This window comes from Schistocerca piceifrons, chromosome 2 (genome assembly GCF_021461385.2).
Source record: "Schistocerca piceifrons isolate TAMUIC-IGC-003096 chromosome 2, iqSchPice1.1, whole genome shotgun sequence".
Taxonomy (NCBI): domain Eukaryota; kingdom Metazoa; phylum Arthropoda; class Insecta; order Orthoptera; family Acrididae; genus Schistocerca; species Schistocerca piceifrons.
The window spans coordinates 810,877,607-811,021,785 of NC_060139.1; the positions used below are offsets into that span (position 1 = coordinate 810,877,607).

Here is a 144,179-nt window from a genome sequence, read left to right on the forward strand (position 1 = left end):
TCTACCCTTCCTACCAACTCTAACGCCATCTTCCTGCCTCCTCAGAGCTCCCTCTCCTCCCCCTCCCTCCTCCTAAGCGGCTTCCCCCTCCTACTCCCCCCCTCATTTGTGCCCCCTTTCAGTGTCTCTGCACTCCCTCCTGCCTTGTCTTCCCTCTTCATCTCCTGCCCCATGTGTCTCCTGCCTCTTAGTGTACCCACTGACACCCCTACTCTCTTCATCCCGCTGCCTCCCCCGCTGACCCTTGCTCTCCCCTCCTTTTCCATCCTCTCTGACCTCTCCCTCGGCAGGTCCCACCTGGAAGTTTTATTCTTCATTGTGCGTGCTCCAAGTGGGTTTTAGGTGTGTTGTTCTGGAGTGTTTTTAATACCATGGCCGACTTTTAACCTGTGCATGTACATTCAGTGTCTTCTTTGTATTTTAAGAATCGCCAACTGTGTTTTTTAACTTTCTGGTGACTTTTTTAACTGTCCCCCCATGAATTTCTCCATGTAAATGTATTTTTACCACCATTTTCTCCTCTTACTCTATTTTGTGTTCCCCTTTTTTATCGCCTTATATATGTAGTATTTTATTCTTGTTTTATTTGTCATGTCATTCGGCTGAAGAACGGCGGATTGTGCCACTGACAGCCCTCCCCTGCCCATATGGGGCAGGGGAATGAAATCACAATAAAGTAGCTGACAAAGACGGCAAAACCCAGCTAAAGGGCGTCAATGAAAACTTAGTCACAATAACATAATTCATATCACCACCCCTTTCACTCTTCCCTCCTCCACCCCCCTCTTGTTTTTCCTTGTCCTATCATTTCCATTCCCATCAAGCAAATTCTCAGCGAAGAGCTCCCAAAAATGTACTCACCTCACATTCACCTGCTCATTGAGAAGGCACACGCTAGCTGATCTATGATTACAAAATATCTCCATATCCTCTAGCAAATCAAGATAATTTCCCTTTTCTGCTCTATGTAATAACCTCACATACGTCTCAATTTGAGGAAGTTCGTGTGCGCCATTTGTAATGTGGGTTGAAAAATTCGACCTATCAGCCGTGTCCTTGTCCAAGCTGTGGGGCATGTTACGTAGGTCAGACTGGACGAAAAATTGAAACTAGATTTGTTCAACATGTCGCCATTGACAGAAAGGATGCGGCTGATAGGTCGAATTTTTCAGCCCACATTATAAATAGTGGACCTGAACTTCCTGTCGTGGGAAATATCCTAACCGATTGAACTACACAGGCACAGCTCACAACTCTTCCTCAGAGCTTCGCTTCTGTCGGTTTCTTCTACAAAGCGTGTTCAAGAAGTTTTGCACAGTCACCTCTAATTTTTTTTTAATTTTTTGCAGGAGGGGAATGAAATTTCTTGTGAACATACTTGGAACATTTAGATATAAGTTGGTATATAAAAGTATTTTCTTTTGTTCACAGAAGAGCCAAAATGGACCATGAAGTAGATGTCAGGTTGCGACAACGGTCGGTGATGGAGTTCCTCTTCAAGACCGCCGATGACTCTGCCACATCGATTCACAGGAAGTTGCTGCCTGTTTATAGGGAGGACACAGTGGATCGCAGCAGTATCCAGCGGTGGTTGCAGAGGTTTAAAGAAGATGATTTCTCTCTACTAGACAATCGACGGCAGAGAGTGATGTAAACGAGGAGACCATTGATCAAATGATCCAAAATGACAGATGTGTGACGACACGACAGCTTGTTGAAATGACTCGTTTGTCATTGGGAAGTGTGGTATCACTGGTACAGTCACTAGGGTACAGAAATCTGTGCACGTTTGGTACCTAGATTATTGACAAGAGAAATGAAAACGATGAGGACGAATGTGTGCGAGGGTCTCATGAAGACCTTTACTGAAGAGTGGAAACAGTGTTTTGACAGCGCCATTACGCAGGATGAAACATGGTTGTTTTTGTCCGAAACTGTGAGTAAAACTCAATCCAGGGAGTGGCATCATATGGGTTCCCTCGGAAGAAGAAACCAAGACTTTCACGGAGAGCAGGCCGAAAGGTGATGGCCTCCTGGGATCAGTGTGGTGTCATTTTCATTGACTTTTTAGAACCTGGCTTCACAATTAACCGGGACCGTTACTGGTTGACATTGTACAAGCTGCGACGTGCAATCAAGAACCACAGACCACAGCTACAGGGTAAGCTCATCAGACTACACCATGACAATACCAAACCCCATACAGCCGTTATGCCGCAGGAGATCAGGAAAACGGGTGAGAAAATTGTTCCTCATCCTCCCTACAGTCCGGACTTCACTCCGTCTGACTTTTACCTCTTTGGTTGTCTGGAGGCCCACCTGTACGGTAAAACATTTGATAGTGAGAAAGACCTTATTTCCTGTGTCAAGCGATGGTGTAACAGTCAGTCCCCAGAATTTTACCAAAGTGCGTTTACATTATGGAAAGAACGTTGGGTCAGATGTGTCACAGCTGATGGAGGGTACACTGAGTAGGCTCAGTGTATATCTAAGTGTTCCATGCATGTTCCCAAAAAAATTCATTCTCCTCCAGCAAAAAATAAAAAAATTAGAGACGTCTGCGCAAAACTTTTCGAACGTCCTATTTTAAACGTCACACAGGCGCACCTCAAACTGTTGTGGTGAAAACAGACTTCCGTTATGGGACAAATTTCACATTAGTTTACTGTGGATAATTTACGCAATACCTAAAAAAAACTACAAGAATTTAGAGCTAACTACCTCGAGAGGGAGCACGTCGCTCTCCAACGACTATCTATAGTTTTCCATGTCACGTTCCCCCGCACACTGAAAACGAAGAGGTGTGCAAGTACGAGTAGCAAGCCTTACACCATACTCACTACGGTACTAGCAAGAGTTCATCGTACTTCGCGTGATCTCACGAATTTAAAACAGTGTTCTGGTCGGCATTATAAACTATCACTGGAAGTATTTTCTACATCGTTATGCAGACAATTCAAACGCTTATTGGATCATTAAGGCAATACAGACGTTTAACTCAGTCATCGACAAGCAAGAAGACTATATACTCTGCTGAGCGTCTCTTTCCCGAAGTTTGACACATCCGACTAGTCTCTTCAAACCCTTCGAGTTCTTCCAAATTAGAGGGCCACTGGTAGCGTCGTCGGTGGAAATTCCATTTCTAGTCCTTTTATTTAGGGGCTATCCGTTTCATACTACTCGAGATAAACGAATTGTTTATAGTAGGGCTACTGTAAGTGGAACGAATGAATGATGATTAAATTTAATACACTGAAGTTGCCTCTGAGCACTATGGGACACAACTGCTGAGGTCATTAGTCCCCTAGAACTTAGAACTAGTTAAACCTAACTAACCTAAGGACATCACAAACATCTCTGCCCGAGGCAGGATTCGAACCTGCGACCGTAGCGGTCTTGCGGTTCCAGACTGCAGCGCCTTTAACAGCACGGCCACTTCGGCCGGCAATACACTGAAGTACTCGTAAGTAAATCTGTAAGTAAACAAAAGGTTATGTACAGTATTTATAAACACCTCATGCACAACCTTGCTAGGTGGCACTGTGGTGAGACACTAGACACCCGTTCAGGAGGATGGCTTTTCCGTGGTTTCCCTCAAGCGCTTGAGGTCAATGTCATGGAGGTTCCATCGAAAGGTCGTGACTAAATTCCTTCCTTATCCCAACTAAACATAAGCTTCTGCTCGATGCTACTGATCCGTGGACGATGGTACGTTGCAACACAATCTTCCTTCCTTCGTACATCGTCTCTAGTTCAGTTTCCACCAAAATGTTGCACGAGATATGGTAATGTGACTTCCAGAAGGAGTTACATGGAGAATTTCTTGTCGGCTATAGCATCGCAAGCTGTTTGATTTATTCACTAGCACGTTGCTTCTTCATTACTACACAGCATTGCTGAAAATACAGTGTGCATGTGAGGAATTAGTTCTCAGCATTTGAATCAATTTCGACTCGGGTTGCGAAATAAGAGAACTACGGCGACAATTATAGCTGGCAGTGGTGTATATAGCCGGTTCTATTGGAAAAAGTGGCAGCTATGTTACTTAACAATTTCTTCTGCGATATCGATTCCACGTCACGCATGACGCATCGAAGCTACCAACCTCCTATGATCGGCGTTCAGTAAGTAATGCAACACTTATTTTTCCCCGAAACAAGGTTAGTTTTATTTAGGTCTCCGATGCGCCATATTATTTCCCAATCTTTTGGCTACTAAACACTGTTTTTCAGCATAATCTCGATTCAATTAAAAGGCCTTACGCAACCTTATTTGGAGGAATTGTATGTCCACATGGTACCATTCTACTGGTCGACGTCGGGGCCAATGTGCCTCCCATCATCCTCATTGAAATGTGGCTACACTGAGTCACAGCGCCAGAGATTGCGCCAAAGAGTATTATTCCGCCGCCTCCACTGGGGCAGTAGTAGTTCAGAGGTTGCCGTGGGCAGTGCTTGTTGAGAAGATGTCGAGGGCAGTACTAGTTGAGAGCATGTCGTGTGTAGTTGTTCTTCTGCTGGGCGAGAGAGTAGATGCTGTTCGGTTGGTGTAATGTACACTCCTGGAAATGGAAAAAAGAACACATTGACACCGGTGTGTCAGACCCACCATACTTGCTCCGGACACTGCGAGAGGGCTGTACAAGCAATGATCACACGCACGGCACAGCGGACACACCAGGAACCGCGGTGTTGGCCGTCGAATGGCGCTAGCTGCGCAGCATTTGTGCATCGCCGCCGGCAGTGTCAGCCAGTTTGCCGTGGCATACGGAGCTCCATCGCAATCTTTAACACTGGTAGCATGCCGCGACAGCGTGGACGTGAACCGTATGTGCAGTTGACGGACTTTGAGCGAGGGCGTATAGTGGGCATGCGGGAGGCCGGGTGGACGTACCGCCGAATTGCTCAACACGTGGGGCGTGAGGTCTCCACAGTACATCGATGTTGTCGCCAGTGGTCGGCGGAAGGTGCAAGTGCCCGTCGACCTGGGACCGGACCGCAGCGACGCACGGATGCACGCCAAGACCGTAGGATCCTACGCAGTGCCGTAGGGGACTGCACCGCCACTTCCCAGCAAATGAGGAACACTGTTGCTCCTGGGGTATCGGCGAGGACCATTCGCAACCGTCTCCATGAAGCTGGGCTACGGTCCCGCACACCGTTAGGCCGTCTTCCGCTCACGCCCCAACATCGTGCAGCCCGCCTCCAGTGGTGTCGCGACAGGCGTGAATGGAGGGACGAATGGAGACGTGTCGTCTTCAGCGATGAGAGTCGCTTCTGCCTTGGTGCCAATGATGGTCGTATGCGTGTTTGGCGCCGTGCAGGTGAGCGCCACAATCAGGACTGCATACGACCGAGGCACACAGGGCCAACACCCGGCATCATGGTGTGGGGAGCGATCTCCTACACCACTGGTGATCGCCGAGGGGACACTGAATAGTGCACGGTACATCCAAACCGTCATCGAACCCATCGTTCTACCATTCCTAGACCGGCAAGGGAACTTGCTGTTCCAACAGGACAATGCACGTCCGCATGTATCCCGTGCCACCCAACGTGCTCTAGAAGGTGTAAGTCAACTACCCTGGCCAGCAAGGTCTCCGGATCTGTCCCCCATTGAGCATGTTTGGGACTGGATGAAGCGTCGTCTCACGCGGTCTGCACGTCCAGCACGAACGCTGGTCCAACTGAGGCGCCAGGTGGAAATGGCATGGCAAGCCTTTCCACAGGACTACATCCAGCATCTCTACGATCGTCTCCATGGGAGAATAGCAGCCTGCATTGCTGCGAAAGGTGGATATACACTGTACTACTGCCGACATTGTGCATGCTCTGTTGCCTGTGTCTACGTGCCTGTGGTTCTGTCAGTGTGATCATGTGATGTATCTGACCCCAGCAATGTGTCAATAAAGTTTCCCCTTCCTGGGACAATGAATTCACGGTGTTCTTATTTCAATTTCCAGGAGTGTATATATGGAAGATGTTGCAATGATCACAGTGTATTTTTCGTCAATATATATGGAGGTAACAAAATTTTTTATTTCAAATTCCGTTAATAACAATACCTCTTGGTCACAGGTTCAGTCAACAAAGCATCTGGCTCGTGTTCATGTATTAGACTTGAAATTCTGGGTTCTATGTGCAATTATAGTATTTCTGGTTTTTCAATTAGTTCATTGTATGTGGTGCTTAAAATTTCTTGTCGTATTGAGGGGAAGAACCGTGCCAGACACATGTACGTTGAATCACACTACCACACACAGAACAGTTACACTTGTGCCTTGTTGTTTCGTAGCTTTTATCGTTGCAGGGTCTTAATTAATGAAATGTGTTAACGGAAATTTCCTTTCATTCTTTATTGTCATTTTATGCAGTCAGATTGCGTACTAATACTATTCAAGGCCAACCTGTTACGAAACGTCGTAACCGGACATACAGCTACTAAAATTATTTTTATTGAATTATAATTAAGCCTCCACGCAACGTCTGCTTGCCGTGGAGTCTGTCGTTCACAGCTCCAAACAGATGTTCAGTCGAAAGGTGTGAGGTAAGGGGTCGGAAAGTAGATGAGGAGGAACAGTCCAATGAAGTTTTGTGAGCTCATACCGGGAGCGCAGATTTGTGTGAGACCTTGCATCGTCATGGAGGAGAAAAAGTTCGTTTGTATTTTTGTGGCGACTTAACGTTTGCCTAGATTTATGGTTCAGTTATGGTTTTGTGGAAAGATGCAGTTAGTCACTATCGAGGAGCCGAAGAGCGCGTGAGCTTGAGTCGGTAAGACGACTATTGTGTTACTGCACATTTACGTGTGACGCTATCGTTGCTTTGCTATGAGAATTCGGTATCGACTATCAAGACAGTTGGAGATTTTCGTGAGTTTTGTCGTAAATATTTCGGACGCTTGTAATGAATGGATTAGATTTTTAAATGCAAGATTATGTGATGCAGTAACGATACTAATGTGCAATCACTAGAAATGTTTGACGAATTTTATTGGAATGTAGCTCCTCCTAATTTTGTTTTGTACGTGACCTGTAGTCAAGCCGTCTTTGAGCAATGGGCTTAGTGTAGCGTGGCTGGTAGGCTGTATTAGTTTGAGGACTGGTATTTGCGTGTCTTAGATGAGACCGTAAATGAAAGCTTTGATGTCAGCCATTGCGTCTGACGAGGTCCTTTTTGTTGCCTGTAATAGTTGGTTGCACACGCCAAAGGATCTGTGTGTTGCGTATAGTTTGAAGATTTTGGGCTATTGACGCTCTAAGATAGTTGAGAGTTAGTTATTTGTGGCGTATACTGTTACTAAAAGGTACTAACTAGTTGTATACTGTGAATTATTTAATAATCGAGTATCGTTACCGAGTTTTCATTGACCGCAGGATCAGGTACAGGAACAAGTGGACCGAAAGTGAGTTGTGGCTACCAGAGAATTTAGCCCGTACTCATTGTTAGTGATGCAATTATAGAGAGTCACTTGTCCTTGCTGAACCAACTGTAGACGGAAAATCCAACTGCTACTATTATTCTACTAGTAAGTGACGAGTGACATCCAGCTACATTTGTAGTGGGTACACGAAACCAGCACCTGAAATGGCTGAGTTTTAAAAACTTGATTTTAAGTTGAGGTTGAAAGTGGTCGTGGCGCGTAGGTTTTATGTTGTGTTATTTTTAATTTACATCTCGTTCGCCGGCCGGTGTGGCCGAGCAGTTCTAGGCGCTACAGTCTGGAACCGCGCGACTGCTACGGTCGCAGGTTCGAATCCTACCTCGGGCATGGATGTGCGTGATGTCCTTAGGTTAGTTAGGTTTAAGTAGTTCTAAGTTCTAGGGGACTGATGACCTTAGAAGTTAAGTCCCATAGTGCTCAGAGCCATTTGAACCAATTTTTTTTTTCTTACATCTGATTCGGTGTGGGGATTCTATATGTGGCCACTCACTCAAATGAGCGTTTGCCGATGTAAAGATCTGATTCAGTTTAAATGAGCTCTGATCCGTCAAAATTAAAACAACTATCCGTATTATCATTTTACCCACTATTCTAAATAAAGTGAAATCCCATTTTGAACTCTGAAATGAAAAAATAATAAAAAAGCAGAGACGTATTTTATCAAGGTTTTACGACGCAAAGTTTACTATTTACGTAGTGTCTTTAAAGGTTACAATGGAGCTATAGTTAAAAATACTGACAATTATAAACCAATATGCTAAGATTTACCTACGAAAGACTCCTGATTTAGTACCAAAGACTACATTTAAACTTTATTATCAGAGGTATCGCTAATCAGACGATGTAAATAACTGTTGTTTCCATAGTAACCAATACATCGTCGGCCTGAGACGACAGCTGCCTTATAAAAATAACCAACTGCAGAACATTATATACATTTAGGACTGTGTATGTGCCTTAATTAAGAACTAGAAGTAATTAACTAAATAATTTAATGCCAAGTACAACGTTGTTATTATCTGAGTAACATGTTAAGTGGTGTTAATATTACGTAGTAGAGTACGACTGTGCCGAGTAACTCTTATTAACAGTGGTATATACGGTATTCACGTTTGTTGTGTTGATGATCTCTAAAATTACTTATGAGCTTAACTCAAAAATATCTGTGGGATCGTTAAAATATTATAGAGCTGGAAAGCTTACTTACCAATCCGATCAGGTAAACGAGTGCTGATTGATTAATGAATTGCTCATACAGTATTTTCGAGAACCTGTTACCTTCTAAGAGATTATATTGAGATCTATTGCGTCTCTCCACGAATTATTAGGAATTTATGCATCATTTTTTTTCTCGGTTTCTTGTTGTACTGGGTTGGGGTGACGCTTAAACATTTTATTATGTCTAGATATGCGGACAGTCTTAGGTGACAATTCCGGTACAGTGCATACCATGAGGAAGGACATCAAACAGAATAACTCTTTCAGGGGCGCTGAAGATTGTCGCCATGACTGTCCCAACTGACTCTACGGCTTTGTACTTCTTCTTCGAAAGACAGGTGGTGTGGTGCCACCCCATGGGCTGCTGTTATGTTTCCAGTTCGAAGTGATGAACCCATGTTTCGCCACCTGTGACGGTGTTCGACAAACAATTGTAGCCGTAAACCTCGTAACGTGCAAGCAATTCCGCAAAGATGCTCCTTTGGAGCTCTTTATGGTCTTCTGTTAAATGGACAGGAACTCAGCGGACACACGTCTTTGACAACCCCAAATGGTGGACAAGTGTCAGCACTACCAACAGAGACGTTCAGTTGAGCAGCGAGGTGTTTAATTGTGATTTGTCGGTCACCTTGAATGAGAGTGTCCACACTTATTATTGCAGGAATCACAGCTGTGTGCGGCCGGCCGCATAGGTTTCCTCCATCCTGTGATGATGATGACAGACGCCTTGCCTAACAACTCACCGTGCTTTTGTTCAGTGCCAGGTCTCTGCAGACATTTTGCAAGCGCCTATGAATATCTACGATGTCCTGGCTCTCCGACAAACAGCTTTCTGCTTGGGGCGCACCTTTGCTACAGACGCCATTTCGAAGGCTACGTAGAGCGTGGCCACATATCGGAACTTCATGAAACTATACGGGCTAAAGCGGAAATATTCCATGATGTCCCACAACAAATATCACTTTTTCGAGCCGAAACCGTCCGAGACAAAAAATACATTCGTTACATATTGAACGCACTTCGTGGAATATTGCAGATGGCTACTCAGACAATTATCTTTGTGGTCTTTTTATATCTTAATTGCAATTTCGCTGTCCTCTGAGTGTGTCCTATTTCCTCACACACCTGTTCGTTCTTACTTTACATAACAATAAATCACATGAGTATAAATGTACTGCAGCGTCACCATCAAAGTTTCCTGTTTGCTACGTACACACCTTCATGAACTTCGCGTATAAACACTTCATATCAAAAGAATGGTTCCTTTGAACTAAAAGCAGCCTTTTGTTTGGAATGAGTTGTTGTAAAATACATTCTCTTATAGTACAAAAATAAATGTAAATTACTGGTAGGATGAGCGTCCAAAACAGCGCTCTATCTTATTGTTTTGTCAGGTAACGCAGACTTCTGTATGAGAAAAGGCGTCATCATTAAAGTGAAGACGGAAGTTTGTCCATAGCAGAGATTTTGTTCAGCTTACCCAAAACCTCGCCAAAATATTAAGGCGTAGGTATAAACCAGAGCCGCACACAACCACGTCTCTCTAATCTTTGCTTATACAGCTGCCACGGCAATCAGCAGGCTTCTCCCACTATTTGTATGTAAATGGGTTTGGTAACCACTGGTACTCTCTGCCTGCAGCAGCAGAGACATTTCTGTTTTGTGGCATATACGTTCATAGCTGCATTTACGCTTTCTTGCGTTGATATAATGAAATGACAGGAACAAAAACTTTGAAAGCACAGGTTTCCCTTCACTTTACAGCTCTTTCTAGAAGTACAATAAAACATGCAAACAGATAAAATTACTCTACTGCTTGAAATACAGGCTACTGCCACAACCCGACACGTACAGTGTGGCTTTGGTCCTAATGAGTTAGACTGTCATTTACAGCGTTAAAACTACAGCTGGGTCATACAACACCACGTAAAATAAATACTAAACTAACTGCTGTAAAATAAATTTAAAAGTGTGTGCACTGATTTGAATAATCTGCAAATACTCAAGGTCCGCACAACGTTACATTTCTTCCGTGACTCAATAGATGTACATTAGAACACATTTCTCGTAAATGCAGCTATAATAGTCTGTCGAGCTTAACATAAGCATAGCCAATATTTGATAAGTCGATTCAAAATTAAAAAGTTTCTAAACCAGAAACAGTACTGAAAAAGAGAAGCTCTGTCATCATCCAGAACTATTAGCTAGGCAAGTCATATCGCAACGAAGGCAGTCGAGACGGACAAGCTTATCTAGCTACAGAAATTATGTCGCGTATCACCCATCTTAAAAGCGGCAGTTCTGTGACGCATGTTGAACAGCGTCTCATGGCAACAAATGTAAAACCCTATTTGAATTTAACGACAATTCAATAAATATAACAAGGCGGCAGCCAAGGTATATAATATTGGGCAGGCTATCAGACTGTATGTAGACAGTTATAATTTATTACAGTCGGTTTGTGTTGTACAAAAATTTCACATGTAATATTCATGACTACAGTATGTGTCATCCATTAAATTAATTGAGACTTTAGAAGCGGCAGTTAGCTGTTTTAATGTAGATATTATCTCACATCTAGTCGAGTCCTGGAGCAAGAAATAAAAAACATAAAAATGTTTATTATCCAAAAAAATCGAGAAAACTCAAATTTTACACTTCATCATTGAAGACATTATCCTTTTTACAATTACCAGAAATTTTTTACCGTGACACGGTGGACGTCTAAGTACAGGTCGTCTTCAACAAGTTATCTCACGCAGGTAGGACTTGTGTATTACTTTCTTCAGGGTCTGATAAACATCAACAGACCAAATAACAACGAGGAAATATAATCTGCGATCAAGTCTTTATCTCAAGTAGTTACGAGTAATATGAAAAAAGTAATGTCTCCGATTTTTATGGGAAAAAGCATAAAGTTTTCTTAATAACACTAACATTATTAACATTCTACATCCTTATTCTTCATGTCTACAAGTCTTTAGGCCTCTGCCGCTAGAAGGCTCCGAACTGTATCCTGTGACATGGCGGTGTGCAAAGTAACTGTGTCGGCGCGTGATAAACAACATGCTGTAATCGAGTTCATAATTCTAAGAGTTTGTCGACACATGGGACACTTCTTCTTCAGCATGTCAATGCCAGACCACACACGACCTCTACGACAGCTGTGACAATCCTACCTCTTGAGTTCACTGTCATCTATTAATTCAAGTGTCCTGGAGAGACTTCAAAAATGAGGAGGTGTACACTTGTCCCACTGGGGTAGATTTTTGCTACGAAATTTTTCACCATGGAAAAAGTAATGTGAGGGATATCCATCCTATTTCTGCTAAAACACGACCAATTTATACACACCCACCATATACCCACCACAATGAGAACCATACACGTTTATACGAAATGAGCAGATGAATGGCAAACTTAAAAAACGTTGCAAACACTTCTGATGGTTATGCACAATACATTTCATGGTGAAACAACTCTGATACCACCTGCGGGAGAGTGCAGTGCTATCGAGCGGATGGATGCTGAATGCAGAGGCCCAAAGTGGATTCTCCGCATGCAGCTAATGAGGAACGACGCTAGAGAGTGGCGTCTCCGTAGCGAACGTATGATTCACGCGTCAGTGACGTGCAAGAGTCAACTGCTGCGTCCCCTCACCCTGGTCGACAAGTGGCCTCTAAATTAGCTGCCATAGTAATAGGTGCCCACTACCAGCTCGGCGCCCGAACAGAACTCACGTAATTTCACAGACGCATTTTGACTGACTGCAGCATATGCATGTCCACTATTATACTACGCTGTGACTGGCAGCATGCCTCACTTTAATTTTACGCCGAGGTGTGCAAGAGAGAAGAATGAGGGAGGCTAGTGGGAAAGGAGGAGGGAGATCGCAGAATATTACGTCAAAATCAGTAAATCTTATGCTGAATCAGTGAATGTTGTGCCCAAATCCCTGAACGTCGTGCCTAAATCAGCAAACGTTGCATCAAACCGGATGATGACCAGAAGGAACTTAGTATCATATCAAGAGCTGTGATCTACCGCATTCTTGGTCTCGTGGACCAGCGGGGCGAGCTGACCACATGATTATTGTGTGTGGAATGAATATTGATATTTGGTAGCGATATAGGCCTAAACGTGTGTGTATCAGCTCGATGATAGGCCAATTAGATGGGTGAGCCGTGGTAGAAATAGCTGTTTTGAAGAGCGTGCCGCAGCGCGTAGTGTGAAGCAGTCGCCCTCCGTTTCCGGCGGTGGCGCCGCTGTGGCAGTCATAGCTTTGGTGTCTCCCTCTGGTGGGAAAGGGGAAACGTTGCCTGTATACGTGCATTTAAGGGGCGCTATGAGCTCGCCAGGGGTCAATCTCTCGTCCCCAGCTTGCTAGTCCGTCTCTCGTCCGCATTTGTTAGGCAGTTAGTGCCTGTCAGTCGTTCGGAGTGCTAGTATGTCTGTCGTTCGGATCAACCTTTAAAGCCGGCTAAATGAGAGTCTTTCCACTCCGCCAGTAAGAGAACTGAGCGAGTGGTCGCGCGGTCGGGGCTTCTTAGTTCCTGCATCTGAGTCTCCGCGTTAGGCCGCCAGTCTGCTCGAGCTTGCTCAGGCATTGGTCATTGGCAGTTGGATCGATCGGTTGGTCGGTCGCGTGCTGAGACACAAGATGACTTGTCCGTCTTGAGCGTCGGCGCATATGAGGTCGCCACGTGAGTCCAGTGGGCCGCGGCATATAGCGACGGGTAGTGACTTCGCGGTCGACACGAGAGCAACAGGAGTCATCCCACGACATCAGTCTGGCCGGTGCGAGCTTCGACGCCGAGAGACGGGAGATCGGAGCGCATTCCTGCGTCCGTTGAAGCGGTTGGCAGCGCACGTTTCGGGAGAGCGATTTGGGGGTGCTGCACAAGGTCTTCTCGAGAAATCGCAGTTTATTAGAAGTTAAGTGAATGGTGACATGTTGTTTGATTTACTCTTGTTAAATTGTACTTGTTTTCTTGGTGAAGTCACCACCCGTTTTGCTTTGGGGTCGTCCCACCATTCTTCTCCGTTTGCCCACCCGCGGGAAGGGGTTGTTTATAAATCGGGTGGTCCGTTTTTCCCTTGTGGAGTAGGGTAGGGTTAGAGCAACCTGCGGTTCGGGTTGTTCGGTAATCTCCTTATAAATCTACTGTACGTTAGTAGCTGCCTCTGTCATGTTTGTCGGATTTCGTGTGTTAACGAATTTATTGCTTGGAGTGTAGCGGCCTAATACTTGAAATATGTTTTGATCTTTGGAAACTTTGATATTATTGCCTATGACCTTGAGAGGCGGTATCTGTGAACTGTAGAGCATCCTAACTATTGTTTGGCCAACCTTGTAGAATTTTATATGAGATTGCATTTCATGGGCCTGTATTTAAATGATCATTTTTGTATATAAAGTTGCCACCCTTTCACCGTAAGTTAAAATCAAGTTGCACCTTCGGTGGCAAGGTTAATATTTCAATTGTTAGTGTTTTGTACCATTTCCATCCCTCCTACGGGGGGGGGGGGGGGGGGGGCGTGCATAGTTTGTGTGCGTGTGTAAATTGTTAAAAACTTTAAACTTTCCGTTTAAAGTTATCTGGTGTGTTGCAGATTTTCACCAGTGTAGTCTTTCAGAGGCTGTTGTGAGCGGTCGTAACTACGGCCGTGTCAAAAGGGAGCGGCCCGAAAGCTCATACAGTCAAAACTTGTTTCTTTCTGCCTCTGAATAAATTGTGACTTTGATATTTAGAGGGTGCTTTCTCATTATAATTTTAAATCTGTTTCTTTTAAAAATGTTTTAGGCACTATTAAAGTGAATAAAATTCCATTTGTTAAAAGGAATTTGGTTATGATTTCATCAGTTACTCCCTGGCAACTACTTCCATGCTTACATAGTGTGATTAAATGTGTTCATGTTCTTGATGAATCGCTAGTAAATAAAATAAATTCTTAAGAGTATCCTTTGAAAATAAACCACGGTTCAATGGGAATCATGGCTTACTAGTGTGTTGATCCATCCTGATAGGTTGAAAGGGATTTTTGAAACCACTAGACCATTATCGGCGTTTTTTGAGTGAAATATCTTATGATGGACAGTTTCAGCAACGTTTGACGAGTACACAAGATCCGTCTATGTGCTCGGACGTGGCGGCATTAGCATGTGGCGCATCGATTGCCGCTAAATCACTGCCTGTGACACTGTTACGGCCAGAATTTGAGCCAACACATGTATAATCTATTAAGTAATACCCGGTACTTTGTGAATTCAAAGTTCTTACAGCGAGCACTTGGCGGTATACCTTTCGATTCTCAGAAAGCCTCGAGAATTGTACTACCTTGTGAGATTGATTACCAGGAGGATCTGTGCCCCGTGAAACTCAGTGTCGTCTTAAGGAGGATGATCATATGTTCGTCACGGACAGACATTCTGCTAGCAGATCTCTGGGATTATCTTACTTTGGACAGTGGAAGCACTGAGATGAAGAGGAACTGGTTGTGTTTTTCAACAGTATTGAAGACAAAGGCTTTCCAGCTATTTGGATCCAAGCTAAAGCAGCTGTGGTTCAAACAGTCGCTATTCTAAGCTCACAGTTTGGAGTGTGAAAGAAGTAGCGTGTAAGTGTCGTAAAGTGTGCAAATAGTTCTAGACGCTGCAGAGTATCTCTTTAGTTAGATGAAAGCCTTGCTGCATACCAGATGAGGAGTTACAGGTGTCCCAAGTTTTCACATTAAGAAACGCCATAAAAATCATATGGTGTAATTTGAAACATCAGAATACTGTTGTCCTTTCGTGTGAAGCGTACGATATGATTTTGAGGCATTCTAAAACCGTCCTATTCGAAACGTTTAAAGTCTTTTGTCAACTAATATTAAATTAACGCAATGTAGTACATTGTAAACTATACTGCGGTCGACCTTAAGTCTGGACTCTAATTTCTGACATCTGTTGGCAGTGACCTGATTATGCAACTGCCAGTGCATAATTTTTTTCCCATCCGTCTTCTAACTGGTATAAAGCCGCCTGCCGCGAATTTCTCTCTTTTGCCAAACTTTTCATCTCAGAGTAGCAATTGCAACCTACATCCTCCATTACATTCTGGATGTAAGGATCCTTTGAATCGAATATTCTTGGCGGATTTATTAAAATGCGTTAAGACACTGTTGAGCTACTACATACCTTCGGTGAAAGAAAGCGCAGAAATGTTTAGGTCCCTCTGGATGTCTAACCATTTTGTTGACCCTGGCGTGATGTATTGGCGAGAATCTTCTACTCACCTCGTCTCTAGTTAAATCTTCATTTCTTTTATAAAGTAATAAAGGTGTTACTGTGCCAGCAAGTTCCCAATTAGCATGTTCTCCTCTAAAAGGCAACACAAATTGGGGAACCTTTCCGCTGGAATGTGAAGCTGCGCGGTAGTGGAAAGTGTCCTTTCCGAATGCCGGTTGTCACAGTGGGGTTTCCGCTGCCACGGCCAGATCGATGGCTTCTCCGACCACAGCTTCGCCCGTCTCCAGATTCGTCACTCTTAACTGCTCCGTTAATACACGACAAACTGCTCATCCTTCAGCAGCAGGGGATGCAGGTAGCACTTTGCTGGTTAACAGGGCATGTGGGAAACCGGAGAAATTTGCTATAAGGTGTAACAGCCACGGAGACTTGTAGGGAGCTGAAAGCGTTTCTGTGAAGTTTTCCCCTGCCAGTTGCCTCCTTGCTGGTGAGTCACAAGCCCATGCTAGTGAAGTAAAAATATTCAGCAAGAGACTGCTGAGAGATACAAGATTATTTCTCTGCATAATGGTTTTCGATTGAAATTTTATTTTGAGAGACCGATTTTCTCCTTGTCACACTACATACGTATCTTTAAATACGATCTTTGAAACAGTTTGCCTTGCTTCCTAGGAACTCACTTTCTAAAATGACGGTACTGTTGTGATTACATTCGGACTGCAAATTTTAAATGTAGCTAAGTCTCCAAAATTTGAAGAAGATCTATCATGTACTAACATGTCAGCCATACTTGCTAAAACTGAGGAAGTGATTACAGTACTGTTGACATAGTACATCTTAAATTTTTGAGACTTTATAAATAACGAATTCTCACAGCTAACAGAAATAGTGCTCTCCAGTTTAAATTTTAGTTACTACAGTTACGAGTATTCGCACATCCAATGTTACCTATCTAAAAATGTCTACTGTATAAACTCAGCATACATAGTCTCTGTGAATCCAGCCTAAAATTCCATTAAACTTCCTAGAAAAATACTGAGTGGCACCACTTACGTAAGCTTACTTCAACTCATATTTATTTTGAAATTCTTTTTTTCGTAGAACTTGAAATTCGTTGCGGGAACGAGCCTAAAGAGTCACTGTTTACTGCTCCATTATTTGCCCAATCATCAATATAAAAATATAGGAAAATGAATCATTATCTCTTATAGCCACTTTCCACTCATAACACCTCTTCAGGTGTCATATCTGGGACTTTTTCTTTTCCATTATCTAATAATTCATAAACTGAACACAAAAAATGGTTTTAGCTTCCTACTATACTTCCTGCCAAAAAGGTGAATCGTTCAGAAGACATGATCGGATGTCAATGTGGTTTCGTGCACGTACACGTCATCTATGAGCATATGAATAATTGGAATTGCAATTGTCTGTGACAGGTAGGACGACAACAAATGTGCATTAGTGTTGTTCGTGTTTAAAGTTCTTCCCAGGGGATGGTAGGATATGTAAAGGGCATGAACAGTGTCAGACGTTGAGTGGTCCTGCAAAGGACATGGAAATGCTGCATACTTAAGTGAGATAGCGTTACCAACTAGTTTGAAAGGGACGTAAATCTGGGTCTTCATCTGGCCGGCTAATCCGACTTGTGTTGCGTTTGAATGACAGTGGAGCCATGGTGGACGGCATGGTAACGCGAGGACGGGCATAGCTGTCGTCAAGAACCTGAACGACCTCGTCTGACCACCATGCACATCGTAGTCCCTTCACATCTGCGCCGGCCATCTGGGAACAAGTAACGAACACCTTGCAGCATTCTGTGTCATACCACGCCATTGGTCGGGGATTTTCAGCATCTGGCCAAAGGAACCACCGTCCTATGCTGGGCTACCGTACCACTACAACACAAAAGGTTGCGTTTGGAGTGGTGCCGTAACCGGGAAACATGGACTGCTGGTGAATAGCTTCGTATAGTGTTCTGTGACGAATCACAAGTTCAAGATGTTCAAATGTATGTGAAATCTTGTGGGACTTAACTGCTAAGGTCATGAGTCCCTAAGCTTACACACTACTTAACCTAAATTATCCTAAGGACAAACACACACACCTATGCCCGAGGGAGGACTCGAACCCCCGCCGGGACCAGCCGCACAGAATCACAAGTATGGACTACCCCGAATGACCATCGTCGATGAATATGGCGACGACCAGTCTCCAAATATTTTGGAGAAGCATGGCGGTATTAATTGTGGCGTCATGATAAGGGTGGAGGGGAAGGAGGGAGCCATACAGTATGACTTCAGGTCATGGCTGGTAGTGACTCAGAGTATTGTCACTGCTCAACGATACGGCGCAAACATCAGCCATTCTCGCGTGTTACCTTTTATGCGACAGTTCCGCGGTACCATTTCTCAAGAGGACTGTGCTCATACACACAACGCACGTATCTTCGTAAACCGTAATCATGTTGTTGATGTACTCCTGTGGTAGGGAAGATCCCCAGATTTGTCTCTGATACAACATATGTGGGGCTAGCTCGGATGTCATCTCTGTCCCACTGCCTGTATCCAGACTATCAACGGCCAATGATAACAGTTGTAGGCCACTTTGCTTCAAGAGAGGATCTAACAGCTTCATGACGCACTCCCCAGCCGCATCAGTGCATGCAATCAGCCAGATAAGATGCAACGACGTACTGATAAGGGCACGTCTACTGCCAAGATCTCTGTAAATTTCACGCGATTTCATCGTCACTGATATAACATCATGCACCATCTCAACCTGTGAAGTTTCATTTCGTTTCTTCGTCTTCTCCTGTCTACTTCACATTTTGTTGTCAGGTAGTATATTTTCTTTGGGAAAGAAATGAGCTCAGTCCATTCACACTTTAAGAGTCAGCGATCACAGTACCTCTCGCCAGAAAGAAAAGTAACAGCTCATTGCTCATTGCTTCCCTTAGTGCAATAATACATCATACACAAAGATTATGGTGGCTATCCTCTTCTTATCGCTCGCTTCTTCATCTACACGTACAAATTCGCTGTGGACGTACCGTCTTCTCTGTCAGTGGCTGTGTGCGTACCACCTCCACCAACTTCCTGTGCTGAATGCTTGACGACTCTGTTGTTCCTCGCGAGCTCTCACAGCGTGCAAGCTATGTTCACAACGATTATTACTTTATTTTACAAACAGTTTACTTTCATTCTCTCGGTAATTATGTCTACCGGACAAGTAGCATCGCTCGGCCCAATTCTTCCGTTAGTGACGACAAACAATTTAATAATGGGACCATCAAACTCGCTAATCACGGATTTTGATCAGTCTTAGGCACGTTGCAGGGAGACAGGTCCTGGATAGCTGATTAGCGGGGTTCCTAGTTTCCGAGAAATCGATGGTGATGTTTTATGCGTACCTCCTACACCCACAACGTTATTCATGTTGTCACCAAGTTCGACTGTTCAGGTCAACACTACCACGCTGTCTGTACGCAATCGCAAAAATAAACAGGAGTGAGAGGAGGGGGGATAATACCGACCACTCCCAAGAAAAAACCGGAAGCTGGAACAAACAATATGGGCATGGTCGGCCGTATTTCCAACCCACTGACACCGAATACAGCTCTGATGAGTAACCAAGCCAAGCCCACATATACAGCACAAACGATTAATATCAGCAAAATTACGACAGCCACAAAAATAAATTCGTCCGCTGAATTCCTTCGCAGCAACACAGCTGACATAACCATTATTACAAGAAGTTGAAATAGTAAGTATAGAAGAAATTTCTGGATATAACTTTATTCTAATTAACGATCCAGAAGTGAAATGGCGACACACTCATTTTAATGCAAGAAAACATTGGGTTATGGGAACTTGAAAATACTGCCAAACGGCCGAGGACTATCTAGAAAAATTCGCAACGCACTTTTTATAAACATATAAGCCGCATCTGGCAACGAAAATGAACCAGCAAGAGCCAAGATATCTGTAGTCTGATCACTGAAAACCAATACAACTTTCTGTTTGAAGGCGACTTAACAACAATGGAAAGAGCAGACTTGTTAGGCCGTAGATATTCGGTTCAAATTGCTCTGAGCACTATGGAACTTAACATCTGAGGTCATCAGTCCCCTAGAATTTAGAACTACTTAAACCTAACTAACCTAAGGACATCACACACATCTATGCCCGAGGCAGGATTCGAACCTGCGACCGTGGCGGTTGCGCAGTTCCAGACTGCAGCGCCTAGAACCGCTCTGCCACACCGGCCGGCTAGAGATTCGGTATCTAACTCCCTGTAGAAAACAAAGCCCTAGCCTACTCGGACCACAGGTGTCACACTTCAAAAATATACCTACCAACGGAACAGGAAGACCTAGACAAAGCTTTCGCTGAACGCTCACTAGCAACATGAAAGACCCAACACTGCGTAAGGAAACCAACTAAAGGTAGAGAGAATGCCGCAAGAAGAATGGGACAGCACAAGCATCTACAAAATGTTGGACACCACACGCTAAACCAATAATCAGGAAACATTTATAAAATACGGCGTTACAAAAGCCGTGTGGAAAAAGTGCACAGCAGACTTTTATACCTAGAACTCGAAAGACACAATAAACGTTCCGACAGGCAACTAAACAGAGCGCCTGCACAATCTAAGGCACATCACAGTGAGACTCATTAACATGCAAAAAGAGGAAACAAAAGAAATTAAAACAAGAAACTAAAAGATTTGGACGATAAAAGAAGAACCAGCCACAATGCCCCATATCAACAGAATAATTAGAAAGAGGGGAAACAAACAAATTAGGAAAGTCCAAACGGAAGAAATACCACGGAAACACAAGAGAGGCTGAAGCAGAATCATGACCACTTCAGCGAGCTGTTAAAGAAAGAGGAACTAAGTAACACCGCAACTGAGTCTTCCTACACAACTTGCCTGATATTACGACGGACGAAGACAATTTGAACCCGGAAGAAATCAGAGAAAAACAAGACGTCCACAGCATTGTTACATCAGCCCAGCTTGAAAATCACCGTGATCGGTTGCTATTCCCACGGAATTCTACCGTACCTATTGGAATACAGTCTTCACCGAAGGCGTTAATGACGTGATCGGCAGTCAAAAAAATACCAGAAGATTTCATATAATACAAGAAAGCCACACCGCGAAAAGTGGAGGACTACAGGCTTGTGACGTTACTATAAGTCAATTATAAAATAGTAGTGCGATGCATGGCAGCCAAGCCAAAAACATAGATGAAGAAAATTGTAAGCCCTCAGTAGACGTACGCCCTGCACGAAGGACCATCTATGAGGCCATTGCCGAATTTAGGGAAGTCATTTGCATCACAGCAATAAACAAAATCGAGGCTGCTATCGTGTCGGTGGGCTTCCACAAGCCCTCGGTCTCAGAGAATCTCCCACCCTAATACACACAACAAAAAAAGTTTAGCTCCACCTCGGTTCCCAGAACTCCTGAAGATAGACGTTGACTGTGGATCTTGTACCATAGACACAGTCCCTCTAACTGTTTAAAAATGTCACTAAACCCACCCAAAGATGTAAACAACCATGCATGAGCAGCGCCTATTAGACGGAGGTAGTCCGATAGCCGATCAGTTGCAGTCATTGCACCATGAGGGAGGTAGACGGCTCCTGTTAATTGTAGTTCAACTATGCTTAGACGGTCAATACCGCAGTTCGACCGCGTCCGCATTGTTACTTTGTGCCAGTAAAGCTCTCACCAAGGGAAGTGTCCAGGCCTCTCGGAGTGAACCAAAGCGATGTTGTTCGGACATGGAGGAGATAGAGAGGAACTGTCGATGACATGCCTCTCTCAGGCGGTCCAAGGGCTACTACCGTAGTGGATGACCGCTGCCTATGGATTTTGGCTCGGAGGAACTCGGACAACAACGCTACCATGTCGAATAATGCTTTTCGTGCAACCACAGGACGTCGTGTTACGACTCAAAGTGTACGCAATAGGCAGCATGATACGGAACTTCATTCCCGACGTCCATGGCAAGGTCCATATTTGCAAACACGACACCGTGCAGCGTGGTACAGTTGGGCCCAACCACATGTCGAGTGGACCGCTCAGGATTGGCATCACTTTCTCTTCACCGATAATTGTCGCGTATGCCTTCAACCCGACAATCATCAGAGACGTGTTTGGAGGCAACTCGGTCAGGCTGAACGCTTTAGACATACTGCCCAGCAAGTGCAGCAAGGTGGAGGTTGCCTGCTGTTTTGGGATGGCATTATGTGGGGCTGATGTACGCCGCCGGTAGTCATGCAAGGCGTCGTAACGGCTGTACGACACGTGAATCCGGTCCTCCGACCGATAATGCAACGGTATCGACAGCATATTGGCGAGACATTCGTCTTCATGGACTATAATTTGCGCCCCCATCGTGCACATCTCGTGAATGACTTCCTTCAGGATAACGACATCGCTCGAGTAGAGTGGCCAGCATGTTCTCCAGACATGAACCCTATCGACCGTGCCTGTGATGGATTGAAAGGGGCTGTTTATGGACAACGTGGCCCACCAACACCTCTGAAGGATCTACGCCGAACGCCATTGAGGAGCGGGACAATATGTATCAACAGTGCCTTGATGAACTTGTGGTTAGTATGCCACGACGAATACAGGCATGCATCATTGCAAGAGGAGGTGCTACTGTGTATTAGAGGTATCGGTGTCTACATCAATCTGGACCACCACCTCTGAAGCTCTCGCTATATGCTGGAACAATATGCAATGTGTGGTTTTCATGAGCAAGTAAAAGGGCGAAAATGATGTTTATGATGGTCTCTATTCCAATTTTCTGTACAGGTTCCGAAACTCTCGGAACCGAAGTGATGCAAAACTTTTCTTGATGTGCATGATTCAAGAAAATATTGAGTTGTGTAAACTTGAAAAGACTGCCAAACGGTCGGGAAATAACTTAAAAAATTTACAAAACACTTTTTATAAACATATAATCTGCATATGGCAACGAAAATAAACCATAAAGAGCCAGACAAGATATGTGTAGTCTTTTCACTGTAAACGAGGGCAACTTACTATTTAGAAGTGACTTGACAATAATGGGAAGAGCAGACTTCACAGGTTGTAGATATCTCGTAATCTAAGCCCATGTTGAAATCAAAGCCCTAGCCTTCTCGAACCACAGGTGTCAGATTTCAAAAATATACCAACCAACGGAACAGAAAGACCGAGGCAAAAGCTTTTGTAGAGTGCTCACTATCAACATGAAGGACGCAACACTGCGTACGCAAAATAGCGAAAGGTGGAGAGCACAAAATAAGAGGACTTGCAAGAACTTAGGGAAATAGGGAGTTGGACTTATTCCAGAAGGAGAGTCCCGTTAACGAACAACTACTATCAAACATGTGGTTTCTGACCCAAGTGTCAAGTCCTCAATAAAAGACACAAGGGGCAATACACTACCGTCTATGGCGTTTCGAAATATTTAAAATACAGCGCACCACGTGCACACTAGAGGTACACGAAAGTGAAGTTGGACTTAACTTCTAATGTCATCAGTGCCCTAAACTTAGAACTACATAACCCTAGCTAACCTAAGAACATCACACACACCCATGCCCGAGGCAGGATTTGAACCTGCGACCATAGCTGTCGCGCGGTTCCAGACTGTAGGACCTAGAACCTCTCGGCCACCCCGAAGGTGAAGTGGGCCTCACCGGTCGACAAAGGAAATGCGCGGCACTTCTCATCCACTGCTTGAGTGCCACCACAGAAAACAATTTAAACTGGCTGACAGCCGCCTCTTTAAACACTTGCCGCCCAGAGTCAGAAAAAGCACATGTGAACGTAGCAAAGTTCACTTTCAAACTAAAATACGTAATGCAATATTTCTTGAAAAAAGGATAGACACTAGAAACAGCCGAGACCAACGCACAAAGACAACAAAACAGTTATCCCCAGAACTGAGAGCAGACGGGTCATGCACCAAATTAAAAAAAAATTGAAAAGTTAAATGCCTTAAACGGATACAAGGGTGGCAAAACTTGGCCAAGTTGCCTTAAATGTTACAGTCAAAACAGACTGGTATAGGATAATCAACGAAATCGTGCCCATATGTGTAAAACTAGCAGTAATCAATCTGAGACCAGCAGACAAATGCCACACTTGTGACTCCAATGACAACATGAACATCTCTTCCAGTGCTGGAATACAGCAAGAATGTGACAAGCATGCAACGAATTGTTAGCGCTCGTTAACAGAGCCCAATCGAATTAAGACCGCCTTCACGCCAAGCCACTGAGAAGAGCTGCTCAGAGGCACTTCCACTATCAGAGCATTGGTTTCAATGGACGCCTTCAGACGTGCAGCGCCACCACGCTTCTGTGGCGCTCAGTGGTGGACTGCAGCAGAAGCGCCACTGGGCCACCGCTGGCGGATCACTGCTTCAAACAGCAGCCTTCACACGACGCCGGCCAAGCGGCGGGTAACGCAGAACGTTTACAGTCTGCACGTGTAATACTGGGGTTGCTGCTCACTGTTGTTTGGTGGTACTGTCGTATAGGCCATACTGCTGCCTAGAGATGGAAGTCAATGCAGAAGATTTCATTTGTGAAGCTGAAAAACATCAATTGAGCCTGATGGTCGTTGGAGGCAAACGTTCTTAAGCGAAGACGACTGGTGAGCGTCATTCGCATTTCTTCCCGGCTGTGTTGAGTTGGGTTGGCATGTAATATAACACACAAGTACTAAGTGTTTTTATATCTGTATCTGTCTCCACCACGAACAAAACTGTGCAACACGTAGCAAGTCGTTACAATATCTTCAGTAAATTCTGGTGATACATTCAAAGACCGATCAACAATTCTGCACTCTTTACCAAGAATGCCTTAAATACATTCATTACATCTTCTAGCCCTACACTGACTGCATCCGAAAACTCTTTGAATAGAAATTGTCTTGCACACGAATTTTATAAACAAAACACTGTTTTTAAACTAAAACAACCACAAATGCACAAACTTATGCACCCAATTTCCATAATAACCACGGAAAATGCTATGTTAACAGAAGTGAAATGCGTCTGGTGTGAATCTCTTTAACTGCAGTAAGCTTGAGGCGGATAACCAATAGTGACTGAAAATGTCTCCGTATTAAGGTAATACGAAAGATGACATACCGAAACTTTAATCACCAACCACGATTATCTCAAGAGGAAAGTAATCCAGCAAAATACCGAGAAAATGAAACTTCCTGGCAGATTAAAACTGTGTGCCCGACCGAGACTCGAACTCGGGACCTTTGCCTTTCGCGGGCAAGTGCTCTATCAACTAAGCTACCGAAGCACGACTCACGCCCGGTACTCACAGCTTTACTTCTGCCAGTACCTCGTCTCCTACCTTCCAAACTTTACAGAAGCCCTTCTGCGAGCCTTGCAGAACTAGGGCTTCTGTAAAGTTTGGAAGGTAGGAGACAAGGTACTGCCAGAAGTAAAGCTGCGAGTAGCGGCCGTGGGTCGTGCGTCGGTAGCTCAGTTGGTAGAACACTTGCCCGCGAAAGGCAAAGGTCCCGAGTTCGAGTCTCGGTCGGGCACACAGTTTTAATCTGCCAGGAAGTTTCATATCAGCGCACACTCCGCTGTAGAGTGAAAATCTCATTCTGGATACCGAGAAAATGTTTTCGTTGTTATAATAAAGCGACCCAAATTCAGCTACCTTGATAACACGTACATGAATTAAAATATATTACTATACTAAACCGCACCCATACACGAAGCTAAATCATACTCCAAAATCAGATGCGTAATCACTCCAAACATGAGGTGACTGTTTTAAACTACCCACCAACATGTGTTCCTCTTAATTCCCTTAATTTTTGTCGTATTATGTATCGTAGTCTGTCTTTACAATTCATAATACTATTAAAAATTGTAATTCATACTACAAACATAAGGTGTTTTATGTGAATAATACCTATGATAAAGATTCCACTGGAAACTGGAAACAGTGCAGACTGTCAAAAATAGTTCAAATGGCTCTGAGCAGTATGGGACTTAACAGATGAGATCATCAGTCCCCTAGAACTTTGAACTACTTAAACCTAACTAACCTAAGGACACCACATACTTCCATGACCGAGGCAGGATTCGAACCTGCGACCGTAGCGGTCACGAGTTTCCAGACTGAAGCTCGGCCACTCCGGCCAGCTGCAGACTGTCAATTTATTCTCATGTTACTGAGTTATATAATCTTTTCTAACCTACCAACATAACATTAATTATCAGCTGACGTTCAACGTCAACTACAAGAAAAAATATTCTAAAACCAAAACAAAAAGAACTTTAAACGCCAAGAAAATAAATGGCACTCCAGGCGCCGGGCTAGATGGTGGGCAGGAGTCAGGTTGGTACCCAACCACTGTCCAAGGTGTCTGAAACACTTCCTCACTGACTATCGGGGCTCACGTCGAAGCTGGACTCATCACTGAAGACATTTATACTCCATTTTTCAATGTCGGCTAAAACATAAATGTACTAATTCCATTTTCAAATTTCCCTCTGCATTTTGATTTGTGTCACATGGACTGCGAGTACAGTGCCATCACACATGACATATTAGTAGTGGAAACTGTAGCTACTATCCTGCACACCATCTCATGCTGTCGAGTCCGTAGCGTGATTTCGGTGTCCTGTCCGCAGCTCGTGGTCGTGCGGTAGCGTTCTCACTTCCCGCGCCCGGGTTCCCAGGTTCGATTCCCGGTGGAGTCAGGGATTTTCTCTGCCTCGTGATGACTAGGTGTTATGTGATATCCTTAGGTTAGTTAGGTATAAGTAGTTCTAAGTTCTAGGGGTCTGATGACCATAGATGTTAAGTCCCATAGTGCTCAGAGCCCTTTTTTTTTTTCAGTGTCCTGCTGCAGACCAGCAGACTTAGCGTGGCCAAAGCGGCTGGTCATGGCATGCTTTAGTGCAATGGTGGACCTGGAGGCGCATGAAGGGAGCTCTCCCCTCACATTTTGTTTAAATAACGAATTAAATATTTCCGTCCTATTCCTGTTAAATGCGCCCTCCAGTATCCAGCCTCTTGGACCATGTGTAACGCAAAAACGCCGGTATTATCAGTGAGCCTGTGCACGGTTGATCGATAGCACAACATACGTGCGTTTTGTCTTGGCATCGGTCATCCTATGGAATATGGAATACGGAATATAACAATATGTATTGGGACAGTGTTATTAAGCAAGATGTTGACGTTAAAATGTAAGTAACCTTTTAAACAAAGATGGTGGTTTTCGTTTGAATTCTGCACGGAATCCTGCAGAGTTTATGCTAAATCACCCGTTGATTGCTAATTTAAGTATCGATAACTTCTGACGTCGGTCATCTTTCGTTTGTGATTGCGATAGTGTTTACAGTGCGTGTGAGTGTTGTATTTCTGGAGTTTCACTGAAAACCAAGGATTTAAATTCCCTTGCACAGCGCTTACTTGCTGCAGTTTTGCCTTGAAAACTCTAGGGTGTGTTCCTTTCGAAATAACTGAGATTATCGACGACGTCAGCTGGCTGTATTACCGTAAGTTATTTAAGTCAATAATTTTTGTCATATCCCCATGAGAAAACATATGCTCAGCGTCAATGACAGGACACGGAGCAATGTCACAGTTATATCCCTGCAAAAAGAAAGGTCGCTATTTCTTTATACATTTGATCATGCAGCTTGCGTTTTTGAGCTAACAGCGAGTAATGTAGCGTCGCCTCCTGCCATTAACATTGCGTATTTTAGATTATTTTCTGGTATAGTGACGTTTTTCGGTGTATTACTATCTCAATAGTTACGGTCGTCGCCTTATGAGATTGTACGTTTGACGGTGTATAATTTAATGCATTTTTCTGGTATTGTGACGTTTCTCGATGTTTTACTTAAGTAACTTAGTAATTCAGATCGTCGCCTTCTGCGCTTGTTATTGTGTATTTATTTCTCCTTGCATCTGTTTCTACTATTTGTATTAATGTGGACGACCACATGGGTCGCTGATCTAGATGTATCATTTTGTGATGACCATGTGAATCTGTTGAATTCTGATGATGTCTCCTTTAGTAATGTATTTGTCATGTGTATTTTTTTATTGTACGGAGAATGGAGTGTGTTGTAACGGCGACCAGAACGGTCGCGGGGTTATAGTGACGGAAACGCGGCGGGACCCGCGGAGCGGCCCGCGAACAACAACACAACGGGAGAGGACGCACACGACCAATGAAGGACCTTGACTCAAAACAAGAACAGACAACAGAGTCACAAACCAAACAAGACAACCACGTCCACTCGTAAAGCAACACGAAATTCAATACACTGTCTAATGCGAGCGATATGTCCTGAGATGCACATGAGGTTGGACTGGCAGGCTGAGCTTTTTTTTTTTCTTTATTCTTATTTCACACCTTACATAAGGTGGGCTGGCAGCAGCACAGTACGCCGCTCTTCAGCTACAGGTATTACAAGAGAAAAACATTGGAGACACAGAATATACATAACATACTGGGTGACAAAAAACAGTAGACACAGTAACGAAAAAACACATCCGCAGAAAACCAAAGAAACTGTTAGCACTGAACACGGACAATGATGATGGAGACGACACGTGAACGATGGAGAGTGAGCAGCGAAAACACTGAGGCACGAACACGATGGCACACTCACAAAACTGATGGCGATGATCTCCTGCGCGCGAATGTCCACTTAACGTGTGTGAGTCTGGGGACCTGCCAAGAGGGGAAAAAGGTGGGGGAGGCGGGAGAGGGGAGAGCGGAGATGCCAATGGCAGAGGAGATGGGGGAGGAATTAAGGAATGGAGGGTGATGGAAGCCCAGGGGAAGGGGGAGGAAGGGAGAGAATGGAGAGAGAAGGGAGAGAGGGTGCCCTGAGGAAGAAGCACAGGAAGTGGGAGAGGAGGATCAAAGTTGATAGGAGGATGGATGGGAGGAGGGCATCATCAGGGAGGGGGAGCTGGCGGAAGCCACCTTGGGAGAGGGTAAGGAGAGTGGAGAAATGGAGAGCAGGTGGGACGTGAAAATACAGGTGCGGCAGTGGATGGGGATGCGAGAGGATGTTAGAGACAAGCGGGTGAGGTAGATCTAGTTTACGGTAGGTGTAGAGGATCTGTATCCATTCTAGGAAAATGAGGAGGTGGGGCAACGTACAGGATCCACGTGGTGGAGCGGAGATGAATGTGATAGGCGAGGCGAAGAGCATGGCGTTCAAGGATTTGAAGGGATTTGTAAAAGGTAGGTGGGGTGGAGATCCAGGCAGGGTGGGCGTGGCAGAGGATATGGTGGATGAGGGATTTATAGGTGTGGAGGATAGCGGAGGGGTCCAGACCCCATGTGCGGCCAGAAAGGAGATTGAGGAGACGGAGTCGGAAGCGTGCCTTGGCTTGGATTGTCCGGAGATGGGGGGTCCAGGAGAGGCGACGGTCAAGGGTGACGCCAAGGTACTTAAGGGTGGGGATGAGGGCAATAGGACGGCCATAGATGGTGACATAGAAGTCGAGGAGACGGAAGGAAGGTATGGTTTTGCCTACAATGATCGCCTACGGGCTGAGCGACAGGTAGGCGCTTAAGTACTCGATCGGGGACGCCGCTATTGGCTACTGCAACCACGTGTTCCACTGTGGTGCCCTCACTCTAAATGCGGGCCAGGAGGTGCGCGCTGCCATGACGTCTGGCGGGTATTTGTTGTGAAACCAGCTTCAGGGGAAAGGTATGTGTGTGTGGTTGTGTACGTACCTTGCTCAAATCTGTACGTATAATTTAAATTTTATCAACTTATAAGTGATGGAGGGAGATGGTTTAACCGGTGCCTAAGGCATACAATAATAAGAATAATAATAGTAAGTAACACAACAGGGACTTAGTCACACAATTTTGAGGTTTCTTTCAGTTTGCCGTACTTCGGCAAGTCTTCGTACCACAACCTCAACACATGTCTTTCGATCGAGTTGGCAGGTAATGAAACACATCAGGCTGTCATGTTTCATTCTTTTTAGTCAGCACGATATGATAGGTCAAATTAACCGATCAATTCTAAAGTATACGCAAAAGAATGATATTATCTATGGAAGTGGGTGTAGGATTTCCTCCAATTTCTCCTAATTCTTAAGTGAATGTTGAATTCATCCTGGTAGTAGCGTAGCGCCAAAGCCACCTTTGAATCCTGTGAGCGGCCGCCTGTTGTCACATTCACTGTGGTAGAGGGCGGCGTGCATCTTTAACAATGCTCGGGCAAGAATTCACTCAAGTGGTGAGTTCGTCAAACTCGCCCTGTCCTCGCCATTTGGGGAATATGAATACAGACGTTTCTCCGAAGGACAGACCGCCTACGGAAATGGCGTATTTCGTAAGATAACATCGCAATGTTGTGCGGTAGCCACAGGCGAGCCTTTTGTCTGGTGCCGGTGCGCCGCTGACGCCTTGAGCGTAAATATCGATAAGGCAAAGTTCGGGAAAGTTTTTGGCTGGACGCCTTTTGAAGGTCAAAAATCGGATGTGCCATAAGACGTCCCTCGCAAATTTCTAGAAGCAGGAGTTAGGAGAGATCGGCGTTAAGAATCTCCCAAAAAAAGCGACGTCGTACCTTCCAGAAGAACTTTGTTGGGAGGTTTCCGATTGGAGAAAAAAAAGTACACTTTTTCAGACTGGCTAAAAGGGAAGTTCCGGGGGACTGACACCCCAAAGGAGCAGGTAGCGAAGTATCAGTACTTCACCGTCGAGAGGCACAGAGGACCTTGGTCGTTAAGGGGCATAGAGAGCAGACTTCTTCGCCGCGAGAGGAGCAATCGATTCACGAGCGGACTGGCTGCGCCATGCTTGCGTCTGCCCGCGACCTTATTGCGCCTCGTCTACCGCTAATGATTCTCGCAGCAATGGCATGTGAAGTTCATACTAGATGATCGGCTCATTCGTTCTTATTAATCATTTACTATGTGGTGACCTGTTGGTTTTACTTCTCTTTACTCTTTAATCTTCCAATGCAGCCAGCCGGTGTGGCCGAGCGGTTCTAGGCGCTTCAGTCTGGAACCGCGCGACCGCTACGGTCGCAGGTTCGAATCCTGCCTCGGGCGTGGATGTGTGTGATGTCCTTAGGTTAGATAGGTTTAAGTAGTTCTATGTTCTATGGGACTGATGATCTCAGATGTTAAGTCCCATAGTGCTCAGAGCCATCTGAGCCATTTGAATCCAATGCAACAATCACTTTTCCATCCATTCCCTCTGAAGATCCACAACTTTCACACGTTTCTATGTGTATAAATGCACTCATTTTCCCGCGATATCATTTGACCCATGCTTGTTCTGACCAATCATTGACTTCACAATTGATGTATGTATGTGCCTACATCCCTTTTTGATTACTGCAGCTGACAGTCCCCATCACTTCTTAGTCATCATTAATGTTTAATCATGGCACACAACTGCAGTCCATGTGCTAGGTCAAACCCTTTCCTTCTGTTTCCGTGCACACAATTTCTTTACATACACCTGGACCATGGAGTACTTGCATCTTCAGAAAGGATACTCAGCTCATGTCAGGGGCAGAACAGGTTGACTAGCGCCTTACCTGCGTGGCGCCTTCTAGCTAGTGTAATTTTTTAAACTTAGGACAAGTCAGCTCTTGGGTTCCAAATTTAGGGTGTCAATCATGCCGCTTGTGTCATCAAAGTGGTGTGGGAAAATTGTTCGAACATAGGGCGAATGGAATTTTAGCGTAAGCAGTTCGTGACGTTATGACAATGGTAGGTAATAGATGACTTGTGAATATTACACTAAGGACGGGACTCTAAACGTAGATAACGGTAACATGAAACCTGACAACCATCAGGGTGGCGCGGTATTGCCAGATTCACCATTATCGATTCTATATCTAGTAGAGGCCACATACTCCCAAAGTCTTCGATCTCCCACCAACAGCACAGTTACCATATAGAGTATTTGTCTTTCACTCCAATTTACACGTAGGACAATCGAAATATTAGCAGAAGTGATTTGTGACAAGGCTAGGGAAAATTCAGTAGGACAGGTAGGCTGGCTCCAAGGACATGGATTATTCAATTTCCCGCCAATTCTGGAACTTTTTTGCCAGTATATACATCCAACAATTGCAGGATCTGATGTCGGAGATTTGATGTTTTACCATATCCCTGATATTCACGGCACAGTCGTGATATGGTGGTACGGGAAAATCCCCACTTCATCCCTATCTCGGAGATGCTGTGTCCCATCGCTCATGCGCCGACTGCAGCACCGTGTTCAAACTCACTTAAGTCTTGATAACCTGCCATTTCGGCAGCAGTAACCGATCTAATAACTGCCCCAGACACTTGTTGTCTTATATAGGCGTTGACCACTGCAGTGCCGTATTCTGCCTGTTTACATGTCTCTGTATTTCAATATACATACCTATACTAGTTTCTTTAGCGCTTCAGACAAAACAAAAATGTTCCGTAGATTATCGAGCTCTTTATATACTCCCATCACTTTCTAGACTGGTCACCACACAGGTTTTTAGGGGAATCTCGTAAGACACTGACCGCATACGTCATGAAAGCGATCTTTATGAGGCAGTGCCCGATTGGTGTGCAACACACCCACTGTACGGGTCATGTACGTCAGATGTCAGCTGGCTACTAGGAATACTGCCGTAATCTTCGCTTACTTTGGTACTCTGCGGTAGTTTCACAACTCTAATAGTGGCACTATCATGCCACGTAATACCACAGTTACACGTAGTCATAATCATCTACAGCAAGATCTGGAATGTCATCTCGATGTACGGAGACCATTTTCAACACAAGTGAAAATTTTTCAGCCTCTCAATTAAAGTATCACTCGGTTTCCGTTACAGACCCATTTGAACTCAAAAGATTTCGTCTAAAATTTAACCACTCAGATCATAGTTGTATTTCGTTTGAATGAACTGATGTTGATGTTAAGCCACCTGAAACAAATACCTTTAAGTTGGGTACGGTGTTCCAGTTGATTCATTTGAATGAAACACATACTAGTCGTTGCTATTACTTCTACGTGTTTCTAATGGCACCTCCCGCAATTTTTATAATCGATAACTCTCAAAGAAGTTTTATGATATTCATTGGCCATTAAAATGTCTACGTCATGAAGACGGGGTGCAACAGACGTCGGACTGGCATGAATGCTGCATGCTTAGGTGTACAGATTATTAATACACTCTAAGACAAAAAAAGGCCCACCAATAAGGAATTATAGTAATGGGACGCACATCGGTAGATATGATGTACATGTACACATAAACAGATGCTTACAGTTGCAGAAAAAATAGATGATTTATTCTAAAGAAAGGGCTTCACAAACTGAGAGAGCCAATATCGCGTTGGTCCACTTCTGGCCGTTACGCAAGCAGTTGTTCGGCTTAGTATTGGTTGACAGAGTTGTTGGATGTGCCCAACTGTCACGTTATATGTTCAAAATCCTGAGCTAGTTGTAGGGCCGTGTCCATAATGCTCCAAAAGGTTCTCAACTGGGGAAAGATTCGGCGACCTTACTGGCCAAGTTAGGTATGAGCAAGCACGAAGACAAGCAGTGGTGATGAACAATGAAGGACAACAAAACAGGGCTTAGAACATTGTTGACGTATTGATCTTCTGTAATGGCGCTACATATAACAACCAAATTGATCCTCATATGAAAAAAATGGCACCCCACACCATCAGTCTTCGTTGTCGGGCCGTATGGTGGACGACACTCAGGTTGGTATCTCAACACTATCCGTGGGGACTCCACACACATTCCACTGTCATCGTGGCTCAGTTTGAAGCCAGACTCAGTCAATGAGATTCTAGGCCGAAGACGTATCTGGAGACGCCCCACAGCGTGGTGAGATGCCAACCCGATTCTCGCACACCATACGGTCTGACAACCAGGTGTGATGATCTGGGTTTTTATTTCTTTTCGTAGCAGGACCCCTTTGGTTGATATCCGCGGCACCCTTAAAGCACAACGAAACGTTGACGATGACCTAGATCCCGTTTTTGTTGGCCAACGGGGCAAGCCATCTTTCTCTTACATTCCAGAAAGATAATGCCAGCCCCAGTTCAGAACGTTTAGAACATTATGGTCAGGATCCTCCAATCAGCTCTGGATTTTGACCATCTAACGCTTCAATTGGACAGAATAGCCTATGTTCGAAGTTTCCATGATGTTGACTTTCAACAATACAACGCAGCACCACTTACCTCTCGTGTTGTGCTGACTTACCTCGACACAGAGGGTGGCTGACTTTGCCTTGGCCAGCATGTTCTTCAGATCTCACACTATGTGGAAATATGTGGGCCTGTGTTTCTGAGAGACTGTCACATGAACCTTCGCTAACCACCATCGTTAACGAACTCGGTCAAAGAGTCGAAGTAGAATGAAATGGCGCACACATGTCACCGAAGCTCAGTTCCACTCGATGCCCACTGGGATTACAGTTATGTTTCTGCCAGAGACGTCCAGTCCGTTTACTAACTCTACATCCAGGAATTCCCTGCAGCTTACATACATGCCTCCTACTATAATGTATACTCACAATAATTTTTTTATTGTCGTAATGGTAATGTATAAATCTGTTTAGGGAAAACACTGAAACTCTGTTAGTGTCGCCTTTAGCGAATTTAAGTCCAGTTACAATGGAAGCACATGAGGGCACTTACTTGTTGCAGAGGATAGATTGCCATAACTGGAGATCTACTTGGAGAGTTATCAAATCCCAACACTATTAAATATGAAATAACAGTCAATATTGAAGGCGTAGATATCAGGTTTCTAATAAATTAACACATTTCTTAAAATAAATATTTACATGTGAAATAAATCATACACAGCAAATAATTTACAAATGATAACACTTCTTTATTTTACTTTTTCTAGAATAGGTCTCGTAGCTTCACGGAACACTTTTACCTCTTCTACATATTTCTGACTAGAACTCTCAATTCGAGAAATCCATTCAGCAACATTTTTGTACTTATATGGGTTAAAATCCGTTTTTGGGATAATCTGTAACAGAGGATAAAGGAATATATTATTAGTTAATACTCTGCATATATCAGTCCACATTTAAGTCGAGAATTGCCTAATACAAACTGAGCAGAACTCTCCTAATACACACAGATTGTGAAAAAGCTAAGGTAGGGCAGAGCAAAAGCGTTAAGAGTGAGTTAACTTATCGACGTGACATTTCCTCAACATCTAAGTGCGCAGTGTAAGGAATTTTCTGACGTATGCATTCAATTACTAACATTCATAGTTGTCGAATTAGTCAACGAATATGTTGTTAAATGGTTATTGTATACTTTATTCTGTGGAAATTGAAAGACGATTAGAAGATGATTTCAGCGACATAAGGTACATGGAACTCGCTCAAAGAGTAACAAGCAACTCTACTGTCATCAAAAGGTGCTCCACAAACGTCTACCCCAATGTACCAAATGCAAAAAATGCTCGAAATTAAGCCATTCAAGACATAGATTCCTCAACGTTTACTTTCATCTTGACTTATCGCAGCACGGACCGATGTTAAATGACATTTCTTGTCTTCGTGAGCAGTATATATTTCCTCGTAAACATCTGGTTTAAATATTCGCAACATCTAAAAGTTCAGAGTTGGTAAGTTTGTTTAGCACGCCTGCTGTTTTGTATTCCCCTACCCAGCTATCACACGATCTCCAAATACTCTGTTGAGAAGGTCTGTAGTAATCTATGGCTAGACATCCTTCCTACCGATACCACATCTATCACAAAATGTCCATTTTTAAATCTTGTAATAACTGCAGCAGCATGTCTGTTACCAATTGTTTGTAACCAGTAAACCCCCAGTTCTTTAAATAATCGAATTCCCATGAATAAAACATCTTCAAACTTCCGACTACCCTATAAATGAATTTATGTGTGAGATATTTGACGTTAAGCATGTAAGGAAGAAAAAGTTCAGATAAGGTCTGAAATTATGTTTAAAGTTTGTTCAGAGTCACTAAGTGCTCTCGTTATCAAACGCTGGATGAGTATAGTCCGGGAAATTTGCGCTCCATTTCAGGCAAAACCTAGTTTCTCGTCCATCTCAAGGTTTATCACGTCACATCTTCTGATTGATCTGTCGTTACAATAATATAATTTAGCAGAGACTCTCAGTGGCATATCTGGCTACTGTTTGCAAAATGTGTTGCGAATATAGCTAGTAGTAATGAAGTAATGAAGTAAAATGTCATGTCTGAAGCTGAAGTTCGAGAATATGAGTACCGAAAAAGTAGTAACGAGTAAACTTCTTTGCTATCATGATTTTGAGTGGTGGTGGTGGGGGGGGGGGGGGATGGAGGGAGGGGGGAGGGGGGAACAGCATGAAAAAGTTTCCTCACCATTTTCAAATTATTTGCTAAGTCTGTTGAAAGTCGTTAAGTGCTCTCATTCCCAAACGTAGATGAAGAGTCCGGGTATTTGAACCCCGTGGATGACGCTACATGAAGACACACCCGTAAGCAGCGTTTCTAAGTGTAATACTTGTCTTACTGTGTTAAACGTGTAACGTAAGATCATACCTCTTCATGAGCAGATCATGAGAACATTTCTAATTTTTACTTTCACTCAACAATTATGTGAAATATTGGACATCAGATTTGTCTTGCCACTGGAAGCCATTACATAGGCAACTTCCAACTTGGATTCAGTTACTGTTTTCCGGATTTGCAGGTCTGTCACTTAGCGATATAGGTAAGTATTTTTCAAATTTTTGGGGTCCACGGCTCCCTTCGCACATGATATGCGATTCAAAGCGTGGCTAAATAAACTTAAGTTTGCGAAAAATGAATCAGAGTAGTTATCTCTTTATGAACTGTTGACACAACACATTTTAATAAATTTTCAATGCTAGCACATCTTATTCTTGGAACAGAATCAATAGGAAGGACAAGCTTGCTTCTGTCTTCATCATCAGTTTTTCACAAGATAGGAAAAACGCGACTCGCGTCTCTTTCTCTACATTAATTCACAATCTCTATATGTGTTGATGAGTGGCAATGCTGAAACACCTACCTCACATTAATAGAATGTTGCAAAAGGTATCAAAACTCGAATGGCCTTGTTACCTACTTGCTGATACTCTTGTTCACCAAGCTCCAAAACACAAGCAGTCATGAGGTAAACGGGCTTCGATTTCATTGTGAAGTCTGAAGAAATATCAGTAATTTGCTCTTGTTCTTCAGTGGTAAGTGTCAATGGAGGTCCTGTACTGAAATGATCTTCGATTCGGTTTTGTTGATCAACTTCTTCTGGGAAGTACGTCAGTTAACTGATCCACGAACAGGATATTCAATTCGATACTAAATGAAAGTGATTGTCTGCTACACCGTGTGCTAAGAAGGAAAAATGAGATTTATATCTTAATTATCCAAATTTTTCCGACAAAAATAGAGTTCCATCTACCACACTGTCATAGTAACACTTACTTTCTGGCATGCCCCTATGGTATGGTCCTGATGCCGCTTGGAGTCGCGATGTGCTGTTTCAAGTCCCCTGATAGATGATACTTGAAGAGTATGCACTTTTCGTTGAGAGGTGAAGGTCGTTATTTCAACTGGAGGTTACTGCATTTTGTGAAGTTTAAATTGCTCATGGTTTGTAAACAACGCCTTACATAGAAACCAGCATTGTTTTCATACACACTGAGATGACAAAACCTACAGGTATCGCGTTGGATATCCTTTTGCCAGGCCTAGTGCAGCAACTGGACGTGGTATAGACTCAACAAGTCGGTCGAAGTCCCTTGCTGCTAGAGCAGACCATAAATGAGAATGTTTGCCGGTGCGGGATTTCGTGTACCAGCTGAACTCTCGATTGTGCCCCATAAATGTTCTATGAAATTTATATAGGGCGATGTGGATGGTTAAATCATTCACTCGAACTGTCCACGATGTTCTTCAAGACAATCGCGAACAGTTTTGGCTCGGTGATATGACATCGTTGTTTTGGGACATGAATGTTAACAAATGGTCTCCATGTAGACGAACATAACCATATTCAGTCAATGATCAGATCAGTGGGACCAGAGGACCAATTCCATTCCAAGAAAACACAGCCCACATCACTATCGAGCCACCACCAGCTTGCACAGAACCTTGTCGACAACTTGGGGCCGGTCGCTGCGGCCGAGCGGTCCCGTAGTGCTTAGAGCCACTTGAACCTTCTTGACAACTAGGGTCCATGGCCTCATAGGGTCTGCACGACATTCGAACCCTAATTGGTTCCATGACTTCGTAGGGTCTGCGCCACGTTCGAACCCTACAACCAGCTCTTGCCAACTGAAATCGGGAGTCACCTTCCAGCGTCAATGTTTTCCAGTAGTTTAGGGTCCAACCGATATGGTCACGAGGCCAGGAGAGGTGCAGCATGCCATGCCTTGCTGTTAACAAAGGCACTCGCGTCAGTCGTCTGCTGCCACAGCTCATTAACCCCAGATTTCGCCGGACTGTCGTAATGGACACTTTCCTCGTACGTCCCACAATGATTTATTGCTTGTCTGTTAGCTCCGAAAACTCGAAGAAAACTCTGCTGCTGTCGGTCGAGTGAAAGCCGTCGACCATTGCCTTGTCTATGGTGAGAGATAGCGCCTGACATCTGCTATTCTTGGCACACTCTTGACACCGTGGATCCCGAAATATTGAATCCTCTAACGATTTCCGAAATGGAATGTCCCATGCATCTAGCTCCAACTAACATTCCGTGTTCAGAGTTTGTTAATTCGCGTTGTGTGGCCGTAATCAAGTCTGAAGTCTTTTCACGTGCATCATCTGCATACAAATGACAGCTCCTGCAATGCCTTGTGTACTCTGTGAGAATACGAGCTGTGGCAGGAGACTAGAGCGGAGCCGGCCGCTGTGGCCGAGCGGTTCCAGACGCTTCAGTCCGGAACCGCGCTGCTGCTATGGTCACAGGTCACAGGTTCGAATTCTGCCTCGGGCATGGATGTGTGTGATGTCCTTAGGTTAGTCAGGTTCAAGTAGTTCTAAGTTTAGGGACTGATGACCTCAGATCTTAAGTCCCATAGTGCTCAGAGCCATTTAAACGTTTCTCTCTCTCTCTCTCTCTCTCTCTCTCTCTCTCTTTTCTGACTAGAGCGGCAATTTTCGCCGCAGAGCACGTGGCTGGCGGCCACGGCGAGCGGCGCTAGCGTATACGCAGCGCTGGAAAAACCCAAGTGGACACTTGGCAGGGGCGCATATGACCGTGTTTGCGCTCTTGGAGAAATTTATATCCCACAGAAAAGTTGATAGAAACAGAACTAAGTGTGACACGCAGGTGCGAGTTGCCACTCAAGGACAGACAAATACATAAAACTAAATTATATAGACGCGCCACACAAATATCTAATAGTTTAAAAGTTATTGTCGTCTTAAAAATTGAAAATTTATGAACGTTGAAAAGCTAATATCGCGGAAATGCTTTACTCGATTAATATAAACAACATGTCTACGGATGCGGTTAGTAGAGCTACATCGAGCAATCATAGCCGATTTAGCAAAACATGTACCAATGTTGAATGAGACGTCGGAATATGGGATTCGACTAAGAGAAACTGTGTTTTTCGTAATAAATAAATTTAAAGAAACGAGACTAGCGGCAGCACTCTGAAGTTTAAAGAAGTAGATGAGTAATTGAGCATGTATTTTTATTCGTTTATTTATTTTTAGTATCAAAAATCCGGGAAAAGCAATATCACGCCACAAGAACATTAGTTGCGAAAAAATGGTAGCAGATACCAAATATTTTCCATACTTTTCAGTATGTCATATACGTTTTCGTGTTTAGTTTTCCAATATTCGTATTTTTTGTCAAAAATTTTTTATGTTAGGCAGTCGTTTCGAGGGTTGGTAGGGCAGCCATCTTTGATGACGGGGAGTTGGTTCTGAGCAACGCTAAGAGCCGGATATGCCGCGCATCTGGGGATAGTGGTGGGTTGTAAGCCAAGATCGGGGAAAAGTATGTATGTAGCGACGTTCGAAAGCGATCAAGTGGAGCGCAACATAGTGGCTTAGAACAGCAGACAAGAGTGTATTTTGTTAATTGTGAACAGACTGTCGAGTGCCGTGATCACGACATATGAATTTTATAGTGAAGTGTTGTTGCATCAGTTATTAAAGGCCACCCTTACATAAAAGCCCATCAGATTGCATTTTGAGTGTTCAGTGAATATATTGAAGAAAAATAAACTGCTTGTACAAAGTATAAATCAACGTAAGTGACTCAATATTTTAAATTTCACTGCAATACCTGGCTGTATTGTTTTGTTATATATTATTTCAGCTTAAAAATTGAATTTACGACAGGTGTGAGCTGGCACCCTATGACTAAACCCATAACCAAATACTGAGACCAGCCACCCCATTAAGCTGAGTGTAACAAATATATATATTTTCGTGCAATAGCACCTGGAGGCTAGAGCCAAACTGTTCAGACTTGCGCAGTGCCCAGTATTCGCAACTCGATACTGCCTCCATCTGTGTAATTAGGTGCGTATCGCTATCCCATTACTTTTGTCTCCTCTATGTACACCATTAAGACAAATGCCGATTCTGAAATTCAGGAATCCACGAAGCAGCTGATGAAGCGAAATTTGGAAAGAATGAAATGTGTTGGAATGTACCAATTGCAGGAAACTTCTTTGATCGATCCCACACCAACACCCATGCTTCCTCGTAATCATGTGTGGATTGAGTGTTATAGATGTCAAAATGTTAGTTGCATGTCTCTTTGTTGCTATTATTCATTGAATTGCTTTATTCTTCATAATTCCATTAACTTGAAGTATTTTTATAACGTATGCAACAAAGGGTCGTAAGAACTCTGTAGGATAAGGATATCTTCCAGCATACAACCACATCGCTGAACAGTGTAACGACGTTCACCAGTGACGAAAATTGCAATCACTTTTTCGGCTGCCATATACATTGAAAATGTCTGAATAGCGTCATGAGAAATTTATTTGATAGCTACCTGTGCAGAGAGTGATGGATTTCGAGCTTACGCGAACCGTATGTAAGTCATTTGTTAGTTTGCGTTTGGTGCAGTTTGTGGGATCGTTTCTCCGGAAGGTAGAACAGTGATTTGCGGCGATGAAATCATATTTCTATTTATTGAAGTTCCGCCCATGTGGCAGTGCTAAGTACGTCAGAAAATTAGCTACATTTTCAGCTATAGCTTAAGGGATACGTCTCCTCAATGTATACACTCGTAGAGCAGGTTAAAGATACTAAATACTGAAAGCAGAATACACTTATCTGAGATACTTAGGACTGACACATAGAATTCTAATGACTGCGCTTGATGAAAGGCTGGCACATTTATAAGCTATTCCAGAGCCATCCAACACGTGCAGCTACAGAATCAAAGATATTTATATTGGTGATTAAAACTACATTGGAGAATGGAACTGACATTCTTTCCCTACACGTAACTTTTAAGTTTCTAATTTACCGGAAATATGAGAAACTGTCAAGTAAAAGAGGGTAGACATACGAAGCAAGAAGTGGCATCATTTAAAATAAATAGTTAAAACCAATCTTTTAATTTGTTTCCGCAGTGTAAACGAACAAACTTGTATTAGCAAATGGGGTAATGTCGACTGATAGAAGAAAGGTTAAAGGCACACCCTAATACACTGGAGATAAGTCAAATTAGTCTATCAGTTCCAGCTTAAAATTTAATTTTTCTCATAAGAACTATAAAATTAAATTATTGTCTATTACTTTTGTGTTTACACGTAGGGACGAATCTTGCACAAACAAAACAACATTACCTGCGTTGTTGTCACAACTAGACAACCAGAGTAATCAGCCAGTGTGATGTTATCCCCTGCGAGCCACTGTCTTCCTTCTAGTATTCTGTTCCAAGTTTCTAGTCCACCATTTACTTTTTCTACACATGTGTGGTCTGGTGGTTTTCCAGACATAACTGAGCCCTACAGACAAGAAATTCACAGATCGGATTAGTAATTTAAGAGACAAATCTAACTAAAAAAAGACTTCTCACTATGACAAAAGAATATAAAAATTCAGTTAATATATTAAAATATTATCGTTTAAGTAACAGCAGACATTACACAACAGTTTTTACGTATATTTAACACGCCAGTTAAGAGACTCGTATCAGATTTTATCTACCACTTGAAGAAGTGTGCACGACGCATTACAAAAATATCCTTTATGCTAACCATTGAAACAATCAGTGGTACCCGTCGGATAATTATACCATCTCAGAGATGTGAGTACTAATAATTATTGATTCAAGTTGGCGCATAGAACAAATACATGCTAAAAAAAGAAAAAAAAAGTAGAACAGATGTTGTTTTTTTTTTTCGAAGAGCATCATGATCCATTCGACATCAACTGTATAAGGGCCACACAGAGTCTCCCGCAAACATTACACTGAACTACTCCACATTGCTCTTGCAAGTTTGTTAAATACCCACGCTCCACTTTAGGTTGTTGGAAACAAAAAACTTCCTTGTTCCATCCACCACCCTCCCGCTTTAAATGTGCTACACACCATTTCGTTTTCATTACAGTCGTAATTAAGTCTTCCACTACAGTTGTGATGTTGAACCAGTTGTTACCTTCCCCACTTCTCCTAGCCGTTCCAAGAGAGCACATCTGCAAGAACGTCTCGGCAACCCTCAGTTTTTTAATAGTTTCCACATTAAATGTCTATTTCTCACTGTAATAAATCATAATTGGTAATATCCACAGACTTCATATACCTATACAGATATATTCGAGGATACTGTTAGCAAATCCTGTTTGGTTCACTGAAATCACTGCAGCTCGCTTTCAGTCTTCTGTTTATTTCTTTTGCAGCCCATCGAGACGCAGTCTTCAAAAACTACAGAAAACTGATAACGTTGATTTCGCTACGTTGAAAAATATTGCACTTCCAATTCCTAAGCAGTCAACGGACTCGACAGTTTCAGCAAAAACTCTCAAAAGCGATGTCCTTTACTAATCGCGTTCTAGCTTAGTATTCACAATAACTCATGTTTTAGCAAATATGAAAGTTAGAGCAAATACAAAAAATCGTTGAGAAAGGTCAACTGAATTTCATCGAAACGATTAGTTAAGCCGTTCCGTAGCCATTATGAATCTTGACCCTTGATTATTAAACCTTCGTAAAATTTATGACTGCAGTTGATACCAACCTGCGGTTCCCGCCAATCTATTATCGTCAGTGTAGCGTCTACAACGGGACATTTTGTACTTATTTTGTATGTCAGATACCGTTGGAGACCTTACCGTAATTGTAATTAACTTGTGCATACGCTATAAATTAGGACTACCTTTGAACACAATTTCCAATGGTTTAGTAACAATGTAACATTTTCCTCTTTTAGTGTTCTAGGGTTAATATAGCATCAGTGTACACATTAAAGACAACTGCTGCTTTTGACTCAGTATAGAGCTACTTAGAAGTAAACTAGACTGCAAGAAAGGTATGTGTAGCTCTTCGCAAATAAACTGCCTCTAAATCTTGCTACGCACCGATAACAAAACTTGTGTCTTACGTGTTCTAGCGTTCTCTAATGAGTCACTACTAGAATTATATTTGTGTAGTCTGTAGCCCGAAGACTGTATTACTGTAGCTTTCTAGCTACTACGTCTTCATCTCTGCATAACTAAAGCAAAGTAAATCTACATCAAATTTCTTATTGTATTCAAGGCTTGCTATCTCTGTGCAACTATTAACCACCCCCGTCATCTACAAACATACTACACACTTCTCTTCTTTTGCTTGTGCCTTATCCCGCGGTCGCGCAGGTTAGGTCGAATTTGGCAAGGTTAGTGTTTAGAGGTGCCGGATGCCCTTCCTGCCGCCACCCTGTATCCCTTGCAACGGAATTAGTGTTCCCCAGCTGTATGCGTCTAGTGTAAACCATGGAATAGTGTGAACGTGTTCAGTTGTCTGGGAGTCGTGGAACTGAGGCGGGACGTGAGGGACAGCCCAGTATTCACCTAGGGGGATGTGAAAAACCTCCTAAAATCCACATACAGGCTGGCTGGCACACCAGCCCCCGTCGTTAATCCACCAGGCGGATTCGATCCGGAGCTGGCGCGCCTACCAGAGTCCAGGAAGCAGTGCATTAGCTAACCTGGCGGGTACAAACGTACTATACACTATCACAACTATATTCTTGATGCTGTTGAATGTGTCTTAGGAACGTAGACTGGATTTTAGTCAACACCTGTCAGTTTCCTCCAGCACCACGTCAATAAGACCAGGACCCATGGTCGAGGGGTATGACTAATAAACAAACAGACCTATGTCCCAGGTTCGAATACCACCCCTGCTTAATTTTTGAATGAAAATTATCAGCAACGGAGGCCGAAGGCTCAGTCTATGAGCAGTCCCTCTCGTTCTGCTGACGGTCTTGTCAGAGAGGGCGGAGGACCGGACACAATATCAGGGGTATCTTGCCCTTGGAGTGGCAAGCTGTTCCCAAATTACAGTAGAATCAGCAGACGTCAACGCCATGAGGATGCAGATGGCAATGGAGACCACTGCATTAAAGACGTGTAAGTTGTATTTAAAGGACTATCGGCACCAGTTGAAGAGTGGTCATGATCTCGCCATTGGCAAAATTTCCTAATTGATGACCCACTCCGATCTCCAGGATCGGACTGCCAAGTGGGAGGTAACAATGAAGAAAAGACTGAATAATCAACTAAAGGGAAACATACCACAAGAGAGAGAGAGAGAGAGAGAGAGAGAGAGAGAGAGAGAGAGAGCAGGAAATGTCAGAAATTTGAACGTGATAAGTAAACTAGAAAATCAGTGGAGTGACATGGAAAGAAGATAAGGGTTTCTGATAAGACAAATATAACATAATACAACATCAGCAGAAACTGGTAGAACGGGGGTAAGATTTGTTATGAGTAGGGAAGTACGACTGAGTGACATAGTGCCAACACTTCAACGACAGGCTAGCTCTCATCAGAATCGAGAGCAAATCAACACCTACAACAACAGTTCAGGTATACATGCTGAGGTCATAATCAAAAGATGAAGAGACAGAAAATAGATCAGGACATTGAAAGAGTAATTCAGTACGTAAAAGGAGATGATAATCTAATACTGATGGAGGACTGGAAATAGGTAGTAGCGGAAGAAAGGTTTACGGGAGACTATGGGGTTGGTAGCAGAAATGAGAGAGGAGAGACAGTAATCGAGATCTGCAGTAAGTTTCAGCTAGTAGTAGCGAATACACTGTTCAAAAATCATAAGACAAGAAGACATACTTGGAGAAGGTTGGGAGGCACCGGAAGATTACAGCTGGATGGTAAGAGTCCGAAATCAGTTATTGGATTGTAAGGAACCCCCAGAAGCAGACTAGGATCACAATTTCATAATGATGAATGATTTTAAGAGAGTCGTACGGAGAGTCAGTGTAAAAAGAAGTAAGATACTGACGTACTGACGAATATTGAGAAGGGTTGACGGTCTCTGTGGCTATGGATACCACGTTAATGAACAGCGCAGTTGGCAATACAGCTTAAGAGGAATGGACATATTTGGAAATGGCAATAACAGTAACTGGAGAGGCAAATATATGTACAAGGAAGGCAACTAGGAAAAAATCGTGGGTAACAGAACAAATACTTCCACGGGTTGACGAAAGAAGGAAGTTCAAAGTATTCAGGAAAAGACAGGACTACAGCTATATACATCGCTTAGAAATAAAATAACAGGAACTGTAGGGCAGTCAAGGCAAAATGGCTGCTTCAATGTTGTGAAAAAAATCGAAAAGGAAATTATCGTCGGAAGGACTGATTTAGCATATAGAAAAGTGAAGACAACCTTCAATGAATTTTTAAGTGAAGGTAGTAACATTAAGAGTGCAACAGAGTTCCATAGTTAAACTCACAGAGAGTGGCTGGGTGGTAAGAGTACATTGAAGACCTGTGACTGGGAGGACTCGCCCGACGGAGTGATGAAAATGCAGCTGATATGTAAGATATAGGGGTTATTATAATCGTAATTTAGAAGACATGTGTAGCAGAATGCTATTCTCCGTGAAAGTGAAGAACTAACGAACATATCGACTGGACGAAACCGACCAATGATTAAATTCCGTTGGAATTTCTAAATTCACTGGGTGAAGTGCCAACAAGATGCCTACTCATTTTGATGTGTAGACTCCATGAGACTAGCGACGTATCATAGGGCCTTCGAAAAAATGTCATCCATACAATTCCAAAGATACCAAGGGTGAATAAGTGCAAGAATATCGGACAATCAGCTTAGTGGCGCATGCATCCAAGCTGATGAGAGGACAATACACAAAAAAAATGAAAAAGAAAACTAGGGATCTGAACGATAGCGATCACTGTGGTTTAAAGAAAGACAAGAGCGTCAGATAAGCAGATCGGACATTGCGGTTGATAATGGGAGCCAGATTTAAGAAAAATCAAGCCATGGTCATAGGTTTTGTCGACCTGGAAAAAGCATTCGAAAATTTAAGATGGTGCAAGATGTAAACAAGTGGTGCGCAATATGCAAAAGAAGCAAAAAGGAAGGTCAACAGCAAATAGCTCGGTTTAAAAAAGTAGTAAGACAGGAGTGCATTCTTTCTCCCCTACTGTTCCATCTATACACCGAAGGAACCATAACTGAAATAAGAGAGTCAAGTGTGAGATTAAAATTCTGCGTTAAAGAATATCAGTGATACGATTCGCGGATGACAGTGCTATCCTCAGTGAAAGTGAAGAAATTGACTGGAATAAGCAGACTAATGAGTACAGGATATATATTGGGACTAAACCCGTGAAAGACGGATGTAGTGAGGACTAGGGGAAATGCGATTAATGATAAACTCAAGATCAAAACTGGGGCTCTCTAACTACACGATGTTAATTTCTGCTACCGGGGAAACAATATGATATATGACGGACTTAGCAAAGAGAATAGAAAAATCAGGTTAGCATATACGAAGAGAACATTGCTGGACAAGAGAAGCCTCCTAGTAATTGACATTGAGCTTAATTTAAGGAAGAAAAATCTGAGAATGTACGTTTGGAGCACCGAATTGTATGGTAGTTAATCATGGGCTGTTGGAATAACGAGAAAGAAGAAAATCGAAGCATTTGAGATGTGGTGCTGTAGAAGGATGTTGAAAATTGGGTTGTCTGATAATAAATATGGAGGTTCGTCGTAGAATCGGCAAAGAAGGAAAGTATGGAAAACACTGACAAGAAGAAGGGACAAAATGGTGGAACATATATCAAGATATCGGGAATGACTTCCACGACACTGGAGTTGCAGAGAGAAAAAAGTGTAGGCGAAGACAGAGCTAGGAATACATCCAACAAATAATAGAGAACATAGGGTGGAAGTGATATTCTGATGAAGAGATGACACAAGAAAGGAATTGGCGGGGCGCCGTATAAAACCAGTCAGAAGATTGACTACAAAAAGGTACATTTTACATGTTATCCAATCTACCCATCTGATCATCTATATCCTTCTGTAAAATGACATATCAAGAGCTTCTATTGTCTTCTTGTCTGTTCTGCTTAACCATACTTCATGGCGTCAAGTACTTTGCTGCCAATACAGCGAAATATGTGTACTACTTCTAGCGTCTCATGTCCTGTACCATTTCTCCCAACATTTCTCGACTTTATTTAGCTACTCTCCCTTGCCCTTGGTTTACATTCGTTGATTTAATCTTATATGTTTTCAATACACGTTTCATTACTTTCCAATAACCTTCAAATGCTTTGTCACATATGGCCGAATTACTATGGCACGAGCAAAACACTAACTTATTATTTCTCATGAATTTAAGTTCTTTTACACAAATTCTCTTTGGAACCCTTTGCTACTTTTCAGTATTACTGTGCAGGTAACATGTGCGGTAAGTTACAACTTGTCGCACTCGTATCTCAATATGAGGGCTTCTTGTATTGACTGTCAAAAGAGTTTTCTTCGTATATTTGAGTTTACTAAGATTCATTCTCGTAGAGAACGAGAAGACGTTTCTCAGTTGACTATGTTTATTAAGAAGCAATGTTCTATCATATCGATTTACTGCTATAATTCACAAACGGACTGGGGAATCCCACAAACAATTTGACAGCTTGTGCGGGATTTTCTAGAGGTTAAATAAAACCGCACAAAATTACGTTATGTCACTTTGGTTGTGTGCCATGACTGGATCACAGTTCATCAACAGCGTACACAGTAGCCTGTGATTAGTGTTAGTGTTCCTATGCCCGCTTTTCCGTGTCCAAAAACCAGATCCAGATTACTGGAGAATGTGTGTAGGCAGACTGGAGTCGGTCATTGCAGTAAAAACAAATCAGATCGATATTTCACAAGTTTTCTTTAAGATATAGATCTGAGATATTATTATCTTACGTATAATTATTGCAGCACTTACCCATACATTCGCCATAGCTCCATAGACGTCGAAGTCAAAAAACAACCGCTGATCAAAAAGAACTCGCTTTTGTGGGTCCCTTGGATATAAGGAATCATCCTTCGCGTATAATGATATAAGATACATGGCAATGGCACGGCTGTAAAACAACAACAATAATATTAATAGTGATAATAATAACAATAATGACCATAAAACAAGAGAGTCATGATAGATGTTATTAACACTATGTAATACCAAATGATAAAATATGTGAATCAAATGGCAGAAGTGATGAAATGATATTAAAGTTCGAAGGCTATCGCAGTTGTACCAGAGTAGGCATTGTCTGCAGGGGGATCGACTATTAACACCTGCCGTATCAACTTAGCAGAAATTTAAAAAAAAAACAGTAGTTTTGAATGCATTTTTGTACAGACATTTTCAAATATGTATTTTTTATAATTTATTGTACTCGTATTTTTTAAAGATAAGCCGATATGTACATATCTGAGATGTTTATACACGCACCCATAAAAGATTAATGTACCTTTCGTTTTCTGTAGTTGTAAATTATGTTTGGATAGACTATACGATGGACGTTGCAAGTGCTGTTGTACAGTGAGTTTCATCTATGGCACTGTCAGTGTCAATGTCATCATTTACTGCTGTACCTTAAACTCACTTTAAACGTAAGTTTACGTGCTGTAGTACAGCGAAATCAATCTTCAGAGCTATCAGCCAACTGAAAAGGCAATCTTCAATGCTGTCGGCCAGCTTGAAAAGTAAGTCACCACAATGGAAGAATAGTAAGGACTTTACGTGATGTCAATGTAAGTTTCCGGTATTGTCTAATTTTGTATCTTTTATAGTGTATATTCTGATGATCCTCTTGTTAATTTGAAAAGCGAAACTGGTCAATGAAAAATACAAAGTGCGACTTATGGCTGTTTTCGAAAACTTATCTCAATTGTAACAAATGGTTCAAATGGCTCTGAGCACTATGGGACTTAACATCTGTGGTCATCAGTCCCCTAGAACTTAGAACTACTTAAACCTAACTAACCTAAGGACATCACACACATCCATGCCCGAGGCACGATTCGAACCTGCGACCGTAGCAGTCGCGCGGTTCCGGACTGCGCGCCTAGAACCGCTAGTCAATTGTAACACAATGACTGCATAAATACCAGGCAACAGAATTAGCAGTACAGTCCTACTGTTGGTTTTGAATTAGTATCAAATCTTCGGGAATGTATTTGTGCTTCGGTATGAGGTGGAAGAAAATTTTACGACTCTTACCCTTTCCTCAAGCCTCGTTCGAAAATCTTACCCAGCGCTTCACATATCTGTGATTTCAAGTTACAATCGCATCTTTGGGAGTGCACACACGTGCTGATACGATTGGAAGACTGTTCTGCAGCCTCTTCGTAGCCAACTTCTCAAATTTTCTCAAATATCCAACATACCGTTATTGCAAACAACCGCAGCTGTGGAAGTGCATCTTTTCGGGATGAAAACGGCAAACAGCTGAATGTAAGGTCCTTTTTAGCAGTTGTGTAGCTTTAAATCACATGTTCAAGTGGATGCCTGAATAAAAAAGGAGAAATATCTGTTGAAAAACTGCGTTTCACCCCAATTACTAATGTAGAGAATAACAGTTGAGCCATGGCGTCATTGAGTTAGTAGACTGTTCTGTCTGGCGCCACTGGCTCAGGTGTAGTATCGACTATCCCTCTTGCAGCCCCATTGTCAATATATATGAGGAAGAGTTGGTGTTTGTGGATTGTGTCCTTACAAGGTCTTTACTTGCCGATAGGTATACACGGGGTTTGCTGGCCCGAGAAAGAGGCACGAAGTTTGTGGACTGGCGGTAGCGTCGCGACAAGAGGTGGTCACGAGGTTCGAGCGGCCGAAGCCACGAGCTGCACAAGGAGGGCCTGCGCAGAGCGAAGAAACCGGATTATTTCACCGAGGTCAGTGTCGACTATAAGCAGCAGGCCGACATCCCGTCGGCTGGTTGGCAACATTCGTGTCGGACGACCGCTCGTGGCCTGGCTGCCCTCTTCTACCTGGCTTTCATCGGCACCACTCAGTAACCGCTGCGATGCATCGTGCATCCATGGAACTGCTTGCTGATAAAAGGGAGTAACATTCTGTAATCCTCGTGATGATTTGTTTCATTATCTACCTGCCGTCCATATTATTTTCTGGTTTGTACTCGACCCTCAGAGTCTTACTCGGTCGGCTCTTTCGTCGTAGATATAGGCAGTAGCATTGTACTAAGACGCTAGTTGTCGTTTGAAAATTTGTCCCGCTATTATATGGCCTTTCCTTTCTGGTTTGTACCCGATCATTAATGTTCTAACTAATCAGCTCCTGGTCTTAAATACAGCCGAAACTATTGTACTAAGGCACAGCTTGCCGTTAAACAAATGACGGACCTTGTGGTTAGATTTAGCTGTTAACCGATCAATTCTTTGATTGCAGTTGCTTTTCTCTGTCATTAGTTATAATCTGAACAACCTGTTGTACTAAGCTGTTCGATTCTGTGTTTGAAAGACCGGGTCATTATTGGTGTATTTTAGCTGGATCTTGTGGTTCGACCGAGTGAGTTCTCTTGTAATAAGCGTTCACAAGTAGTGTTTTGAGACATTCCTTCAGAGTGGTCATAATAACTGACAATCAGTTTAACTTTGAAAATGTTAGCACCCAACTGTCGCCTCGGCTTCAGTGAAAATAAAATTGTCAGAAGCGACGGGTTGGGATCTAGTCGCACTTTGGCTGCCGATTTAATTTAAGAGGTTGGTTGCTTTGATGTAAGCCTTATCATTGTCATATTTTTTGCTAACCTGCTTAACCTTTAAGCACAGGTGTGCATCTTAAACCCTGAACCTTTCGACATACATCTTTCAAATTAAAAGTTAATTCATGTGATTTGAGTAACAGAATCACTCTTGTCATCAATCGCCCTTATATAGTTTTCATGTGTTCTAGAAGGGCATCTAATAAGACAGACTGTGTCCAACGCGGTAGTAAACACCGCTGTTTCACCCGATAACGGACGGGCTGCGGTCCGACCGTCTTTTAATCATTGTAATATTGTTTGCTGTTTTACAATACAGCACTTCAGATTTCTTTGCAAAGTTTAAGAGCTTATTAAACTTGAGGTTTAAGGTCAAAAGAATTTTGCAAATTTGCTCATTTTGTTAAAGAAAATTTTGTGGTTAAATGCTTCGATTATCTGTAAAACACAATTTGCATATTGCTAAATAAACATGTTGTGTGGAAAGAAAGTTATATTGGTGGGTCCTTCCTTCCACATTAACCTTAATTCCAGTAAGTACCACGTATCACCAGCAAAATATATAAATTACGTCGTATGAGACCCAAATATGGGGACGGATAAAAGACCCAGTATTCAGTGTCCAAATAACAATAATACTCCAAGTGATCATAACTGTCAAACTGTGTACATGGTGAATTGTGTCATCAAAATTCCCCATAAATAAAACTGAAACCTACAGCAACATCGGACCGAATATAAGAACGACGGAATGCACCTGCAAAACCCGCATTCTCTGTCGTAACGAAACTTACTAAAATTAAAGCACAAGCTCTCATAGCACCATATCAGCTGCAGCAACACCATGTTAGCAGTAAGCCTGCAGGTACAAACAGCAGGCTATCTAATTGTGGCGCTTGCGTGACGACCAGGCCACCGCGGTGTAGAACAAGAAACACACTTAGCCTCAGCCCCACATGCTTGTGTACCGACAGGGAAAGTTGAATAACTTCTTTAGAAAACTAAATTCGTTGTAATAGTGAACGAGGACAATCCAACGTTATATAGTTATTACTAGGCAAAGCGAACTGGTCATCTGAACCCGGTGGTAGCACAGTCTTATTTACGTGCGAGAAGGACGGACGGGAGGTAGCAATAGCGTACATTTTTTTAATGTGTGTGAAATCTTATGGGACTTAACTGCTAAGGTCATCACTCCCTAAGCTTACACACTACTTAACCTAAATTTTCCCAAGGACAAACACACTCACACCCATGGCCGAGGGAGGACTCGGCCTAACAGTGCATGATTGCAGCGCCTTAGACCGCAATAGCGTACACTCCTGTACGTAACAAGTGGAGCGCTGTCTCACGCTATGCATCAATAAGCGTCGTACACACACACACACACACACACACACACACACTACGTACAGTATTTCTCACATTTGTGGTCAAGACGTTCCGCAGCCGGCACCTGTAAAAACTACCTTTACTAGTGATGTAACTATTTCCCTGCTGATTTGTCGTCTGCTGTTTCAAAAGCAAATGATAATGCCGAATCATTGTTAGTATCTGTGCCGACCGATTTCATTATATTTTCAGTTTCCTCGTTCGTCAAAGTATCTTTCCTCCAGTAGTCATGCATGACACACACTTCTTTATCAGCGTGATACGGTGTATTTCATATATTTCGATGTAACGACTGTAAAAGCTAAAAAATAGGTCTGAACGCAAATTGACTGCATGCTCTTGATCCTGGGTTCGAATTCTTCGAGTGTTTTAAATTTTTATCTCGTGAAAACATTTGCACAGACGTTCACTTGGCCTTGTGTGGGCCGCTGAAAAGCTTCTTGACTACAAAAGCAGCTAAAACGGCGTGCAATTCGGCTAAGTAGCGTTAGGTCAAAATGCATCAGGTAAAGTAACAAATGATATTTATTTCTTACCAGCAAAAGACGTTATTTGTTCGAGTTAGGGAGTGAAATGTTTGACATGTTATGACCACAGGTCGTATTCTTTGCAAGTTTGCAGATCCGTTGTATAGGATTTTGTTCCAGACTGCAAGGAGGCAGTAGGTAGGCAAACATTTTCTTGTAAATTTTTCGCAATAAAATAAAGTGTAAAGCCTGGTTGTCGTTGATTCATGTAAAAAATTTCGAGATTCCTTGTCTACGTATTTTTAGTTTTTTCTGTCCATTTCTACATGATATTCAGAAAGTTCCCTGTTGTACACATAGAGGAGAAATGGCAACGAAATCAAACTCTGCATTCAGAAAAATTAGACGTTGTCTGTCACTGCTGTTTGACAGTACTCGTCAGACACCGTCACTGCTCAACTTTTATTCACAGTGCAGTGAGTATGAAAAACAATTAATGATTCGTTTATTCACGAACTTTTAAAATCAGATTCCATAGATGGAATGATTTTTCTTCTCAAAGTTTCTTTGCTAGACTCTAAGTCCACTTCCGTACTATGTAAGCTGTGAAGTTTTTACAAAGAAGGTTTTCTTTTTTATTGTTCATAATTTCCCAGAAACTGCTCTCAAACAATACGTTAATCTATATAATTATAGATACAGACATAGTACAGATATGGATTAAGATGACCGCCGAGTGAGATCACAGGCATTTTCATCGTCCGCTAAAATAATTTATTTAAGAGGAAATAGTGTCAAATTTAAATTTCCTTTGCTTCGTATACTTGCTGTAGTGTCCGTTCTTGTCACACAACTGAATATTATCGTCCCAGGAGAGCTTGTTCTTGAAAAAACTTCGTGTTATCGGAAGTCCCGATGATCGTGACATAAACACAGTTACATCAGTATCTATTGTCGCAATAAAAGTGTAATTAAACGTTTCTAAATTGTATTTAACTAGCACATTTCGTATTGTTTAATAATTAGACGCGATTAGGCCTACATTTCCCGAGTCATAAACGTATAAAAGCTTGACCAAACACGCTTCATAACGTAAATTCCCTAAAAGCAAAGTAATTACTAATTCATTCTTCTGTCATTGTATCTCTAAATCAGTACAAAAACAACAACAACCGCACGTAAGACTTTTGAATCGTTTTTGTTTACATACAACCAACCTCGTGTCGCCGGCCGCGGTGGCCGAGCGGTTCTAGGCGCTTTAGTTCAGAACCGCGCGTCTGCTACGATCGCAGGTTCGAATCGTGCGTAGGGCATGTATGTGTGTGATGTCCTTTGGTTGGTTAGGTTTCAGTAGTTCTAACCCTTAGGGTAGTTAGGTTTAAGTAGTTCTATGTCTAGGGGACTGATGACCGCAGATGTTAACTCCCATAGTGGTCAGAGCATTTGAACCATTTGAACAAACTCTTTGAAATATCGCATATTGAGTTGACAGGGCGTTATGTCACCAAGAAATTAGACATTTTGTGTGTGCATAGATCTCTTAGTAGTAGTGTGGACACTTTTTTCGATAAATTAACAGAAGTTCTAGATGAAGTGTCAAGTACAAAGGTCTACATAATTCTGTGTTGGGACATTAACATCAACACTAATATCATAAATGAATCCAGCAACACCCTCACAAATATCCTTCAAATTTTTTGGCATGTCCCTATTAGTCAATAGTGCAACAAGGGTTACTACAATGTCTGCATCAGTAATTGGCCATGTGGCCACAAATATGGTCAGTGTAAAATGTGATGTAGCTATAAAAAGATCTCGGACCATCAGACCATCTCTGTCAAACAACAAGAGTAAAATCAGGCATCGAATCATTCCCTATACTATAAGCCTACAAACGACATCCATCAGAAATCAAAATAAAAGATTTTTCAAAAGGACTAGCAAAACAAAGCTGGGATGAAGTGAATATGAAGTTCTCTCCTAATTCTCCACATTGTTTAAATTGAAGTTTGAAAAGCCATTTCCAAAAGTATGCATGTCTGTATCAACATCTCACAACAACAGATCGATAACAGCAGGTATTAACAAGTCCTCCCAAACACTTAAATAACTCAGTTCCAAGATAAAGAGTCGCAATGATCCAGAATTCTTAAATTTTTATCATAGATACAAAAAGATCTACAGAAAGGTGTTGTTTGCAGCAAAAAAATCATTTAATGACAAAATAATATATAATGCAGATAATAAAAGGAAAGCAGTCTGGGATGTTATGAAAAAGGACACGGGGAGAGACAAATATACACTGAATAACATACTGCTAAGGGATGGGGATAAGGTAATAAATGATCCACAACACTTAGGAAACTATATAAACGACCATTTTTCAAGTTAAATCAAAAATTCCCCAGAACAAATATAACACCTGTAAATAACGTTGCACTAAATACAGTGATGTTACTTCTAGCCACAGAGAATGAAGTCAATAAAACTGTTCAAAAACTAAAAAAATAATATATGAGGCTTGATGAAATACCAACTGTGTACTGAAACAATGCATAGAGATTATAAAAAGGCCCCTTAACAAACGTAATAAATGAATCCTTGACATCAGGGACATTTCCAAGGAAGTTAAAACAGACAAGAGTCGTACCTTTTCTTGAGAAAGGTAATGCAGAAGACATAGAAAATTACCAGCCAATTTCGCTGCTGTCACCAGTCTAATACGAAATACAGATTAATGAATTACCTGAATAAATACAATCTTTTAAGTGAATCACATTTTAGTTTCCAAAGTGGAAAAAATACGGAGTCAGCCATAGTAGAATCCACAAAAGTTGTATTTGATGCTCTTGACAAAGATGAGTGTGTCACAGGCATATTTTTTATCTTTCTAAGGCCTTTGACACACCAGACCACAAGAACTATTAAATAAATTAGAACCATTACAATAAGAGCAGTAGCTAATGACTGGTTTCGATCATATGCAGCATATAGGGTACAAAGACTAGAGATAACACATACTTCAAATAGATCTAAACAGCTAGTAAAAAACTTATCAGAACCAAAATACATTAATGTAGGGGTTCCACAAGGTAGCATATACTATTCCTGATACACATCAATGACTTTCCCAGTAGTGTTACTCATGGTAAAAAAAATTCTCTTCCATGATGACAGCAATATTATTGTCACTGAGAGAACAAGAGAACTTGTTGTAGAGAAAGCAAATGAAACTCTCAAGGAAGTTTACGATTGGCCAATAAGCACTAAAGTGATATTGAATATAAAGAAAACTAATGCCATGAATTTCAGATTGAAGAGGGAAAATAACAATGTTAAATTAAATGTAGATGGCACCTCTATAGACTGTGTAACAAATGCAAAGTTTGTAGAAATGAATATTGATTCTTAGTTGAAGTGGTGTGAACACACAAAGGAACTTGCAAACAGAATGTCATCAGCATGTTATGCCCTTTGAACCCTGTCATCAGTGTGTAACATGCAGTGTCTTTCAGTAACATACATATTCATATGTACACTCCATTCTTATCTATGGCATTCTTTTTTGGGGAACATGCATAAAAAATGAACACAATTTTCAGACTGCAGAAAAGAGCCATAAAAATAATAACCAAAAATAGTAGTCTAGCTCATTTTAAAGATCTGTTCAAAACAATGGGATTTTAATTGCTCCATGTGAATACATTTACCAGTCAGTTGTACACATCAAACATAACATCGGTAATTACTGCACAGACAGCTTTGTCCATGACCATGGAAGAAGAGCTAGGCTCAACTTACATTTACCAAGAAAAAATAAACATAAAACTGAAAACAGCATGTTCTACCAAGGAATAAAAGTGTGCAATAAATTATCAAAGGAGATTAAAGAAATTACAAAAATACATTTATTTAAAAAGGCAGCTAAAAAGTATCTGTTATCCAATACACTTTATACATTGAAGGATTACTTAGATAAAACAAAGTAGGGGTTTGGTAAAAAAATGTTGTACAAATAAATAATAATGATGATTATAAAACATCCGACATTCCACATAACACCTTCACATTATGTATTTTTCCTTCTTTTTTCCTTTTTTAGAAAAACGTATCACCAAATTATGCTTAGCACAATACTGTCTGTCCCGATAGCTGAGTGGTCAGCGTGACGGATTACCGTCCTACGGCCCCAGGTTCGATTCCCGACTGGCTCGGAGATTTTCTCCCTCGGGGACTGGATGTTGTGTCGTCTTCATCATCATTTCAGCCCCATCCGGCGCGCAGGTCGCCCAATGTGGCGTCGAATGTAATAAGACCTGCACCAAGGTGGCCGGACCTGCCCTGCAAGGGGCCTCCCGGCCAATGATGCCAAACGCTCATTTCCATTTCCATAGCGCAATACTAACACCTCTTCCTCCTTCTGAGCTCAACATCTCACTCGTTGTAAAGGGATGCTGATTCACTTTTTCAGGATAGCAAATGGGAAGTTGCGGTTCAGAAAATGACCCAGAGATCACCTGTGTGTGTGTGTGTGTGTGTGTGTGTGTGTGTGTGTGTGTAGTGAGTGAAGTGTTATGAAACAATGTGTGTATGGTGTGTGCAGTGAATGGTATTGGGATATGAGTGAACAGCGTGGCTTTACATTACTTCATACGTTATTTGTAAAAAAAAAAAGTATTGTATATCAGGAGTAAATCTAATGATTGTCTCTAAGTAGAAGTCTGTAAATGTATGTGTATGCGAATTAGCTTATTTTAAATTGGTCTAAACTTATAAATACTTTGACATGACCTATATCCTTGTAAAAAGGGATCTATGGACGAATGGAGCTACTACTACTACCACTACTACTACTACCACTACTACTACTACTACTACTATCAACAATGAAATATTTAATCTGTGCATTTTGCGAGTCCAACTCCACTCCCCTGATTCTTTTGCTGTCTTGTCTGGTGCAGCTTTACTTCCCGATCTTGCCACCAGAAAAATTTGAAGCGGTCGCTGTGAATTGAATGTGGGACCCCGGTAATACTACCCAAAAATATTTACCATTATATCACATATCTCCCTATTTGCGTTGTCATGGTATTACCATTTAGTCTAACGACATTAGAATATTTGAAAGATCGCGAATCACAACGAAGACGTGTCTGATGACAACTGAAAGATAAAATTTTTGATTGACAAGGACACTGAAAATGTAATGAAACCGGTTACCATCCTGTCCCTTCTTCACTGACTTAACTTTTGCATATCAACATCTGCTTACACATTCCATCACCTAAAACACCTTTTTCGTTCTCATTGTCAACCAAATTAATGACTTTAACAGCAAGTTGTCGCACCTTCCCATGAAGGTATTTTCCGTGATCACTTATCACGCTCAGAGCGAAGTAACAACATGCGCTACCTTGAATTGGAATGTTTTTGTACCTAGTCACGTGACCTAGTTAATTCTTGCTACGACTGAATTACCAGTTTGTCTCGCCAATCAATATCACTGAATACACCGATTATTGGCCTACAACATGGCACAATAGAATAAACATTTGACCAAGATACGAAGTGTAACATTATGCAAATAATATGAAATTCTATCTAAACCAGGGGTGGCCAAGATTTCGGCTTGCTGGTCATGCCTGGACACGAGTTCCAAAGACCTCAACCTCGCTGTACATTTCTCCAACCACAACGCCACACTGTCTGACCATGAGGAGAGGACGAGGGGTAAACAGCAAACACGTCTCATTTAAATGGTAGTGCAGCCGCACTGCGGACGACTTTGTTTTACACAGGACATTTTCAACATCATTGATCACATTAAAACAAAATTTCAGTGCTGTTTAATTACTTTTGGTACACTGTAGACGTAAGATAATCGTTATCTGGGACAAACCGCAATCGTAACTTTTTTGTTTCAAAATCGGAAAAAGATGTTTCACACAAACATGCCGATCGAAATACTGTAGCACTTCTACATCATCATTATGGAAACTGCAAAATTCTACCGAAAGAAAGCAATGTAGACGTCCTAGCCGGTCTTAACATGAAAATGATTTGTCATTAAAACAGGAAGTACCTTGCAGGTCAGTCTGTGACGTATACACGTGCACAGGACCACTTTCAACCGAAAGCTAGGCTTCAGTTTGTGAAAGAAATTTATGAGAATGAACATCTGGAGCACAACGTATAACTGACTATGGGAAAACGAAAAAAAGACAAGAATTGTACCTTTTAAGTGTAGTCTTACAGAAAGATCACGAATACTCATTTGAATAATTAGATAAGAAATGAGATCTCCAAAAAGGAATGTATAAAGAACACAGGCTACAACAATGGACAGCGTGAAAGAACAGATCAGGAAATAACTTCCGTGATATCAGAGGGCAAAAACTTTATGGGAAGACAGAGATCGGAATATATATAACAAATAAGTGAGAACGTTGAGTGTAAGTGCTACTCTGAATATAACAGACTGGCACAGGAAGGTACGTCATAGCAAGCCACACAAAACCATTTATAAGAGTGAATATAAAAAAAATAATTTTGTGCAATATACTACGGAGTAGCGTCCGCCTTTGTACCTGAGTGGTCAGCGAGGCTGACTGCCACGCAGGGGATCCGAGTTCTACTCCCGGTACTGTCAAGGATTTCACAATGGTGGGGGATGGGAGCCTGGTACACGCTGCACTCAGCCTTTTGAGGCCAACTGAGGAGCTGCTTGACCGATTACTAGCGTTTCCAAGACAAGAACCCCGACAATCAGTGGGAGAGGGGTGTGCTGATCACTTGCTCCTCCACGCAAATTACTATGATGCAGAAGTACCACGACGTGTGTCAGGCATTCGGCTGAATCGGAGATAGGTCACGTCACTCGGTGCATCCGAAATCGGAAATAGGTTACGTCACGTCTCTTACAAGCTGAGTGGTATGATCGTCAAATTTACGAAATAGTTGCTAAGGATTCGATCGCAGTTAAATATTTGTGAAACGCAAGACTATAAATTTGACTGGTGTTTGTTTCATTCGCAGCAATTTAAGCTCGTATGTTTGTGCCTAGCAACACTCTCAAAAGCCGGCTGGAGTGGCCGTGCGATTCTAGGCGCTACAGTCTGGAGCCGAGCGACCGCTACGGTCGCAAGTTCGAATCCTGCCTCGGGCATGGATGTGTGTGATGTCCTTAGGTTAGTTAGATTTAATTACTTCTAAGTTCTAGGCGACTGATGACCACCAAAGTTAAGTCGTATAGTGCTCAGGGCCATTTGAACCATTTGAACATTCTCAAAAATTGAGTCGTATTTCGAATAAACAGTACGATATTGTCACAAGCAAGATATAAATATCACTGCTGCTCGTTTCTTTCACAGCAATTTAAGCAGTACACCCCTGCCTAACCACACCCTCGGATATCGCCACATAATCGTAATAAACCGTCAAACTTTTGTAAGAAGGAAGAATCGAAGTGCATTGCTATTTATTTCACTCACAGCATTCCATCTTTCGTTTTTTAATCAGACTGATATCACGAAGTCAAAGAAACACATTACTGAGAGAGTACACTGGTACATGTAAATAATATCGAATATTGCGGGACAAATATTACAAACTCAGATATTACGAACGCATATATGAACAGAAAATTAGCATATAGCTGGATGCGAAACTACTTCCTTCCACTCTGCAACGCCGGCCACTGGTGGCCGAGCGGTTCTAGGCGCTTCAGTCTGGAACCGCGCGACCGCTACGGTCGCTGGTTCGAATCCCGCCTCGGGCATGGATGTGTGTGATGTCCTTAGGTTAGTTAGGTTTAAGTAGTTCTAAGTTCTAGGGGACTGATGTCCCATAGTGCTCAGAGGCATTTGAACCATTTGAGCCACTGTGCAACTAAATGTCTTTTACCATTGGCCGCAATGATACTACAGAGTTTCGAGTACTAATACTGCCCATGCCAAAATCATCAAAGGACTTTTACGGGCGATGTGTCATTAGCTGAAATTACAACAAAAGGTACCTGGAATGACATATTTCTGATGAAACTTCAACGTGCTGATGCCTTGAAACGGGATAACCTGCAAAAGTGCAATACTGAAACAACATAAAAATATGGTGAATCCAATATGGCGTCCCAAAAGTAGCGAGGAAGGGACGTCACGGACTGATTTCTAATTTGAGCCAAGTACCAGCCACACGCTGCGGCACTTCCTAATTTTAGTCACTTGTCCCGTCCATTCCGCATCCGATGACGCAACTGGCAGAGTATGACACAGCGGTCGGCCGGGACCGATTGGCCTGTCAGGCCGAGAACTCGGTACTTTACCTGAGTTACGGAATGTTTTCTAACAGACAAACGAGCACAGTTTTACTTTTAAAACATGCTACAATGGGTGATTATCTCCTAATCAACTACAGGAAAAACAGAGGATGTTCCGAATCTTCTGAATGGTCAATAAAGCGGGAAAAATTTTGAAAATCTGGATAATAACATATTGCACGTTAATCAGTTATACGTGCAATCCATAGGCAGAGTTATTAAAGCTCTTCATTAAACAGTGAATTACAGGTACAAAGAACAGATATAAAGAGGTACACTAATTTTTAGTAGATGAACAATGTGTGAGATACTAACAACTTTATGGAAATTAAAGCTTAACTTTAACAAATAAACCTCATATCCTAAATATAATGTAAGTGTGAAAGATTATGACTGTTAAATATGGTGCAGGGTGATACAGCAGATGCGAGGGGTACCCAAAAAATCCGAAATTATTTTTAAAATGCTTTATATTTTCATATTGCTTACAAAATACCTTATCCCCTTCAAAATACTCTCCATTACAACTAATACATTTGTCCCACCGTTGTTTTCACTGTTCGAAACATTTTGTGGAGTCATTTTTAGAAACGGCTGACAGTTCCTCCCTCGTTTTTTCTTACATTAGATTAGATTAATACTAGTTCCATGGATCATGAATACGAAATTTCGTAATGATGTTGAACGAGTCAAATTCTCCACTACATGACATAATTAAGTTAATTTAACAACATACTTAAGTTAATATAACAACTTTTTTTGTGTTTTTTATTTTTTATTTTTTTATAATTTTTTTGTTTGTTTGTTTTTTCTTAATTTATATCTAAAAATTCCTCTATGGAGTAGAAGGAGTTGTCATTCAGAAATTCTTTTAATTTCTTCTTAAATACTTGTTGGTTATCTGTCAGACTTTTGATACTATTTGGTAAGTGACCAAAGACTTTAGTGGCAGTATAATTCACCCCTTTCTGTGCCAAAGTTAGATTTCATCTTGAATAGTAAAGATCATCCTTTCTCCCAGTATTGTAGTTATGCACACTGCTATTACTTTTGAATTGGGTTTGGTTGTTAATAACAAATTTCATAAGAGAGTATATATACTGAGAAGCTACTGTGAATGACCCTAGATCCTTAAACAAATGTCTGCAGGATGATTTTGGGTGGACTCCAGCTATTATCTTGACTCCTTCAGTGTTGTCAAATAGGTATCCTTTCATGTTGCATCTCGTAAGTGTAAATAAGAAAACGGCGTACGGAGCCAGGTTAGGCGAGTAAGGTGCTTGTGGCAGCGGATGCCATTTTCAGCCAAAAATTGCGTAACAGAGATGACTGTGTGACCAGGTGCCTTGCCGTGATGGAAGAACCATTCTCCTGTCTGTCACAAATAATGTCTTTTTTGACGAACACAGTTGTGCAATTTTTTTAAAATTTCCAAATAAAGGTCTGATTGACGGTTCGACCCGGGTAACAAACTCTGAATGAACTACGCCCTTGGCATAAAAAAAGCAAATCAGCATTGTTTCGATACTTGATTTGACTTTTTTTTTTTTTTTTGCGGGGTGGCGATGACGTCTTCTGTTGGCTTGACTGTTGCTTTGTTTCTGGGTCATAGCTACAGCACCATGACTCATTACCAGTAATGACCTTTGATAGAAGATCTGCATAAGTTTGATACTGTTGTTTCAAAGCATGACACGTTTCAACTCGACGTCCCTTTTGATTGTAAGTCAGAAACCGAGGAACAAACTTGGCAGCAGCCCTTTTCATTCCCAAATCTTCCGTTAAAATTCGCTGAACGAGCTCCATGATAACCCACATATCTCTGACAGTTGATCACTTGTCTGTCGACGATCTGTAAACACAGGCACTCGATTTTTTTCAATATTTTCATCGAATAGGGCAGTTGATGGACATCCATATTGAGGTTTGTTATGAATTGACATGTCTCCATTTTAAAACCGAGCAAACTACTCGTACACTTGAGTTTTCCCCATAGCGTCATCTTGTTAAGCTGTTTTCAACGTTAAAAGAGTTTCATCAGTGTGTTTACCGAGTAGAAAACAAAATTCCACAGCCGCATATTGTTCACTTAAACTTACCATCACGAAAAACGAAACAATAACAAAACAGCGCAGGCAAAAAGAATCAATTCAGATGAACAGGAAATGCCGGGTCGGCAATCCAGGCGGTACTGAACTGGCAATGAGTTGCACTGTACACTCCTAGCAGCAAAAATGCGTACTACACAGTAGCCACTCTCGGCAATGTTGTTCCGTCTATTTCTTGTATTTTTTTTTGGGTGGGGGGGGGGGGTGGGATATTCCTTTGTACGCCACTTTCATTGATGCTCCTAGTATTATGCATTAAGTTTCATGAACATTAAGTCGGTTAAGAGAAACTTTCAGATTGTGGTGAACAAGAAAGGAACTCAATGGTACTGGGAAAACAATGTAGCTAACATTAGGCAGAATAAAAGCAAAATAAAATTCGAAATTTTAAGTGTTTGGAAGTCCTTTCTGAAAGTATTTTTCTGCAGTGTAGCCATAGGGGAAAGTTGCTATTGATGAGCTGGTTCCACTGATGGTCCGGCTCGATTTCTCTGCGGATATTGACAATAACTGCTTTCTAACTGTCATTAAGTGTACTATGTGTTGCCAAAGATTCGCCATCTTAGTAGTGAGTTGTTCAACGAAGACACAAAGTAATAGAGAAAAATGTAAGATTTTTACTATGTTCTTTTAGTTGACTACTATCAGTAATTGTAACGTGGTAGGGAAATGGTACCGGTGATTACACACTCCTGGAAATGGAAAAAAGAACACATTGACACTGGTGTGTCAGACCCACCATACTTGCTCCGGACACTGCGAGAGGGCTGTACAAGCAATGATCACACGCACGGCACAGCGGACACACCAGGAACCGCGGTGTTGGCCGTCGAATGGCGCTAGCTGCGCAGCATTTGTGCACCGCCGCCGTCAGTGTCAGCCAGTTTGCCGTGGCATACGGAGCTCCATCGCAGTCTTTAACACTGGTAGCATGCCGTGACAGCGTGGACGTGAACCGTATGTGCAGTTGACGGACTTTGAGCGAGGGCGTATAGTGGGCATGCGGGAGGCCGGGTGGACGTACCGCCGAATTGCTCAACACGTGGGGCGTGAGGTCTCCACAGTACATCGATGTTACCGCCAGTGGTCGGCGGAAGGTGCACGTGCCCGTCGACCTGGGACCGGACCTCAGCGACGCACGGATGCACGCCAAGACCGTAGGATCCTACGCAGTGCCGTAGGGGACCGCACCGCCACGTCCCAGCAAATTAGGAACACTGTTGCTCCTGGGGTATCGGCGAGGACCATTCGCAACCGTCTCCATGAAGCTGGGCTACGGTCCCGCATACCGTTAGGCCGTCTTCCGCTCACGCCCCAACATCGTGCAGCCCGCCTCCAGTGGTGTCGCGACAGGGGTGAATGGAGGGACGAATGGAGACGTGTCGTCTTCAGCGATGAGAGTCGCTTCTGCCTTGGTGCCAATGATGGTCGTATGCGTGTTTGGCGCCGTGCAGGTGAGCGTCACAATCAGGACTGCATACGACCGAGGCACACAGGGCCAACACCCGGCATCATGGTGTAGGGAGCGATCTCCTACACTAGCCGTACACCACTGGTGATCGTCGAGGGGACACTGAATAGTGCACGGTACATCCAAACCGTCATCGAACCCATCGTTATACCATTCCTAGACCGGCAAGGGAACTTGCTGTTCCAACAGGACAATGCACGTCCGCATGTATCCCGTGCCACCCAACGTGCTCTAGAAGGTGTAAGTCAACTACCCTGGCCAGCAAGATCTCCGGATCTGTCCCCCATTGAGCATGTTTGGAATTGGATGAAGCGTCGTCTCACGCGGTCTGCACGTCCAGCACGAACGCTGGTCCAACTGAGGCGCCAGGTGGAAATGGCATGGCAAGCCGTTCCACAGGACTACATCCAGCATCTCTACGATCGTCTCCATGGGAGAATAGCAGCCTGCATTGCTGCGAAAGGTGGATAAACACTGTACTAGTGCCGACATTGTGCATGCTCTGTTGCCTGTGTCTATGTGCCTGTGGTTCTGTCAGTGTGATCATGTGATGTATCTGACCCCAGGAATGTGTCAATAAAGTTTCCCCTTCCTGGGACAATGAATTCACGGTGTTCTTATTTCAATTTCCAGGAGTGTATTTCCGCAGACATGTAAAGTTACGTGATGTGGACAGAGAGCAGGTGTTATTAAGCGATACAGAGCGATATTCTTTGAATGAGCCACCTCTAATTTTCTTTAGTCCTAAGCCTGAGTAGGCCACTATGAACAAAATTTAAGTAGTGGTTTCCATTATACGTTTTCTAGTGGTTCGTAAGTGCTTCGATACTTAGCATTTTTTATTGATTTATTATTTTTTTCCGAAGGCTACATTTTTGCTGTAAGCCACATTTTATTCTCTTGGAGAAACTATGTGACAAAATCCAGATTGCTCCTATAGTATTTTAGTGTTTTTATCGTGATGGATTCAGATCGGCTAGATTAGCATCGTCAGCCATCTACGAAAGTTGCATAGTGTTTTATTATTTTGTTGTAATCTTGGTTAATCGTGTTTTAAGATATACAAATTTTGTGCCTACGTTCACATGCCATTAACTGTCGCTCTCATTCTGTATGGTATTACAGCGTGGTGTGGGTTTAGGACTGTTATGTCACAAGCTGTTTTGTGGTTTGGTGCTGTTGTTAATCGTCTTTCTGTGCAGTTCTGGATTTTGTTACAAAATACCTCTATGAGATATCTTCAATGGTGCGAGCCCATTGGATGGTAAACATGTTATTCTGTTTCAGACGCCAACAACAAACGTCTAATTAGAAAAAAGTTGATACTTATTTAGATGTGTGTAGTATTTAACAGCTATTATACTGCAGGCCATTCATGGAAAGTGCCTGGTCCACTGAAAGAAAAGTGTTCCCTTGAATGAACCGATAGAAAATGATTTTGTTTTTCAAATTTTTCTTTTGGCGATATTTAGGACTTCTGTGTCTATTGTAGTAAAATGGAAAACATAACGTTCAAGTTGTACCGAAAATAATACTTTTATCACAACATCCGAGGATTTTAGAAAACATTTAGTTTAGTTGGCCTATCAACAGTAATCTTCCCATTCATGACGGTGAAACTGGGAGGTAAGCAGCGGTGACAGGAAGAGAGTAAAAGCTTTAGAAATGTGATGCTACAGAAGAAACTTATTGAGAGGTACTAGATCAAACTGGAGAGAAGGAATTTATATCAAAACACGAGTTAAAGGTGTGATCGGTTGATAGGACACTGTGACAAATCAACGAATAATGAAATTAGTTCTGAAGAGAAATGTAACGGGCAAACATTATAGTGGGAATTCAATGCTCGACGTCTAGTAAGCAAGTTCGTTCGGAAGTGACTGATTTCTCGGTGTTATTGCGTTACGGGTTCGTACACACTAGAATAGAAAATACTTAATCAGCGTTGTATTTCTTAAGGGAAGTAAAATATGAAAACATGGAGGAAAAATCCAACCTTACAAGGAAAACATAAGAAACTGAAAACTAATAACTAAACTGTGTCTATAATCTGCACCTAATCACAATAAGTAAGTGTCAAATACAGTGTGGTTTCCTCAGCGGTTGTAGTGTACCACGGCATCTGTCTTATGAGCTTAAGATGGCCACTGACAGTCGACCGTGGTACTAACTTGTTGTAACTATGCCGGAAAATAAATAATTTTAAAACATACATTTGAACAATTCCTGGAGATTCCAGTATGTGAAATGTCGCTTTAACTAAACAAAGGAAAGCATCTGCCAGCGAATTCACAAGTGCTACATCACTCCCGCGTGTTCTGACATAGTGTCTGCACTAACCTTTCAGCAATAATTAAACCGTTGTCGTCCAACAATGGTATTGTGCGCTGAGGATTTTTCTGAAACAACAAGGAACATATAAGTACAGAACAGCAACATCATGCTGCATTAGTGGACGTCATTACAGCTCTCTCAAATAAGCATCGGTACTTTATTTTACATTAAGAGGACAGTACATTCCAGCGTTCCAGTAGACATTTAATGTCAATCCTTGACATAAGTATAGAAAAGTGTCTGAAGAACTACTGACAAAGATTTCACTTGAAACCGAAATGTAGGGGAAACCTGGTGTGGGAAATCCGTCTACTGGATCATTCAGTTTCAGCTGTGTTCGGGAGATTTGTTTCTATAATTATAGTAAATTTTGTGGAGGAAATCACTGTTAGTCCGTAGGCTAATTTCGTAATTACTCTTTACAATTAGTTAGTTTGTTCATTATTTGTAATCTGGTGCAAATTGCTTGACTGAAATGTATGGCTGCTAATTAAGGAAAAGCAGGAAACAAGTTCTATTCACTTCACCCATATAGTTTTTGGAACGTTCTGTGCTGTCAGCAGAGCGGTTTATTAATTTTGACAAAAGTTAAGGAATACACAACAGATTTTAATTTTCATGTAATTAACCTGTAAATATTTTTACATGTTGCGTATAATAAATCTACATGACAGTAATTTGTCTTCTTGTACTTTTTATGAACAAATGTAGAGTTTTCTTTCAGTTACTGCAACTACTATTTACAGTTTTTTTTGTCATTCGCAAGTACTTTGATGTAGCTCTCCATGCTTGTACGTACTGTTCAAATCCTGCAGCTCTGCATAACTATCTGAGCTATGTACCACAAGGATGGATGTCTTCAACTAAAATAAATTCTAATTGGACTGGTTTACCCCATAATAAATCCAATATGAGACCAAGAATAACAAATTAAATGCATTATTTTGCCTAAATGACAGTGAGGGGTCCTGAACTACAGATTGTCCACTAGATTCAGTAATTCATAACAGTTGAAACATTCTTAATTCTACACAAGAATGTCGACTATAGTCATACTGATGCGCAACCAGTCAGCCAAAACAGAAAAATGAGTTTTCAATCTAAAAAAATCATGTGGGTATTATTCTCTTTTTATATTTCTACTTATTTTATGTAAGTGTGACTGCGTGTGTGTGTTTATGCATTTAAGTCACCTGTCATGTGCAAGAACAAAAGTGAGACGTAGCCACGTAAGATTTAGTAAAAGCAATTTGTAAAAGCAATTTGTTTGGCACTGACCTATTTGGACGACTCAGCAGCAGGATTGGGGGTAGCGTTCTGATTATAAACGTTTCAATTTCTAATCCCTGCCTGAGTGACACTGTTGTTGTGACATTCAGTCCTAATATTTGTTTGACACAGCTCCAGAGACTATCCCGCGCAAACGTTTTCATCTCTGCACAGGTTTTGCAGTCTACAACGCATTTCAACCAAAACTACACTCAAGCTTTCGTCAACCTTTACAATATTTGTGTCACACACTTCCTTCTTCTAGCAGACTGACGACTCCTTGACGCCCTTAGATGGATCTTATCTATCCTCTCCACTTCGGTCACTGTCGTTCATGGTACTGCCCCAACAGTAAAACTCATCAGGGGATGCTGAGGGCATTAGGTAGTATGTTTCTGCATAGATAGTAAGATTCTTAAAATAGTAAATGTGTCTTACTTCCTAATCTAATTCCCTCAGCATCGCTTAATTTTTTTAATTTTTATTATTTTTTATTTTTTTTTTTGTCTACACGCCATTACCCTTGTCTTAATTTTGATGATGTCCAGCTTGATGCATCTCTTCAAGACGCTATCTGTTCAGTTCAACTGTCCTTCGCCGCCACAATAGACCTACAATGTCATTAGCAAACGTCACCTTTTTATTTCTTCTTTCTGAACTTTAATTCTCTTTCCAAATTTCTCCTTGCTTTTCCTTACTGGTTACTCACTATACAGACCGAATAACATTGATGACAGGCTACAACACTGTCTCAGTCCACCGTCGACTACCGGTTCCTTTTCATGTCCTTCGTCTTGGAACGGCAGTCGTTTCTGTACAAGTAGCACATAATTTTTCGCTCCCTGCTGCCATTACAATTTCAGCTAGTGTATTCCAGTGAAAATTGTCGAAGGATTTCTCTAACTCTTCAAATGCCAGAAACGCGGGTTTGCCTTTTTTCAGTCTGCCTTGCTGAATTTCTTTGAGTTCCTTACTCATCACTCTGAGATTGACTTCTAGCAGGTTTTTTTTTCATCACTTCCGTCCGTATTTTGAACCAATGACTCAGGTTTCCTTTTCTTACATGATATCCCGAGAACCATGGATAAAGGATGGCAGGCAGGTTCTCGAGCATACGGATTAAACTATGAGATAAGTCACTGGCTCGACGGCGAGTGCTCCTCAGGAGGTAACAGTATTCTCAGCTCTTGGAAGTGTGATAGCACCGCTGTTATCTTCTGTACACATAAAGGATCTGACATACAGGGTGAGCAGCTATATGCGGCTATTTGCTGATAATACTGTGATTTACCGGAATGTGTCGTCGTTGAGTGGCGCAGGAAGATACAAATGACTCAGAACAAATTCAAATCTTATGAATGGCAGCTAGCTCTAAATATAGAAAAAAAAATGTAAGTTAATGCAGACAGGAAGTAGAAACAATCTAGTAATGTTTGAATACAGTCTCAGTGGCGCACTACTTGACACAGTCATTTTGATTAAATAACTACACTTAACGCTGCAAAGCGCCTTGAAATGGAATGAGCACGTAAAGTCGTTAGTGGAGAAGGCGAATGGTCGACTTTAGTTTTTTTTTTTTTTGTCTTTAGTCTACTGACTGGTTTGATGTGACCCGCCACGAATTCCTTTCCTGTGCTAACCTCTTCATCTCAGAGTAGCACTTGCAACCTACGTCCTCAATTATTTGCTTGACGTATTCCAATCTCTGTCTTCCTCTACAGTTTTTGCCCTCTACAGCTCCCTCTAGTACCATGTAAGTCATTCCCTCATGTCTTAGCTGATGTCCTATCATCCTGTCCCTTCTCCTTATCAGTGTTTTCAACATATTCCTTTCCTCTCCGATTCTGCGTAGAACCCCCTCATTCCTTACCTTATCAGTCCACCTAATTTTTAACATTCGTCTATAGCACCACATCTCAAATGCTTCGATTCTCTTCTGTTCCGGTTTTCCCACAGTCCATGTTTCACTACCATACAATGCTGTACTCCAGACGTACACCCTCAGAAATCTCTTCCTCAAATTAAGGCCGGTATTTGATATTAGTAGACTTCTCTTGGCCAGAAATGCCTTTTTTGCCATAGCGAGTCTGCTTTTGATGTCCTCCTTGCTCCGTCCGTCATTGGTTATTTTACTGCCTAGGTAGCAGAATTCCTTAACTTCATTGACTTCGTGACCATCAATCCTGATGTTAATTTTCTCGCTGTTCTCATTTCTACTACTTGTCATTACCTTCGTCTTTCTCCGATTTACTCTCAAACCATACTGTGTACACATTAGACAGTTCATTCCGTTCAGCAGATCATTTAATTCTTCTTCACTTTCACTCAGGATAGCAATGTCATCAGCGAATCGTATCATTGATATCCTTTCACCTTGTATTTTAATTCCACTCCTGAACCTTTCTTTTATTTCCATCATTACTTCCTCGATGTACAGATTGAAGAGTAGGGGCGAAAGGCTACAGCCTTGTCTTACACCCTTCTTAATACGAGCACTTCGTTCTTGATCGTCCACTCTTATTATTCCCTCTTGGTTGTTGTACATATTGTATATGACCCGTCTCTCCCTATAGCTTACCCCTACTTTTTTCAGAATCTCGAACAGCTTTCACCATTTTATATTGTCAAACGCTTTTTCCAGGTCGACAAATCCTATGAAAGTGTCTTGATTTTTCTTTAGCCTTGCTTCCATTATTAGCCGTAACGTCAGAACTGCCTCTCTCGTCCCTTTACTTTTCCTAAAGCCAAACTGATCGTCACCTAGCGCATTCTCAATTTTCTTTTCCATTCTTCTGTATATTATTTTTGTAAGCAGCTTCGATGCATGAGCTGTTAAGCTGATTGTGCGATAATTCTCGCACTTGTCAGCTCTTGCCGTCTTCGGAATTGTGTGGATGATGCTTTTCCGAAAGTCAGATGGTATGTCGCCAGACTCATACATTCTACACACCAACGTGAATAGTCGTTTTATTGCCACTTCCCCCAATGATTTTAGAAATTCTGATGGAATGTTATCTATCCCTTCTGCCTTATTTGACCTTAAGTTATTACACTCCTGTCTCCTACTGTTATACCATAACCTCGAAGCTGGAGGCAGTTTGCAAAACAGAATTATTTTGTTGAAGCAATTATGGTATAAAGCAACAGAGCAGTGTTACCCTCTGAGAGGAATTTTGTTATGCTGACGGTGTTGTACCTAACGGAGGTGGCTTATCGGAAATGAAAGTCAGAATTACGTAAATATTTGAACAGTAACAATCGAAATTTTGTTTATCTGCACTGTTTATTGGATAAAGAAAACGGTCGCCAGGCTAACTAGGCGAGAGAATGATTAACATTCTCGTTGAAGAAAATAGTTATTATTGATTTTAGTGGATAAACACAACCTATACTTTGCCACACGCGAATGCAATGAACTCTGACACATACATATGTTTTAGGATTGAAGCTAACAACTGGAGCAGCATAAACTATTTGCAAAATTATAAGAGATACCGAAACACCCTATTACGTTCAGGCTTTAAAGAAATTATGGTTTTTATAATTAGTGGTCTTCCCATTACTTGTTACCCAGCATTAATACAATAGACAAACTGTGGATCCTGTTATATTATTAATATGCACTTCCTATACACAAGAGAAACATACACTTAGCAAACATGAGTATAATTTCCTACTATTGCAGTTTCCCACTTTTACTACAGCGAAACACAATGTTGACAAAATTGCAATAAACTGACTCACCTTTCTGAATTTACTACAGATATCAAGGTGATCATTTGCTAAGCAAAACTTTATAAGCCTCAGTCTTAAGAACTTTTAATTTTTCAGTTGGCAACAGCACTTTAGTAAGCAGTTTTAATAGGAAAATTATTTTCAGCAAACAACATTTACTATAATTCACTCTCTTGCCACATTAACTTTAACTTTCTTTTTACTAAGTTCAAGAGGCATTAATTAGCATAACATAGGTCATAAATGTTCTTACAGTAGGGACACTCGGTAATTACTTTAGTTCAAACGGAAAGGAACCTGAGAGGTGTTATGATGAGGAGAAAAATCAGGGTAGGTACATAAATTCAGATATAAATTACCTTATATTTGAGCACACTAACACCTCCATTAAGCTGATCCTTCACTGTACATCATTACAGTATTACGTTACAGTGATTGCGCAACGTGGTGGCAACTGCATGTTGGTAGATGGATTCGCAGACAGAATTGCTAGACTCTGCCATTTCTTGGTGGCGATGATAGATACAAATTCCAGAATAGTTCCAGCTATTTATCCGTCCATCCGAGACATTGGAAAGTAGCAGACAAAGCCTCTCTCGGAACCAGCACAATATTCATCTTTTACTTGGCAGTGCACAGTTTGGTAGCTCGTCCCCGACTCGTAGCTCGTCCCCGACTGACTATCAGTTCCACCTTTTCCACCTAGGCCAACCACAACCACAATTTGCACGCGCTACACAGTTCCGTTCCCGAGGGGAACCACTACACCTTTTACGTACAATCTAACTAGGAACCCTAAGTGAGGATCAGCAGTTTATATAACAGCAACCAAATACATTAAATAAAACAGAACATTTGCGCATATTGACGTTTATACCAAAAATTATTCACACAAAATTACAATTATATACAGTAAGTTTTGTTCCCTCCAAATCGGACAAAGTGTTTAAATGAAAGATATGCTACACAGCATAGAACCAAACCATGACATTAAAGTTTGTATAAAGAAAGCAGTATACAATTTTGTGTTATCTATTCAGTCAAACATATTTACAGAAGCTCAGCGATGTAACATTAAATAAAACAAAAGGCAAAATAAACCAGTAGAGTATTAGAGCTATGGTGTTACAAAGTCCTCCAAAGCTCTTTTAAATTCCGATTCTAATACTGGATCCCCTATCTTTTCTAAATCGACACCTGTTTCTTCTTCTATCACATCAGACAAATCTTCACCCTCATGGAGGCTTTCAATGTATTCTTTCCACCTATCCGCTCTCTCCTCTGCATTTAACAGTGGAATTCCCGTTGCACTCTTAATGTTACCACCGTTGCTTTTAAAGTCACCAAAGGTTCTTTTGACTTTCCTGTATGCTGAGTCTGTCCTTCCGACAATCATATCATTTCCGATGTCTTCACATTTTTCCTGCAGCCATTTTGTCTTAGCTTCCCTGCACTTCCTATTTATTTCATTCCTCAGCGACTTGTATTTCTGTATTCCTGATTTTTTCGGAACATGTTTGTACTTCCTCCTTTCATCAATCAACTGAAGTATTTCTTCTGTTACCCATGGTTTCTTCGCAGCTACCTTCTTTGTACCTATGTTTTCCTTCCCAACTTCTGCGATGGCCTTTTTAGAGATGTCCATTCCTCTTCAACTGTACTGCCTACTGCGCTATTCCTTATTGCTGTATCTATAGCGTTAGAGAACTTCAAACGTATCTCGTCATTCCTTAGTACTTCCGTATCCCATTTCTTTGCGTATTGATTCTTCCTGACTAATGTCTCGAACTTCAGCCTACTCTTCATCACTACTATATTGTTATCTGAGTCTATATCTGCTCCTGGGTACGCCTTACAATCCAGTATCTGATTTCGGAATCTCTGTCTGACCATGATGTAATCCAATTGAAATCTTCGCGTATCTCCCGGCCTTTTCCAAGTATACCTCCTCCTCTTGTGATTCTTGAATAGGGTATTCGCTATTACTAGCTGAAACTTGTTACAGAACTCAATTAGTCTTTCTCCTCTTTCATTCCTTATCCCAAGCCCATATCCTCCTGTAACCTTTTCTTCTACTCCTTCCCCTACAACTGCATTCCAGTCGCCCATGACTATTAGATTTTCGTCCCCCTTTACATACTGCACTACTGTTTCAATATCCTCATACATTTTCTCTATCTGTTCATCTTCAGCTTGCGACGTCGGCATGTATACCTGAACTATCGTTGTCGGTGTTGGTCTGCTGTCGATTCTGATTAGAACAACCCGGTCACTGAACTGTTCACAGTAACACACCCTCTGTCCTACCTTCCTATTCATAACGAATCCTACACCTGTTATACTATTTTCTGCTGCTGTTGATATTACCCGATACTCATCTGACCAGAAATCCTTGTCTTCCTTCCACTTCACTTCACTGACCCCTACTATATCTAGATTGAGCCTTTGCATTTCCCTTTTCAGATTTTCTAGTTTCCCTACCACGTTCAAGCTTCTGATATTCCACGCCTCGACTCGTAGAACATTATCCTTTCGTGGATTATTGCAACCGCTAGCGACCGTTAAAAACCATTCCATGCAAACTGAAAGTGATCCGACCTGCAAAAGGTACTTACGGTTTTTCAAGTCTCCTGTTTTCCGCCCTCCTGCGGCGTGGCCGGCCGGGGTAGCCGAACGGTTCTAGGCGCTACAGTCTGGAACCGCGCGACCGCTACGGTCGCAGGTTTGAATCCTGCCTCGGGCATGGATGTGTGATGTTAGGTTTAAGTAGTTCTAAGTTCTAGGGGACTGATGACCTCAGAAGTTAAGTCCCATAGAGCTCAGAGCTATTTGAACCATTTGAACCTGCAGCGTGAACAAGTGGGATACTAACATTATTATGTGCGTCAATACAACGGCACTGGTTCCCTCGAAGACTTCCAGTTCGCAGCACCGTCTGTGCCATCCATTCACCATTTTTGGGCACGTTGCAATTGTACCTACAGAAATCTCAACACGATATATCAGTCGTTTTGTATCCCGCCTGGAAGGCGGCGCGTGCGTCTGCTCCTGTAAACCGAAGGGTAGGCCGAATGTAGGAAGTGAGTAGGAGCAGGAAAAGGTGAAAATCTCTGGTACTGCCTGGGAGAGGTTTGCCTACCTTCAGGCTCTAGAGTAACCGTCGGGCTGAATTGCTGTCGCAGTCACTGACAAGTGTATTTGTAACATGACTCTTTGCCGTTTTATTCGTGCACATGTTAATGTTGTATTTCCGTATGATCACGCCACAGGTGGACAGAAAGCGGGAGGCCTGAAAAAGCATAAGTACCCTTTGCTGCTTCGGATCACATTCAAATTTTGTTGAATGGTTTTGAACGATCTGTAATGGTTCTAATCGATACGCGAGAGCAAAAACTGCCGTCGCGCTGCACTGCAAATGGGTGCGATCAGGTTCAATAGGGATGCTTAGAGAAGTACTGAAACATTCGAGGGTGTCAGTAGTGTCAAAGGTTGTCAAAAACTTCTTCTTGCTGTTCATCTCAGTGCGAAATGTCGTTTTTGATTGCGAAATGTGTGAGAATCAACGTCAGAGGGAAAGGTTTCATTTACGCCTTTTGTGCCACCCCCTGAAGCCTTTGCGTATGGATTCTGAAAGTTGGCATGGCTGAAACGTTTCCCTTGACCACCAACAAGAAAATCGCGGGATTCTAACGCTCGGTGTCATGGTTGTGACCACCATCGCAGTGATGTCAAAGGAAGGGGTGAAATGTGGGGAGAAGGGGCTTTAGCGACCTTCTCAACGTGTGACACTTTCATGGTGGCGTTGAGTAGAATTTTTGTGAAATCTGGTGCCAATGTGAGATCATTAACCCACCCTACAGCTCACGTGAACTTCAACATTGTGGTCTTTTTTCGCTTGAGCCCGGGGCGACACGCTTTTGCACATTTACAAGGAAATGTTGTGGGCACCTTTGAGACGAATTTAAAACTGAGTCTCAATGGGAAACAATTACGTGGTTTCGAAAAATTGAACCTTTAATTTTGTTGCGCAGTGTAATTAAAAGGTTCTCCATCTACCTTCCGTGCAGCAGTCACGAGATGAAGTCTCGTGACACAAGGTGTATCTAAAAATTCATTGAATTGTATAGTAACATACGAATTAAATTTATGTCAGTAATTATGTCCAAGCGTGTTTAATTATTGCGTTTACGTTATCGATTTCATCACTTGGTTAGTAAGAGTCTGCTTTGATATGTGGTGGTATGATGTTCATTGATAGACTTGTTTTATACACTATAATAATGTTCAGATTGCATAACTAAAATTATTATGAATTTTGAAAGAGCTATTTAGAAAACATCCACTGTGCCGCAGAGCTTTTTAATTTCCCAGCTCATTGTAATCTATGCGGAATTGGCGTAATTGTAATGAGGCGTAACATAAGCACCTCTTAAGATTCTGAAAAATAGAAGTCTGTGTGAACCCCCAGATTTAGGTTTACATAACTTATAACTTGTGGTGTCTGTCGTTATGGAAGTGCGTCACTGCATAATCATTCCTTTTAAGAGGACATGCACCAATCCATGTAATAATTACTAACGAACTGATAGCATTAGAGTACTTGATTTTCACTGTGTTTCCACTAAATGTTACATTTAACTTAAGTACAGTTAAATACGTAACTGTCTAACACATGAAAAAGTTATATACATTACATTTTCTTGTAAAGTAACCGCATCAGGCTATTTAAAGTTTTTTCCTCCTCTCTCCAACTCGTTACGACTTAACGACTTAACATTCATACTGCTGCAGTATGACTATTGTGTATATTGAATTTAAAAAACACCTCGTGTAACTTCCCCATGTTAGGTGGCCCATACTGCATGGAAGATTACAAACCCAAATAAGAACGCAGTTGTATAGATTTCTCCGTGCTTTCACTAAATCACTTTGAGCGCATATCGAAATGGTTTCTTCGACAGCTCATGGCCGTTTTCCCAATTCTGTCCCTTCAGAATCTAATTTTATGCTCCTACTCAGATAACCTTGACGTCGACGGGACCTTACACTCCACATTTCATTCCTTCTTCAGTACAACGTCTCTAGTTCATCTTCTGTCTAACCGCTGTAGAACATACAGTAAAGTGGCATCAACAATGAGCGATATGGACAATTGCTCCAATGATAGCGCGTCACGGTCTATTTGCTTCTTTAATTTGCTGGTTTGTCTGCTATTGCTATGCAGCTTTGCTCGTAGTACCGTTTATATAAAATGAATTGGTCTTCAACATTGACATCAAAATTGGGCTCTGGTTGTGAAATAAGTACACCAACGCGTACAAGTATTACAGGCACTGGGATTGAGAGCATATTCCATCGGAAAAGTGTCTTACCAGAAGTTAAAAATATGCCTTTTAACAAGGTTCGAATAGTTCCGTCTATTACATCGATTCCATGTAACGCATTACAGTTAGAACAACCTGCCACATGGAATATTCCAGGTGACTATCGAATAGTAGTCCTCTTGTTTTGACTTTCTATACCCTTACTATTATTTCATCGTACTGAACTTGTGTCCCAGTTCAGTTGACAGACGTTCATGTGTTAATTATTGCAGCTCAGTCATCTGCGTCAAAAGGAGGAAATTTTCAATTTGTCTCATTTTAGCCAGATAGCCTTTGGTTCTCAAAAGATGCTTTAGCTAGGTAGCGCTCCTGTTTTGAAGTTCCCTCATTTAAGCCGGGTTTCTGAGGTGCAGACACATGCGTCTAATAGTGGACTTACTGTCATGTTCCTTTAGAAAAAGGAAGGCGAACGCAGCCAGGTAACATATGCTTCACAATCCTTGTCCGAAACTGAACTTCAGTTCTCGGTGTGCGAGTTGGAGGCTTTAGCTGTTCTATTTGCTCTAGAAAACTTTTGATTTAGAAACTGATAACCAGGCAATGATCTGGGTACTTGCTACGGCTAGGAAACCACTCTCATGGGCTGATGGTTGGTACGTATATTAGTATTTAAATTCCAAGTTAAGTTTGTACGCAGATCTGAAAATAAGACTGCTGATTCGCTGAGTTGTATGTTTCATGAAGAGCCACCTAGCCTGTATCACAGTATCACTGAGCGGATAGAGGTCCTGGGCACTCTCTTGCCCTTGGGGTTGGAAACTGCCCATATAAAGCGGAAGAATCAGCGACGGTCAATGGCATGAGAATACAGAAGGCAATGGAAACCACTGCATTAAAGACACATTACGTGTTCCCACAGGACGTGTGACCGGTAATTGAAAAAGAGTCATAATTATCTCTACACTGGCGAATGATTCCGAACTAGTGTCCTATTCAGATCTCCGGGAAAGGATTGGCAAAGTGGAGATGGCCGTGAGAAAAAGATTGAATAATAACGAAAGGAAAACATTCTACAAGTCGGGGTGTGGAATGTCAGAAATTTGAACGTGGTATGGAAGCTTGAAAATCTGGAAAGGGGAATGCTAAGGCTCAATCTAGATACAGTGGGGGTAAGTGAATTAAAATGGAAGGAAGACAAAGATTTCTGGTCAGACGAGTATAGGGTAACATAAACAGCAGCAGACAATGATGTAACGGGAGTGGGATTGGTTACGAAGAGGAAGGTAGGACAGAGACTGACTTACTGTGAGAGGGTTGTTCTCATCAGAATCGACAGCAATCCAACACCGGCAAAAATAGTTGAGGTATACATGCCGACGACGCAACACGATCTGAAGATAGAGAAAAAGTATATGAGGATACTGAACAGGTAGTTCAGTAAGCAGAAGGAGATGAAAATGTAATGGTCATGGGGGATTTGAAGCGGTTGAACGGGAAGAAGTAGACGAAAGCGTTATGGAAGAATATGGGCTTGGTGCTAGAAATAACACAGGAGAAAGACAAATTGAGTTTCACAATAAATTCAAGTAAAAGCAAATACTCTGTTCAAGAATCGCAAGAGCAGGAGACATACTTAGAAAGGGCCGGGAGATAAGGGAAGATTTCCGTTTGGTTACATCATGGTCAGGCAGAAATTCCGAAACCAGATACTGGATTACAAGGCGTATTCAGATAATAATTTAAAAGTGATAAAGAATAGGCTGAAGTTTAAGAGACTCGTGAGGAAAAATCAGCGCCCAGTAAAATGGAATACGGAAGTACTATGAAAAGACGAGATACCCTTAAAGTTCCCTGGGACTATAGGTACTGCAATAGGGAATTGCACAGTAGCCATTTCAGTTGAAGAGGAATGGACATTTCTAAAAAGGGCAATCACAGAACATAGAAAGGAAAACATAGGTGGAAACGAGGTAACTGCGAGGAAACCATGAGTAACACAAGAAATACTCCATTTTATCGATGAAAGAAGAAAGTATGAAAATGTTCAGGGAAATTCAGGAATACAGAGATACAAGTCATTTAGGAATCAACTAAACAGGAAGTGCAAGGAAGCTAAGGCGAAATGGCTGCAGAAAAAATGTGAAGAAATAGAGAAAGAAATTATTGTCTGAAAATGTGATTGAGCATATAAACAGTCAAAACAGCCTCCGGTTAAGTTAAAAGTGAGGGTGCAACATTAAAAGAGAAATGGAAATTCCACTGTTAAATGCAGAGGAGAGAGCGGTTAGGTGGAATGAGTACATTGACGGCCCCTATGTGAAAGAAGACTTGTCTGGTAAAGTGATAGGAGAAGAAACAGCAGTCGATATAGAAGAGAGAGAGGATCCAATGTTAGACTCAGAATTTAAAAGAGCTTTGGAAAAGGGCGAATAAGCCAGGATTTCTGAAATCATTGGAGGAAGTGGCAATAAAGCGACTATTCACGCTGGCTTATAGAATGTGTGAGTCTGGCGACATACCAACTGACTTTCGGAGAAAGATCAACCCCACAGTTCCAAAGATTGCAAGAACCACAAAATGTGAGAATTATTCCACAATCAGCTTCACAGCTCACGCAGCCCAGCTGCTGACAAGAATGATATAAGGGAGAATGGAAAAAAATGGGGAGTGGAATTAAAATTCAACGTAAAAGGTTATCAGTGATAACATTATCCTCATTACAAGTGGAGAATAATTACTGGATCCGCTGAGTGGAATGAACAGTCTAATCAGTACAGAATAAGGACAGAGTGTAAATGGTAGAAAGACGAAAGTAATGAGAAGTAGCAGAAATAAAATAAAAACAGCGAGAAACTTAACATTATAACCGGTGATCACGATGTAGGTGAAGTTAAGGAATTCTGTTGCCTAGGCAGCAATATAATCCATATCGGACGGAACAAGGAGGACATAAGAAACAGACTAGCACCAGCAAAAAGGGCTTTCCTGGCCGAGAGAATGCTCCAAGTATCAAACAAGAGCCTTAATTTGAGGAAGAAATTTCTAATAATGTACGTTTTGAGGACAGCATCGTAAGGTAGACAGACATGAGCTGTGGGGAAACCCAAGCTTATCTTTAACATTACCACAACGTACAATTGCGGCTGTTATCCACCCAGAGTCATGTTGACCTGCATCATTCTTTGTAAAAATAAAGTCCAAAACTCCTCCGACAAAACAAGAACATGTTGAGCCCCTACTTGGCCCTCCGTAGTAAGTTTTATTAACAGTATCACGGTACTGTAAAAAAGCGGCACCCCGGTAAGTCGTTCAATCCATAAAACATCTCATTTTCCTTATTTACTGTACAGTTCTTATACATATAATTATCCCAACTGAACAGGTTTCAGAGGACCAAAGATCTTAAAACTACTATATGACCGTCCGTCATCATATGTTATTTTCGAACTTTACTTTTAAGAAGAATGCTGAAGATTTGATAGATTGGTGAGCTAAGGAATAAGGAGGCTCTCCAGAAAATCGGCAAGAAAAGGGATGCATGGTAAACACTGACAGGAAGGAGGAACAGGGCAATAGGACACCTGTTAAGGTATCAGGGAATAACTCCCATGTCACTAGAGGGGACACAGAGGGTAAAAATTGTAGAGGGTACAAATGCTATAGAAGGAGAGGGGTTGGAATACATCAGCAAATAACTGAGGACGTAGGTTGCAAGTGCTACTCAGAGGCGAAGAGGTTGGCAGATGAGAAGAGTTCGCGGCGGGCCGCATCAGACCAATTAGAAGACTGATGAAGAAAGAAAAAAGAAACAAAGACAGTTCAAAAAACTGAGGAGTTCCTGGCTTGAAAAGGACTTCTTGAAGACGTTAGGAAATTAGTCGTTTAGTGTGAATTATGTAAGGTAGGTATACCGAATCCCATCACGCATCCATGTCTGTTGTACTCTTCCAAGTAAAATAGCTCAGTCGATAAGACTTTTGTTGGTTACGTAGGACCACTACTACAAATGGGCGTCGTTAAATATTTACCGCTGTTTTCCATCGAGATTACATGTGGCACATGCACTGGTGAATGTGCTGTGTAGATTATCTAAGAGCCAACAGGCGCAAAAACTACAGCCGGTGTCATTTGCTAATTTGGCTGCTATCCGCCTACTGCTTCTGGATTTTCATAGCGTAAAAAGAAAGAAGAACTCAAACCAATAAACGGCGAGCCTTATAGTTTCGTACGAAAGCACTTGTCAGCTTCTAGTGTTAATGAAATCAACTGATTAACCTGTTTGTCTTGGTGGTGTTTGCGAGCATTTTTGTTCAAGTTGCATACTGCGAGTGGTACATCGTGTTGTATAACCGTTCTTTTAATCGAGAATAATTATACCAGGCTTATTCTCATGTAGGGGAGAGGTGATCGATAATATCGGATTAATTAATAACATTGAAAATGTTTTAATTAAAATTATCGAGATATAATCTGTCATCAGAATAACGCCCGCAGAAAAGTAGCACCTCAGGGAAATTAAAGAGAGTTCAACTCGGCTACTTTTGTTTTTAAATTCTATTATATGAATGATGCGCGGATATTGTTAGTTCTCTTGTTTTCCGAGCTCTGAATAAGTCTACGTAGCTGCAGCGTGCGGTATGGCTGGCATTTCCGTGTGATGTGGTACTGAAGGGATAAGGCACTTCTGTTAAACTGCAAGAAAAGTGACTGATACCGGCGAGACTTAAGTTGAAACTTACATTTTTGCCGTAAGGTCACTGACTCAGAATATTTGAGAAATCATGTGCGCGACAGAAAGTAGCGTTCAGTATTAAACTCTAATACATGCCGAATAACCTATATCATCATCTGTGGGCTACACGAAGGGAGATTAAATTGAGTACGATAACAGAATTAGACACTTAGCTTTGTGGAAGTAAACGCGTACGAAATTTGAATGACTGTACCGAAGTATAGTAATGGACCATAGTCCTTATTATAATATCTTTGAGTGACGAACTGTAAAAATCACGGACATTTTAGCTGCCATAATTGCTAAGAGTAATTGTAGAACCAACCCTCCTTTTCTCTATATACAAAACGCAGTCATTCATGATCATTTAATTATTATCAAATGTTGTTAATAAGAAACAAATGTGATTTCCACAACAGCGTGTGAGTTAGTTAACGATAATATTACGCAAGATCCAAACTATATCTATGGATGGCGAAAGGTTCGATTATGAAATATTACGAAGCGTCAATTGTGACTTAAGAACTGTTAAATATTCATTTCCAATCGGATAGAAACAACACAAAATCAGAAACTGTGCGCATAAGTCGGAATGTCGGAAATAGGAAGTTGAAACAATAACTAACATCCAAAGACGTTATAACTATCTTGTGTTCGGTAATGCAGCAACAAATTGAGAGTGATCGACTGTGGAAAAAGTCAACATTAATTATTATTATGAAACCCGAAATTTAGTCGCCGTTACAGTGAATATGTCTGTGGCTGCTCCATCTGATGCGTAGATATAACGAAAAGTCATGTTTATACAGCAGATAACAACATCAATATCTTACGTCAGAGAAGTCGACGACAGCAGATCGACGAAGGGTGGCTACAGTTGCCAGGCTGTTCAACGCTCTCTTGAGTATTTAGTTTTCTCAGAGTGTCTTTCTGCATTTTGATGACACATTTTGGTGGTTATAGGTGCGGTTTTTTTTTTAAATTGTATACCATCAGGCATTTTTATTTTTGTTAAATGTTTTTAAATATTTTAATTTGTTTTAAGAAGGAAATATATTTTTATAGCTTAGCTTTTGGGTAAGATTAGTAATCCGCTTTTCAAGAAAGAAAGATTTTTGGCTATCCTGTGATTGATTTCGCTCTAGATTCTTTCGAAGAGACTTTTCAGAATTTTTTTTATTTGATAAAATCTTGTTATTCCAAGCCATAGTCAAAGGTTAAATTTTTATCCAGTTAGAACTCTTTGATTTAAGATCTGTTCTACGAGTAGCGCTTTTACTTGGTTTTGAAGTTACATTGCCCAAAATGTTTCCCTGTCTTTCACCATCGAGGCTTTTTCTGTAAGGTGTTTCTTTATTTTAGAGTGTAAAAGATTTTAATTGCTTATTGTATTTTAGGCATTTATTATAATTGCTTTTTATATGTGTTTTTGGTCATTGGTGAGTATTACCCCCTCTGTACAATAACTGATATTTTTTTTGAGAAGGATACATGTTTGGAATGCCGTACGTGGCAGTTACTCTGTAAAAGCTGTTGGAAAGTGTTGCATTCACGGAGGAGCTGTTATCTAATTTAATGGTTAAATTTTGCATGTTTCAGAGAAATATTGATGTTAATTTGTGGTGGCGTTCATGGTTGTTACTCAAATTTCTAATCTGACCACTTTACTTGGAGTTACTTGATGAAATAAAGTAACGAAAAATTACACTCTTTTATTCCTGAGTACATGTGCTTGGTATTTTCCACTACCGCCTTGAATGTGTTATATTGACGTAATTGTGAGGTAGCTCAGCGAATAGTACAAAGAAACTGAATATCATTCAAAGGACTGAACAAGTAAACGTACTGGCCCTGTCCAAATTGTGATATATTGAAGTAGTCATGGCCCTTGATATAAAATATAAAGCACGAAAACACCCATATGTTGATTCAGCTGATGAAATCACCTACAGAAGGCGGCCTAGGTTTAACAAATTGTGAGAAAAAAAATAGTCTTGTTTTGAAAAATCTAATGAATTCACTGCGACTTCCTATACGTCGTTCAACTTTATTAAATACTGTGTTGGGTATTTCGACAGAAAACATATGCTACATACGAATGCCACAAATTGTATCTTGGATTTGACAAGCCGCTATATAAAAATGATAAAAGATTCCTATAAAAGGTATTATGAGGGAAAGAAAATAATTGGAAACATTCAAAAGAAAACTCCATGGCAGTTTAAACACAAAGATTTAATCTGGAGGATGGTGTAACAAGTCCATGAGCATACAGACATGCTCAATGGCGTACGTATTTATAAATAATTTAATCCTGATAGTATCGTATCGCTACAAACTATAACTGACCAGTAATCCATACTGTCAGTACATTCATACGGTTGACCCATCTGTGCACTGACCAGTAGATTACTACAAAACTATGGAAATGGATAAAGTTTAAATAAACAAGTGTTAACGAAATAAATACCAAGAAAATACTGTACGTAGACATCAGAAAGTTTCCAGCATTGACGAGAGAAACACTTGCTTGGTTTATAAATTCGTCTTCAGTGAAAGAGGAGAACCGACAGTGGTTATTCGCTGTCATGTGTAAATCGCAGAAACCCACCAATCTCGTAGCTGTGGAACGAGTTTTTAGGAAAATGAAGAAGAAAAAATCAAATGATAAACGACTGCCCCATTCTGATGTGATGATTTTAAAAACGACTCATTACTGGAAATATTCTCACGGAATAAAAACAATTTCTGGTTGTTTATTAGAAATGGCTACATTCCATGTCCTCTGGTTGCTTCACCCATCGACAGAATAAGCCTGTGACGGAGGCATGACTTATCTTGACTGTTGGTGGGCTCTGGTGGTACAAAGAGAGCTCGCTCGTATTCTCTCTCTCTCTCTCTCTCTTACCACTTACCAGATGTGCGGGATTTTTCCAGCAGATTCTAGTGTTTAGGGCTTTTTGAGTCCTGTCAGTTGCAAATACCAGTGTGGTGTGTGACTGACGTCCTCACTGGTACTCCCCCAGCCTTCAGGTTGTGATGAGACAAGGTGGTCAGCAGCATCTGGTTGCATCTACCCATCGCAGCAGCAGCAGTAGCCCCTGAGCCACTGCACAGCAGTTGTGCTATGGCGAGAATCGTGTGGCCCACAGAGACGATTAACACGTGTGATTCAATCTGGCACTTATTTTCTTTGTTTTTTAAACAAAAGTACACGTCTATCGTATCTCGTCGTACGCTACTGGGGATAATTGTTTACAACATAAATTTAGCTTTGCATTGCGTGTGTGTGTGTGTGTGTGTGTGTGTGTGTGTGTGTGTGTGTGTGTGTGTACACTTCGGATACTCTGTCGTTATCTAGAAGTAAACTGCAGTGTCAGACTGCTCTAATGCATCATTATAGTGATGCTATTATTTTTTAACACGGAAATAAAGCAGGAGCGAGTTCCTCGTAGAAATTTATTTGTTGCAGTATGCTATTTGTCTAATGCGAGATATGTACGTATTTGTTAAAAAAGAAAGTCGTACTGTGCTAGTTGTTTAATACGCGAAATCGATGTATTTATTTAAATATTGCACTGTGCTAACTGTTAAACATTTTAAGAATCACATATTTACTATATCTCAGAATGGGGATGTAGGCATTTAGATAAAATCGGTAAAATTATATCAAATTAAACAAAAATGGCAAACAACAATGGGAGGTGCTGATACATTTATAGGAAATGCCATGATGTCATTTAGCTATAGTTATTCAGTGCAGCCCAGTCACACACTGTATTGCCAAAGTGTGTTACTTTATATATTACGTAAATATTTACTGCTGTTTTGCAGAATGGACCATGATGTTACTGAATTACAGAAAATACGCCTCATTCCAGGCACACAGTGTAATGCCACAGTATGTTACCTCATGAATTATGGTAATATTTATCACCATTTTTAAATAGCGTAACTCTGCCCTAATGGTCCTTTCACCTGAATCACGGAACTCGTGTAGTTGCAATAAAAATATAAGGGTAAAGGGGAGGGAGGGACTTGATTCCAATCTTTCTATTGGCCTAGAGACTGGCAGTGAGAGAGGGGTTGGCGACCTTGTCTTATATAGTTTTCTGAGCCAGAACCAGCACAATGGATGGGCGACCTTAATTTTTTCGTCACTCAGTCACAAGATGCTTGGGTGGGGTATAAGGCTACATCCTGAACTTGAATGAATTATACGCCACTGCCCTGCAGCATGGTCAGTGAAATGGATGGGGGTTGAGCGGAGAGGGGGCATGTGACACTTTTCAGGTTACATCCCGACCTTAAAAGTACCTCTTGCAATTACCCAAGGGTAAAGGCAGGGGTTTGATTTCCCAGAACCATGTGTATGATCTTAAAATAAGATATTTCACTGAGCCAGAACGCCCACTAATTTACTACTAACGTTCCCTTAAATAAAGGCAACAGCTACTTCACTATGGAGGAAGGTGAGTGCAATGATGGCTTTTCGTTTTAGAAAACAGAAAGTGAGCAAGTATGATATGATGACACTCTCCTGAGGACGGTAAAGGGGAAACCTGCTCAGTTTCCTTGCACATTTACACAGAATGTGTCCTTTTAAGAAAGAAAATTATTTTAGGAGATTAGTCTTATATTCTTCTCGGGACAACCACAATTAATGTACAATGAATTAAGTTATTGTGGAAACACAAAAACCTATTAAACGGAAAGAAAAGGTACCTACTAAAGTTATGAGAAGTAAATAAAATCAAATTCTTAAGAAAGGTTACTTCTGGAACAAACACTGCAGAGCAGTTTTCTTAGTACATGAATAGAAATAATTTCTGTCAAAGAAACTAGATGCAAGTAAAATGTTTTTTTATTGCTGTACAGTGGGCGAGTAGTTTTTGTAGAACTTGTGACACATCCGGATGAACTAATTATCATTCTTGTTTACGGGCCGGGCAAGTTATAAGACGCACAGACGAAAAAATGGAGGAATCTAACAAAGAGAAGTAACGCAGTAGGACAAAGAAAGAAAAAGTTCGAGTCAGCAGAGTTCAGTCTATTGCGGAGTGTGCGCTATTCTGAAATATTCTGTCAGTTTAAAACAGTATACCGAACCAGAACTCAAACTCGAGACCTTGCCTTTCACGACCAATGCTTCTACCGACTGGGCTACCCAGTCACAAGGGGTGGGCAGAGCTTCACTGCTCTGTTATCTCTCTCGTGCTTTTCAAACCTCACAGAACATCTCCTGCAAACTTTCCTGGACTAGCACTCTGGAAGAAAGGATAATTCGGATAAGTGGCTTAGCAACAGCCTAGGAGAAGGATTTCTGAATAAATCATTCATTCTGAAAACGCGTGTGCGCTGCTTTAAAATTGCACACACTCCGATGGTGAGGGAAAATTCGTCAGCATCAGTGTAATCTGGTGATAAGATTTGCACCGATCAATACTCGGTCAGCATGAAAATCATACTAAAGCTACATAAATCAAAATGAACTTAGTGCAGAGTAAAATATGGCACGAACAACTTTTTTAAAAGAAGTTAAAAATGTACATAGCACCAAGTCCATATTCCTAATTTTTTTACAGCGGAGGTTGAAACAAGTTGCAATCATCGGATGACATGTGGCATAAACTGAAAAATGTAATTACTGGTACTGCAAAGACACAAATAGTTCCAATTTTATCTCCGCTACGTAATCGCGGAGCAATAGCACTGAAGAAACAAAAGTTTCAAACATACACAAAAATATGAGAGCTACAGAATCAAATGAGGAACAGTTACTACGAATGAAGAAGATATGAGAATAACGGAAAAAATCTGATAGCTATTTAACGCACAGTTTATACAAATGCAATTAAAAGCCGGGGTTGTGTGTCTTTTGTTGTCAGGGTATTGGATTAATAGACCCTTTGTAGGTGAAATGTACGAAGGGTGTGGAACGGAGGACGACTTAACAGAATAGCCATCTGATGTAACAGAAAAAGAATTTAAACCAAAAGTGTTCATGGACGAATTGAGTAAAATAGTTTAAGCGTATAATGCAATAGCTGAAGTAATGTTTCAAGCACTAGACAGTAAAAAATGAACTTTCTCTTTGTGCTCAACAGTGTTAGGTATGAAAAATAAATAATCCGGAAAGATTTCAAAAGAAGCAGTCCATGTGCCAATACATAAAATGATCATATCTGAACAATAGAAAGTTAGCAGTGAATAACCTTACTAACAGTTACCTTCAAGGCGCTGGCGAGGAGTTAGCAGCAGCATATCAAAGAGGACAAATGAAAATCTCATTACATCTCAGTAAGGATTTGGAATGAAACACGAACTACAGAAGTCTTTCTTTTAAGTAATAACTGTGTGAATGAAATTAAAACTGTCAACACACGTAAACATATAGACGCCAGGAGGTACTGTCAACACACAAACACGCCAGGAGATATAACTCTGTCTCTTTTAAGTTATATCATATTGCATATAAAGTCACTGAATGATGAATAAATGTTATTTTTGTTATTAGACATTTACTGTGAGAAGTAATAAATGGGTGTAAAGAGAAATAAGGCGAAGAATAGCTACACAGATTGAAAAAGAAATAGATTTGTAGACGACAGAATGCCAAATTACTTACATTTTGTATATTTTACTTGTTACCCCTTTATCACTATATAAAGTGATCAAACTACGGATAATAATTATTGTTACTGTTAAATATATACACTGAGGAAGTAATAAACAGATGTATAGATTATTATGGTGTGAAAAAATTTTATTAGTAGACGAAGTAGTAGTGAAGTTCAGAGCTGTATGAAGTGCAATGCTAACTGTAAATAATTACTATTTTTAATGATTATCTTTTGGGCAGTCGCTGACATACGTGTTCTATTCGTTTTATGTAAGTTTTATTTTGTTGCTGTATGCGTTATTAAACGGACTCGTATGAGTTACGGTTCAGTTCTTATGATGCAATAAAGTTAGTTCATCTACGCCCGCAACAGTTGATGAGCCAGACGTGACCGCAGATACTACCTGACTTGAAATTCAACAGTCAGCGACGCTTGATATCGTGCTGCATCGCGCAAGTACGAACACTCGCGTCAACAGCGTGGCGAGATTCCGTGTTCCAGTTCACCACAGTCCACGACGTCAGCCCCGCCATCGACTGTAGATGTGAATTGTAAAAATAATGTTCCAACAGCCTTTATTTCTGCAGCATTTCATGTGGCTACCAGATTGGACTCCTCAACAGAGTTCCTATACACTAAAATTTTCAAGTCATCAGACAAATAGATAATAATATGTCATAGATAGTACTATATAAACGAAGCAAACTATATATATATATATATATATATATATATATATATATGTGTGTGTGTGTGTGTGTGTGTGTGTGTGTGTGTGTGTATGTGTGTGTGTGTGTGTGTGTGTGTGTGTAAAGAAGCCAGTAAAGCATTAATACGCTCAAGGCGCAATGAAGAACATACTATCAATATAACATACTTCGTAAACATAGTGCAAGACACAAGTTATGTATCACAAATAACTCATAAAAATAGTAGCGTTATTTCAACTCAAACATTAATCCTATGTGTTCTCGTCCAAAAATATGTAAGGATATTTCTTGCGTGAGATAAAATGAAGAATAGTATCAAATTACTAACTTAAAATTGTAAGAAACGATAGAAGTGTAAAAACTACATAAAATAATTAATAGTCGTATTGGGAAAATAACTATGATAATAACCGGACGAGTGTCGTGAGGCAAAGATGCCAGTACTACATTATATGAAGAATTCAATAAGATAGGCATTAATGTTAGTAACGATCAGAATAGTGTCAGACAAAGTAGTATAAGAAATGTGACCCAGCTACAAATCAAAGAGAAACTGGTCGGGTATTCATCATGTAGATATCCCGTTACCATAGTTGAATCAACAGATAAGAAAACAAATACGAACAATGCGACGCACTAGCGTTAATGTAATAGTTACAACCTGGAAAAGCGTCAATAAAATATCAAAATTCGCTAGTTACCGGACGAGCGTCATTGAATCAGAGAGGTCAATCAACACAGACGAAAATATGAACTTCGGACCTATAGGAAACATTAGAGGAAAGACTTGCATTTGGATAAGTGCGTATCACTCAACTGGATATGAAAGGAGAGTAAAGACTGTACTGCTTTAGGCTACCAAGACGTCTATGCAATGAAAACAGCATAAGCGAGTATCTCACGTAAAGCAGAAACAACACATTGTAAAAAGCGAGGAGTTGTCACTACAGACAACGGTACTTTTCGTTAATGAGTATTCATAAAAGATGACACAAATGAGGAAGGGATCTAGTAACTATGTTATATATTCTTATATATCCTTGATTGTTACCTGTGCACTGCGTACATTATTTATTATTGTTTTTCTTTTTCTTATATACATTAATCTGTATCGTTTGTTTCGTTTGTATAATACTATGTATGACGTCGTACCATGTATTTGTCTGACGTCTTGTAATTTTTACTGTATATGTTCTAAAGGTGACTCTATTGATGAGTCGCAACTGGTGTTATAAATAAAAAGCTATAAAAATAACGGCTGCTGGAATACTATTTTCGCAGTTCATCGAACAGCCGCAGACTCACACTCCGTAAGTGCAAGCGGGAATTAACGTTAACTGTAAACGTGTCTGCTGGCGCAGCAATTAATTACGTGACAGTGAAACAGCTACCGTTTTGACAACAGCAACCCGTGCTGATGATTGCGCAACTATAAAGTCAGTCTGTGCTAGCGCATGTAACCGCAGGTGGCACAAGGTGCAGTTAAGTTCAAAATGGCTCTGAGCACTATGGGACTTAACATCTATGGTCATCAGTCCCCTAGAACTTAGAACTACTTAAACCTAACTAACCTAAGGACATCACACAACACCCATCCATCACGAGGCAGAGAAAATCCCTGACCTCGCCGGGAATCGAACCCGGGAACCCGGGCGTGGGAAGACGCTACCGCACGACCACGAGATGCGGCCTGCAGTTAAGTAGCTGCTGTGCTCAGTGAAGATATGGCCATAGACGTGCAAGATATTCCGGCGTCACCACCGAGCACTGATCGTTGGATAACGAACAAGAACGCCCTAATTACTCGGACTTCGCAGTCCGAGGTGAAGAAACTGGACAAGCTACTAGGCGACTGCGTCCCATCGCAACTACTACGCCGACAGCGTTTATTAGAGAGCAACGCACTCAGTGACGACAGTCTGCGGAATATTTGGGTATCACACCTGCCACTCGTCGCACAGGAAATACTGACAGATATATAGATACACTAGTGCAAACCGCAGATCGCACAGCGGAAATGTATCCGTCCGCTTGCTTCGCAGTAGTTTGCCCACAGCATCAGGCAGATTGTTAAGTCGCATAGTGCTCAGAGCCATTTTTTGAACCTCATGCAGATTCCCTCGGCGCACAGCGAGCACAAATTGACCTTACCGCGCATTACGTAAGCAGACTGCCAGCCGCCGATCTCGTCACGGGAACGTGCAGTTGCTCAGCTTTGTCACCAAGTGTCTGCTGGCACCACTGACGGTGAGGTTCCGAGGCGCGGAATTGTAGCCCGCCGTGCGAACAGGAAAACTCAGCACGAAGTCAGTAATGACACCCACTGGCTATCTAGACAGCATCCATGAACTGTTTGTAAAAGGAAGCGTCACAAAGTTACAATTTTTAGTAGACACAAGTGCTTGCTTACATGTGAGTCTATCCATCCGGCCATCTGACGCGCGTCCTAACTATGGTGACTGCCACCTCTCCACCGCCAACGATTCTGCGATCGCAACGTATGGTTGTGTCACGTTGGTTTTGAACTTACGCCTATGGCCATAATTTGAATGGCAGTTCGTTGTGGCGGGAAGTATATTCGGAGCGGACTTTTTATCGTTTTATGGATTCCTGCCTGACCTCCATCATTGTCACCTTCTTCACACTACTGCCAACTTAATAAGCCAAGAGCGACTGTATCGTGTGAGAGACCTACCAGTGTGTATAATTAGCTGTGATTCCCCATTCATAGAGTTCCTAAGACAGGTCCCAGCGATCACATACAAGACTCCCACGCGCAGTTGTGCAACACTCGATGGCGTACTATACGTAAATTACAACTGAACCAACACTTCAAACTCCACCGCACCGCTTGATACCCCAGAAACTGAAGGTAGTTAATCAGGAATTCTCGTCCATGCCACCTCTAGGTCAGTATCTGTGCATATCCACTACATGTAGTCCCAAAGACGAAAAATGGATGGCGGCCTTGTGGCGACTATGGAAAGCTCAATACCAGAACCATTCTAGATCGATACCCAGTACCCCATATTGAATATTTTCGTTCAGTTTCCACAGTAAGCAGATCTTTTCTACATTGCACTTAGTTCGTGCATTCTAACAGATACCTGTGGCATCGGACAACATTGCTATGAGCACCATCCGCACAGCAATTGATATGAATTTACCCGAATGCCTTTTGGACTTTGTAATTCTGCTCAAATATTTCAACTGTATATGAATGAAGTCACTCTCGACCAAACCTTTGCATGTGTACATCGAAGTCGTCCTGGTCGTGTCAAACTCAGAGACATAACACCTTTCACACTTGTAACAGATCTTCACTTGTGTACGTGCGCATATCCTGTTCATCAACTCGTGAGGTGCATCTTCGGAGAAGCTGAATTAAGTCCCTAGATTATACTGTCGATGCGCAAGGCGTAAGGACTCGGCAAGAGAAAGTACACTCATGCTCATAAATTAAGGACAATTGTAGAACGTGGTGCCACACAACGTGGCACTGCACAAAACTGACGCTAATAACATAGACACATAGGGAACACACACGACACAGATATGTAATTCCACGGTATTAGTGAAAAGTTCATAAAACCGTCCCGAAACACATGTGCTATAAAACGCCACTGTTTCGTGCGCATGTACTCCGACATCAGTATGGGATATGATCACCATGCACACGTATACAGGCCGCACAACGGGTTGGCATACTCTGGATCAGATGGTCGAGCAGCTACTGGCGTATAGCCTCCCATTTTTGCACCGGTGCCTGTCGGAGCTCCTGAAGTGTCGTAGAGATTTGAAGACGTGCAGCCATACGTCGACCGAGAGCATCCCAGATGTGCTCCTTCGGGTTTAGGTCTGGTGAACTGGTAGGCCATTCCATTCGCCTGATATCTTCTGTTTCAAGGTACTCCTCCACGATGACAACTCGGTGGGGCCGTGCGTTATCATCCATCAGGAGGAAGGTGGGACCCACTGCACCCCTGAAAAGGCAAAATGACGTCCCAATTCACCCGACCTGTTACAGTTCCTCTGTCAAAGACATGCAGGGGTGTACATGCACCAATCATAATCCCACCCCACACCATCAAACCACGACCTCCATATAGGCCTCTTCCAAGGACATTTAGGGGTTAGTATCTGGGTCCTGGTTCACGCCAGATGAAAACCCGGCGAGAATCACTGTTCTGACTATACCTGGACTCGTCTGTGAACATAACCTGGGACCACTGTTCCAATGACCACGTACTGTGTTCTTGACACCAGGCTTTACGGGCTCTCCTGTGACCAGGGGTCAGTGGAATGCACCTTGCAGCTCTCCGGGCGAATAAATCATGTCTGTTCAGTCGTCTGTAGACTGTGTGTCTGGAGACAACCGTTCCAGCGGCTGCATTAAGCTCCTGAGCAAGGCTACCTGCAGTACTCCTAGGCCGTCTGCGAGCATTGATGGTGAGATATCGGTCTTCTTGTGGTGTTGTAAACTATGGACGTCCCGTACTGTAGCACCTGGACACGTTCCCTGTTTGCTGGAATCGTTGCCATAATCTTGAGATCTTTTGTGGCACACGGAGGGCCCGTGCTACGACCTGCTGTGTTTGACCAGCCTCCAATCGCCCTAGTATTCTACCCCTCATAACGTCATCAATATGTGTTCTTTGAGCCATTTTCAACACGCAGTCACCATTAGCAAGTCTGAAAAGGCCTGCATACTTACTCGCTGCACCCTACTCCGACATGCACCAATACACCTCTGCGTATGTGGACTGCTGCCAGCGCCACCGTGCGACGACCTTAGGTCAAATGCATCGCATGCATAATTTTCCCCAGCCTACGACAGTTAAAGAATTACGACGATTTCTTGGTGTAACCAATTTTTAGTCTTGGTTTATTCGTTATCATACACTGCTAGGTCACCGAAGGCCAAGGACAAACTCCAGTGGAATAGTGAGGTTGTGTGGGCCTTCGCCAAGCTGAAGGCGACTATCACAGAGGTTACACTGTTAGCACATCTCGCGCTGATCGTCGACACATCTGCCTCTACAACCAGTGCTGCACTTCAACAGCAAGCACACGAGCAGTGCCAGCCTTTAGCTTTTTTCAGTAAAAAGTTAGTTATCGCCAATGTAACTTCTCCACCTATAATAGTGACTGTATACTGCTTATGCTGCTATTAAGAAATTTCATCACTTACTGGACTGACAGCAGTTTCCTCCCATCACAGGTCACTAACACACATTTTTCTCAAGCGTCCTGAGAAAGCATAACCACGTCACCTGCAACATCTCGACTACATTCGATGGTTCCCTACCAGTGTCGTTCACGTTGAACAAGAGTTTAGTGGGCCAGCTTACGTTCCCTCTCCGATCGAAGCGATCAGTGATGCATTGATTTTGAAGCTCTCGCCACAGCACAGAAATCAGACAGCGAGCTACGAGATTTGTTGGCGCAACCATCAGGCCAGCAGCTCCACCGTATTAATATGCGATCGTCAACTGCGCTGCTGTATTGTGACATCGCCACTAACAAACCGCGAGCGTTCGTGCCTACTGACTTTTTACAACAGGTAATCACCTTTTTACATAAAGTGTCGCATTATGTAGTACGAGCCACGAGTTTTTGTCTGGCCGCACATGGACGAAAACTGCAAGCAGTATGTGAGACTGTGCGTCGCTTGTCAACGGAATGAAGTTGGCCGCCACCTTAAGTCACCTCTTGGCTCGTTTCTTCCTCTGAATCATAGATTTGAACATGTCCTTCTACATCTCGTAGGACCTCTCCCAACATCAGAAGGATACGCCTACTGGCTTGCAGCCATGATCGTGTTACATGCAAGCCAGAAGTGTTCCTGATTGTCGACATTACCGCCGAAACTGTCGCGACAGCGTTCTTCCGAGCATGGATAGCTTGTTTTGGCATGCCTTTACAAATTACAACGTCTCAGGGAAGACAATTTGAGTCTTGTCTCTTCAAAGGACTCGACGTCCTACTGGGTACGAAGCGAATTGGAACTACTGCTTACCACCCTGCACTGACTGGTTTAGTTGAAAGCATGCATCGCCAACCAAAAATTTCCTCTTCGATGTCAAGCGTGACAACTGTGGATAGACGTTGCCATCGTGCTCCAGGGTCTCCGTACGTCGCTGAAAGGATAACTGAAAGCCACAACTGCAGAACTTGTTTATGGCCAGCCGATGCTGCTGCACGGTGAATTCATAATCAACGTACCAGACGACTACATAGAACCCTCAGTTTTCGAACAAAAGTAGCGTATACGTATCCGGCAAGTACGCACCAAGGGATAAACAGACCTGCCACCGTTTTCTTTTGACGAGCGCCAACATGTCTTCGTACGACATGAAGCAGTACACAGGCAGCTGCAGCCACTCTACGATGGAACTTACCGTGTCATTAGCAGTGACAACAAGACATCCAAAGTCGATGTAATGGGTACGTCAACCACTGTCACCGTCAATAGGCTCAGAGCAGCTTCTTACATACTATACACTGGTACGGATTCACCTGCACATTCCACGACTCGATCAACGCTCCACCGCCCGTCAACAGATCAGCCGCAACAGACGCCGGAGGGTACCTCTAATGTGCTTTCAGCATACTGTGCATGACACTTTGTTTCCCTGTCCGGAACGACACGTTTGATTCAACAGGAAATATCAATGACACTAAGGGGGACGGGGAGTGGTGAAGTGCAGTGTCATGTGCAGTATAACGTCACGCACAAGTGTTTACTACACACATCAAAAAAAGTTTTGTATGACCCCGGTTCCTAGAACTCCTGAAGATTGGTTCAAATGGCTCTGAGCACTATGGGACTTAACTTCTGAGGTCATCAGTCCCCTAGAACTTAGAACTAATTAAATCTAACTAACCTAAGGACACCACACACATCCATGCCCGAGGCAGGATTCGAACCTGCGAGCGTAGTGGCACGCGGTTCCACACTGTAGCGCCTAGAAACGCTCGGCCAACCCGGCCGGCAACTCCTGAAGACATACGTTGACTGTGGAGACTGTATCACAGACAGAGTCCCTCTGTCTATTCAGAGATCTCATTCAACCCGCCCAAGGATGTAAACAACCATGCACGAGCAGAGCCTATTAGACGGAGGGGGTCCGACAGCCGATCAGTTCCAGTCACTCCACCAGGAAGGAGGTACACGGATCGTGTTGTCTGTAGTTCAACCGTGCCTAGACGGTCAATACCGGGGTTCGATCGCGTCTGCATTGATACTTTGTGCCAGAAAGGGCACTCAACAAGGAAAGTGTCCAGGCGTCTCGGAGTGAACCAAAGCGATGCTTTCCAGACATATAGGAGATACAACGATACAGGAACTGCTCAGGCCGCCCAAGGGCTACTACTGCAATGGATGACCGCTACCCTCTGATTATGACTCGGAGGAACCCCGACAGCAACACCATCATGTTGAATAATGCTTTTCGTGCGGCCACAGGACGTCGTGTTACGACTCAAACTGTGCGCAATATTATGCATGATGCGCAACTTCACTCCCGACGCCCATGGCGGGGTCCATCTTTACAACCACAACACCATGCAGCGCGGTACAGATGGCCCAACAACATGCCGAATCGACCGCTCAGGATTGGCATCAGGTTCTCTTCACCGACCCGTGTCGCATATGCCTTCAACCCGACAATCGTCAGAGACGTGTTTGTAGACAACCCGGTCAGGCTGAACGCCTTAGACACTGTCCAGCGAGTGCAACAAGGTGGAGGTTCCCTGTTGTTTTGGCGTGGCATTATGTGGGGCCGACGTGGTCATGGAAGGCACCGTAATTGCTGTATGGTACGTGAATGCTCCCTCCTACGTATATCTCGCGAAGAGACCATGAGGATAAAATCAGAGAGAGTAGAGCCCACACAGAGGCATACCGACAATCCTTCTTTCCACGAACAATACGAGACTGGAATAGAAGGGTGAACCGATAGAGGTACTCAAGGTACCCTCCGCCACACACCGTCAAGTGACTTGCGGAGTATGGATGTAGATGTAGATGTAGAATGCCATCCTCCGACCGAGAGTGCAACCTATCGGCAGCATATTGGTGAGGCATTCGTCTTTATGGCCGACAATTCGCGTCCTCATTGCGCATATCTTGTGAATGACTTCCTTCAGGATAACGACATCGCTCCACTAGAGTGACCAACATGTTCTGTAGATATGAACTCTATCGAACATGCCTGGGATAGATTGAAAAGGGCTGTTTATGGACGACGTGACCCAACAACCAGTCTGAGGGACCTAGGCCGTATCGCCGTTAGGGAGTGGGACAATCTGGACCAACAGTGCCTTCATGAACTTGTGGATAGTATGCCACGAGGTATACAGGCATGCATCATTGCAAGAGCACGTGCTACTGTGTATTGGAGGTACCTGGGTGTACAGAAATATGGGCCACCACCTCTGAAGGTCTCGCTGTATGGTGGTACAACATGCAATGTGTGGTTTTCATGAGCAATAAAAAGGGCGGAAATGATGTTTATGTTGATCTCTATTCCAGTTTTCTGTACAGGTACCGAAACTCCTGGTACCGAGGTGATGCAAAACTTTTTCTGATGTGTGTATTTTTAATGATTTTCTTTGACGACGCTGACTTACGTTTTCCCTTTCTTTTGTATATGTGTCATTCCCTTGCTGAACGTGCTAGTAAAAGGAGTCGTACGAGATACGGTTTAGTTTTTATGTCGCAATAAAGTTAATTCATTTAGCCCTGCAAACAGCAGTATCTGCGGAATCTGCACACAGACTTCAAGAAGTCATCAAAGACTTGAAAAGGACTTTACGAGAAACATGTAATATAAAAGTAAATAACGAATAAGCTTGGTATCTACGTCCACTGCGGTAAATTTAAATCTGGACGAAGACAATTTGAGCCACGATAACTCATCCAGATATCATTGCAACGGAGGGTGGTGGATGCTACCAAGCGATTGAATGCAGAATTTCTCGATAAAGTACAAGGGTGAGTCAAATGAAAACCTTAAATTTGTGACAAAAAAATGAAAATTTCGCGCCGTTATCCTGTATGTTGGTAAGCGTGCTACAAACAGAAGAATGGCTTGTAGGTGGCAGCATAGTGCAGATGCACACATACCGTCGCAGTATCAGTTTAAAAATGGCCACCCCACTTGCGACTTGCACCATGAAAAAGAGCGTTCTGTTATTCGGTTTTTGCGTAGTGAATGTGTGAAACCTATTGAAATTCATCGACGAATGAAGGTTCATTACGATGATGCATGTTTGTGACAGCAGCAAGTCTACGAATGAAGTATCAAGTTCGCAAACGGTGTGACTTCAGTGGAAGCTGCTCCTCATCCAGGTCAGGCACAACTAGTTGTGACTCCACAGAACATTGAAGCAGTTGAAGCCATAGTGAAGGAAAACCGCCGAGTAACACTGAATGACATCGCAGAATGTTTACAGATTAGTCATGGGTCAGCACACCACATTGTGCATAATGTGCTCCAGTTTCACAAAGTATCTGCAAAATGAGTGTCACGGTAGCTAGCTCCTCAAATGAGAGAACGACGTGTTGATGCTTGTGAAGAACTTCTTCCTTACAATAATCGGTACTGGTGACGAAACCTGGGTTCAGTTCCACCAACCGCAAACGAAGAGAGCGAGCAACCCAGACCTAGCCCCAAGTGATTTCCATGTGTTTGGGCCTCTCAAAGATGCAGTCGGAGGAAAGAAGTTCCATTCTGATAAAGAGGTACGCCACTTGGTGCATGAGTGGTTGCGCAGACTACCATAAGATTTTTTTTCTAAAGGAATTTATGCACTTTGTAAGCGCTGGAGGACTTGCATTGAGCGTGGGGGAGATTATGTTGAAAAGTGATACAGCTTTGTACCACTTCTGCACAGTAATTAATATTTAAAAAAATATTTAAAGTTTTCATTTGACTCACCCTCATAGCATTAATTCATAAGAGGAAACTATTTTAACCGCTAACATTGCCGCCTATGGCCCTAACATTGATAGTTGTTGTTGTTGTTGTTGTGGTCTGAGACTGGTTTGATGCAGCTCTCCATGCTACTCTATCCTGTGCAAGCTTCTTCATCTCCCAGTACCTACTGCAACCTACATCCTTCTGAATCTGCTTAGTGTATTCATCTCTTGGTCTCCCTCTACGATTTTTACCCCCCATGCTGCCCTCCAATACTAAACTGGTGATCCCTTGATGCCTCAGAATACGTCCAACCAACCGATCCCTTCTTCTAGTCAAGTTGTGCCACAAACTTCTCTTCTCTCCAATCCTATTCAACACTTCCTCAATAGTTATGTGATCTATCCATCTAATCTTCAGCATTCTTCTGTAGCACCTCATTTCGAAAACTTCTATTCACTTCTTGTTCATGTTTCACTTCCATACATGGCCACACTCCATACAAGTACTTTCAGAAACGACTTCCTGACGCTTAAATCTATACTCGATGTTATCAAATTTCTCTTCCTCAGAAATGCTTTCCTTGCCATTGCCAGTCTACATTTTATATCCTCTCTACTTCGACCATCATCAGTTATTTTGCTCCTCAAATAGCAAAACTCCTTTACTACTTTAAGTGTCTCGTTTCCTAATCTAATTCCCTCAGCATCACCCGACTTAATTTGACTACATTCCATTATCCACGTTTTGCTTTTGTTGATGTTCATCTTATATGCTCGTTTCAAGACCTTGTCCATTCCGTTCAACTGTTCTTCCAAGTCCTTTGCTGTTTCTGACAGAACTACAATGTCACCGGCAAACCTCAAATTTTTTATTTCTTCTCCATGGATTTTAATACCTACTCCGAATTTTGCTTTTGTTTCCTTCACTGCTTGCTCAATGTAGAGATTGAATAACATCGGGGACCGGCTACAACCCTGTCTCACTCCCTTATCGACCACTGCTTCTTTTGATGTCCCTCGACTCTTTTAACTGCCATCTGGTTTCTGTACAAATTGTAAATAGTTTTTCGCTCCCTGTATTTTACCCCTGCCACCTTCAGAATTTGAAAGAGAGTATTCCAGTCAGCATTGTCAAAAGCTTTCTCTAAGTCTACAAATGCTAGAAACGTAGGTATGCCTTTCCTCAATCTAGCTTCTGAGATAAGTCGTAGGGTCAGTATTGCCTCACGTGTTCCGATATTTCTAAGGAATCCAAACTGATCTTCCCCGAGGTCGGCTTCTACCAGTTTTTCCATTCGTCATGTAACCATACAGTAAAGCAGCATGCCGTCGGGAAAAATTACGGCTGTAGTTTCCCCTTGCTTTCAGCCGTTCGCAGTACCAGCACAGCAAGGCCGTTTTGGTCAGTGTTACAAGGCCAGATCAGTCAATCATACAGTCTGTTGCCCCTGCAACTACTGTAAAGGCTGCTGCCCCTCTTCAGGAACCACACGTTTGTCTGGCCTCTCAACAGATACCCCTCCGTTGTGGTTGTACCTACGGTCTCTGAGGCACGCAAGCCTCCCCACCAACGGCAAGGTCCATGGTTCATGGTTCATGTGATAGTTATGACGCAGAATAAAAACAAGCTACAGGTCTTTGGGTTATAGTGCTAGAGAAGAGTCCTTACACAAGTTATGGGCAGGCAGAACAATCAATGAAAAGCCTTCAGTGAATTAGAACAGCAGTTTATTTGTACATGACTGTCAAAGAACTGAGATAGAGAATTGGCTCGTGTGTACACGTGGTCGTTCCGCAGTGTGAATCGCAGAAGAAGAAACATTTGGAAAGAATGCGTGAGGAAGCCCACAACTTCACTGCATTAAGCATATAAGACAAGTTCTAAAACGAAAAGGATACTTTGGAGTAATATCTCTTGTTGAATACAGGCAATAATGTACGATGATGTATACTGTTGGCTAATTTGCTTACTGGGGGCAATGAGAGTAGTTTGTGTACAACAAAGCAGGCAACGAGCACCTACAGAACGTTAAAATATATGTCGCCTATCGATGCGGAGAACTGTACGCAGAGCCGTTGAAATGCAGTGACTTACTGCATACATGTAGAAGTCGTTAGAGTGCTTGCTATCTCGGGTGTGCCGCTATCTACTACAGCTGTCGCGAGGTCAACACACACGGCCACGTCATGCTGTTCTGTATAATCCACACTCTGAGACGCTTCATTGTGACTACAGGCAGTTACATCACGCATGGCAGAAGGAAATCCTGATACTACAAAGGTACCATCTCCAGTGTTATTTAACGAGTATAGCGCGGGCTGAAAGTGCTCTAACCGCTCTACTCAACAACCGATAATGGTGTGAGAACTGACACGCGAATAAAATGTTACTTTAATGCACTCCTCACACAGCGTATCTAAATAATGCAAGCATTTGGGCCTCATTCTGTATAATGTCCTCATGTGTTTTCCTTCAATATCCAACGTGTCTCGGAGGATACGGCGTGATTTTGGTATGAAACGTTACTTCGCAATACAGTGCACACTGTAATGATATTTTGTGACAGGTCAAGGATGTGTATCAGATTCGTAATTGGACTTTAATTCGTTCTCCTTCGCAGGAATAACATCTGCTGAAAAGGAAAGATTCAGTTTCTAATCGCACTCTAGTAAACATTTTAATCGGCTCTGCAGCTGCAATATCTAAACAAACTAGGTAGTTTTGTAGGTGAAATAGAATGTAGCTTACCAGTTTCGACTCTCGACCCCGACGGGCAACGCACTGCCTTGTCATAACTGAAAATAACGTCATTTGGAAGCAGTGTTGTGTAAAATCAGTCGAAGCTCTCCAAGCCGTTTGTGAGCGTCTCAGACCTTGGAGCGGCCACTTCTGAATCAACAAACTTCTCAGATGGCTTCACAAGTCTGAGGACACCCCGCTCCAGTCCTCCCCTCAGAGACAAGCCAATGGCTGTACCGTGGACTAAACCGGTCTTTCCAGCATGGTAGTCAGATCCGCTGGCCACTCAGCAACGGAGGAGGAAAACAGAATTTAGTGTCAGAGATTCTTAAAATCTGCAAAAAAATTAGCTAAATCTCTGTACCGGGTCTGTTTATAGCTGCTTGGTATATTGTAGATCTCTCTGTAATTTTCTGTTCAACAGCGACAGGACATCGCAACCTATAGAAACGCAGTAGGTCTGAAAAATTCATGTAGGGTACTTGTAAAACACCAATTAACAGTTTCATCTGAGCCAGCAGCTTTTAGATCATTCACGGTCCGCTTCTGTGGCTTACGCCCTTCGGGTGGGTCGCAGGAAGTGATATATGCACGAATGCATGTGAAGAACAAAGCTACTGACTGATGACTCCGTAGTTTGGTGCCTTTCCTCCCCAAACCAAGCAACCAACCAACAAAGCTACTCTCAAGATGTTTCAGCAAAAGGCACGCATCAGTTAGTTGCACATACATATTTCTGTCCGTTAATATCATATACAAACACACAAAAAACAGACCAGAAGAAGAGTGTGACCTGGTATGTCTGCGATGCTTCTAAAACCGTTCACTGTCATCGTCTCAACTTCGTCATTGAGTTCTTTCTGCACATGTTTTCTCCTGTGAATGGAAACTTTGAACTCCTTAAAGAATTTCATTTTGTGGCTTTTGTTTATTTTACTAGTTATTAGACTGTCATCCATATTGTGAGAAGCGTGCTCTGTATCATTCTGTTGTAAGCTATGACTGACTTACTTGGCTTGTTGTTCCTAAACGGATTTGTTCCTTAAGTCAAACGCGAAAGATTCGTCCGTTCTGATCCACATACGCGACTAGACAATCATTGCATTTTTTACTGTAGATATCTTATATTTTAAATTTTTGTTTGTTATGTCGTGAGGCTACATCATTTAATGAGTTACATTGTAATGTCTGAATATGTTAGCAAATTTCTGTGAGATGATACCGAAGGATGCATTACACACTGCCTTGGCGGCTTTTCGTTTGTTCTTTTTATTTTTGCTTTTATCTATTTTGCCCACGATATTCTTGGACATCTTCTCTATGAGTGCAGGCTGGAAACGGATTACTGCAATCATCTGTTTAATTATCACTATTTCAGTTTGATACGTTTCACTGTTCAGTAGCATTTTCTGTGTTGTGTGTGACATACTGCTAGCATTGCTAGGGAAGGGAACATAGATGAAAGAGAGAGAGAGGAAATGGGAGCCAATGTACTCTTATTGTTTTTTGTTTGTTTGTTTGTTTTGCACGTAATTAGAACAGCACATCGATAAGTGTTAGTCGAATGTGTATATTATACGTTTACAAAATATGAATTGCATTTTATAAATAATAAAAATAAGCCGCTCATTTATGTCACCAAAGCAATTACTTTTGATACAAATATAGTTTACATGCACAAAATTAAAAAATCTATTTAATTACTGTTGTCATTTTGTACTCTGAAGAAAGTCCTTCATCATGAGCAACGGCGAGAGTTTCTTATTATTGTTGATAAGTCCAAAACTCTTTTAGTAATAACAGATGCATGCTTTATATTAGCTCGATGAAGAATTGAAGCTCCTTGCGATATATATATATACTGTTTTACCTTTTTTTCTGTTGTTGTATGATGAATCTGTATTTTTATTTTTGCTATAGCATCCCTCTGTTTCGTGTTACAAATCAAAAATATTCGAATAAAACCAGAGTTAAAAATTGACTATTTCCATTTTGTAATAAAAACTGATTATGTTTAGTAACAGGCTATTTTTAGTAACATGCAGGACGATAACTGTGTAGAACAACAATCTTCTGCAGGTTACATGCCTCTTTAAATATCCTTACTCTTTTAAGCTTAAAATAAACGTTAGTACGTGGTACTTAAGCAAATCATCTTCACGTACAAATAATTTTCTTCTGAAAATGTAATTTTTTGGTGAGCTGTAGCACGTTTCACGTAATAGGGACATTATTCTAAGCAAAGTAAGTTTAAAAATTATGTCTCTTCGTAGAGATAAATCGTTGTTTACAAATAAAAGGAACTTCTTTTCAGTGGAGGCGTGTTCTACTCACATGCCACGGAATAATTCACTTAGTAGCACAATCCTTTTATTAGGTTGCAGCAAGCATGTAACATAGACTGTTTGCAATTAATGTTGTTTGCGGTGTCAGAAATATTGAGTGAAACACATTTAATTCTTTAAGATATTAATCAGTTTTATTGGTTACAATACAAATTCCTTCTGAAATGTGAACTTCTTGGTGAACATAATGCCATTAGCATCACAAAATTTATGCATACTCATATTATGAGCTCCTTCTGTTTTCATTGCTCTTCTGTTTTTCACTCATATGCATATTGTACACAGTGTAGCGGTTGATTCCCTTCCTGACCATTGCACTTGAGGTTATTTATTTTTTAATGTCGTAGAAGGTCGTTGAGAAATTGTGTTGCACCCATATCTAGTACAAGGTTCTCGTAGGTTACCTGCAGAAAATAACACAGAATGAGCTTTCAGTAACACAAATAATATCACTTAAACACATCGAAATGAAACAAAATATTATTTACGAGAACTGGAACACGAGAATATATTTTAATTTTACTACATTCCTATGGCTTACGTAGAACTGAACAGTTGTTTTGCATAAATGATCATTTGACGATTGTTAGCAAGTTTCTAACCCAGAGTCGGTGAAACTACAACAAATCATTAATCTGTAAACTACAGTAGGATTAGATGAGTGACATCGAATTAAAGCTGACCAATACCACGACGTCTGTACGTTAATGTGAATACAGTCAACTACTGTAAAATGTCATTTTCAATCAGATCGCCATTTCGCTATTTTCGTTAATTGTATAGACTGTGGCACTTCTTCTTACCCGCCATAATCCAACTGCCAATCTCAAATATCTTGTGAATTATAGGTTACTGTTTCTCATCAACAACCATGTATATTGTGATTTACTAAAGTTCTTTACTGCTTGACACTGTAAAGTGTCATAAACTTAGTTTCATTTTAACACGTAATTCTTATTTCATCTGACATTCTAGTACACCGAAAATTTGTTGAATACTCGAAATTGATATGTCCAAACGGAAACGTTTTTGTTTGATCCAGTAAAAATGGCTGGTGTTTAAAAAAATTGTTAAAAATCTCTTTAGAGCATATCATTTGCCAAAAACTTTTCGAACAATGCATAAATACACATTTAATTAAAATTCAACAATGACAGATCCTTGTCCTTTCTGGACCTACTTCAGCTACCTGCGAAGCAAATCAAGCCATTATGGACGAAGCAAGGAGGACATATAAAGCTGACCAGCAGATGCAAACAGGGCATTATTGGCCAAGAGAAGTCTACTAGTGTCAAACATAGGCCATAATTTCAGGAATAGACTTCTGTGAATACACGTTAGGAGCACAGCAGTGCGTAGTAGTGAGTCCTGACTGCAAGAAAACGGGAACAGAAGAGAACCGAAGCATTTGAAATGTAGTGCAGCAGAGGAAAGGTAAAAATTAGGTGGACTGATAAGAAAAGGAATGAGGATGTTCTCCTCAGTACGGGCGAAGAAAGGAATGTACGGACAACACTGACAAGAAAAATCGACAGAACTTCAAGACACGTTTTAAGACGTCAGGGAATAACTTTCATGGTAATGTAGATACGGAGGGAAAAATTGTAGAGAACACAGAGATTGGAATACATCTAACAAATAATTGAGGAGTAGGGTGCAAGTTGGCACAGGACCGGAATTCGTGGCAGCCGCATTAAACCAGTCCGAAGGCTGATGGCTGGAAATAAAATAGAATGACAGTAGTCTACATTTCATTATACAAACATACAAATTTTTGAAGCTCCTTGATATTAGCGGTAGCGTAAGCAGTTAGGCGTACGGTCGAGGTTACAGCGTTTATTTAGTCCTCCTGTTAGATAAGAGAACTGCTGAAGAGCTAGACTGAAGTTACATTCATAGTGACTGTGTTGTGAAAAATGTCTTTGGTGCCAAATTCTGGATCTTCTGTTTGCTATAAGAAGTCATCTTCACTAGTTTGTCCATCCGAGCGCAATTCCAGGACTGACCCAAACCTTTAATGTCAGTTACGATTACCTTTGAATTTTGCTAACTAACATACGGAGGTAATTCCTTCGGGAGTAGCACCACCGGAGGAATAGTTATAATGAGATACTGTGGCTTATCTTACCATAGGCATACCATCAGCTGCATTCAGCGAGATGAAATTAATTGAACCTTTCATAGAAGGGAAAAATGCGTGTAATTTAGTGTTTGATTATTTTTAGAGACGTGCCCATTCAGCGTAACTGATGAAGGTGACTAGACGCGATGAACAGAAAATGTCACATTATATTAACATTTCACGTTAAGCATTTCTGGAATATTATGAGTGCCACTTCTGGCTGCTCTGAAAAATTTCATTTCTGAAAGGTTTCGCTGGTACGATTTCATACCATTTCACTTCATTGCATTTATCCCCATTGATCTCTTTTGTTTCGTTTCACTGAATTCAATCCATTTGATACCACGTGAAAAACTAATTGAATTTTCAAACCCGATCATATTAAAATCTAGCACCCAACATTTTTTGGTCATAAAGATAAGTAGTCAAACTGCTATCTGGAATTCTGGTTTTGTCCTCAGATGATTAACGTTTTTCACAGACCAATTCTAGATTTCAGGATATTACCACTGATTTAAAAAAAATACTTACCTTAATTGAAGGTGCAGATAGTTTTATATCCACAGAGTTGATAGCCAGTTTGCTATCGTCAATGACAGTATAATCTGAAGAAGCTTCGACATCATAGTCAGTCAGTTTTATACTGGAAAAGTAATACCATATAATAAATTCGTTGTCAATAGAAATATAAAAACTAGTTGATAATTTTCAATATCAACCTCATATTTAAATCGAATTTGGTAAAGTTCATCGAAAACTGAATGATAAATGAAGAGAGGAAAGTTGAAACATGCAACTCTTTTCGCGTAATAATATCAAGAAAACCATCCATCATTGGCCAACAAGACTAGTAGCTGATACTTAGGGTCTTGTCGAAAAGCTTGATTTGTACTGTGCTTGTTTGATAGTCCAAGTCGATATTTCCAAATGTCAGACCAATTTTGCCTAGGAGTGTCTCTTTCTGCTGCTGAAACAATTGCCATGTGTAACCTACTCTGAATTACGTTCGAAGCGACTGCGTGACCTGTGGCCGTAGTCACTGCCACAACACTCGTACTGGCTGAAAGTGTACTACTGAAGCTCTCTATGCCCAAAAATGTGGTATTCTTGGAACACCCTATATTCTCATCGAGGGCGTCGCAAATGCAGCAGACGCAGATGCCTCCTTTTAGGAACTGGGGGGCTTACAGATAACGACAAGCTGCTTTTGCGTGTTCCGTTGATCCCCATATCAACATAACACATAATCACTTCACGGAGCTCATATAGTTTTCACTCTATATTGTGTTGAAAACCTTATATGTGAGCAACAGTTAGTAAGCTACACAAAGAGCTTTAAAGTACAGTTACTTCGAAATGGACTGAGTGCATTGTGTACCATCATCAATGAGGTTTCCTCACACGCGCCACGTTGTTTGATGAAAGAATGGAAGCCCAATCAGATGAATCGGCTAACTAGTTCAACGAACGTCATGTAAGAGTACTGTTACCTTGTAATTGTGCTGATATCAATTTGGTTTTATGTGCTGAGATTTTGGGACTGTCTGTTTATATAAAGTATATAGTTCGTTAAATTATCTTAGAACACAGTAAAATTACTTCGTCACCAATCAATCTCTATTAGCGTTAGATTTATTACCCAACACCTCCAAGATTAACATCACACAAATATATTTTAAATGTAAGTGCTAGCATGTCTTTCCTGAAAGCGTTTGTCTGGACTTTAGCTTTATAAGGAAGTGAAACAGCACACACCAGAAGGGAATAGGATCTTTTGAAATGTCGTGTTTTAGAAGGCTTCTGAAGGTTACGTTATAGATCAGTTAACTGATGAAGATGTACTGAATCGGATCAGGGAGGAAATAAAATTATGGCTCACCTTGACTGAAGGAAAGAATTTCTTTGAAGTTCATATCCAAAGATACGGAGGTAAAGTTAACAAGGGAATGGAAGTCGTCGGGAGTGGGTCTTGAAAGGTGGGGAATAAGTGAGGGATACCAGGGTTCCACTTCATTAAACATAGTTCAAGAGAATATAAACTGTAATAGTTACATAGATCTGAAGACAGTTAAACGTGATAGTTGTATCAAATTCACCGAATCCCACAATAACAACAAAAAGAACAATTATCCGTACCAGCGAAGCGTGGACGGCTGGTTTTTATACTGTGGCACTGAAATATCTATTACATAGGCTAGAAGTTAATTGTCAACTCACCTGATCCCTCCTTGTCCTTCCAAAAGGGAACCGCTTGCAGTTCCATACAAGCTGTATTGCCCATCAATAGCTAGCGTACCGCTTACTAGAAGAGAGTTTCCATTTCTGCCCACTTTAAGCGACGGGAGACCAGAGAGAGTAAGATTAGTCAGCACGCCGTCCACGCTGAAACACAATGCACAGCGATTACACGAAGAAGACTGGCCTCGAGAGCGCGGAGCAATACAAAGACAAGCGGCCACAGGATAGTAACTTTACCAGTTCTATAAACCTACCAATTGCTTGTGAACCGAAAGACAGATTTTGTGCTTAATATCGAACACACCAAAGCGTTTACAATGGGGTGCTATACGAGGATGATAAAGAGAAGTTGGCCTGGTAACTTACGTTATGCTACAGATTCGGCGAGGGGAGGAAAATATTTACATGAAGAAGGGGCTAAATGATAGGAGATGTCTTAAGACATCAAGGAATAAATTCCATTGTGTTGGAAAGAGCTGCAAAAACAGTGCGGGAAGAAAGAGCTTGGAATGCATACAACAAATAATCGAGGACACTCTTTGGGAGCGCTACTCAGAGAGGAAGAGGTTGACACGGGAGAGAAGTTCATGACTGGCTCATCAAATAAGTCAGAAGACTGCTGACAAAAAGTAATGTTCCACTTCACCAGCGATATGGAGACAGATTCCGAGAGTGATGCTGATATTACTGTACCGTTTTCGACTGCCGCAATTCAAGGGGTCGCGGCAAACACGTCACATAGGGATGGACGTCAGTTCTCTACAAAAATAAAAACCTAAACCGGTGGACGTATCGCCAGTTCGCTTCTCGATAGTTTTCTCCCTTATAGACCACGAATTTAACTCTGAGCTCAGATCTGTTGAGTCGATTCTGACTTTGATCATTAGTACTGATTTCTGCTAACGTTACTTGCATTCGTCGTGTTCGCACTCTACTGTGTTTTGGGCCATCGATATAGCATCCGTTCTGGTTTATGCCCGATACATGATTCACATAAATGACTGTGTAATTTCTGTCAGACTATGACACAAAATTTTCTTTTACATAGCGAGGTGAAGATTTTGTTTACATTCAGCGAATCCTTTCTGGGAAGAGATCAGGGCATACTACTGTCGATGGTGCAGGCAACGAACTTGATGTACCTGGTATACCACGATAGGGTTGCGCTGTGAGCTCCAAATTAGTCGAAGATTCCTACTTCTTAATGACAACCACCGATAGCTAATATGAATTGTTCAAACTATTCGAAAGGTCACACCACTAACACGATAGTAAATTGCGATGTAGTAGTTACCAAATCAACATTCTACTTAATAATAAGCTTCCATTTGCACTGGATTGTGTTGTATTGTATGTTAACCGGGGGCCTAGCAACGACGGAGAGGCTCCGTCCCCACCGCAGCTGCAGTGGAGTGCATGGACAGAAAACTGTGTCCCGCTGGGACTTACAAAGCGTCTCGCTGATCTGCTTAAGACAACATTTGGCGCGGCCAGATGAACTACGATTCAAATTACTTTGAACTAGTTTCCGCACTCCATTGTATCATGGAGTAGATTAGGCCACAGATCCTGATTACTGTGGGTGCAGCGTACCACGTGATCTTATGAAGTTCCCGAATGTGGCACACAGGACTTCCAACATTTGACATGGTCAGTTGAGTAATGGTGGATGGTGTACTGGGTATATCATTTAGCACATGAGGCCAATTCGATGCAGCACTCTTCACACAGGCTTATGAATTCCCACACTGTACCACAGAGGACTGGAAGCCTGCAACTTGCTCATGTCAATCACGGAATAAATTTCCTCAAGCACGTTGACGGTTTTGGGTATCTACCACAGCTCATGAAGCTGTTGATCCGACTTTCATTAGGAACGACTGGAATTTTGAAGCCCTCTTATAGAGCGTTTCGTCCGCCATCTGATACTGTACACAAATGTAGGGACCGAAGACGCAGAGATCAGGGCTGGACTCGGCATGGCGAAACATGGTTAGGTACCATATTGGTGGCGCACATAACAGGGACCATATTACGTTTCCGCTATAGCTCACATTCACCACCCTTATTTCTGCTCTGATGCCACAGAGGGCGCCAACAACTGAACTGTATCATGCTTCACATCAGATGAATTCGCATTTGCGAAAAATGGCTACCATCGGCTGTAGAATGGAATGACGAAAATGAAAATTTGTGCCGGACCGGGACTCGAAACCGCTTTTTCCGCGCTCGCTTTGCCTTTTTTTTTTCGTTAGAACTCGCGGCCTTTGCGTTTCGAGGGTAAGTGCTCTACCATCTTTTTCTTTATATATATTTGATGAAGATAGGAGAAACAGAAACCTTTACTATTCACAAAACCACAGCACGTCCTTACAAATTATAAGTGTCCTGGAAGAAACCTCGCTGCCGTCCTACCATGAAGCATGAAATAACAACAAAGCCAAAGCGAGGCCACCTCAGGCACCCTTATGAACGGTATTTACAGATATTAAAGCAAAATTCAAGGAAACATTCCATTGCTAACTGTGCAAGTGTTAGTTCATCCTGGTCGCATACCCGCGTAGTTTTCTTTAGTTGACCAGTTTACTTGGTCGGCTCCACATCGACAGCACCGCCGCTCATCTTTGCGCACCTGGCAGACCCAAAGTATATGGCGGGTCCGAAAAAACCATTCCTAGGAAATCTGCGTACCAGTCCTTGTACTTTCGCAGCCGTAACAATTTTGTGTGTTCATCTTTCGAGAATTGTCAATATTCCAGTACGTTCAGTACGTTCAGATGTGTGTCTCTATATATGTAATGGACCGTCATACCTGTGATCCATGCCACTGCGTTCGTCGTATGACGCGGAAAATACGTTTCCTCAGAAAAAAATACTACGTCGGGAGATATTGCCATACATATAGTGCGCAGCATGGACGCTATTATCTTCCTCGCTGGAGTCCAGACAGCAAACCCTTCACCGCAGACCAGCCTTTGGTCGTCCGTATCCAGCATGTCACATTGCTCACAGATGTGCGAATCCGCCAAATGTATTTCGCACTTTTTGTCAATTGTTGGGTATTTTCGATTCACGACAATGTATCGTGTAGACCTGACTGTTGTAGGTATGTGGGGATGGTGTACCAAGCGCCACACCACGTGCCAATTAACGGTAGGATGTTTCCATTCCACCCCGTTCCGGGCGATCTGTCGAAGAAGCAGATTGTACACGTCCTTCGATATCGAATGTCGGGACGCCGGTAAACGCTCTCAAACGTAACTGTGTTCAGTGGTGAATGTGGATCTGTCGCAGAGGACTTGAGGACCTGGGTCTGCACATCTGGTCATATCTCCTGATCACACACCCTGTGATCACACACCCTGTGACTATTTCTTATGGGGTTGTGTAGAGGAAGCTATTAGCGTCCCGCCTCTACCAACCACTGTGAACGACCTACGGAACCGGGTCACTGCTGCCGTGTACTCAGTAATACGAGATACTCCTTCGCGTGTATGGGACGTGGTTGGCTACCTCGTCGATGTTTGCCGTACAGGCAACGGTGACCACATTGAACATTTATAACATGTATCACCCTTCTAATTATTAAATAATTATTAAAAACTAATTAATAAATTATTCAACTTATTAAACTTATATAAAAGATAATAAAAAGACATGCAACTTCCTCTTTCCTTTGGTATCAACCTTGTCAATTTTGGATGTAGTTGAATAAATACGAAGTTTTGAAAATGGGTCCATCATTTAGAATACCCCGGTATTTAGACTGAAAAATTAAAGGTAAGCTATACACTTAATTTTCGGCACAAGTATACTTAGCAGCAGTCACTAATAAATTATTCATTGCTTTAAAAAGCCAAATCAGTTACAGAGAAAGGATAGCATAATTAGAGGTGCTAACTAGAGACTGCAAATTTCTGTGCGCAAGTTACAAATGCAAGAAGTCTTATGATGATTTTCTCATTTGCGACGTGCTCATAATGCGCTCTCCCGGTAACAAATTACAGAAAGAACTTCTTAGTTTGACCAGTCTTAGCAAGACTGTTTGCCTTCAATCTGGGTGCATGAACAGACGCTAGTATCAGGTGACACAATTCAGTTGGATGATGCTGTCATGTTGACAGTCTGTATGTACAGCTACATCTCCGCAAGCCACCGTATGGTGCGTGGAGGAGGGTACCCTGCTCTCTAATCTGTCAAACACAGCCGGTTCACGAGCGCTACCTTCCGCGTACGTCTCAGGGCCTTAAACAGATGAAGCAGAAGAAAGTTACAACCATGCGCATGCTGCTGTGTTAATCACAAGTGCGAAGAGTGTTATTACCAAAGCACGCACTGCAATTAGTGCAAGAAAGGGAAGCAAGAAATGCAATTTGTGTAACACTAAGCAAATCAGGACACGAAATCAGACACTCAGGTAAACAAATAAAAAAATTTTAGTGGTCTTCACGACGAACGGATGTGATTTGTATATATAAAAGCCATGGCCCGACTGAGTGAATCATCATCGCCCAGCCCCAACCGCTAAGGATAGAAACTTGAAATTTGGAGAGAGTGTTAACTTTATACTGAAGGCGTCATTTAAGAAAGGCTTTTTCAAATTCCCGCCACTAAGGGGGTTAAAAAGGGTGTGAGTGCTTTTTCGAAAATATGTCGCTATTAAGGCAATTTTGAAACCAGACGTACGAAAATTGGTATTTACTTTCTCAGTCAGAAAGAAATATACTTGTTTCAGCGCTTTTGGAAATTCAACCACTAAGATGGTAAAATAGAGGGTGATTTTTTTTAAAACAAATAATTAGTAAATAACTACCAAAGTATTTTAAAGCCTCATATATGAAAATTAGTGTTTTATTTCTCGGCTGGAAATAAAAAAAAGGGATAAAGTGTATTTGGAAACGAAATCCCATAAGGGGATGAAAAAGCGAATGAAAATTTTATGAAATTATTTCATTACGAAAGCATTATCTAAGTTAAATCTATGTTAATTTGTATTTGGGTTCTCTGTTAGAAATAAATAAAAGAAAAATACCTTGTTGTGGAAATTCCTTGTTGTGGAAATTCGACCCCTTAGAAGGTAAGACAGGATGGAAATTTTTAAGAGAATAGTTTGTTACATTAAAAAATAAGTTAAATCTTTGAACACTGGTATTTCACTTCTCGGTTAGATATGAAGAAATATGTTTTACAGGGTGAAGGTTTCCATGAAATACCACCACAAAAACGCTTAAGGCATGTTTAACAAAACCTTGGACTCCAACTACCAGAATAGCTTTCTCATCAGATGGGCAAAAAGCACAGTGTTTGCTTTTAAGCAAATGAAAATGCATTATCTGGACACATTGAGTAAATAAAGTGACACTGAAATTTCAAACCGAAACAGGCTCTTCATTTCCCTCAATTAATTTGCTGGTGTATAAGAAATTAGGTTCACTGAAATTAATTGAATTTCAGATTTCGCTGTTTAATTACAGAGACCAATAAATAACGATCAAACATCAATTCATAACGGAAACTGCATACAAGAGTTTATCAAACAGGTCAGGTTTATGGTAGTTAGTTGATTAAGCTATAAATTTACAGGATCTTGACTTATTAAATGAGCTAGGCTCCACAGTCTATGGAGGGGCAGATCAGATTAACGCTGACGTTCCCAAAGAAGAGATGCTGTTGCAAAAATATACCATTTCTTCTGAATCATTAAAAGTTACAAACCTCACATCATGCTGAAGTCGAATGTCGTGCCTAAATTCTGGAAAGCATGTAATATTCCATTTGTATGAAATGACAGAGTGAGACAGTAACTATATCACCTAGAGGAGAATGGCAGTACTGAATCCAATAGCAGTAGCCAATGGGCTATACCGGTCGTTGTAGAACAAAAACCGAATGGCAAACTGTGGATCTGTGATGATTTCCATGTGACATTCAATGCGCAATGCATAACAGATACCTAAACAGTTAAGAAACCGGAAGAACTAATGTCTGAATTAGCTGGTGGCATATATTTTGCAAAACTTTATTTGAAGTAGGCCTATTTACAGTTACTTCTAAATGAAAACACACAGGAATTTTTGGGCGTAAATACTCTGTTTGGACCTTACCAAAACTAGTGATTGCCATTTTGGATTGCCAGCGCAAGGTGTTTGCTCCAGCGATACTAAGAACCATTAATTGGAAATGCTCTAAACACCGTTAACTACCTGGGTGATATTATTGTCTCATAAAAAACTCCTGCAGTAGCGTTATGTGACTTGGAGAGTGTATTTAAAATTTTAGAAACAGCCAGTTTGAAAATCAATTGCGAACCATAGAGCTCCCAGAGATATGAAGCAATCGTGTGCTGAACTAGGTCAAATTAATTGCTACAGGAAGTTTTTGCCACATGCAGCATCCACAAGGAAATCGTTTCACTAACTCTTACGAAAGGCACTAAATGGACTTGTAACAATGAAGGTGAACGTCCATTTGAAAGCTTAAAACAAACAAACTTTGCTGAACGTGGAAAGTGTCACCTTATACTAACCAAATAAAATTTTTAACTTTTGCAGCAGTTTGTTCCCAATACGGAGACGGCACAGTCTGAGGTTACACAGAGTACATGATTTTGTAAGGCCAATCACGTTCACGTCCAAAACACTGACAATTCCTCAGAGGAGCTACAATCAAACTGAGAAGTAAAATAATGCGTTCAACTTTGTGGTTAAAAAGTTTCATGAATACATTAACGACCAAAGATTCATTCTACTTACGCACACAAGCCATTGTGGCTATATTTGGAGCTAACGCTTCTGGTGTTTCGCACTGCTTTTATAGAACTATGATTGTGAAATAGTTTTCAGACGCACAGATCAATACACGGAGCTTGTGCTGAAGGATATAGTATTACCCAAAATCGAACATTGCTTTCTCTTCGAGTTTCCTTTAGATAAAAAGTTAATCAATCAACCTGATATTAAATCGTATTGGAAAATGACACTTGCTCTCACTATCAACAGATCGGTCATTCTGATACATTGAGAATCAGGAAAGACATTTGTGGTGATCCCCAAAGTATTATCGTAATTATGTTTAGTCCCTCCTTGGACGATGATTCTCCTTTATTATGTTTACTGGAGACGGAATTTGTGGCTCCGTGTCTGACAAGGATGATGAACTACATGGCTTGACACCTGTTTCAATGTCACTTTCACTCTTTAAGCACGAATCGTCATTATTGTACTCCACATGTACATTGCCCGCACTGTGAAGGGTATACGACATGGCAAATTCCACTGACTCATCTCGCAGAAGCACTAGTGTTTCATCTACTCTTCCTTGTCACTCTATGAAATTCCTTGGAGTCCTTTCTAGCGAAATGTTGTTGCGGGTATAATGTAAACTTTGCTTTGTTTATCGTTGCCATTGCTCTGCTTTATATCAACTTCACTAGCACTGCAGCAGTGTTGTGAGTTACTCCTCGACCAAGCAGTTCAGCTGTACTCCGTAGCTTCATGCTGTCTGCACCACTGGATGCCCCCAGTCTTGCTCCCTGTTGCCATTAGTAGCGAACATTGTGGTCGCGTAGCAGACAGTATTTGGGGCGTCTGATGTAGTAAACATTATTGGTCTTCTGCGACCTATCACTGAAGGGGTTCCTTATTAGTATATCAAAATTTAAATTCCAGACGAGTGACTCAACACCTACGAAATGTCAAAAAACTTAAATAATAAAATATTACAAGTTGGCATTCTTTGTGTTCTTTCCAAAGCAATTTACAATGTAGGTCACGCTACAGTCTTAGAAAAACTGAAATTTTATGGAATTGATGGCTTTACACGCAACTAGTTTCAATTGGCTTTACACACAACCGGTTTCAATCATACTTAACAAACATAATGCAAATGCTGCACTCAATAATGCAGACAACTTTTGAAACGTTGGGAAGAAATCACAAAGGTAGTCTAGTTTGTTCAATTTTGGGTCCACTTCTATTCCTCATTTATGTGTACGACCTTCCACTTCACATTCATCAAGCAGAATTTTTACTTTTTGCAGACGCTACAAATATAATAAATCCCACTAGAGAGAAAGCAACAGAAGAGACGGTAAATGATATTTTCCGATGAAGTGGTTCTCAGGAAATAGATTTTCGATAAATATTCAAAAAAAAAAAAAAACACACTTTATTCAGTTATGGGCAACAGACAGTCATACCAACAAGTGATGTAGCACATGAACCGGAGTCAGTAAATAGTATAGAATGTTCTACATTTTCGGGTATACGAAATAGTGGAAATTTTTATTAGAGGAAGCGTGTTACTGAGCTTCTCAAACAGTTGAGCTAATTTTGGGCTTAACAGCTTGGAAACAGACAAATCATTACTCTGGCTTATATTCATATATCCACTCAATAAATTTTTGTGGAATAATTTTCCGAGGTAGCTCAAAATTTGAAAGAAAGTTTTGATCGCAAAAAAGGGAACAGTAAGAATACTATGTAGTGTTCACCCGCAATCTACATGTAAGTAGCTCTCCAAGGAGTTGAGCATTTAATTGCAACCGTCACAACACATGTATTTGTTAACTAAATCCGTAATAAAAAAAATCCATCAAAATTTCAGAAAAATTGTGATAGTCACACCTACATCTCTAGTGGAGAAAATAACCTTTATTGCGCCTTATTAAAACTCTCAGTGGCACAGAGAGGAGCTCAATATGCAGCATCAAAAATGTTTTACATTTATCCAACACCTGACATGTAGCAAATCACGTTTAAATCTAATCTAAAGGCATTTCTCTCGGACAACTCCTTGTCTATGGACGAATTTTGAATTAAAAATTGGTAGCCTTTAAAATAAAGCCTATATTTAAAATGTAATTGCACGAGAAGAACTACAAAATGTCTTCATCAAAGTTAACATTAGTCACTGACTCGTTTCACATGATTTCGATAAAAGTTCAAACGGGATATGGAGCATGTAACGAACTAGCTAACTACCTTTTCTTAATGTCTTTGTGTGTCCCTTTCCCAGTACTTTAGATGGAATGTTACATAGCATCAGCAGTGATTGCAGTTATTTTCAGACCAGCTCGAAAAAGTATCGGGCGAGATTTGCTATCGTCTAGATACTTGTGCAGCCGGTGGAGACCACACTGAAAGTATATAAAAACTTTTAATCGTAAACTTAATCTCAAAAAGTAATCAAACTTGAATGTGCATAAATGCAAAACAAACATCCTTGAGAAATCCAGTGGTTATTTTTTATAATAATAGCTTTGTAGTCTTGAACGTAAGTTAAACTAAGTTCACCCCAAGTTTTCTTTTTTTTTATTATTATTATTAGAAGAATCACGTCTTATAAAACACAACCATTTTAATGAGCTGATCAACGGTGACGGAACAGTATCATCTGAAGAAGACTATCTCAAATTCAGTGATTCCATGCAACATTTGAGAACATAATAGCACGGATGTTGTGGTTGCACTTACTTTTGGGTTGTAGATTGCAGTGAGAAGGAGTATTTGCTGACTATTACAACGTCATCAGCGAGGGCTCTGATGTCACCAACGTGGCTCTTTTTCAGGGCTGGCAGCATTTTGGGGCCGACGTTTTCGGCACCGAAGCGCAGCAGTGTTTCGACCATGCGTCTGTGGTCGTAGCTTTCTGAAGTTGCCACACTGCCCAACAGCAGTGCGAGCACAGCGACGTAAGCAGGCGACTTCATTCTCTAGTAGCTTACAACCTGCAAACATGTAAGTTGCTCTGTAGGTCTGATTAATTTTCGGTCTTTTCAATCCTTGATACGCGATACTCAGTGTATCAGAAGACAAACACTCTCGGAGGTGATTACAAATCAAGCAAAACGCTCATGTATTCTTCTCTGAACTGCAATTAATTTCAGACAGAGAGATTTTTCGTTAACCTGTGTGTACGAACGTATAAACGTAGTCATACCACGTGTCACATCAAACTTACTTACTTACACGAACAGGTTAGCTGAAGGCATTACAAATACAAGGTAACTGAAACCGGTTCTCGTTCCAAAAACCGTCGATGTTGTGTGCGGCGTGATTAAAGGGCCTTTGCATGCGACTTACCATGAGAGAGAGACAGACACCTGTACGAATATCGAAACTGCTGTACATTTGGTTTGGCATAAATATTTTGCCAAGACCTGTTTTCGATAGGTCCAGCAAATTCTTCTGAAGCCCAAACATGAGCTCGTGACGAGAGGTGCAAGGAAACATTCGTTAAATTCGACCGAGAAAATGGAAATTCGGTACACAACATCTTAACACAAGATGAAAATTTGATGTAGTCTTACGGGCGGGTAACCAAGCAGCAAACAACGGTTTCGCTGTTCAAAGTTGAACCGAGGCAAAAAAAACCAAGAACATGATCTGTTGTTTCTTTAATAACAGTAGACTTCTTGAGACCATTGCTTTGGAGGATCGCGTAGCAGTAAGGTATTGCCACAAGTCTTTGGTGAAATTGTGAAAAACAATACCTTATCATCCAACACCGTGAAATCTGAGCTCTCAGTTAGAACGTCAAACAATTGGTTTTTTAACGGAGAAAGCACAGCATTAATGTCTCATTGCCCATATTCACCTCACATTATGACTAGCCACTTCCTTTTTTTCCCGCACATCAAATAAGAATTGCATGAACAGTGATGAGAATAAGTTGTGACCTCCTTTATCGACAGTCCTATCAACATTAGATTGGGTGAAACGTTACCAGATTGCATGCAGTATTGGATTTCATTTACAGGCGAATATTTTGAGAAACAATAAAATTACTCGCACAAAAAATGATTTCTTTCCATATTTTTACACAGACTTAAAATGATGTACTCGTATTATGCTACGTTAAACGATTACCAGCCGAAACGGACTTTTTATCGAAAAATGTCAGTTTTTGGTATCTTTCGACTGAGAGTATTACAAGTGTCGGAAATCTTGAATTTCATAATTATCTGTTGGATAGATTGTCCGCAATTATCTATTTATCGATGTTTTAGGGGCAGCTCAAACAGTAGGTACACAGCTAAAATTAGAAACTAAGTGTCCACTCAACAAAAACGCACCCTAAATGCCATTGTTAAATACAGAATGTTGAAAGATACTTCTCATTTTAGACCTTTCAATTGTTGAACGACAATCTTAACAGTTTGATACTAGGAAAATTGAATGTATATAGTCTTTTTAATCAATTTTAGAGGCTGTCATTTCACGATGCTGCGGAATTCTGAAGAATTATAAGCATAAAACTCTTGACACCATGATTTTTTATGGTTTTGTCAATGCAATTCATGAGTGAAATTGACGCGTTTCTCATAAATATTTCGGTTTTTGAAAGTGACAATAATTAGGAACTTTTTCAACTTAGGTGGAAGCAGACAACTCCCCCTACAAAAATTATCTCCTCTATCACAAATTAGTAGGTAGGTAAGAGTTCTGTTGCTCAAATAATTTCATTAAAGTATCTGGTTCATTTGTTGAATCCTTACGAACTACGTTTGAATGGGTTGTTTTCCAGAATTAGATGTTTCAAATCAGAATATACCAACTACTTTTCTTCTTCAAGTGCTTGGAACCATCCGGAAAATGTAATTGATTTTTGTCGTAGAGGCATTAGAGACACTACTTCTTTGAATAAAGTTCCCAGCGACGAAACAAAAGGAAAATGGTATTACATATTGTAGCCATCTTCCTGTTTCCACAGGGATTCCTTGCCTTTCTTTCCCTGAACAAGCAAGCTTCTTTACAGTAGTGATAGAGGCACTAATCATGTTCCTCTTGAGCCATATTATTATAAAGGTGACAAACACTCTATTTGTTTTTGAACCGTATCAAAAGCTTAATTTTGCTAGATTTACGATAATGCATAATACATCTCTCTACCCTCTGTCGACACCACTAACCTTCCTCTCCCCAATTCCCGCCCACCCCCACGCGGCGTTATAAAACGATGGATGAACGTAGCCTGAGTATTTTGCGTTCCATTCTAGGAGGAGCTAGTTTTTCACACCTACTGTTGATGAAGAAATTTCTCCCAAAGCTATGTGTTGTACTGTGATATTACCATTTCGTAAGTACATGCAGTGGTATGACACCTGATGTTCAAGTTTTATTGCACGAACAATGAAAGTTTGTAAGTGATAACCTCTTCTTTCTGTCTTTCATTACTTTGCGAGGAGGTGGGGGGGAAGTATCAGCGAAGAAAAGTTTCGAAATGTTTGAAATTATTTTTAAAGAGTTTTAAAATTGCTATCTGCAACATTTCTCAAATACTGGATGAATATAATACTAGTAATTTGCGCGCCGTGAGATGTGATGCCTCAAGCCATACAGTATTTAAATTTAATTCTTGACTTAATGTGTCAACTATTAACATAGGGTTACACCTCTTAATCAGTAGGTTATAGAAGCATTTAAAATTTTTGGATTCGGTCAGTAACTGTGTGAAATACTGAAAATCAAATTTTTGTGTCCCTGGAAGCCGTTAAGTTACAACTTGGTGTGGGTGACTGAATGGCCGTTTTAGCGGGAAAGCAATAGAGACCTTGAAAAAAAATCCTGACTGTGTGAGAACAGTTTCTTAGCAATGCTCTAATATGAGGGAATGTATTTTGCCCAAAGGTTGTTGCCTTGGTGAAGTTCCTGTATTTTGGGTTATGTATATCTGTACAGACGGCACAGTCACCAGAATGTAGTATATCATTTACTGAGTATTTTTAAATTCAAAATCATCGTCATTGTGCTAGAGATATATTACCATTGTACTAAATTCCATCGAACAATTTAGCTATACAAATTTTGTAACATATATTCTTGATATTAAACAATCAGCACATACCCATGGACAGTTTTAAAAATTTCATCGGTGGCGATATTTTCGTAAAAGTTTCATTAATTTACAAGGCCTTAGAAAAGTGACGGATCTAGATGCAAAAACTTTCCGTTACGTCCGAAACTATACGTGACGAGTCAGGTTCAGGTGTATGTTAATTTTTTAGGGAGTATATTTGAGGGAGCGGCATTCAGATTCCCTTCCAGACTTCCAGACTTCCATATTTAGATTTCGATTGTTTTCACAGTCCAGTTGAAACGAACTTCGGAATAGTTCTTCTGAATAGGTCACATTCTATTATCTTCCCCATCATTGTTTAACGGAGACAGTCGTCTGTGTCTGAAGATCTCGCGTCCTTTCTCGCCGCAAAATATTTGTCATTACGTTTCAGGATAATGAAATGAAACTACTGACTGGCTGGAAACGAACAAGACACATAACTGAAATCAGAAACTCAACGGTAACCAATCGTGATCACGTACAGGTTAAAACACAATAGAAACAAATGTATGAAATAAAATAAAATGAAAAAATTGAAGTGTCTACAGCTCGAAGTTCCGGAACTACGGAACAACGAAGCAATAACAAGAATTGTACATGTGTATACTCGTATATCACATTTAACAGCCAGCACATCGTAAAATACTGAACCCTAGCGTATCTAAATTATAAAAGCTGTGGTACGGTATGGACATTTTCACTGCTGCATTAAGACCTCAGAAACTACTGATTAATTCAGCTGCTTTGCATGAGAAAAGACTCACATCGATTTTAGAAACGGGAAGTTATAGTTCGAGCAGATATTCAGCCTGCTCTCCACTAGACAATCAAGGGGAAAACAGAACACAGATAAACCGTAACAGGGATATTAGTCTTACCTTAAACTCAATCGAAGGAGGATTGCCGAAAACGAACACAGCGCCTGACAAATATATATCCCTTGTCTCGCTATAAGAATCAGGTTTTCTCGGAACACTTATCTCCTGCACGTGATTGTGAAGTTCCATTCATAACGCGCTGTCAAGTGAGATTCTAAAAGATTTGACAAGTGTGATGATCCCTTCCAGTTAGGAACTGTATAATTGGTTCGTTTTACAGCTAGGACGTACTATTGGTATTACCGCTATGACATACAAAAAATTCCTGCATTCGTTTGTGTCTCCCACACAACCACGAAGAAGCCAGAAACCTTGTGTTAAGGGATAAAAGAGCAGAATATTACTAAAAAGGAAAAAGGAAAGGAACTCGACCTGAGAAGTGAAAAATATAATACCTCACAATGCCGCATTCTACACCTTCGTGCCAAAAGACAGAACGATAATGTGGATTTGTACAATTTTTCTGAAATGTTGCGTTTACGATCCAGTCTCTTTTGATTCTCTTTTCTCCTTTCTGGATATAGATTGCCTGACAAAAAAAAAATGTAGCTGACGGAAGTCAGGGTCGAATGTTAGTATAACTTCGTGCATGCTACATCATTGGCATGTATGTAAATGTAGCGCCTTTGTAATGTAAATGTTGCCGGCCGATGTGGCCGAGCGGTTCTATGCGCTTCAGTCCGGAACCGCGCTGCTGCTACGGTCGCAGGTTCGAATCCTGCCTCGGGCATGGATGTGTGTGATGTCCTTAGTTAGGTTTAAGTAGTTCTAAGTCTAGGGGACTGATGACCTCAGATGTTAAGTCCCATAGTGCTTAGATCCATTTGAACCATTTGATTTTTTAATGTAAATGTTGCAGTTATCTGTTAAAGACTGAACGGCTGCCAGAGGCATTAGTGTTGTTCGTGTTCAGCGTTGCTAATAGCTGCAGTAGGGCATGAAAGGGTCGTTTACAGCGTCACATGTTGAGTGATCACTCTGAAAGACACGTAGCACAGCACCTGACAATATTTGAACGGTGTCTCATTTTGGATCATTCAATCGGCTGGTCTAATCCAGCAAGACCCAGATACATGGTTCATATACGACAGTTCCGGATGTTGGAGTGTTTGAGACTTGAGGGCAGACATACTTGTGGTCGTGTTTCCGGTCGACCGCATATGGCCTCCAAATGGTAGGATTACCATTCTGTGCAGCAAGCACAGTGCTGTTTCATGTGTTGATTGTATCGCACTTGTAATATCAATCCCTATCTATTGTATAACTATGTGTATGTTGTCCAATTATGTAAGTGGAATATATATTTGGCACTGTGTCAGTCGTTGTGACTGAGCTGAAGGTTATAATACTCTTGAAGAATCAAGTTTGCCAAGATTGCTAATAATTCTTTTTATTGCTATTGCCGGTTTCGAGAGATCTACGCTGTCATCATCGTTTTGTAACATGATTAGATGTCCATGGAGGTATGTTCCACTTTTTTCATTTAAATGTAAGCCACTTTGTTTATTGAATATGGATTTAGCTTCATTTATTTATGAAACACCTTTAGTGGCTTGCAATGCATGTTTGTATACATTATGTAGTTGTTATAAATACCTCGTTACGTTACATTTTCTCTTACTTTCCAGACTAGTAACAACTTTCGTAGCTCAAATTTCGTGAGTTTAAATTATCGTTTGGTGTTACTTATGATTCCCAATGTTGCTAGTCCATGTGTGTGGTCCTGGAGATGTGTTCATTCGGTCCCCACCCTCCAGCTGGCCGATTTCCAGCGTTAATCTCCATGATCATGCACGTGGGCTAGCAAAATTGGAAATTGTAAGTCACACCGAACGCTAACTTAACCCCTGAAACTTGTGGTACAAAAGTTGCTTCTAATCTGAATAACAAGATAAAAAAAACCACGACAAAGTAACATAGCAACATATTTGTAACCACTACATTATATACAGCGTTAGGCGTGTGGCAAGAAACAAACTGCCTTTCTTTTCATTGCAAAGACGGGACATACGTCCGTGAATTTTGAAGTAACTGAGGAACGACGGTAAACGAAAAGACAATGACGATTATTAGATGTACACGCTCTTTACAATACTGAAAGTCACATAGTTATGATGCATCAATTTGTAATAAAAAGTAGCAGGATACATCGGAATCTCACATGTGCAGTATTTTATTCGTGTCATGCTGATGATCTCAGCCACATTTTATTACAATTTGACGCAACATCACAATGTGACTTTCAACGTTGCAAAAACATGTACATCTAATAACGTTACAAGATACGATGCCGATATGTCGAAACTGGTAATAGTAATAAAAAAGAATTACTAGTGATCTTGCAAACTTGATTCTTCAAGAATAATATATGTCAGTGGAATTCTCCCTTGGTAAGCACTTTCAGCCAGGTCTGCTTTGAAGAGGAATAGGTATCTTTCCAGCTAGTCACTAGTAGAAATTACACGAAACTGTTACATAAATATAAATAAAGGATTGTCAGGGTTGGCTAGTACTATCCCAACAAAATGTTGGAACTACATAGACATGTACCCCGGCACATGTGCCTCTGCCCTCCGAGAACACACCTTCTGTGTGTTCCAGCACCATTCGTGACACTGGCAGTAGATGGACTAGGCAATTACATCCCGATTTGGAGGATGCCTTAAACACCGCAACACAATTCCTGTGTTTGGTGCGAAGCCTTGTCCGGGAAGTATGGACTGCTTGCGTATGGCGTCGCATTATGTCCAGTGATGAATCGCGGTCTTATGATACCCCGTACGACCACCGTGGACGAGTGTGGTGGCAACCTCGGGAGATATAGCAATCATTCAATGTTACTTCCGAGTTACCCCTGTTGTGAGGAGCCAACGGGTATGACTTCAGATGACAACAGGCACTGACTGAGCGAATTCTACGTATCAACTGTGAGTCACGGTCATCCTGCATTCTCATACGTTTCCTTTCTTCCGACAAAATGGTGGTGCCACTTTTCAACAGGACAATACTCTGTGAAAAATGTTACGTACCAATACGAACTGTGTGATGCACATCCCTGGCCACCAAGGTGATCCTTAGTGAGAATGGAGTTCATCCGCTTTTGGTCTCGGCTTTCTCAGCTTCCAGTGATTTAAACATTCTAGCTGTGGACTCTCGGATCGTGTCGGCGGGGATAAAGGTCAGCGTGTGATGCTGTGCCTTTACCTGAAAGCTGCATTCTGTGCAGGCAGTCAGGACGAAGAGGCATTCACTTGAGCAAGAAAGTGAAAGATAGCGTGTAAGTGGCCGCGCAGAGAGGCCACGCGGTTAGAGGCTCCATGTCACTTACTGCGCGGCCCCTCCCGTCGGAGGTTCGGATCCTCCCTCAGGTATGGGAGTGTGTGTTGTTCTTAGCACAGGTTAGTTTAAGTTAGTTTAAAAAGTGTGTAGGTCTAAGAATCGATGACCTCTGCAGTTTTGTCCCTTAAGAACTCATTCACATTTGAACATTTTAGCTTGGAATTTTCTACCATTTCTTGCTGCTTTCCAGCCTCTTTATGGTAATTTATTCTCTGGAAGTTAGATGCTAAATTTGGCAATTTGTATACGTAGAGATACGAACACTGTTACTGAAATATTTATTTGGAGGTAGTGTTCACGACTTCCGTCCCCCATCAACCCTTGCCCCCTCCCAACTAAGATCTGTGCCTGCAGGAATCAATCACCGTTGTTCTCGCGGAGAATGGCAAAATTGCGAGTCGTGCATGAACTTACCGTATTGCAGTGGTCGAATATGTGTTAGATGCTACTGTAGAGACCTAAATCTGGCCGTTGGCATTGTTGTGAGACCATTGACGATTTTCAGCGACACTGAATTCAGTATGCTATATCGACTCACAGGTATTCCAGCTGGGAAGAAGATCTTCCGTTACGTCAACGATGTCCCGCTCTAAGAATACAGGGTGAGGCAGCGAAGGCAGGCTACCCCAGATATAAACGGAATGAATAAATACTAGAAGTATTCCAAAACTAGGTCAGGTAATCAGTAATTAATTGATGGTAGTCCTGAATGAATTTCCTCACATGTAACTCTGTCTAGCGACTCTTTGGGTAAGTACTGCAGTTTTGGTTTGATACAGTAGTCGTTTACCAATCGGTGAGGGCAGATGACAACGGCAGAGACATTCGTAGATCCCGCCAGTTGTGAAGAGGGGGTGTGATTAGATTTTTGCTAGCAAAAGAATCATCAGCTGCTGAAACCTGTCGCGAGTTATTCCAAGTGTATGGACCTGAAATAATGTGCAAAAAACAAGTCGAAAATAGTGACGAGAATTTAAAAATGGCCGCACAAATGTTCATGATGAACAGTGGGGTGGGGAGGCCCTGTGTTCGAACCAAAAACATCGTTGATCAAGTGAACCAAAAACTTCGAAGTGATCAGCAATTGACGGTTAATGGTACGGTTGATGAATTCCAAATGTTGCTCCAGCCTCAATTTACAGGACTGTCACTGCACATCACTGGATATCACAAATTTTGTGCGAGGTGGGTTCCAAAAATGCTCCCTGATCAGTACAAAGAGCAAAGAATGTGTAGCGCATGACTTTTTGGAGTGGTATAGACGAGAGGGAGATGATTCGTTTTCACGCATTGTTATAGGCTACGAGGGACGGATATCGTATACTAACGCAGTATCGAAACAATAGTCAATGTGGTGGCGCCATTCAACTTCACCCAACCCGAAACAGTTTCAGGAATCTCCGTAGGCGAATAGAAAAATGTTGGCTACCCTGTTTTGCTTAGAAAATGGCGTCCTTTTGATTGATTTCATGGACAATGGATCAATAGCTACAGCTGACGTATACTGTGAAACACTGACCAAACTGAGACGTACGATCCGAAATCGGCGCCGCGGGAAACTGTTTTCTGGCATAATCCTACTTCACGACAACGCATGCCCTCACACAGCAGTCAAAACCAAGAAGAAGATTCAAGATTTTCTTTGGAAAAGTTTTGAGCACCTTTTGTACAGTCCCAACCTCGCATCAAGCGACTACTTCCTCCTCTTGCATTTGAAAAAGTGGCTGGGTAAACAGGTATTTCAAAACGATGATGAACTCAAGAGTGGCGATATCAACTGGTTTAACTCCCAGGTCACAGACTTCTGTGCAAACGGGTTAAAGAAGATATATATATGTGAGCAGCGACTATGCGGAAAAGTATTGTAGATATGTAGTAAAATATTATTGCCAATTAAAACCTTTTCTTATGGGCTTATTTTTTATGACCAAATGGACCGAAGTTTTGGAATACGCCTCGTATATCGAGGTGCTGTTTTCGTCAAGTTATAAGGCACAATATGGCTAATCTCCTGAAATTTACAGTAATTTTTATTGTCCATAGTAGTGGAACTTTGCCACCAACTTTGTTTGCTTTTTTCCCTAATAGAACTGCGTATATACTTTTGCTGTAGCATTTGAAAGAAAGTTCTAAGGCAAATTCAGTAACATAATACGTATGAGACTTGACAAAGAATATAAAGAAAACAGTCCAGCAAACGACGACCCCGCCCTCAGCAAAAGTATGCCCTATTACACCAAATATAGTCGAACAGGTAAGGATCTTGCTTTTACCTGTGTGCTTGAAGCCCATCTGTGTTTGTTGTTGCAGCAATCATATAACTTGCTCGCTAAGTTTTGAGATTTTCACAACTTATACCACAGTCCAAAAATTGTTATCGGTTATGGCAGAAGTTGCAAATTTACTGGAACTGGTGTGGTTGTATCCTAAGGAGTATCTAACTCGTTCCAAGCACTCGCGATCTGTCTGTGCAGATGTTATAAAAAAGTTCTAGAAACTGGAAACTGGAGAATGAAATACACCGAGGAAATAGAAGAGCAACTGATGAACGAAATGAAACTAACATTTTAGCAGCAGTAACATAAAATACAAATGTCACTAAGAGACACCTCGGAAGTAAGAGAGGAATCAACCAAACGAGTGTTCTGGCAACACTAATTCCCATCGCACTTCATCATCTTCACATTTCTTTTCATCTGCAGCTCCATGGCAATGACTTCCAAAGTTAGTTACAGTTCTCCAATTTTATCTACTAAAAGTGCAAAGTAAAGTGTAATATCTATACAAAATTTTGTTTAAGGAAGAAGCATGTTTACACACCGCGGGCTGCTCGACTTTTGCAAAATGACGCTCTCGGTCTGTCAACATTTGGTGCGTGTTTTTCAAGACCCACGTCATTGGTCCCCGTTTTATTGATGGCAATCTAAATACACTCCTGGAAATGGAAAAAAGAACACATTGACACCGGTGTGTCAGACCCACCATACTTGCTCCGGACACTGCGAGAGGGCTGCACAAGCAATGATCACACGCACGGCACAGCGGACACACCAGGAACCGCGGTTTTGGCCGTCGAATGGCGCTAGCTGCGCAGCATTTGTGCACCGCCGCCGTCAGTGTCAGCCAGTTTGCCGTGGCATACGGAGCTCCATCGCAGTCTTTAACACTGGTAGCATGCCGCGACAGCGTGGACGTGAACCGTATGTGCAGTTGACGGACTTTGAGCGAGGGCGTATAGTGGGCATGCGGGAGGCCGGGTGGACGTACCGCCGAATTGCTCAACACGTGGGGCGTGAGGTCTCCACAGTACATCGATGTTGTTGCCAGTGGTCGGCGGAAGGTGCACGTGCCCGTCGACCTGGGACCGGACCGCAGCGACGCACGGATGCACGCCAAGACCGTAGGATCCTACGCAGTGCCGTAGGGGACCGCACCGCCACTTCCCAGCAAATTAGGGACACTGTTGCTCCTGGGGTATCGGCGAGGACCATTCGCAACCGCCTCCATGAAGCTGGGCTACGGTCCCGCACACCGTTAGGCCGTCTTCCGCTCACGCCCCAACATCGTGCAGCCCGCCTCCAGTGGTGTCGTGACAGGCGTGAATGGAGGGACGAATGGAGACGTGTCGTCTTCAGCGATGAGAGTCGCATCTGCCTTGGTGCCAATGATGGTCGTATGCGTGTTTGGCGCCGTGCAGGTGAGCGCCACAATCAGGACTGCATACGATCGAGGCACACGGGGCCAACACCCGGCATCATGGTGTGGGGAGCGATCTCCTACACTGGCCGTCCACCACTGTTCATCGTCGAGGGGACACTGAATAGTGCACGGTACATCCAAACCGTCATCGAACCCATCGTTCTACCATTCCTAGACCGGCAAGGGAACTTGCTGTTCCAACAGGACAATGCACGTCCGCATGTATCCCGTGCCACCCAACGTGCTCTAGAAGGTGTAAGTCAACTACCCTGGCCAGCAAGATCTCCGGATCTGTCCCCCATTGAGCATGTTTGGGACTGGATGAAGCGTCGTCTCACGCGGTCTGCACGTCCAGCACGAACGCTGGTCCAACTGAGGCGCCAGGTGGAAATGGCATGGCAAGCCGTTCCACAGGACTACATCCAGCATCTCTACGATCGTCTCCATGGGAGAATAGCAGCCTGCATTGCTGCGAAAGGTGGATGTACACTGTACTAGTGCCGACATTGTGCATGCTCTGTTGCCTGTGTCTATGTGCCTGTGGTTCTGTCAGTGTGATCATGTGATGTATATGACCCCAGGAATGTGTCAATAAAGTTTCCCCTTCCTGGGACAATGAATTCACGGTGTTCTTATTTCAATTTCCAGGAGTGTACATTTAGGTATCGCGAGTTCCTAAGATATGACGTCGCCATAGTTATTGGAAGACATCCCATTTTACATAAGGCACTCAGTGTGGTACCAACTTGAGGGATGTCCTCCCATATCTAGTGACAGATCCTCTGAGCCGTGCGCGGATCGTATTCATGCCGTTTATTGCTTGGCATCTTGTCATTGCGATTATGACATCTCGTTTCTTATTCGATTTACTGGCGTCACTAAGTTGCTGGCTTGCCTGCCCATGAGTGGCAGTAGCAGCGCTTATCGATACATGTACTATGGTACTGTCTTTGGAGCGACCGGAAGTATTTCCGTGTCGCTTTTTGTGGAGGGGGCAGTTGTGAACGGACATCAGGTCAGTTGGGGGCGCAGCAGCGAGCAGGTCTGTGCAGCGCGAGGACAAGCCGGGGCCACTGGCGGTGTGCTGCCAATGCCGGACCGAGGAGGGGTAGCTTCAAGAGCGACGACTTCATTGCACACCGTACCCTGCATGTTTAAGTTGAGTGAAGAATTAACTGCTTATGCAACCTCGACTCTTCTGATTTCTCGCCTTTGGTCGGCGGGTTGTTGCTCACAGGGCCACTCAGCCTGGCAGCAGCGAGTGACGTGTTTTGGGGTGTTGAAATTATTGCAGCCGTCTTTCTCTATTTGTTATTCAACATTGAATTTAGTATAATTGTTATTAGTGAAGTGCAGCCAGCGGTATTTTCTGCCTTGTAGCCGCTAACGCCCCAGTTACCTGCCCTGGAGGTTAGCGTACTTTTCTGGCAATGTACCTTTCCTCATCGTATTGATGCTGTCCGACACAGCATGTAGTTCGACAGCCTCTTGTATCGTATTGTGCATATTTTTTGGGGTCAACCTTGATTCTAGTGTTCCCTTCGGCCTTGGGTGTTTTCTGAAGACGTAGTGCTGTCTGTCTCTTTGCCCTTGCCTGAAAATCGTCCATCGTTGTACCGGTGATAGGACGTTAGGCGGATTAGTCAGACGGTCGGTCGGCGCTTGAGCTGCCCCTAGTTTGAGTTGCCATCCTGTTACGTGAGTACAACTCTTGGCTGTCAGTCTCACTTTACCTTATGTTTGAGTTACCTTCCCAGGCCGACCCTTGGAACACTTGCTGAGAACCGCTTGTCCTGATTCCTTAGATTGTGATGTTTGTTGTTAGGTTATTTGTAATTTTCTAATTATTGTTGTGGCCTTCGGTCGGTCGGTGTGGCCGAGTGGTTCTAGGCACTACAGTCTGGAACCGCGCGACCGCTACGGTCGCAGGTTCGAATCTTGCCTCGGGCATGGATGTGTGTGATGTCCTTAGGTTAGGTTTAAGTAGTTCTAAGTTCTAGGGGACTGATGACCTCAGAAGTTAAGTCCCATAGTGTTCAGAGCCATTTGAACCATTTTTTTGTTGTGGCCTTCAGCCAATCAATAATTTCACTTCTTTGGCGATAAGGCCTTCAACCATGTTAAACTAAGTTTTTCTTAAGCAAACTTGTTTTAAAAGCGAGGGATTTTTTAAAGTGCTAATTGGAATTGTTTTCTGGACTTCTAATTCAGGCCTTCAGCTGTTTGTGATTTGAAGTTGTGTGTTGCCTTAAACCGAGCAGTTACTTCACCTCTTTCATAATAAGGTCTTCAGCCATGTTACAATAAGTTTTTTTAAGGCAAACGTGTTTTAAAAGCAAAGTATTTGTTGAAATGTGTTCTATTTGGAACTGTTCTTCTGACTTCTAATTCAGGCCTTCAGCCGTTTGTTGTTTGAGATTATTGTTGGTGGCCTTAGGCCCTAAAATTGTGGAATTTTTTCTGTGATTAGGGCTTTAGAACCATGGACCTTGCCGTTGGTGGGGAGGCTTGCGTGCCTCAGCGATACAGATAGCCGTACCGTAGGTGCAACCACAACGGAGGAGTATCTGTTGAGAGGCCAGACAAACATGTGGTTTCTGAAGAGGGGCAGCAGCCTTTTCAGTAGTTGCAGGGGCAACAGTCTGGATGATTGACTGATCTGGCCTTGTAACATTAACCAAAACGGCCTTGCTGTGCAAGGGGACACTACAGCCGTCATTTTTCCCGAGGATATGCAGCTTTACTGTATGATTAAATGATGATGGCGTCCTCTTGGGTAAAATATTCCGGAGGTAAAATAGTCCCCCATTCGGATCTCCGGGCGGGGACTACTCAAGAGGACGTCGTTATCAGGAGAAAGAAAACTGGCATTCTACGGATCGGAGAGTGGAATGTCAGATCCCTTAATCGGGCAGGTAGGTTAGAAAATTTACAAAAGGGAAATGGATAAGTTAAAGTTAGATATAGTGGGAATTAGTGAAGTTCGGTGGCAGGAGGAACAAGACTTTTGGTCAGGTGATTACAGGGTTATAAATACAAAATCAATTAGGGGTAATGCAGGAGTAGGTTTAATAATGAATAAAAAAATAGGAGTGTGGGTTAGCTACTACAAACAGCATAGTGAACGCATTATTGTGGCCAAGATAGACACAAATCCCATGCCTACTACAGTAGTACAAGTTTATATGCGAACTAGCTCTGCAGATGATGAAGAAATTGATGAAATGTATGACGAGATAAAAGAAATTATTCAGGTAGTGAAGGGAGACGAAAATTTAATAGTTATGGGTGACTGGAATTCGTCAGTAGGAAAAGGGAGAGAAGGAAACATAGTAGGTGAATATGGATTGGGGGGAAGAAATGAAAGAGGAAGCCGCCTTGTAGAATTTTGCACAGAGCATAACTTAATCATAGCTAACACTTGGTTCAAGACTCATGAAAGAAGGTTGTATACCTGAAAGAATCCTGGAGATACTAAAAGGTATCAGATAGATTACATAATGGTAAGACAGAGATTTAGGAACCAGGTTTTAAATTGTAAGACATTTCCAGGGGCAGATGTGGATTCTGACCACAATCTATTGGTTATGAACTGCAGATTGAAACTAAAGAAACTACAAAAAGGCGGGAATTTAAGGAGATGGGACCTGGATAAATTGAAAGAACCAGAGGTTGTAGAGAGTTTCAGGGAGAGCATAAGGGAACAATTGACAGGAATGGGGGAAAGAAATACAGTAGAAGAAGAATGGGTAGCTCTGAGGGATGAAGTAGTGAAGGTAGCAGAGGATCAAGTAGGTAAACAGACGAGGGCTAATAGAAATCCTTGGGTAACAGAAGAAATATTGAATTTAATTGATGAAAGGAGAAATTATAAAAATGCAGTAAATGAAGCAGGCAAAAACGAATACAAACGTCTCAAAAATGAGATCGACAGGAAGTGCAAAATGGCTAAGCAGGGATGGCTAGAGGACAAATGTAAGGATGTAGAGGCTTATCTCACTAGGCGTAAGATAGATACTGCCTACAGGAAAATTAAAGAGACCTTTGGAGAGAAGAGAACCACTTGTATGAATATCAAGAGCTCAGATGGCAACCCAGTTCTAAGCAAAGAAGGGAAGGCAGAAAGGTGGAAGGAGTATACAGAGAGTTTATACAAGGGCGATGTACTTCAGGACAATATTATGGAAATGGAAGAGGATGTAGATGAAGATGAAATGGGAGATAAGATACTGCGTGAAGAGTTTGACAGAGCACTGAAAGACCTGAGTCGAAACAAGGCCCCGGGAGTAGACAACATTCCATTAGAACTACTGATGGCCTTGGGAGAGCCAGTCATGACAAAACTCTACCATCTGGTGAGCAAGATGTATGAGACAGGTGAAATACCCACAGACTTCAAGAAGAATATAATAATTCCAATCCCAAAGAAAGCAGGTGTTGACAGATGTGAAAATTACCGAACTATCAGTTTAATAAGTCACAGCTGCAAAATACTAACGCGAATTCTTTACAGACGAATGGAAAAACTGGTAGAAGCCGACCTCGGGGAAGATCAGTTTGGATTCCGTAGAAATGTTGGAACACGTGAGGCAATACTAACCTTACGACTTATCTTAGAAGAAAGATTAAGAAAAGGCAAACCTACGTTTCTAGCATTTGTAGACTTAGAGAAAGCTTTTGACAACGTTAACTGGAATACTCTCTTTCAAATTCTGAAGGTGGCAGGGGTAAAATACAGGAAGTGAAAGGCTATTTACAATTTGTACAGAAACCAGATGGCAGTTATAAGAGTCGAGGGGCATGAAAGGGAAGCAGTGGTTGGGAAAGGATTGAGACATGGTTGTAGCCTCTCCCCGATGTTATTCAATCTGTATATTGAGCAAGCAGTAAAGGAAACAAAAGAAAAATTCGGAGTAGGTATTAAAATTCATGGAGAAGAAGTAAAAACTTTGAGGTTCGCCGATGACATTGTAATTTTGTCAGAGACAGCAAAGGACTTGGAAGAGCAGTTGAACGGAATGGCCAGTGTCTTGAAAGGAGGATATAAGATGAACATCAACAAAAGCAAAACGAGGATAATGGAATGTAGTCAAATTAAATCGGGTGATGCTGAGGGGATTAGATTAGGAAATGAGACACTGAAAGTAGTAAACCAGTTTTGCTATTTAGGGAGTAAAATAACTGATGATGGTCGAAATAGAGAGGATATAAAATGTAGACTGGCAATGGCAAGGAAATCGTTGCTGAAGAAGAGAAATTTGTTAACATCGAGTATAGATTTAAGTATCAGGAAGTCGTTTCTGAAAGTATTTGTATGGAGTGTAGCCATGTATGGAAGTGAAACATGGACGATAACCAGTTTGGACTAGAAGAGAATAGAAGCTTTCGAAATGTGGTGCTACAGAAGAATGCTGAAGATAAGGTGGGTAGATCACGTAACTAATGAGGAGGTATTGAATAGGATTGGGGAGAAGAGAAGTTTGTGGCACAACTTGACTAGAGGAAGGGATCGGTTGGTAGGACATGTTTTGAGGCATCAAGGGATCACAAATTTAGCATTGGAGGGCAGCGTGGAGGGTAAAAATCGTTGAGGGAGACCAAGAGATCAATACACTAAGCAGATTCAGAAGGATGTAGGTTGCAGTAGGTACTGGGAGACGAAGAAGCTTGCACAGGATAGAGTAGCATGGAGAGCTGCATCAAACCAGTCTTAGGACTGAAGACCACAACAACAACAACAACAGGGCTTTAGCCGTCATACAGTCAATTGTGTTTTTTTAAAAGACTGTTTTAAACGTTTAATTTCTTTAAATAAAGTTTACGTATTTGTTGTGCAACCGAGAGTAACTGATTGCGGTCCCATCCACAATCGTAACCTTATCCTGCCCCATCCTGAGAGACCAGCTCTCATCCTCTTAAGAGAATATTTGGCGAGCACGGCAATGATCGTTCAGGAAGCGTAGAATGGTATGCACACTCAGCAAACTTAACACTTCTATACTTCTACCTGTGTCTAAAATTAAAACAGCAGGTCTATTAGGAATCAACGACGACTCCTGAAGAAATGAAATGCCTTATGACACTGTCCTGCGCTGCCGTTAACTGCAGATGAAATTCAACGTTCAAGTTGAACCTGTATTAGAATCGCTCCAAATTTTGCATCGTGCAGTTAAGAGCAAAAAAAATAAATGACTATGCTTGAGGAACTGGAGATTGTGAAACACTCTCAAGTAGCTAAGGACTTAAGTCTTAATGACCAACTAATTACTGAGAATCAGATGTTTCATGGTTGAATGGCGACAACATTTCAAAGAGTAGCACTGGAATAATTCTCCTTTTCAAGATGTTGACTCATCTGTAAGTCTTCTATCTTCATAATTCTGTTTTGTATAGTAGTTGTAATGCTTGTGTACTGCTTACGTATGTCTTGTCTTTACCCTTGATGCCAATAGATGGTGCCATGTGTTAGGTATTTTATTCTTTCTTTACCTGCTGTTGTATATATTTCACTTCTATCACTTATTTTAAATCTATTTTTCACTTTCATTGTGTTTACTTACCAATATATATATTTTACTTTATTCTTATTTATTCTACACCCACACATGTATGGGACACTTAGCAGAACTTTCATCCGCTGCGTCGGCAGTCTCCTCCCTGATAGTTCTACGTAGCGTGCGCATATGTTTTACGTATTCATGACAATTGCAATTTGCTTTCCAATATTTGTATTTCAAGATGATAGGTGTGGCCCTATCTTACCACTGCCGCATGCCTTCGCCGAAGGTAAGAATCGTAGTTTTTTTTTTTTTTTTTTTTTTTTGTGTGGCTCCACTACGAATTTAGCTTTTCGTTCCTAGTTTTGGCAGCAATCTCTTTTTATACCAAAATTTGGGTTATTTATGACTAATGCGTTATTCGTCGTACCAAAACGTAAGCCCCTTCCATTCTGATTTCTTATATAGTACTTAAATATTTAACACCTTGTTTTGCTAGATAAGACCATACTCCTAAACTACTGCTATACACTTTTCACGTATATAGATTCTGAAGCTGCGTCAAATAGGCGCAACTCGTAAATATAGCTTCTGCCGTCATTTGCAACCTAGGCTGTTTTCCTTACTGAAAATCTTCCATTCGACGTCCCTAATACTGATTTTAAGCGATCGTCCCATTTCATATCGCTCAATAGCATTACTCCTAAATACTTATACGATGTGTTCTAGGTGTTCTCCACACCCTTGCAATCGAATTCTTTACCTTCTTTGCAAGAATATTGATCTACATATAAAGGGAGCTGCCATTCATTATATCAAGTGGAAGTTTTAACCAACTGTTCCTGCACTCCGTTACTACAGTCCAACGGCTTTCAATACACAGCAACATTGTTGGCAGAGGCAACAGTACTGAGGCAACACCTGCCATATTTGAGATGGACACCATTCAGTCACAGACGACGTGGCATGTGCAACCTTCAGCTAAGACATTTATTGTCAAACATATTGGTTGTCACCGCTTTCCTTGTCTGATTTGGCCCCCACTGAACATGTCTGCGGCATGACTGATTGTCGAAAACTTGGTTCTCACGGTCCGCAGACAACCACCGTCGATGTATTATTAACTCGCACACACGGCGTGTGAGTGGAGACTGTAATCTGTGTGTTTTCATGTACCTAATATCTAGTATAAACTTTAATTCAGACACGTGTATTCTTGAAACTTCTTGGGCAGATTAAAACTGTGTGCCGGACCGAGACTCGAACTCAGGACCTTTGCCATTCGCGGGCAAGTGCTCTACCAATTGAGCTATCCAAGGACGACTCACAACCCGTCCTCACAGCGTCAGTTCTGCAAGTACCTCGTCTCCTACCCTCCAGACTTCACAGAACCTCTTCTGCGAACCTTGCAGAAGTAGCTCTCTGGAATAAAGGATATTGCAGAGAGATTGCTTAGCGCACCCGCGCTGCAGATAGAAAATTTCATTCTGGAAATATCCCCCAGGCTGTGGCTAAGCCATGTCTCCGCAATATCCTTTCTTCCAGGAGTGTTAGTTCTGCAAGGTTCGCAGATGAGCTTTTCTGAAGTTTGGTAGGTAGTAGACGAGGTGCTGGTAGAATTGAAGCTGTGAGCATGGGTCGTAAGTCGTGCTTGGCTAGCTCAGGTGGTAGAGCACTTGCAAGCGAAAGGCAAAGGTCCCGAGTTCGAGTCTCGGTCCGGCACACAGTTTTAATCTGCCAGGAAGTTTCATATTATCACACACCCCACTGCACAGTGAAAATTTCATTCTGGAGACTTGTATTCTTCTTGATCTAGAGCAAAACAACGTACTTAGAGAGGGGGTTATTGTTGATCATTCGGCGAGCCAAGGTGTGAATAGAAGCTACAGTCTCCATTGGAGATATTTTCCGCAGAGCGTTTGAATCTATCAGTCTCTGAAGGAAACTGATTAGACCACTGCACAGTTTCCCGGAATATTTCAGTAAGTGTGATGTTCAATCGCGATTTCAAAGACATCTCCATCACCGTGCCATAGGTCATTCTTCAAAAACTGCTGCTCGGTTGAGCCACGACGACGATAGTGAGATCATTATCGCACTAAATGTTATGTAAAACACTTACAATCATATCAGATACTACGAAACCCCGTTCGTTAAAAGTACTGCGTAAATCCATTTCTTGAATGTCAAGGAAATGTGCCTATGACTAAAGCTGTCGGTGTTATCAAGTCGTCTTCGATTGCCACTCTTATCGGAATCACCACACCGCAATTCTACAGACTACCTTTATCTAAACAGTTGTATGCGATGCGTATCATGTAAGCCCTCAGGCATAAAAAACGTTACACTTCCTTATCTGCATACAAACTCTGCAAGCCACTTCATGTCATTTGCTTTCCTGTTACAGTCTCAAGCGACAGAAACCACTATTTAAAAGCCTCCGTAGGAGCCCTAATTTCTCTGTGTTATTTTCGTGGTCCTTATGCGAATGTACGTTGGTGACAGTAGAACCGTTTTGCAGCCTGCTCCAAATGCAGGTTCTCTAAATTTCCATAACAGTGCGACGCGAGTGAAGCGTCGTCTTCCCTCCAGGGATTCCCATTTGAGTTCACGAAGCACCACATAATACTTGCGTATTGATCGCACCTACCGCTAATAAATCTACTAGCACGTCTATGAACTACTTCGACGATCTCCTGTTAACGATCTGATGGAGATTCCAAGCTCTCTAACAGTACTCAATGGGTCGCACTAGCGATCTATACGGTGGCTTTTTCGAAATTCTCCCAATAAAACGAAGTCTAGCATGCGCCTTCCCTACTACCAACCTGACGACCTCATTCCGTTTCACAGCGTTTAGCAACGTGACTATTGAACATCACGCTACTAGCGCTGCATACGAACGCTTCAGGATTGTTTTCCCTATTCATCCAAATTAACTTACAATATCGTGCCTCAGAGCAAGCTGCCGGTCATAACACCAACTAGAAATTGTGTCTAAGTCATTTTGTATATTCATATAGTCACACATCAACGGCACCTTCCCGTACACAACTGTGACATCAGCAGACTGCAATAAATTTCTCCCCACCGTGTCCGTCAGATCATTTATGTATATAGGGAATAATATCCTATCACACTTCCGTGGGGCGCTCTTCACGATACCCTTGCTTCCGAAGAGACAACGAAGGGCAACATAGTGGGTTCTATTGCTTATAAAGTAAACCACAGACTCGGACCATTTCCAATAGTCTGCAGTAGGGTATCATGTCAAATCCTTTACGGAAATCAAGGAATAAAGCATCGGCCTGTTTTCTTTCTTCCACAGTTTCAGGATATCATTTGAGAAAAGTGAATTTCGTACGAGCGCTGCTTTTTAAAACCTTGCTGGTTTGTGGACAGAAGCTTTACTAACTGAAAGAACTTGAGAGTGTTCGAACTCAGAATTTGTTCAAGAATTCTGCAGAAAACTGATATTTAAGATATTGGTCTACAATTATACGTGTCCGTTCTTTTACCTTTTCTTTTCACATAGAAGGATTTGAATTTGGCGAGTGCCTGCGGAACGTTACGTGCCATCGTGTATAGTGCGAAAAACGAGGTACTGAGGGGATCGTTTTAAGGGGTGGGTGGGGGGGGGGCGGATCATTTCTGACTGATGAACGCGTCTCTGTGCACAGATCATCGGCTGTCATGGTTCTAGTATGGGGCTGCCACCACAGACCTTGAGCACACATTTTGGTTACTCACATAGCCTCCACGACCTCTCTTCCGACAGACTGTTTGTTTCAGTTGTACTTTTTTGTGTTCCATGAAGCCCCTACCACAGCAGTTTCGCTGTCACCTGGTGGAGCCTGCCGTTTAACACGCCGTTGGAGTTCGCAGGTCCCACCCCAAAGGCCATCGACGACCGGGATACTGGGATGCCACCCTCAATGGCCACCCTTGACTCCATTGAACCCTAAGCTTTCACGATTCGGCTATCTATTTCATGGAGGGAAGGGAAGCAGTGCCGAAAAAATGGACTCACAGCAGCCGCCCATTTCTTCCCTCGGAGTGGGGGGGGGGAGGGGGGGGAGGGGGGGAGACAGCCCTTCAGCAATGTATACTGACGATTGCCGGATCACAGCAGACCTGCCAGTGTTGTGTCACCAAGGAACGAACACAACAGTTCTGGATGACAACAGTAACAACGCAGCCCACTGCACACTGCATCACTGAGAAGGAATCAGTCAATGGCAAGAACAACAGGTTGTTATCATAGAGAAGTATGGTACACGCCTCCGTTACCAATGACGCCAGCGTGGACAACAGTCGGCATCGGGAACGTCAGTAGCAGGTGCAGCAACCACGGCACTACTTGCACCCACTAAGTCAGGTGCCCATTATCAACGCCGTATCCCTCTACCGCTACAGCATTTATGTCAATGCACAACCATAGCCAGCCAGTTCATTTCGATCAACCAACCCTGAATAACGCTACTATTCCGACTCAGCCATCGAACCTGTCTGACTTTCCAGCCGAACTGAGAAGCAGTCCAGCGGCCAATCCAGACCAAATTCACCCCCAAGTGGCCATCTTGTCAAACACAGGCCTTCCACTTCTCGACCATCGGCTCCAAGGAGTCCGTACTTTACACTTGGTATCAAACTACGATAGACTTAACTATTGCGAATGCAGGACATCAGTCCAATTTGTTGTCGCCTATTCGCACACAGACATTCAGAGAACTTTTGCTTCATCACGGGCCCCAAATTGAGAATTGTAATAATGAGCTTAGTTAACAGAAAATAGTAGTGCGTGCTATACTTAGAAGTTACTGTTCCTAATAAAGTATACAGTGCTGCTTGTCTTCTTGGGCGGTTGTTCTTTTATATGCATCGCTAGTCACAACACAGCCAACATTCGTCCTCCTTGGAGCCACCACTCACGGCTACGCCCATCATAATGCTGTACACAGACACGGTTTCCGTATGGAAAGACGATGTGGTACCTCAGCTGAGGTCAGTATTGTCGATGGATGCACCACTGTCGGCCACTCTACCTCTGCTGCTGTGTCAAGGGAAGCCGCAACAGTGGTTGCTGTGACGACAGAGGCCGTCGCCCTGTCTGCGTGGATACTGTAGTTAAGCCCGTTTCCTTGTTGAAAGTAAGTAACGTTGCTCTCCGATCCTGATTGGTCGAGAGAAAAATATGTCAATGTTGACGGTTGCTTTTCGCTTTTAACAGTCAAGGTACTGTAAGCGTTGGGAAGAGACCGCCTCAACCTACCGAATCCATATTCACACAACTGGATCTAGACTAATGCATCAACAATATCTCGGAACGATAAACCACCACGATCCTGCAGCTGTAGTATTCCGACAAGAGTGGAAAACTTGTCTTCTTGTTAACCTGAAGACTAACACCACCTTCTCACAGGCAAATAACATTCAGATGTGATTTCGGAATGCGAAAATCGTTGCGTCATCTTCCCTTATGTACAGAATGTACGAGGAATGTTGAATAAAGATTGGCATCCATTTTTTTCGTTCTGTCACGTGCGCCGTTCAACTACGTACTCTGGTCGCTAGTGTTGACAACCTGTGAGGATGAAAGTGTTTCATAACTGGCTCTAAACATCGTCATGGATGATTTTCGTGATCAGCATTGTAGAATAAAGTATTATGTTCTTTTGAAGAAAACTACTACTGAAGCCTACGACGATTGGAACAGAGCTAATGAGGATTCTGGATTATCTCTTCGAGCATGTTTCCGTTGACATCATGCTTTCAAAAATGGCTAGCAAAATTCTAAATTGCAGGGAGGAGGATGTACACCTTTTGCTGCCATGACAGAAACAACGAGCAGCACAGTAAGTGCCATTATCTGTGATGACTGACGTCTCTCTGGGAGACAGCTTGCACCCATCCTTGGGATATCAGTTGGGAACACTCACAAAATTTTAAAAGAACATTTACAAATATCCAAGGTGCGTGCACGATTGATACCGAAACTGCTTACCCCACAGCAAATGCAGGCTCGTGTAGATGTGTGCCACTATTGGAAACAATATGCTGAGGACGAGGGCGATTCTTGGTGGCAAAACATCTTCACTGCTGTTATGAGCCAGAAATGAAACAGAGCAACACAGATTAGGTGCAACATGGTCAACTCGCACCCAAGAGCTCAGAAATCAACAATAAAAACGTGCTCACCAGTTTTTCTGATTACGAGGGGATGGTGTACACTCACACAGTTCCACGACACATTAAAGTCACTACAGGTTACTGAAGAATCTCCTGAAGCATTTTTTAAAGGATCACATCGCCAAGCAAAAGAAAGAACCTCAGTTGACAATGGGAGTTACATGACGACAACCAGGCCACATGTTACTAGTGCTATCGATTTCCTGGCACTAAAAACGCAACTCTGTGGTACTCCATCCGTCTTATAGTCCAGTACTGGCTCCATGCGACAATTTTTCTTAACCCCACGGCCAAAAAGGAGCGCAAGGGCCGCCTGTTAGACAGCGAGACCAAGGCAGTGAAAGCTGTAGAGGTTACCCTGAAGAGGATGTCAAGCAATAGTTTCCTGCACGTGTTCCAGGAATAGCAAAGGAGGTGGAACAAGAGCATTGCGTTAGGGGTAAAGTATTTTGAGAGTGACGATTTTTTACAGGAAATTGTTGTCTAAGCATTAGCGCCCATCTGTATTCAACAGCCTCCGTAGAAGGCATTACCCTACCTACTTATTGTGGTTGCACTGAAATGTTGACCATTTGAATATGGCAGCATGCAGTATACTACGAGTAAATTTGACGCTTGCTGCATGTCACCTTTATAGGGCAATTTTAAGGCGAACATTGTACGATACAATCTTTATGGACGTCGAAAGGAGATCTATGCGACACTAGAGAGATGTTCAAACGTTCAGTCATAAATATGTAGTCCCATTCAAACGTAAAAAAAAATGACTTGAATATTTTGTCTCATAATTTTAACCATGTTTCTTAGTAATCAGTAATTTATTTTACTTTCTCGGATAAATGTTTTTACACTCGAGCTTCATTTTCTTTCGTGATACAGGCCTTCTCAGAGTGATTTTCAATGTATCCAGTTGTCTGCATTATGATCCATTGTGATCTTCACTGCAGTTCTGTTAAGTGTGAAATCTGCAAGGCTTAGTAATTTGGCTAATTACTAAGTCTTGCAAATTTCATTCTTAGCTGAATTGCAGCGAAAATCGTCACGTGAAATTAAATCCCAATAGGAAAGACAGCTTAAAGAAAAATGCGTATTTTTCATTTCAACAGTTGTCTCAGTATAAAATAATAAGTACAAGAAGACTTCTTGACACAGATAAAAAATCGAAAGCCCTGCGGAGTGGCCGCGAGGTTGACACGCCATGTATGGATTGTGCGGCCGCTCCCGCCGGAGGTTAGTCTTCCCTCGGGCATGGGTGTTTGTGTTGCTCTTAGCATAAGTTAGTTTAAGTAGTGTGTAAGTCTAGAGACCGATTACCTCAGTAGTTTCGTCCCTTAGGAATTCACACACATTTGAACAAATTGAAACGTATTCGGTTATTCACCTAAAGCACTGTCGATTAACGTGTATTTACTTTAGTTACGTCTCTGTAATCGTTTTCTTGATGGAGATAGACAGCCTGTTGCGCAAAAATGTCGGAAGTGACACAATTATGTCACTGATGAAGTGAACGTATCTAGATATTATCAACGTTACGTAGCGAATTGCTTTATTCTTATCGGATCTTCCCGTGGGAATAGTTTACAGAGGTATCAGCAGGAGATTAGGTGTAGACGACATTTAATGTCAGAGTGCACTGTGGAAAGTTTACATGTTGTCAAGAAATGTGATTCTCTGAAAGAAGGAAGTGCGTGAGCCAATCGTAAGTACTTCTTATCGGTTAATTGAAATGCTGAGG

General features: G+C 41.8%; 1 protein-coding gene across 1 annotated transcript; it reads right to left on the reverse strand.

Annotated features, from left to right (window-relative positions):
- Positions 1-34,801: 34,801 nt before the first annotated feature.
- LOC124775886 (glutathione S-transferase D5-like) lies at positions 34,802-111,624 on the reverse strand. The gene is made up of 6 exons (XM_047250719.1): positions 111,590-111,624; positions 107,296-107,407; positions 67,246-67,304; positions 48,369-48,507; positions 41,736-41,897; positions 34,802-34,948 (listed from the first exon to the last, which is right to left on the reverse strand). The coding sequence occupies exons 1-6, from the start codon at positions 111,622-111,624 to the stop codon at positions 34,802-34,804; spliced, it is 654 nt and encodes a 217-aa protein (XP_047106675.1).
- Positions 111,625-144,179: the final 32,555 nt, after the last annotated feature.

Coding starts and splice junctions, on each gene's coding strand:
- LOC124775886 (XM_047250719.1), bottom strand. CDS start 111,624: ATGAGCGGCGGTGCTGTCGATGTGGAGCCGACCAA. Junction 107,408..111,589: donor GTCGATGTGGAGCCGACCAA/GTAAACTGGTCA, acceptor TTACTTTTCCAG/TATAAAACTGACTGACTATG. Junction 34,949..41,735: donor TAGTTGTGACAACAACGCAG/GTAATGTTGTTT, acceptor CCTCTGTTACAG/ATTATCCCAAAAACGGATTT.